Source organism: Herpailurus yagouaroundi, unplaced genomic scaffold (genome assembly GCF_014898765.1).
Source record: "Herpailurus yagouaroundi ecotype Mexico unplaced genomic scaffold, PumYag 183, whole genome shotgun sequence".
Classification (NCBI taxonomy): Eukaryota; Metazoa; Chordata; class Mammalia; order Carnivora; family Felidae; genus Herpailurus; species Herpailurus yagouaroundi.
In genome coordinates, this window is record NW_024412414.1 from 9965176 (window position 1) to 10095938 (window position 130763).

General features: G+C 40.1%; 1 protein-coding gene across 1 annotated transcript; it reads left to right on the forward strand.

Moving 5' to 3' along the window:
* The first annotated feature begins 25493 nt into the window (after positions 1–25493).
* On the forward strand, positions 25494–121467 carry SUMF1 (sulfatase modifying factor 1). The gene is made up of 9 exons (XM_040492114.1): positions 25494–25788; positions 43338–43511; positions 47648–47722; positions 72473–72555; positions 74444–74566; positions 75318–75432; positions 80725–80838; positions 109627–109686; positions 120341–121467. Exons 1-9 carry the CDS (start codon positions 25513–25515, stop codon positions 120449–120451), a joined length of 1131 nt encoding a protein of 376 aa, XP_040348048.1. The 5' UTR covers positions 25494–25512; the 3' UTR covers positions 120452–121467.
* The last annotated feature ends 9296 nt before the right edge of the window (positions 121468–130763 follow it).

Consider the following 130763-nt stretch of genomic DNA (forward strand, 5'->3'; position numbering starts at 1 on the left):
GCACCCCCCCCTCAGAAATAAACATTAAAAAAATTAAAAAAAAAAGATGATCCTTTGTCACTGAAATACTTATAATGAACATAGTACAGCAAGTAAAGGACGAAATAATGTCTCCTAAGTAGTTCTTCTACTCTGCTCCCTCTCAAAAAAAGTCCTTTTATTTACATTGATAACTATGCTACTTGTTAGAAGGAAAAGGAGGAGGAAGCACAAAGTGCATCACTCAGCACCTCAAATACCTTGAGAAACAGATGAAATCAGCAAGCCTTGAAGCAAATGAGCCATTTTGTAAAGATTAGTATTCATGAGGAAGAAAATTAAACATATAGCATTCTTATCATCAGAAATAAGTAAGGATATTTAGGGGCACCTGGGTGGCTCACTCAGTTAAGTGTCTGACTCTTGATTTTCGCTCAGGTCATGATGTCACATTCGTGAGTTCAAGTCCTGCATCGGGCTCTGTGCTGACGATGCAAAGCCTGCTTGGGATGCTCTCTCTCCTTCTCTCTGCTCCTCCCCTGCTCATGCACTCTCTCCCTCTCTCAACAATAAGTAAATAAACAAACAAACAAACTTTAAAAAAAAAAAAGAAATAAGTAAGGATATTTAAAAGAGCAAGAGGGGCACCTGGGTAGCTCAGTCGATTAACCGTCTGACTTTGACTTAGCTCACGATCTCCGTGTTTCGTGAGTTTGAGCCCCTTGTCGGGCTGTGTGCTGACAGCTCAGAGCCTGGAGCCTGCTTTGGATTCTGTGTCTCCCTCTCTCTGCCCCTCCCCCGTTCATGCTTCTCTCTCTCTCTCTCTCACTCTCAAAAATAAACATTAAAAAAATTTTAAGAGAAAGATTATTTCTGAAAGAATCTCACTCATAAGAAAAACAAAGCCTTTATTTCTAAGTTTCTGAATATACTGTTTTGAACCTGAATTTTAAAAAAAAATTGTAATAAAGCTCAGTGAAAATGTTTACACATAATAACAAGTGAATAGATCCAGTTTTTTCAAAAAATTAATCAGGTAAGAATGTACTCAGTATTTTTAACTTGTGCATTATTGAATGATCATTTGACCTTCAGAAAAAGCAAAATGTTTAAGTTTGTCTGGTTTTAGAAAAGTTCACTTGGTTTAGAAAGTAGGGTGAAAAGCTGCTATTAGAGAAGTCTTTGTATGATGTCTGTTGCCCTCGCTTTAAAAAAAAAAAGAATGTACATTCTGACCCCAAATCAGTATTAGAAATTAGGTTCTGAGATTAAATTAGCCTTTATGTCTCTTACACTTAACTTGCTTTCAAAACACTATCACAAGGGAAGAGACATCAATATAGAAAAGAAAAGGGGAAAAAAGACTTTTTATAATGCTAACCTATTTTGGAACAATGTTTTACAGCAATAGAGTGGCACTTGATGATATGCCAATCCATATGCAAAGCAAAGGAAGAAGAAAAACACTTTCATGCATTTCATGGCATAATTTTTAATCGGCAAGTAATTAAATTTTGATTAATTGTAGCCATTAAATTATGAATCCTGTTTTGTGTCACCATCTCATTTGAAATGTAGTAGAAGTGAAACATCTTGGGGAAATGAGGAAACAGTAGAATTCACCTTGAAACTCTATTTTAGGGGAAAAGAAATAATGGATTTATATCATTGCTCATAGAGAATAAACCTATATAGGAAGTATAAAAAACGTTTTGCTCATATTATAGGACACCCTATTAGAGACACGTATTTGGCAAATTTTGGCATCTGTAAAGCACATGATAGCAGAAAGAGTTGGCAGATTTGGGTAGAATTTATAATGCATGCCTGGATTTCCAAAGCTACATTCTTTGATTTTGTGGGTCCCCCCATTCCTCCCACAGTGCCTGACACATGGTGGAGGCTCAAAAGGTATTTATAACATGTGTAGTCAATATATTCCTTAGACATAGGTCCAAGATATGAATAGGATATTGGTCTCCAAGTGTCACTTTAAGTGATAATGGAGATCCCTAAAGTATTATAAACAAACTAGATGGGCCAGGTTAATTAATATTCATCCATGGATTCTAAGAAAAGTATGTTAGTATAAAATTTTTTACTGAATTGAGATATAGATACTACTAACTGGTAAGTGATCTGTATTCTAGGCAAGCCAGACTTCAAAAGCTGACCATGCCTGCCAGTAGAATGAAGTGAAAATACTTGGACTTTCCAATTCCTGGGTATCTGCCTACCCAACAGAAATGAAAACATAGATTCATAGAAAAACCCTGTACAAGGGGTGCCTGGGGGGCTCAGTTGGTTAAGCGACCGACCTCAGCTCAGGTCATGATCTCACGGCTTGTGAGTTCAAGTCCCACATTGGGTTCTGTGCTGACAGCTCAGAGCCTGGAGCCTGCTTCAGATTCTGTGTCTCTTCTTCTCTTTACCCCTCCCCTGCTCACACTCTGTATCTCTCTCTCAATAATAAATAAATGTTGAAATTTATTTTTTTTAAAACCCTGCACTAAACGTTCACAGCAACATTAATGGTAATAGGCAAAAAGGGGAAACAACCCAAATGTCCATCAGCCATAGAAACTATATGTAGATATATCTATACACTAAATATCTATATCAATAACTAATATCTAATGTGGATATATCTATATCTAATATAGAATATTGGGGCGCCTGGGTGGCGCAATCGGTTAAGCGTCCGACTTCAGCCAGGTCACGATCTCGCGGTCTGTGAGTTTGAGCCCCACGTCAGAGTCTGGGCTGATGGCTCAGAGCCTGGAGCTTGTTTCCGATTCTGTGTCTTCCTCTCTCTCTGCCCCTCCCCCGTTCATGCTCTGTCTCTCTCTGTCCCAAAAATAAATAAACGTTGAAAAAAAAATAAAAAAAAAAAAAAGAATATCTATATAATGGAATATTATTCAGCCAGAAAAATGAATGAACTGACACATGATATAACATGGAAGACCCTTGAAAACATCATGCTAAGTCACAAAAGGCTACATATATTATGTAATTCCCTTCATGTGAAATGTCCAGAATAGACAAAGCTACAGAGACAGAAAGTAAATCAGCGTTGGTCTAGGGCTGGTGGGGAATGGGGGTGACTACTAAGAGGTGTGGGATTTCTTGTGGAGGTGGTGAAATGTTCCAAAATCAACTGTGAAGATGATTGCACATCTCTGTGGTTATGCAAAAACAAACAAAAACACATAGAATTGTACACTTTAAATAGATGAATTGTATGTTATATAAGCTGTTTCTCAATAAAGCTGTCATAAGAGAAAATGCAAAAGTGGGTTTGGATCCTACGACCTGTTGTTCACTAATTTAGGTAGATTACTTAGCTCAAAATGGGCCGATATACTGTTTACCTGGCAGGGTTGTTGCTATAATGATTAAGTAAGATAATCCTGCTGAAAAGCCTCAACTAGAACAAGCATGTAAGTGGTAGTTATTCTCAATTATTATAGTGCATTGGTCCAACCACAGCAACTTCTGCTGTATTTCAAACCATTTAGGGTGTGTTCCAGGCCCCATAGCTTCATGTTAAAGGTGAGCATGGCCAGTCAAATTACCGCTGTTTAGATTTAAATGGAGAAACAGAGAGGGGCGCCTGGGTGGCTCTGTTGATTAAGCGTTTGACTTCAGCTCCGGTCATGACCTCATGGTTTGTGAGTTTGAGCCCCATGTTGGGCTCTGTGCTGACAGCTCAGAGCCTGGAGCCTACATCAATTCTCCCTCTCTTCCTGCTTCTCCCCCGCTTATGCTCTGTCTCTCTCTGTCTCTCTCAAAAATAAATATTTAAAAAATAAATAAATAAATGGAGGGGTGCCTGGGTGGCTCAGTGGGTTAAGCGTCCAACTTCGGTTAAGGTCATGATCTCGCAGTTCGTGAGGTCAAGCCCCTCGTCGGACGCTGTGCTGACAGCTCAGAGCCTGGAGCCTGCTTCAGATTCTGTGTCTCCCTCTCTCTCTGCCCCCACTTCACACACTCTCTCTCTCCCTCTCTCTAAAAAATAAAGATTGAAAAAATTTTTTAATACAAAAAATAAAAAAATAAATGGAGAAACAGAGTTTTGGATAAATGACTGTTTCAGTTTTCAAGGTCACAGGGGTTGGGTGAGCCCTATGCCAATCAAATTGATGAGGGAACCAAAATAATGTTGCAGGGGCAGAGGGTAGCACAGAAGACATGCTGAGGAGAAGGCAAGATGCCATGAGTGGGGCTGAAGGTGGCCAATACCTAGAACTGCCTGGATTCCTGATAATTTCCTGTCTTGCTGAAACCATTTGTAACCACACAATATGCTGGCCCCACTGTTGAGTCAGCGTCACCAAGGGCTAAATAGCAGGGATGCTGCTGCAATCACACTGCAGAGATCCAAGACCCCCTTTCAAACCCTGGCTTAACACTTACTAGCTCTGTGACTTTGGGCGAGACACTGGATTGACTTCTTTTCAGATAAGACATTTACCTAAGCCTTCTGAAGCTCAGTTGCCTTATTGGTCCACTTGGTATCAGGATAGAACTTCTCTCACTGCATTGTTGAAGGAATGAAATGAGATAATGCACCTAAATGCTCAGCACATACTGAATACTCAATAAATGAGAGAGATTAATAGTTAATGTACAGTCTCTCTTTTTTTAAATTAATGTAACTTTACTCCTTACCAGCAAAGGCATTTAATTAAATAGGTGGTTATAGTGTCAGTTACAATGTGAAGCCTTTAGCTGAAATGTAAACTGTATAAAAGGCAACTTGATAGTGAAAATTTTAGGAAGAGTGACCTACTCAATCTTTTGTTTGGCTGATGAAGGAAGGGACACCTAAAGATTCAGTATTCCTGGGATGCCTGGGTGGCTCAATTGGTTGAGTGACCAACTCTTGATTTCAGCCTAGGTCCTGACTGCTTGGGATTCTCTCTCTCCCTCTTTCTTTGCCCTTCCCCTGCTCACACACATGCTCTCTCTATCTCAAAATAAATAAATAAACACTTAAAAAAAATTCAATAGTCCATCCAGCTCACACAGCCACACAGAAGTTATGTAGGGATGAGAAGACTTGCTCCCTGACCTCAGGCTAGAGCTTGGTCCAGTGAATTTCAGATCACTGAGATTGAAACTATTAACTTAGTAAAACTTTCCCATTATTCTCTTAACCAGCAATTTATTATTAGATTTTTAAACAGAAGTTACAATTAAAACCTTAATGCTACTTACTTTTTTATTGTATCAAGTTTTTTTCTTAAAAAAATTTTTTTTTATTTTAGAGATAGCATGGTGGGGCAGAGGGGCAAAGGGAAAGAGAGAGAGAGAGAGAATTTTTTTTTGAGAGAGAGAAAGGGTGAGAGGAAGGGAGGAGGAGAAAGAGAGGGAAAGGGAAAGATAGAATCCCAAGCAGGCTCCAAGCAGTCAGCCCAGAACCCAATGCAGGGCTGGATTTCACAAACCGTGAGATCTTGCCATGACTCAAGAGTCAGATGCTTAACTGACTAAGCCACCCAGGCACCCAAGGGAGAGAAAATCTTAAGCAGGCTCCACGCTCAGTGCAGAGCCCAATGCAGGGCTCATTCCCACTACCCTGGGATCATGGCCTGAGCTGAAATCAAGAGTGGACACTCAGGGCGCCTGGGTGGCTCAGTCAGTTAAGTGTCCAACTTCAGCTGAGGACATGATCTTGTGGTCCGTGAGATCGAGCCCTGCGTCAGGCTCTGAGCTGACAGCTCAAAGCCCTGAGCCTTCTTCGGATTCTGTCTCCCTCTCTCTCTGCCCTTCCAACACTCACGCTCTGTCTCTGTCTCTCTCTCCCTCAAAAAATAAACAAACATTTTAAAAAATGTAAGAAAACTGAGTTGGACGCTCAACCACCTGAGCCACCCAGGTGCCCTGTGTCAATTTTTTATTATATAAATTATGATCAATTCAATCCACTATTTATTATAGTTAGATTTTATTACACTGAGCTATTGGTTTGTCCATCTATATAGCCAAGTTCCACCAAGAAAGAGACACTTTTCCATGAGGAAATCAGAAGAATGTTGTGGGTTCCCAGTGACCTAACATGTTATTCTGTTGGCGTGTTCTGGAGAAAGAATTTCTCATAGCAGAGGGCAATGAAGTCATTCCAGGGGTGACATTTTTGTGTGTGTGTGTGTGTTTTTTTTTTTTGTTTTTTTTGTTTTTTTTGTTTTTTTTACATAATGGTAATACCAATTTTCCTAGAACTGGGAAGGGCAGAAAAAAAATAAAACCCTTCCTTTTTTTTTGTCAGGTTTCCCAGAGGCGAGAGCATGACACAGTTCCTTTTTCTTTTCTGCAATTATTATCAAATTAATTTGCTCCTGGCCTGGTTTACTTTTATTCATTTCTATAGCCTTTGCATCATACCCAAAGGAGTTTCCTTTTTCTATTGTTAGACAGATTTTCTCAAATTGTTTTAAAACTTTGTGCTTCTTGTTCATTCTGTTTTGTGGGTGAAGCATTTTTAGACTCTTTCCTCCGGAGTTCTTTTGAGTTACAAAGTTAAACAATGTGATTGGGAGACTTTGAGAAAGTCCTGGTGGTTTGTGAGGTGCCATTATCATCTGCCATTAACTTGTCTGTGGTGCCTTGCCTGGTACACTTATTAACTTGGCATTAACTGTAATACTAATGGTAAACGCATTAGAATAGAAACCATTTATTGTGTACTTACTACGTGCTAAGTGCTTTACATAGACCATTCTATTTAATCCCAAGAGGTGGGTTTTAGTAGCCCTATTTGATACATGGAAGAAAGTTGAGAATTCTAAAGTTGCCCAAGATCGTTCAACTTGTAAGCAGCAAGCGCTGCCTGAGTCCTAAGTTCTTATTTACTGTGTCTATTGTTCTAATACTGTGGTCCTCAGTCCAGCAAAACCAGCATTCCCTGGGAGATTGTTAGAAATGTGAATTCTCAAGTTGCATCCCCGTTCTACTGAATCAGAAATTCAATGAATGAGGGCCATCAATCTTTGTTTGAACAAGCCGTCTGGATGATTCTGATGCATGCTGAATGAGCAGCATCATGTGATACTTTCTAGGCATCAGGTCATCACACCTGTAATGAGGGAGCTGGAAGGTCTGTTTGTGAAATGACTCCAGGAACTTTGGGCTGCCTGGCCAAGAACTGATGTTACTTCCTGGCTTTCAGAGGTTAAGGCTGAGACTTCCCAGGGCTCTCAAGGACCCCAAGATCGCCAGGAGTTGCAGCTGGCATTTCTCTGAATCCCCAATCAGCTGGCATCTAAGTTCACATGGTCTGTACCTAAGCCCTAAATAGTTTTCAGTTATCATCACCTTCATGCCCCTACCTCATGCAGAATCACTCAGACTTTCCTAGCAACAAGGGAGAGAAGTGGGAAGGAGAAGGTGAAGGGTAGCTTACCTTCTGGAACACACACACACTCTGGTCTAGCTATGTTCCAACCACAGCACGTTGTCGGACTCTCCAAAGAATGCCCTGTGCATCTGCTGACCTTCTGCCTGTGATTTGCAGCCTGCACCTCATGAGAACGTTCAAACTGAATATATAGTCGTGCTAGTTTCCTATTGCTGCCATAACGAATGATTAGAAACTTAATGGCTTAAATAATGAAAATTTATTATCCTATAGTTCTGTGGGTCAGAAGTCCAACATGGGTCTCCCTGTGCTAAATCAAGGTGCTATCAAGCCCTTTGGGGGTGGGGGGGATCAAGAGGGAGAATCCATATCCTTGCCTCTTCCATCTTCCAGAGGCAACCCACATTCTTTGGCTTGTGGCCAAGGAATATATTATTTGTCAATTAGAGGAACATGTATAATTCTATTTCCTTGATTCCAAGATCACTTACTGGATATATATCCCTGCTTCAAAAATGTTTTTTTGAGGTGAAAGGAAGCATAACCCCATTATAGGTGTCTATAGCTCATATCCATAGCTTCTATTTTGTTAGGCAAGTTTTCCCGGAAAGAAGTTACTTCTTAATGGTAGCCAAGCTTTAGGTCAAAGACCCTGGGGAAACAGTAATTACAAGGATTGGAAGTTCATTCATATCTAAGCATTAGCTAAAGCTTGAAAGAGTAATGTATATTTGTACCTTTCTAATATACACGGGTGCTAAAACACACACACACACACACACACACACACACACACACACACCGCCAAAAAAAGGAAAAAAACCCTACAAATATATACAGACGCTGGTGTGATTTAATATGCAGTTTCCTTTGCTAATGTTCCTGCCTTCACAGTGGCATCTTGGCATTTCATTTCCTAAATAAATGGACATGAAAAGTAAAACACTATTTGATGAGCTTCTGAAATAAATATGTATATATTTATTATATATGTATTTATATATTTCCTCCTTATTCTTGACAAAGGAGGGGATCATTCTTCTCCCTCATTTTATTTGATTTCAAACATTGAGAAAGATAGGATCTACAAGAGAACCATGACTGTGATTTCTTATTCCTTCCTTTTCCTTTCCAAAGGCACAGAAAACATCTTTTATGCTTTAAACTTGTTTTGGTGTCATTCTATCTTTCTCTTCCCATCTTTCTCTTCAACCACCACTGTTCAGGAACATCAGGAAGATTAAATGGATGGTAAGTTTGGAGAAGGAATATTATAGGCCATATGGAGCTGTCAGTCACAGTGCTTATTGTGGCCCCAGTGTCGCTAAGAGAAAAACATCCCACCCAGAAGAGGTACTAAAGGGGTAGCACTATTGGTTTACAGGCAGACCATGCAGGTTTGGGTCTAGAACACGCAAATAATGCAAATATCACAATAAAGCAAGTCAAATGAAGTTTTTTGGTCTTCCAGTGCATATAAAAGTAATGTGTATATTATACTGAAGCCTTTAGGTATACAATAGCATTTTGTCTTTAAAAACACAGACCTTAAGGGGCACCTGGGTGGCTCAGTCGGTTAAGTGTCCAACTTCAGCTCAGGTCACAATCTCATGGTTCACGGGTTTGAGCCCCACATCCAGCTTTGTGCCAACAACTTGGAGCCTGTAGCCTGCTTCGGATTCTGTGTCTCCCTCTCTCTCTGTCCCTCCCCTACTTGCACTCTGTCTCTCTCAAAAATAAACATTTAATAAAATTTTTTTAAATAAATAAAAATACATACTTTAATTTAAGAATACTTTATTGCAAAAAAAAATTGCTAACCCTTATGTGAGCTTTCAGTGAATTATAATCTTTTTTGCTGCTGGATGGTCTTGCCTCAATGTTGACAGCGCTGATTGATCAGGGTGGTGGTTGACAGAGGTTGGGGAGGCTGCAGCAATTTCTTAAAATAAGACAACAGTGAAGTTTGACTCTTCCTTTCAGTAGCTTGTGATAGTGCTTGATAGCATTTTACCTACAGTAGAACTTCTTTCAAAATTAAGCTCAATCCTCTCAAATTCTGCCACTGCTTTATTAATAAGTTTTTTGTGATATTTGAAATCCTTTGTTTTCATTTTAACAAACTTCACAGCATCTTCACCAGGAGAAGATTCCATCTCAAGAAACTACTTTCTTTCCTAATCTGTAAGAAGCAATTTCTCATCAGTTCAGGTTTTATGAGACTCCAGCAATTCGGTCCCATTGTCAGGCTCCACTTCTGATTCTGACTCTCTTGCTATTTCCACCACATCTGCAGTTACTTTCTGCACTGAAGTCTTGAACTCCCTTAAAGTCATCTATGAGGGCTGGGATCAGCTTCTTCCAAACTATTATTCATGTCAGTAATTTGATCTCTTCCCATGAATCATGAATGTTCTTAATGGCATCTAGAATGGTGACTCCTTTCCAGGTTTTCAACTGATGCTACCTAGATCTACTAGAGGAATCACCATCTATGATAGCTACAGCCTTATGAAATGTTGAAAGTCAAAAGGACCCCTTAATTCTTGGGCTGCAGAATGGATGTAGTGTTAGCAGGCATGAAAACAGCTTTAATCCCATTGTATATCTCCATCAGAGCTCTTGGTTGACCAGGCGCATTGCCAATGAATGGTAACATTTTGTGAGGATTGTTTTTCCTGAGCAGTAGGTCTCAACAATGGGCTTAAAATATTCAGTAAAGCACATTATAAATGGATGTACTGTCATCCAGGCTTTGTTGTTCCACATATAGAGCACAGGCAGAGAAGATTTAGCATAATTCTTAAGGGCCTTAGGTTATTTGGAATGCCAAATGGCATTGGCTTCAACTTGAAGTCATCAGCATTATCCCCTAACAAGAGAGTCAGCCTGTCCTTTGAAGCTTTGAAGCCAGGCATGGACTTCTCTCCAACTATGAAAAAGTCCTAGATGGCATCTTTTTCCAATAGAAGTCTATTTTGCCTGCATTGAAAATCTGCTGTTTAGAGTAGCCAGCTTCATTAAATATCATTCATTAATGAACCAGATCATTTGGATAACTTGCTGCAGCTTCTACATCAGCACTTGCTACTTCATTTTACACTTTTATGTTATGGATAACATAACCAACCTCTGCTGGCTTCAAAGTTTCCTTCTGCAACTTCCTCACCTCTCTCAGCCTTCATAGAATTGGAGAGTTAGGGCCTTGCTCTGGATTAGGCTCTGACTTAAGGGGATGTTGTGGTTGGTTTGATCTTCTATCCAGACTACTAAAGTTGATATCAGCAATAAGATTTTCTTATCGTTTGTGTGTTAAACTGGAGTAGCACTTTTAATGTCCTTCAAGAACTTTTCCTTTGCATTCACAATTTGGCTAACTGTTGGCACAAGAGACCTAGTGTTTGGCCTATTGGCTTTCAACAGGCCCTCCTCACTAAACTGAATCGTTTCTAGCCTTTGATTTAAAGTGACATATATACAATTAATCCTTTTACTTGAACACTTAGAAGCCATTGCAGGGTTATTAATTGGCCTAATTTTGATATTTTTGTGTCCCAGGGAATAGGGAGATGAGATGAAGAGGAGAGTGAGGGGAGGGACTGGTGGAACAATCATACATATTTTATTGATGACGTTCACCATCATATGGGCACGGCTCGTGGCACTCCAAAACAACATCAAAGATAGTGACCACTGATCATCATAAGAAGTACAATAATAATAAAAAAATGGAAATATCATGAGAATTACCAAAATGGACATGGAGACATGAACTGAGCAAATGCTGTTGAAAAATGGCACTGAAAGACTTGTTCCATGTAGAGCTGTGGCTCAGTCGGTTAAGCATCTGACTCCTGGTTTCCACTCACATCATGATCTCGGGGTTCATGGGTTCGAGCCCCACATTGGGCTCTGCATTGACAGTGTGAAGCCTGCTTTGGATTCCCTCTCTCTCTCTCCCTCAAAATAAATAAATAAAACAAAAATATTTTTTAATAATAATTAAAATGAGAAAATAGTAGTTTACAAACTGTCCAGATCAGCAACACTGGCAGCATTGGGAACTCATTAGAAATATAAATTCTCCATCCCCACCCCAAGACCTACTGAATCTGGGGATAGGCCACCCAATTGTTATTTTAAGTAATTCTGATGCACACTATAGTTTTGCCTGAACTTCTAATGGTAGCTGATTGGACCAAGGGTGACTACCTGACTCAAGTACAGCCAAGCCATAGGCTCCTGTAGCCTGTGGTAGGCTGTGGTGTGAGACAGAGGAACTGGACAAGCCAGTCCTCCTCTTCTTGACAGCTGAGTGGGGAAACAGTGATCCCCGAATGTTAGCAGCACAGGCAATACTGAGTGAGGCTGTGCTGTGGTGTTGAGGCCATGAAGGGTCCTGGGTACTGGAAATAGGAACTGTACTGTGATTAAACAGAAGCTGTGGGGGAAAAAAGATAAGAGGATACACTCCTCAAGGTAAGGCAATTGCAGAAGGAATTAATGTGCAGGGAATAACAGACCTCTTGGGGAAGTGGGCAGTGAACCAGGGCAGCACCCAAGTGAAAATCAAGAACACCTGCTACAGAATCTTCAGGTTCTGGTTCCATTCTCAACGGTGTTACAGTCCCTTCTGAAGTGGAATAGTTAACTTTTCTGCTGCTCCTGTTCTGTTTGTGAATCCTTAAAATGTATCTCTTCTTTGCATTTTCTTTAAGGAAGCTGTGTGTGTGTGTGTGTGTGTGTGTGTGTGTGTGTGTGTGTGTGTGAGTGTGTCTGTGCACGTGTGTGTGTGTGCTTTCAAGGAGGGAGAGAAGTAAGACCAACCTATTATAAGACCAACCTATTATAAGAAAAGAAGAAAGCCAACAAACAAAAAATGAAAAATTTTCTGTCTGTGAGTTTTCCTCATTGACTGCAGCACAATTTAGCAAATTTAAAAAGCCTAAGTTAATAGGCTTTCCAGTCAGGTGATTTCACCACACAATGGCTCTGAAGAATGCCTAATGAAGAACTGCCTGGCAACATTTTCCTACCTGTAATTATTTGCACTTCTCATTTTTACTCTCTAAACATACAGAGGATAGTGTCGTATTAAAAATGAAAACCTGGGGTGCCTGACTAGCTCAGTCGGTTAAGCGTCCAACTTCAGCTCAGGTCACAGTCTCATAGTTCGTGGGTTCAAGCCCCGCATCAGACTCTGTGATGACAGCTCAGAGCCTGGAGACTGTATCACATTCTGTGTGTCTCTCTCTCTCTGCTCCTCCCCCACTCACGCTCTGTCTCTGTCTCTGTCTCTCTCAAAAATAAACAACCATTAAAAAAAATGAAAACCTTTGGGGCACCTGGGTGGCTCAGTCGGTTAAGTGTCTGACTTCAGCTCAGGTCATGATCTCACAGTCAGTAAGTTCAGGCCCCACATTGGGGCCTGCTTCGGATTCTGTATCTCCCTCTCTCTCTGCCCCTCCTCTCCTCAGGCTGTTTCTCTCTGTGTCTGAAAAATAAATAAACCTGGCACAAAAACAGACACATAGACCAATGGAATAGAATAGAAACCCCAGAACTAGACCCACAAACGTATGGCCAACTCATCTTTGACAAAGCAGGAAAGAACATCCAATGGAAAAAAGACAGTCTCTTTAACAAATGGTGCTGGGAGAACTGGACAGCAACATGCAGAAGGTTGAAACTAGACCACTTTCTCACACCATTCACAAAAATAAACTCAAAATGGATAAAGGACCTGAATGTGAGACAGGAAACCATCCAAACCTTAGAGGAGAAAGCAGGAAAAGACCTCTCTGACCTCAGCCGTAGCAATCTCTTACTCGACACATCCCCAAAGGCAAGGGAATTAAAAGCAAAAGGGAATTACTGGGACCTTATGAAGACAAAAAGCTTCTGCACAGCAAAGGAAACAACCAACAAAACTAAAAGGCAACCAACGGAATGGGAAAAGATATTTGCAAATGACATATCGGACAAAGGGCTAGTATCCAAAATCTATAAAGAGCTCACCAAACTCCACACCCGAAAAGCAAATAACCCAGTGAAGAAATGGGCAGAAAACATGAATAGACACTTCTCTAAAGAAGACATCCGGATGGCCAACAGGCACATGAAAAGATGTTCAGCGTCGCTCCTTATCAGGGAAATACAAATCAAAACCACACTCAGGTATCACCTCACGCCAGTCAGAGTGGCCAAAATGAACAAATCAGGAGACTCTAGATGCTGGAGAGGATGTGGAGAAACGGGAACCCTCTTGCACTGTTGGTGGGAATGCAAATTGGTGCAGCCGCTCTGGAAAGCAGTGTGGAGGTTCCTCAGAAAATTAAAAATAGACCTACCCTATGACCCAGCAATAGCACTGCTAGGAATTTATCCAAGGGACACAGGAGTACTGATGCATAGGGGCACTTGTACCCCAATGTTCATAGCAGCACTCTCAACAATAGCCAAATTATGGAAAGAGCCTAAATGTCCATCAACTGATGAATGGATAAAGAAATTGTGGTTTATATACACAATGGAATACTACGTGGCAATGAGAAAAAATGAAATATGGCCTTTTGTAGCAACGTGGATGGAACTGGAGAGTGTGATGCTAAGTGAAATAAGCCATACAGAGAAAGACAGATACCATATGGTTTCACTCTTATGTGGATCCTGAGAAACTTAACAGGAACCCATGGGGGAGGGGAAGGAAAAAAAAAAGAGGTTAGAGTGGGAGAGAGCCAAAGCATAAGAGACTGTTGAGAACTGAGAACGAACTAAGGGTTGATGGGGGGTGGGAGGGAGGAGAGGGTGGGTGATGGGTATTGAGGAGGGCACCTTTTGGGATGAGCACTGGGTGTTGTATGGAAACCAATTTGACAATAAATTTCATATATAAATTAAAAAAAGAAAAAAAAAAGAAAAAAAATAAACCTAAAAAACAATAAATAAAAATAAAGAAGTTTGGAATGCTCATTTGAGATATTAGATAGTTTAATAATTATAATAATCATAACTAATAAATTTTTAGCTATTACTGTAAACCAAGAAATGTTCTAAATATCTCACGTATTTTGAATTATTTAATGCCAGTTCCACAAGGGAAAGAGTTTTTATCTGTTTTGTTCTCAAACCTGGAATCATGCTGGATAGCTAGTCAATATGCAATAAATACTTATTGAATGAATTACAATGGGGCATCACAAAATCCTGGATGGAGGTGCTATCCATTCATCTCACAGACACTCCTGCTGTCAGTATGGAAAGTCACATCCTGAATGTCTATGTGAGCATAACAATGTCAGGCAGCAAGCTTCTGAGACAAAGAACCTGATCTTTAGGGTCCATCTTACAAATGTTTTGAAGCATCGTTATTTAAGGAATTTTGATGTTCCACAATAAAAACCTTTCAGAGTCTCAAGGTTTTTATTCCTTTAATGATTCATTCATTTATTTGACAAATATTTTTTTTTAATTTTTTTTTAACGTTTATTTATTTTTTGGGGACAGAGAGAGACAGAGCATGAACGGGGGAGGGGCAGAGAGAGAGGGAGACACAGAATCGGAAACAGGCTCCAGGCTCTGAGCCATCTGCCCAGAGCCTGATGCGGGGCTCGAACTCACGGACCGCGAGATCGTGACCTGGCTGAAGTAGGCCGCTTAACCGACTGCGCCACCCAGGCGCCCCTATTTGACAAATATTTACTTAGCACTTATACATACCATGTGTTGTTAGAGTGATGGAGGATATAGCATTGAACACTAAAGATGCTATACTTGCCCTGATAGGGAGACAGGTCACAAAAAATAATTTCAGGTAGTGACAAGTACATGGAGACAATAAAAGAGGTGATGTGATATGACGTAATAGAGAAGGGCTGCTTTATATTTGGAGATCAAGAAAGGCTTCACTGAAGAGATAATACTTGTGTTGAGACCTGAATGACAAGAAAGAGCCAGCCATGAAAAGGGTAGGGCATCGCAGGTGGAGGCAACAACAAACGCAAAGACCTGCAGGTGGATTGTACTTGCTGGGTTTTCAGAAGCAGTAAGAAGGATACCATGGCTAGAACGTGGTGAGCAAAGGTCACATGATTGAAGATGAAATGAGAGGGGGAGACAGATCAAAGAGGGTCCTATGAGTCATGGTGGCAGCCAGGAGGTGTGTGTTCTGAACTCTCTTCAAGAATGGACCTGCCACAAGGAGTACAGTCAACTGACAGTCTCCAGCAGCAGCCCCTGTGGGATCAGCCAGTATTTAAACTGAGGACACACTTGTCCTTGGCATCTCCAGCCAATGACTGAACACAGTGGGAAGACGAGGAGCTGCCCATTTTGGCTCCATGCAAGACTCCTCTAATGAGCAATCTTTGCTCTAGAATTTCCCTTTGTGCTTGCTTAGACCTTCTCAGTGCAGCACTGTATCGGTTCTCCAGAGAAACAGGGCCAACAGAAGGTAGATCTAAACATAGACATAGAAGAGATGCAGACATAGATAATGAGATTTATTATAAGGAATGGGATTATGTGATTACGGAGGCTGAAAAGTCCTATATCTACCACCTGCAAGCTGGAGACCCAGGAAAGCTGGTGATGTCATTCCAAAGCCTGAGAATCAGGGAGCTGATGGTGCAGGTTCGAGTCTAGGTCTGAAAGTTTGAGAACCATCGAGTCCCAAAAGCGGAAGATCAGTGTTCCCACTCAAGTAGTCAAAAAGCTAATTCAACCTTCCTTCACTTTTTTTGTTCCATCCAGGTGCTCAATGGATTGGACGATGCCCTCCCACATTGGAGAAGGCCATATGCTTTAATAAGTCCACTGATTCAAATCCTAATCTGTTCTGAAACACCCTCATAGACACACCCAGAAATAATGTTGACCCCATGGCCAGTCAGGTTAACACATGAAGTTAACCTTCACAAACACCAGACCCAGAGGCTTTTCCTGCCCAGTGTTTCCTCCTGGTTCCTTCCTTTCATCGGTGTCGTGCCTGTATTGGAGCCTGGAGGCTTTTGATGTCAACCCCTCCTCATTCTCTCTCCCATTTGTAGTTTTCACAGGTGTTAACACCAAAGAACTCTCTTGCACTTCTAATGGAATCCTGGCACCTGTTTTTTGAGAGAAACCACAATAATACAGTTGATACTAAAAATGGTCCAAGAACTCAGGTGACAAGATGAGTTTTTGGAAGGGTCACTCACTGCCTAAGTGGCAGTGAGGACTCCCATTTTGATGGTGTGTGGGACACATATAATTCCTGGCACAAGGTGACAACCCATCTGCTAAAAATTTTACTGGTTGTGACCTGGGAACATGTCCATGTGGAAAGGAATGTCTGTGATGGTGTGCGGACTCAAATTTGAAAGGTCAATAGGTACAATAAATCCACGGATAATGGGCTGTCTGGTTATTACCAAGTTGCATTGATCCCCTACAAAGCATAATAAAAAACTGAAGGCAGTTAATAGTCAAAAACTGAGTGAGAGAGCCAGAGGGCCTCTTTGGTAACTTGCAAAGAGGCCCTTATCCATTACTGTGCAAGACCAGACTCAGTTGAGTGGTAGGCTGATGGGCTAATTGTTAGAACCCAGAAATCCAGAGATGTTTGGACATTCAGCTAATGCAAGTCTCCTATGCTAAAGTTAGGGATCAGGTTGGAAAAACCTGGGGCCTGAAACATGGGACAGGGACATTTAGGTGGATGCGCTTGGGAAATGTAGCTGTATAGACTTTGAACCCCCATAGCCTGTGGAGGTGGCCTATCCCTCCCTATAGAGAAGTAACAGCTCCCCCATGGGGGAAGACACTGTAGAACCCCCTCCCTTACAAGGTAATAGGTCCCCCTGACACAAGGAGCTGCGATGTGGTGTCTCATGGGGTGTCTCTTGATTGGACAAGGGCCCCCAAATGTAGGGCAATGATCAGGTAGACGCCAACGGTGCAGGAGGTGAAAGAATTCACCAGAGGCAGAATAAAGGCAATAGAAGTTCATTGAATACACTGCAAGGGAGCATGGGCGGGACAGCCAAGGAGAGGCTATATGCCATGAGGCAGTGAGTGGGGGCTATTTTTAAAGAGGGAAAGTGAGGAGGTAGGCTATGTATGGAATTCTTCCTTTTTTGGTAACAGTGCCTGGTTGTAAGTAGCCCATTGGTCATTTAGGGCCTATGGATATTTTGGGATGGGTCTCCCGATGGGCCTGTTTGTATTCAGCCAGGTGATTGCTGAGGGCCCTTTCTACATTCCATCACCCAAACCTGTTTGTCTAAAAGTGTCTCTTCATGCTCCACCTCCTCTGTGGCTGCCAGACTATAAACAGGGTTAAATCCCAGTTTGGCCAAACATAAGAAATGCTGGGCCTGATAAAAGGAGAAAAAAGACTTTATGTTAAAGGAGATGCAAGAATAATTATCATGGTGGAGACATTGGAATGCCTTATGCATTATTGACGGGATGTAAAATGGCACAACCATTTCGATTTTAGCCATCCTGACAGGTGTGAGGTGATATCTCATTGTGGTTTTGATTTGCATTTCCTTGATGTTAAGTAATGTTGAACATCTTTTCATGTGCCTGCTGGCCATCTGTGAGTCTTTGAAGAAATGTCTGTTCATGTCTTCTGCTCATTTTGATTAGATTATTTGTATTTTTGGTGTTGAGTTGTGTAAATTCTTTATATATTTTGGATACTGACCATTTGGATATGTCATTTGCAAATATCCTCTCCCATTCAGTAGGTTGTCTTTTAGCTTTGTTGATTGTTTCCTTCAATGTGCAGAAGTGTTTTATTTTGATGTACTCCTGATAGTTTACTTTTGGTTTTGTTTCCCTTGCCTCGGGAGACATATGTAGAAAAACGTTGCTATAGCTGATGTAGAGAAATTACTGCCTGTGCTCTCTTCTAGGGTTTTTATGGTTTCAGGACTCACTTTTCAGTCCTTAACCCATTTTGAGTTTATTTTGTATATGATGTAAGAAAGTGATCCAGGTTTATTCTTTTGCATGTAGATCCAGCCACTTTGGAAAACAGTTTGGCAGATCCCTCGAAAGGTTAAAACGGAATTACAATATGACCAAACAGTTCCACTCCTAGTTTATTCCCAACAGAAATGGAAACATTACTCATAATGGCTAAAACTCAACAGTTCAGGCAAGAAGGAATGATGTTTGCATTTGTTCCAAGAGGCCAGAAGACCCACCGAGGACTATAACCCCTTGGAGGGCTCAGAGGACACACATTCCCCAAGGCCATCAGACATGCACCGGGCAGAGGGGCACCAGCATCAGTCAGCAGTTCAGTGGAGGCTTGCCTCTGCAGGCCAGGGCTGACTGGGAAGGGCAGCCACAAAGCTGGAGCTTGCAAATAACAATGGAGATGACAGGGTCCTGGGGTAATACAAGCTAGCTGGTGGCATTTATCATTAGCCTCCAGGGGGATAGCATTAGTGCAACAGCAGACAAGTAGGAAGGGGAGCCAAGGAGACTTGCCCCACAGGGCGTGTGTGGATGGTAAAATAGGTGAGTAACCAACAGAGCGCTGCTACAGTTAGAAGGAGGCTAAGGGTGGTCGGCCCACTAAAAAGAGTGCAGACATCAGCAAGCTCAACCAATACTGGCCTCAATCTCAGCTGCTGTGCTTGATGTGGCATTGTTGCCAGAACAGACTTGAATTAAGAATAGTTTTTATGTTTTTCAAGGTTTGTAAAATAACAACAGCAATGAAATCGAAGAATATGCAACAGAGAAACTATGCAGCCCATAAAGCCTAAAATATTTGTCATCTGGCCCTTTATAGAAAAATTTTGCCCATCCCTGCTTTACAGTTTTACTCTCCATCTGTGTTAATGTTCTTGCCCTGTGTCATAGTACAGTTTGAAGAGAGCTGGACTAAGTTATCTGGACATCCTCAGAATATTATGAAGCTATATCACACTGATGATATTAGGTTAATCAGCCAGGATGAGCAAGAGGGGGTTAGCACTGGAGGCCTTTGTATAAAACATAACACTCCAGAGAAGGGAGATAAGCCCGTGAAGATTCAAGAATTGTCCATCTCCATAAAGGTGGGTTCACTGGTCAGGCCTGTGCCAGGACAGCTTCTCCAAAGTGAAACAGATTGCTGCATTAGGCATCCTGTGAAAAAGGAAGCACAAGGGCTAGTCTGGTTCTAGAGACAACTATTCCACAGCTAGGACTGTTGAGATAGCCCATACACCAGGTAACATGGAAGGGCAGGTTTAAGTGGGGCTAGGAGAAAGAAAGAGCTCAGCAGCAGGAAAGAGGCCATATGGAGAGAATGGCAAGCCCAAGTGAAAGAATCACTACACTAGGCCTTAGGGATTCATTAGGAGCAAAGTTGTGCCATCCACAGCAGAGAATGACTGTGATGATTAATTTTGTGTCACCTTCACTGGACCATGAGGCACCCAGATACTTGGTCAAACATTATTCCAGTTGTTTCTGTAAGGGTGTCTTTTGATTAGGTTAACATTTAAGTTGGTAGACTGACAAAAGCAAATTGTTCTCCTTCATGTTGGTGGGCCCCATATAATCAGTTGATGGCCAGACTAGCATAAAAAGGCTGATCCTCCCCTGAGTAAGAGAGAGTTCTTCCTCTCCAAATGCCTTTGAACTGGTACATCACCTTCTCTCCTGCCTTCAGGCTTGAACTGAAACATTTGCTCTTCCTGGGTCTTGAGCCTGCCAGCCTTTGGACTAAAACTACACCATTCTCTCTCCTGGTTCTCAGACTTAGACTTGGACTTATCAGTTATTTTGGATCTCCAGCTTTCCCATTCACCCTGCAGATCTGGGGACTTGCCTGCCTCCATAGTCATGTAATTCAATTCCTCATAATAAATCTCTTTATTATTAATTTATTTATTTTTAATTTTTTTTAATGTTTATTTTTGACAGAGAAAGAGAGAGACAGAGTATGAGTGGGGGAGGGGCAGAGAGGGAGACACAGAATCCGAATCAGGCTCCAGGCTCTGAGCTGTCAGCACAGAGCCTAACACAGGGCTAGAACTCATGGAACTGTGAGATCATGACCTGAGCTGAAGTTGGATGCTCAACCGACTGAGCCACCCAGGTGCCCCTCTTTATTATTTATTCACACACACACACACACACACACACACACTCTCTCTCTCTCTCTCTCTCTCTCTCTCTCTCGCGGTTCTGTTTCTCTGGAGAACCCTGAGAAATGAAATTATGCATCTTTTATTTTATTATTTTAAGTTTTATTAAGCAGGTAAGAGGGGCAGAGGGAGAGAGAGGAAGAATTCCAAACAGGCTCCATGCGGAGCATGGAGCCTGATGCAGGGCTCAATCCCATGACCCTGGGATCAAAACCTGATCTGAAATCAAGAACTGGATGCTCAACCAAGTGGGCCACCCAGGAGCCCCAATTATGCATCTTTTAAAAGCAGTTCTTGCTTTTAAAAGCAGTGCTCCTAAGCACTGCTCCTAAGCACTGGTAGAGATAGAAAGACATGCTCCTAAGCACTGACAGAGATAGAATCGTTGGTGACCAAGTAATCATGAATCTGGAACTGCATTATTAACTTGTTCTGTCAGACCCACTAAGTTCTTAAGTCAGGAAAGCTGAACAACAATCCATTAGGAGATGGAAATGGCACATCCAAGATCAAGTCCAAGCAAGACGTGATGACATGAGCAAGCTGCACATAACCACCATTGCACCAGTGCCCCTTCCTCCACTCATATTTAGGGTCATGTAGGGGTCTCTTATGACTTACAGAAGTAGGAGAAAAAAAGCCCAAGCTGGGTTTTTGTACGGGAAGCCCCAGGTTGAGGATGCAACCCGAAAATGGATGGGAGAGCTAGTAGAATGCCTTATCCACAGGCATGTTTTCCCACCAACACAGCAATTGAGCAGGAGACCCGTTTCATAAGGAAGGAGATGCAGGGGTGAACCCATCCAATGGTTTTATCTCATACCACATCAACCAGAAACAAGCTGTCCTTGTGGAAACTGGGAGTGAGTTACTGAGGGCACAGCTGAAATGCCAGCTTGGAGGCCATCCTCTTCGGGATGGGGTCATTTATAAGGATGCCTATATGGCACTATGTCCCCAAGTAGCAGGAGTAAATGGTTTAGGAATCAAGGGGGTGGTAGTAGAAGTGGCCCCACTTATTATCATTTGTTTTTTTTTTTTTAATTTTTTTAACGTTTATTTATTTTTTGAGACAGAGAGAGACAGAGCATGAACAGGGGAGGGGCAAAGAGAGAGGGAGACACAGAATCTGAAACAGGCTCCAGGCTCTGAGCTGTCAGCACAGAGCCCGATGCGGGGCTCGAACTCAGGGACCGTGAGATCATGACCTGAGCCGAAGTCGGATGCTTAACCGACCAAGCCACCCAGGCGCCCCCACTTATTATCATTTGTAATAACCCGCTGGGGACTTTGTTCCTCCCATCTCTGGAACTTTAAGCCCTGCAGAGTTGAAGGTCCTGGTCCATTAGATACAGGAAGGGTCCCACTGAACTGTAAGTCATGGCTGCCATCAGGGCACTTTGGATTCCTTGTGTTCAGAGACCAGCAGGCAATATAAGGAATCTCTAATTTGGCAGGGAAATTGACCTGATTGTCAGAAAAAAATGTGAGGTGTCTTCTTAAAACTGCACAATGGCACTGCTTTTCACTTACAGTAAAAGTTTACCATATCGTACATCATCGAGCCCTCTGCTACCTTTCTGATCTCCCTTTCTTTTTATCTTCCTTTTGCTCACTCTATTGTAGCCAAACTCATCTCCTTGCTGCTTAGAAAACATGCATACTTTCAGGGCTAGGGTTCTTTCATCCAGCTTCATTAGTAGAAGGAGCAAGAAGACCAGCACAAGTACCTCAAAAGGGAGGTGGAGAGTGGGAGAGACACTGAATAAAATGACCTTATTTGTACAGAGTTGGTTGGTGAATTGCATGTTTACCTCTACTGTCTAGTGTAAGCCTCTTCATGTAGGGATTTCTTACCAATATCTTCCACTCACTCTTTGATTGGTGACCAGTAAGAAATTATCCAGTGGCTTGAGACAGGAGGTTGAATCTGGAGAATCTACAAAGTATCCATTTTGGATAATGACTGCTAAAAATAGCAAACTATTTTTTGAGGTACTATGAAATTCCAAGCACTGGGCTAAGCCTTTACATACTTTAACTTAATCTTTTTTTTTTTTTTTTTTTTTTTTACATTTTAACGTTTATTCATTTTTGAGAGACAGAGAGATAGAGCATGAACGGGGGAGGGGCGGGAGATAGGGAGACACAGAATCCGAAGCAGGCTCCAGGCTCTGTGCTAACAGCACAGAGCCCGACACGGGGCTCAAACTTACAACCGCGAGATTGTGACCTTGGCCGAAGTCAGACGCTTAACAGAGTGAGCCAGGCAGGCGCCTCAACTCACTTAATCTTTATAAAACCTCTAAGAAGAAGATATTGTTATCCCTATTTCACATATAAAGAAATAGAGGCTCAGAAAGGTGAATTGGCTTATGTCCTACCTCTCGCAAGTGGATAGCTTTAAACTCAGCTCTTTCTAAGCCTAGATCTGTATTATTTTCTCAGCAATCTGCTTCCCTTTAAGAGAAAGAGGTCACATTCATTCATTTATCCATTAATTCAATAAATTCACTGAGTGCTTATCACATGCCAGGCTTTGGCCTAATTTTGCCGATAACAGGGGTGAAAATTGGCAGGCTTCTTGCCTTCATGGAGGTCATACCCTAATGGTATAGGAGGATCATGAATCTAAGGTGTTCAGTTTTCAGAAGGGCAGCTGACACAGCATGTGCAGAGACTGAAATTTTGCATAGAGACTGATAACAATTATCTTTGACCTAGACTCTGGAATCTAAATTGTCCATGGTAAACTTATAACCATAGTTAAAACAATGAACTTTTAGCCTCACCAACTGTGAAATGGGTATAATCATAGTAGGCTCCTTGTCAAGTGGTTGTGATCTCAAATAATAAAGTGTGTGAAAGCTCTTGGAAAACTGTGAGATAGTCAACAAGGGGGAAAGGACTATCCTATATTCTTTTTTTAAAGTTTATTTATTTACTGGGGGGGGCAGAAAGTGAGAGGGAGAGAGAGAACCCCAAGCAGGCTTCATGCTCAGCACTGAGCCCAAAGCAGGGCTCTATCTCACAGCCATGAGATCATGACCGGAGCTGAAATCCAGAGTTGGTCCCCAACGGACTGAGCCACCCAGGAGCCCCTATATTCTTTAATAAAAAACAAACCAACAAAATCCAAATGTAAACTAGATAGTGATATAAAAAACACCTAGATACCCATAAACAAAAAGCTTCAACAAATATCAACTCAAGGCCAATTCTGTTTCAATTCTAGTCACCACCTTCCTCCCATCACCCATTTTTTGGGAAGCAAATCCTTGACAGCATATCTCCTTATCTATATATAGATTCCACCACATAAATTTCAAAGGAAGGGATTCTTTTAAAAAACATAACCACAAATACTATTACCAATCTTAAAAATCTACACGCAAAATTGATATTAATTCCTTAATTTTATTGAATATGGTAGTTTGATTCAGGGTCATATTTCCCTGATTATCTCAAAAATGTTTAGATCTCAAAAGAATGTGTGAATCAATATTTAAATAAGATGCAGGGGCGCCTGGGTGGCTCAGTCGGTTGGGTGGCCAACTTCGGCTCAGGTCATGCTCTCATGGTTCATGGGTTCGAGCCCCGTGTCAGGCTCTGTGCTGACAGCTCGGAGCCTGGAGCCTGCTTCAGAATCGTGACTCCCCCCACCTCTCTGTCCCCTTCCCAGCTCATGCTCTGTCTCTGTCTCTCAAAAAATAAATAAACGTTAAAAAATTTTTTAAAAATAAGATGCATATATTACAGTTGGTTGAGGTATCATTTTATTCTTTCTACCTCTTTTTCTTTTCATTTTTTTTTTCCTGAGGAAACTGGGTCCTGTAAAACAGTAGCTCTTGAACTTTAGCGTGTATTAGTGTGCATCAGTATGCATCAGAATCATCTAGAAAACATGTTAAAACACGGGTTGCTGGGGGTGCCTGGGTGGCTCATTCATTTAAGCATCTGACTCTCGATTTCACCTTAGGTCATGATCTCACAAGCCCCACATTGGGCTCTGTGCTGACAGTGAAGAGCCTGCTTGGGAGTCTCCCCCCCTCCCCCCCAAATGCTTGCAGGCTCTCTCTCTCTCAAAAATAAATAAATATTAAAAACAACAACAACAACAAACCACAGGTTGCTGCATCCTGTCTCCACAGATTCTGACTGAATACTACATTTCTAACGTGTCCCCGGATGATGCTGACGCTGGCTGGTCTAAGACTTTTCAAGAGCCACTGTTGTACCTATCCCAGTGTACCTAGGATTTCTCTAATTATACCCTCAGTGAAGTGTTTCAATACGCTCATCTTCCCCTTATTTCTTATTAAGGGAAGTTTCTTTAATTGCCTACAGTACAGCATCATGACTAAACTCAGGTTTTAAGTTAGATTGGGCTTAAAACTTGTTTTTTGACACTTAATTTGCTATGTGACCTTGGGCAAGTCATTTAATTGCTCTGTGAACCCAGTATTACAGGATCCTCGGGGCACCTGGGGCTCAGTTGGTTGAGCCTCTGACTTTGGCTCTGGTCATGAACTCACGGCTTGTGAGTTGAGCCCTGCGTCGGGCTCTGTGCTGGCAGCTCAGAGCCTAGAACCTGCTTCAGATTCTGTCTCCATCTCTCTCTCTCTCTCTCTCTGCCCCTCTCCCGCTTGTGGTCTCTCTCTCTCTTTCTCTCTCTCAAAAATAAACGTTAAAAAATTTAAAAAATATTACAGGGTCCCTGTGAGGATTAATGAGATTTCAAAAAGTTAAGTACTTACTTAGCATACTGCCTGGCATTTAGCAAATGCTCAACAAATTTGATTATCATTTTTCAACCAAGAAATAATGATGAGGCTCAGAGTCGCTGTAAGGCCTTGAGTTTTGTAGGGCTTTGCGTTGCAGGGTTAGCGGAGCCTACCAGAGGCGCTCCATAGGAATGGTACCCAGAGAAAGTTGGAGAGACAGCAAGGCTACCTCAAAAATCAACTCAGGGTTGGCTCCTTTAAGGAGGGCGCAGTCACGTGACCCACCTGGTCACATGGCTTGCGGGACAACATGGCTGCGCCCTCACTAGGGCTGGCTGGTGGATCCTGCGCCCGGCTCGGTCTCGTCCTCTTGCTGCCACTGTTCTTGCTGCCGGGCGAGGCGGCTGGGGGCGAAGAGGCCAGGACTGGCGCGGGCGCGGGCGCGGCTTCCCTGGCGGGCTCATGCGGCTGTGGCACTCCCCAGCGGCGCGGGGACCATGGCAGCTCGGCGGCCGCGCACCGATACTCGCGGGAAGCGAACGCCCCCGGGCAGGTCCCGGGAGAGCGGCCGCTCGCGCCCACCAAGGTGCTCTCTAGATTCCCTGAAGGCGGGTGGGGACCTCGGGGTTCTTGGACAGGGTCGGGATGAGCAAGGCAAGGGGTTTGCAGGAAGGCAGGTAAAGATTATAACCACACCCCAAGTCGCTCACGTGCTGATTCGATTCGATGAAAAGCACCTCCCCCCTTTTCCCCCTCAAGACGGTGGGATCTTGGGGCCCGGCTGAATCCTGCTTGTTAGGGAATTTGGTTTGAGGACAGTTGACACTCCCCTTTCTCACTTCTTACTCATTTCCTCCTTACTCCACCCCATCTTCCTCTTGAGTTTCTCAGGCGTTTACGGGCGACAGGTTTTATTAACTATGAAGGAATCTGGACAGTGGTCTTTAAATGTCGTTAACATTGTTGTATGTTTATCGATAGATTCTTCTAGTAGACACTGGTTCTTTTGTTTTGTTTTTTCAGTAGACTTTCTTGAGGGCAAGGACTTGTCCTGTTTATCTTATTATCCTTATTCAGCACATAGGAAGGACCAAACCAATTGTAGTTCCTTTATTAGTGTTATTTATCTGTGCCTCTCTTAGTGCCTGGATGTGTTAAGTGTTAGTATATATGAATAATAACATTAGTAACAACAGTTACTTCATTCTTTCCAGGTACTTTGCATATTGGTATGGGTGTGGAATTATTGGGACTAGAACCCAGATGTTTGACTCCTAAACTCCTTCTTGTATATCTAGTACATCCTTTCCTTATTTTTTCTATCCCCCTTTTCTTTCCTGTGGTTTAATTCTGAACAGTACTCAGGACTTAGGTGAGAGGTAGTGTCTTCCATCAGGCCATGCCTGACTTCTTCCTTTTTCTTCCTCTTCAGTATTTCCGTATGCTGCCACCATAGTAGTTCTTTACTTTCACATTACAGTTACCAAAGATACTGTCTGGGGGTGCCTTTCCCCAGCTAGGGAGTGAGGATGTTGGGGGTGAGGACTCTAACTTTGTGGCTCAGGTATAGAGGGTTAGGAGGTTGGTAGCTGGGCTTCTGGTTGTTTCTCTATCCTGTGTAATTTTTGGCCTTATACATTTTTTGGTTGTTACTCAGAGGATGCCCTAATTTATTAGTGTTTATCTTTTGTGTGGTAGGAGCCCTGGTTATTGTTGTAGTGTGTATTGACCATTGATGATTTTAATTTCTTTCTACCTTTGTGGTAAATGATAATCAGTTCCTCCCTCCTTCAAAAGAGAATGCCTTGTATCTTTTTATCTGCTTTGTTACTAACAGGGTGACATTTACAGATTGATCTATACCAAATTTTTCCCTAGAACCTTTTGGCCAGTACAGAACATTCCTCATTTTAAGTGCTCTAACTTCTTTTTTAATTTCAGAATGAGATGTGGGTGCCAAAGTCTGTTTAATTATGTTCATAAGGTAAACATTTTTTTTCCTTTTTTCAGAGTGGTTTTGGGTCTGGCCTAGGTATTGTTTGAGTCATTTTTGGCAAGTTCCTGTTTGCTTGTTTGTTTGTTTCTTCCATACATGTTTTTATTTTATGCTAGTCTTCCCTTGAATTCACTTTCTCTAATGTTTGGAGGCATCTTATGCTATTAGTGAACTAGCTGTTGCTGAGAACACAGCTCACAAGCATTCAAGGACTCTACTTAATGACTGAACCCAAAGTAGCCTTGTTACCAAGACAAAAGACTTCATACGAGGCAGTTCTTTATCTCTATGTTTTCCTTAGTTTCAAGTGTTTCAGTTCATGTGGAGATGACTTTGGTCTAATTCTGACACTTAGCCATTATTCTGAATTCAAGAAGTCCAATATTATGAGAGAGATACTTGGTTGTAGTGATTGACATTGTTTCCCTTAATTTTCTTTTTTTTTAAACTTACTTGTTTCTTTTAGAGGATTTTTACATTTAAAACAAAACTGAGAAGAAGGTACAGAAATTTCCCATATATCCCCAGCCCCTACACAATGTATAGCCTCCCCAGTTATCAACATCCTCCACCAGAATGGTACATTTGTTACAAATGATGAGCCTGCATTTATGTATCATAGTTATCCAAAGTCCATAGTTTTCCTTAGGGTTCACACTTGGTGTTGTGCGTTGTATGGGTTTGGACAAATGTATGGTGTATATTCATCATTATAATATCATATAGTGTGGTATATAGTATAGTATTTTCATTCCCCTAAAACTGTTTGTGCTCCCTTTATTCATTCCTTCCCCTCCTCCCCACTGGCAACGTCTGATCTTTTTATTGTGCCCATAGTTTTGCCTTTTCTGGAATGCCACAATTGGAATTATATACTATGTAGCCTTTCAGATTGGCTTCTTTCTTTGGTAATATGCATTTATGATTCTTCGATGTCTTTTCATAGTTTAATAGCTAGTTTCTTTGTAGCACTGAATAATATCCATAAACTACAGTTTATCACTCCATTCAATTACCAAAGGGCATCTTGCTTGCATTTAAGTTTTGGCAATTAGGAATAAAGCTGCTATAAACATCTGTGTGCAGGTTTTTGTATGGACATAAATTTTCATAAATACCAAGAAGCACAATTGCTGGAACATATGGCAAGAATATGCTTAGGTTTTTAAGAAACTGCAAAATTGTCTTCCAAAGTGGTTGTATCATTTTGCATTCCCACTAGCAATATATGAGCGTTCCTCTTGCTCCACACTGTCACCAGCATTTGGTGTTGTCATTGTTCCAGATTTTGGGCATTCTGAGGTATGTAGTGGTATCTCACTGTTGTTTTAGTTTGCATTTTTTTTGCTTAACATATGATATCTTTGCCATCTGTGTGTCTTCTGTGTTGAGGTGTCTGTCAAGTCTTTGGCCCATTTTTATTTTCCTTTTAATTTTTTTCCTTTTCTTTTTTGATGTTTATTTATTTTGAGAGAGAAAGAGAGCAAGAGCGAGAGTGAGCAGGGGAGGGGCAGAGAAAGGGGGAGACAGAGAATCCCAAGCAGGCTTCACACTGTTAGTGTGGAGCCTGATGAGGGCTCGAACCCACAAACCATGAGTTCATGACCTGTGCTGAAATCAAGAGTCAGACACGTAACTGACTGAGGCACCCAGGTGCCCCTTGGCCCGTTTTTAAGTCAGATTGTTTTGTTTTCTTATTGTTGAGTTTGAAGAGTTCTTTGTTTTGGATAACAGTCCTTTATCAGATGTGTCATCTGCGAATTTTTCTTAGTCTGTGGCTTGTCTTCTCATTCTCTTGAATTATTTTTTGAAGAGCAGAAATTTTTAATTTTATTGAAGCCTGGCTTGGCACCTTCTTTTGTGGATGATGCCTTTGATGTTGTGTCTAAAAAGTCATCACCTGGACCCCTGGGTGGCTCAGTCAGTTAAGCATCTGACTTCAGCTCAGGTCATGATCTCACAGTTCGTGAGTTCAAGCCCCGTGTCGGGCTGTGTGCTGACAGCTCAGAGCCTGGAGCCTGCTTCAGTTTCTGTGCCTCCCTCTCTCTCTGCCCCTCCCCTGTTCAAGTCTGTCTGTGTGTCTGTCTCTCTCTCAAAAATAAATAAGCATTAAAAAAATTAAAAAAGTCATCACCATACCCATTGTCATCTAGGTTTTCTCCTATGTTATCTTCTAAGAGTTTTACAGTTTTGCATTTTAGATTTAGGTCTGTGATCTATTTTGAGTTAATTTTTGTGAAGGGTATAATGTCTGTGTCTGGATTATTATTTTTATGTGAATATCCAGTTGTTCTAGCACTGTTTATTGAAGAGACTATCTTTGCTCCACTGTTTTGCCTTAGCTCCTTCCTCAAAGACCAGTTGACTTTCCTTACGGATGTTTTCTCCTGGGCTCTCTTTTCTGTTTTATTGATCTATTTGTTCTTTCACCAGTATACACCATCTTGATTACTGTAACTTTACAGTAACTCTTCAAGTTGGGTAGCATCCACCCTCTAGCTTTGTTTTTTTCCTTCAGTGTTGTGTTGGCTATTCTGGGTCTTTTGTCTGTTCATATAAACTTAGAATCACTTTGTTGATATCATAAAATAACTTTCTGAGGTTTGGATTGGGGTTGTATTAAATCTAATTTTTTTCTTTTGTCTTTAGTTTAATTCAGCAGATGTTTATTTGGTACACATATTTTATAACACTACCTTATGTCCTGGGCATAAAGAAAAGAAAAAGACCTATGCCCTCCCCTTAAGGCATTTACCATTTACTCTCGGGTGGGTGTGCGCTTGCTAGCGTCTGCACATGTGCACTCTCTGTTCCCCCATCGTTTTCTCCCCCTACCTTCCTCTCTCTCTCACTCTCTCTCTCCCTTCCCCCTCCACGCACAATTACATGTAAGCATCATTTTTCCATAGTGATAACACTACAGGAGAAATATGTTACAAAGCCCTTGGAGAGGAAGCAACAATTCATTCTTCCTGGACAAATTAGGAAATGTCTTAAAGAAAAGGTCACATTAGAGCTAGGGCTTGAAGGAGACATTTTCAGGAGCTGGGATGGAAGGACAGATTGAAGGACATTCCAAGAAGGGAAGGAGCGTGGGCACAAACAAAGCGTTCTGCAGGTGCATGGTGTGTTCTGGGAAATGTTAGTAATGTAAGGTTTCTGGGGATGACATTTTCACACTTTTTAACGTAACGCTTTTCAACTGTGAGTCTTTTTTTGTATTTCAATTCATTTAATGATCACTTGGCAAGATTAGGGACACAAAATAATAAATAGCACTGGCTTTACCCTCAAGGAATTTACAGTTTCATTGGAAAGTTCTTGCAGTAAAAATTGTATGGGAAACAACTTAGATATTTTAAAATTTTACTCAAGTCCCTTCTGGTTAAAAATATATATAAGTCTCAATGAGAAAATTGTCCTAACGATTTCTACTGGGGTTATTTTGTACAAGGTAGCAAGATGTTTTGATCTCCGTGTATCTTTTAAAACTGTTGCTTGAAAGGCATTTGGAATCATGGGATGATTAAATTGTATGTCATGGCTCTGTATGTATGGGTAACTCCAGTCCTGATTTCCTATCTGAGACTCTTTCTGATTGGGTAATGCTTTCCCATGTGTCGAAGCATGATCGAATGCTATCTCTTCCATGAAACCTTTCCTCCAGAAAGTAGTATTAAAGGCAACTTGTATATTTCCTTTGCTATTTTCTGTGAGTTGTCTGATATTCTACATGGGAAGTATTTTTAGACCTTTTTAAATCTCTGTATCTCTATTGCCAGAGTGCCTTACACATTTTAGACGTTCTCTAATAATTGCTTGAATGATCTGTTACCTTTTTTTGGTGGCTACAATACTGAAAAAAGTGCTGTGGGAATAAAGGGTGTCCCATACTTTGAAGAAAACTTTGTAAAATAATCTTTTGCTGTGTCTCATCCTCCCAAGAATCCAGTAAGAGATACTATTGCCCACTTTACAGATGAGGCCACTGAGGCTTAATAGACTCATAAATCCCAGGGCTTGAAGGAACTTTAATGTTATTCCGTCTATAATTATTGTCTGTCTGTGTACGCGGTAGACTAAGAGAATGGTATAGATAGAGAAGCCTTGTATAGACAGCTAAGGCAGATCCAGAGATCATGCTTCTTTTTTTCACCTCACTTTCTTCTGAGCCTTTAGCTTATTAGATTTGAGGAGAGGAAAGAAGGAAAAGGGAGGCCTACCCAAAAGTGTTCATATAAGCTTATTTCATTTTTGTATGTAAAATAAAAATCTCACAGCAAGGGAAAGAAAAGGCAAAGCTGACCTCAGCTGGAAAAAAAGTGGGAGGAGGGCCATTATGGGCTCTCATAGTTGAAAAGTTCAAGAGCAGATAAGGCCCCAGACACAACTGGTTCCAGGGCCTGAGGCAGTATCTTCAGATCTTCCTTTTTGACTGTCTCCTGGCTCTTCTTTCTTATGTGTTTGCTCCGTTTTCAGGCAATCTCTCTCTTTCTGTCTATCTCTTTTTACTGATGGAAGAGAGAGTACCCGTTTTCTCAAAGTCACAGTTGGCCAACCTGAGCCACAGTAGGTGGGGTAAGAGCTCATGACTCTCTATACTTAGAGAGTTGAATACATGGTTTTCAAAGGGATGTCAGTTGCTCTGACAAGAACAGGAAGCATTGAATGCCAGGTGGGCAAAAGTATAGATGCCCACTGCACCTGGCTGGAGTGTATAGCCCAAATATGGTTCTAGGGGTAAAAGAATCACCTTGACTTCTGTGCTTTTGGCTTGAGTGGCATTGACACAAACTGTGGTGTGGCAAAAGGGTTTTAACATATTTTCAAGGAGGAATGGATTGTTTGAATCTGGAACTTAAAAAGGAAGACTTGATTAGAATGGTTCTTTCATCTGGCTTGCGGTCCTACAGATTGAAACACCTGGTGCTCTGGATTTTACCAGCACCACATTTCACATTTGTAGGACAGGAAACTTTATCTCATTCATGGAAATTGGAAATTCTGATCTACTCAGAGCAATGCGGGCTACTGTTATCTATTACTTCCAGAACGCCTCCAGAACGGAAACTTGGCTTATTCAGGGTTGGCTATCTCTGATGGTTAATGAAAGAAGAAGAAAAAGAAAAACTAGGCCAGGAGTCCACAGTGGAAGTTGTGATTGTATTAGCATTGTTGGTACTCACCTTGAGGGAGAAGAGGATGAGAAAATGAGGTGATTGTAAAACTTCATTAGGAACAAGGCACACAGCTTCCTGTGGGTCTGAACACCTGTTCTCAGGATAGGACCTACCTGTCTGCTGCTGGAGAGCTTTTTCATTTTTACCTTTTAAGTCCTTTATTAAACCTCTTTTTAGACCATTTTAATAATCATTTTAAAACTACCCTTGAAGCTTTTGTCTGAAGTCTTCTATTTTTCTGCTTCTCTGCAGAACTGCTTAACATTCTGCCTTCTCTTCCAAGGCCTGAGGAATCTTGTGTCTCAGACATTTGGAGGATTATGAGAATAATGCATGAACCTAGTTCAGTCCTTGAGCACAGTCTTTCTTTTGGGGGGAGGGGAGGCAAAGCTTTTATGTCACACAATTCAACCTGTGCCTATTACTCCTCTATACTACAACAGCTTTACATTATACCCAGTCACAGAAATACTGCAAGAATACTTCCTAGGAACCCCAAAATAATATTGACCCTTTTCATTTGGTCTGTCTCCAAATGTTCTAATTTCTTCACACTGGAAAACTCCTCCCTGTGTAGGTTGGAGCATTTTCTGGTGGAGAGCTGTGTTGCTTTGTAGTTGATCAGCGTACTACCCGAGGGTGTGGACTGGCTTCTTCCTTAAAAGGGAAGACCGAGCTGGTGATCTGGCTTTGGGCCGTGGTTTCTGCTTCCCATAAAATTACCTTGTGGTTGCTTTTGAGAATTTCCTTTGGCCTGAGATTCCAGAAGACAGTGCATTTGGATCTGAGGTTCAAAGGTAAAGATGAGGCCCAAACTCTACTAAGAAAATATAGAATGTTTGTCAAGCAGTGTCTTTTACACAGGTTTCACTATCATGCAACCATGCTATCCAAGTCTGGGACTGTGTTATAAAAGAAAAAGAATTTTTACAATTAGGAATAATTCAAATAGCTAATTCCTCATCATATTCATGATTTCACTCATTCAGTCAATAAAGATTTTTTTTTTTTTAAGTGTCTGCCCTGAACTATGTGCCATGCTAGGCCCTGGGATATAGAAGTGAAAACTTTATTTGTGATTCCTAAAGAGCCTAGGATCTAGGGGAGGTGAAAACCCATCATTAAGTTACTGTGTGTGCCACTTTTTAGGATACATAGAGGTATTTATTTGAGGAACCCAAATGAGGGACATACGACTCAGACAGAGGAGGGAATTGTAGGCAATAGGCCTAGAGGAAGTGATCTTGAATATTGACTGTTTACAGACAGTGTAGGTAGAATACAGGGTGAGGGAGATGGTGAGAGATTAGGCGTCAAGGCTTAGATACTTTATTTTACTCTGAAAAGGTGAGGGGCACACCTAAACAAATTAAGTAGGAAAGTGGTATATGATTAAATTGACATGAACCTTGAGATCATCACCTGAGCCAAAACCAAGAGTTGCTTAACTGACTGAACCACCCATGCACCCCTACACTATGTGCTTCTTAATGAAGAAGACATCACCACCTCTAGGGAAGTTTTAACTACCCCCAAATCAAACCTGAATCTGATAAAGCCTCCAGATTCGGCTATCAATTTTCAGGAGGTGCAGAGGACAGGGGATAATGGTAAACTACACTATAAGTTTATAGTCAACAAAATCTTGACTCTGGGAATCTCTATTGGACAAATGACCCAGTTTCTTCAGCAAATAAATTGCAAAAGGAAAAAGGGAGAACTTACAGATTTAGATACCTAAATACCATATTTAAAAAAAAAACAATGTAAACTGTAATGTATAGGATGCATAGTTAAATAATTAAACTGCAAATAAAATAAGGTAACAGTGCATATGAAAGGATAGTGCAGTATGGTGACTATAGTTAATGCAGTATTATATATTTGAAAGTTGGTAAGAGATCTTAAAAGTTTTTACCACAAAAAAAAAAAACCATTATTTAACTGTTGTGATGGATGTTAACTAGACTTATTATGTAATCATTTCATACTATATAGGATTATTGAATCATGTTGTACACCTGGAGCTAATATAATGTCCTGTATCAATTGTATCTTAAATAAAAGTGAAAAGTCTGAGCAGTGGTTTTCCTCTCTGATGAGACAGAGGATTTATGTTCACCATGGGCATAATAATGGCTTCTGCAGTAATTGGCAAAGTACTTTCTTTCATGGAGGGTGGGTTGTAAAGATGTTTGCCTTACAATTTATTAAGCAATATATGTAATGCTTTTTAAAATATTTGTTACAACTAAAAAAGATTTTAGGTTTTAGGTGGTGCAGTAAAGGTGTCCACAAGAACAATAACAAAAACTGCCATTTGCCCTGAATTTTCTTTTTTTTTTAAGTTTTTATTTTCTTTTTTTTTCTTTTTTTTTTTTAATTTTTTTTTCAACGTTTATTTATTTTTGGGACAGAGAGAGACAGAGCATGAACGGGGGAGGGGCAGAGAGAGAGGGAGACACAGAATCGGAAACAGGCTCCAGGCTCTGAGCCATCAGCCCAGAGCCTGACGCGGGGCTCGAACTCACGGACCGCGAGATCGTGACCTGGCTGAAGTCGGACGCTTAACCGACTGCGCCACCCAGGCGCCCCTATTTTATTTTTCAATGTATGAAGTTTATTGTCAAACTGGTTTCCATACAACACCCAGTGCTCATCCCAAAAGGTGCCCTCCTCAATACCCATCATCCACCCTCTCCTCCCTCCCACCCCCCCATCAACCCTCAGTTTGTTCTCAGTTTTTAAGAGTCTCTTATGCTTTGGCTCTCTTCCACTCTAACCCTTTTTTTTTTTTTCCTTCCCCTCCCCCATGGGTTTCTGTTAAGTTTCTCAGGATCCACATAAGAATAAAACCATATGGTATCTGTCTTTCTCTGTATGGCTTATTTCACTTAGCATCACACTCTCCAGTTCCATCCACGTTGCTACAATGCCCTGAATTTTCTAAGCAATGATGTGTATGGGGCACTAAAGAAGCCCCAGAATAAATTTGAAATCTTGTATTGGTTACAAGTTGGGTTTCCACCTGATTCCTTATAGAACTGTCAAAAAGTACACAGTATTTTTTTAGAGAAGTAAAAAGCTATGCCTTTCTGGAACTGACCAATCTTTTTAATTAAAAAAAAAAATTAAAAATGTTTATTTATTTATTTTGAGAGAGGGGAACAGGAGAGGGGCAGAGAGAGAGGGAGACAGAATCCCAAGCAGGCTCTGCACCATCAGCGTGGAGCCTGATGCAGGGCTCGAACCCATGAACCATGAGATTATGACCTGAGCTGAAATCAGGAGTTGGGTGTTCAACCAACTGAGCCATCCAGTCCCTCCTGACCAATCTTTTTTAAAAATTTATTTTTATTGAGGTGTAACTGACCAATTTTCTTTTACCTCCTTTCCTGCCACCCACCCCCTGCCTGTGGCAACCACCAATCTGTTCTCTGTATCTGTAAGCTTGTTTTTTGTTTCTTTAGATTCCAGATAGAAGAGAGGTCATATGTTATTTGTCTTTCTCTGTCTGACTTTACTTAGCGTAATGCCCTCAAGGTCCATCCATGTTGCAAATGACAAGATTTTATTCTTTTTTATGACTGAATGATTGAGAAATATATGTATATATACATTATATATACCATGTATATGATATACACAAGGCGGTATATTTTTATATATACACACATATTTATATACTTACATACATTCCACAGTTTCTTTATCCATTCATCCACTGATGGACACTTAAGTTGTTTCCATATCTTGGCTATTATAAATAGTGCTACCTTGAACATTGGGGTGCATACATCTTTTTGAATTTCTGTTTTAGTTATCTTTGGGTAAATACCCAGAAGTGAAATTACTGACTATGTGGTTCTTTATTTTTTTATTTTTTAAATATATTTTAATGTTTGTTTATTTCTGAAAGAGAGAGAGACCGCATGAGTGGGGGAGGGCGGAGAGAGCAGGAGACCGAATCTGAAGCAGGCTGTAGGCTCCAAGCTGTCAGCACAGAGCCCATTGTGGGGCTTGAACTTGTGAAACGCAGTATCATGACCTGAACCGAAGTTGGACGCTCAACTGACTGGACTACAGGGGCGCCTCTATGTGCTCATTGTTTAAATAATACTTTTTAGCTTTTTGAGGAGCCTCTATACTGTATTCCATAGTGGTTGTACCAATTTACATCCCCACCAACAGTACACATGAGTTTCTTTTAACCACATTTTTTGCCAGCACTTATTTCTTACACTGTTGATGAGCCATTGTAACAAATGTGAGGTGTATTGATAACAGCCATTCTAACAGGTATGAGGTGCAATCTCATTGTGGTTTTGATTTACATTTCTGTGATAATGATGGTGAGCATCTTTTCATGTACTTGTTGACCATCTATATATTTTCTTTGGAAAAATGTCTATTTAGGCCATTTATTAATCAGATTTTTTTTTTTTGCTGTTGAATTGTATGAGATCTTTATATATTATGAATATTAGCTTCTTGTTAGATACATGATTTGCAAAAAATTTCTATCATTCATTAGGTTGCCTTTTTATTTTGTTGATGGTCTCATTTGCTGTACAGATGCTTTTTAATTTGATATAGACCCACTTGTTCATTTTTGCTTTTGTTATACTTTTAGTGTCAGATTCAAAAAATCATCACCAACACCTGTAACAAGGAGCTTACTGCTTAGGTTTTCTTCCAGAATTTTATGGTTTCAGGTCTTATGTTCAAGTCTTTCATCCATTTTGAGTTAATTTTGTGTATGGTGTAAGATAGTGGTTTAGTTTCATTCTTCTGAATATGGCTATCCAGTTTTCCTAACACTATTTATTGAAGAGACTCTTCTCTCCATTTGATATTCTTGGCCTCTTTGTTGTAAACTTATTGACCATGTTTACATGGGTTTATTTCTGGGCTCTCTGTTATGTTTCATTGTTTTTATGCCAATACCATACTGTTTTAATTACTGTAGCTTTGTAATGCTGTTTTAAATAAGGGAGTGCAATGCCTCCAGCTTTGTTCTTTCTCAAGGTTGCTTTGGCTATTCAGAGTCTTTTGTAGTTTCATGCAAATTTTAGGTTTGTTTTTTCTATTTCTGTGAAAAATGCTATTGGAATTTGATAGGAATTGCATTGAATCGTAAGAATGCGCTTAATTCTTTATTAATTCTTTATTAATTTATTAATTAATTCAATATTAATTCTTTAAATGCATGAGCATGGAATATATTTTCCATGGTTGTTTTCAATTTCTTAATGTGTTGTTTTCAGTATACAAGTCTTTCAGCCCCTTGGTTAAATTTATTCCTGGATATTTTATTATTTTTGATGCAATTGTAAATGGGATTGTTTTATCTTTCTGATATTTGGTTATTACTGTATGGATATGTAACAGGATTTTTTGCTATTGATTTTGTATCCTGCATCATTACTGGAATTTGATTATTAGTTTACAGTTTTTTGGTGGAGTCTTCGGGGTTTTCTATATAATGTTATCTGTACATGGTGATAGTTTTACTTCTTCCTTTCTCATTTGAATGTCTTTTGTTTCTTTTTCTTCTCTAATTACTCTGGCTCGAACTACCAATATTAAATTGAATGAAAGTGGCAAGAGTGGGCATCCTTGTCTTGTTCCTGATCTTATAGGAAAAGCTTTTGGCTTTTTACCATTGAGTATAATGTTAGCTGTGGTCTTGTCACATACCCTTTATTATGTTTAGGTACTTTCTGTCTGTACCCACTTTGTTGAGAGTTTATATCGTAAGTAGATGTTGAATTTTGGGGGTGCCTGGGTGGCTCAGACAGTTAAGTGTCTGACTCTTGATTTTAGCTCAGGTCATGATCTCATGTTTCATGAGATAGAGCCCTGTGTCAGGCTTTGCGCTGACAGCATGTGGCTTGCTAGGATTCCATCTCTCTGCCCCTGCCCCTGCCTTCTCAAAATAAATAAACCTTGAAAAAAATTAAGTGGATGTTGAAATTTGTCAAATGCTTTTTTGCATCTGTTGATATGATCATATGATTTTTTCTCATACGTTATGTTAATGTGGTGTATCACACTGGCTGATTTGTGGATGTTGAATCAGACTTGCTTCCCAGGAATAAATCCCCCATGATCATGGCGTGTGATCTTTTTAATGTATTGTTGAATTCAGTTTGCTAATACTTTGTTGAGAATTTTTGCATCTATGTTCATCACAGATATGCGCCTATAATTTCTTATTCTTGCAGCATCCTGTCTGGTTTTGGTGTTGGGATAATACTGACCTCATAAAATGAGTTCGGAAGTTCTCTCTCTTCAGTTTTTTGGAAATGTTTGGGGAGGATTGGTAATAATTCTTCTTTGGATGTTTGGTAGAATTCCCCAGTGAAGCTGTCTGGTTCTAGACTTTTGTTTTTTGGGGGAGGTTTTTGATTACTGATTCAATTTCCTTAGTAGTAATCGGTCTGTTCAGATTTTCTGTTTCTCCATGATTCATTCTGGTAGGTTGTATGTTTCTGGAAATTTTTTCCAGTTTTTTAGGTTGTTCAATTTTTTGGCATATAATTGTTCATAGTGGTTTCTTATGATCCTTTGTGTTTCTGTGGTATCATTTGTAATATCTTCTCTTTCATTTTTGATTTTATTTATTTGAGTCTACTCTCTTTTTTTCTTGGTGAGTCTAGCTAAGGATTTATTATTTTTATCTTTTTAAAGAACTGGTTTATTCATTTATTGCTCTGAATTTCTCAGAATTTCTTTTGCTGCATCCCATAAATTTTAGTATATTTCCATTTTTATTTGTCTCATATTTTTTAAATTTATGTTTTGATTTCTTTTTTGACCCCTTGATTGATAAGTAGCCTGTTGTTTAATCTTAATGTAACTGTGAATTTTGTGGTTTTCTTTATGGAATTGATTTCTAGTTTCATATCATTGTGCTTGGAAAGTTGCTTGACATGATTTCAGACCTCTTAAATTTATTAAGACTTGTTTTGTGGCCTATCATGGGATCTATCCTGGAGAGTGTTCCATGTGCACTTGAGAAGAATGTGTATTTTTTGCTTTTGGATGGGATGTTCTGTATATGTCTGTTAAGTCTATTTGACCTAATGTGTTGTTTAAGGTTGTGGTTTCTTCATTGATTTTCTATCTGGGTGTCCTATCCATTGATATAAGTGGGATATATTATTGTGGTGCTGTCTATTTCTCCCTTTAGGTCTATTAATATTTGGTTTATCTATTTACATGCTTATATATTTACATATGTTGGTTGCATACATTTTTCCAAGTGTTATATCCCCATGTTGGAGTGGCCTCTTTATCATTATGTAATGCTCCTTGTGTTTTATTGTAGTCTCTGTTTTAAAGTTGATTTTGTCTGATGTAAGTATAGCTACTCCAGCTTCCTGTTGGTTTCCATTTTCATGGAATATCTTTTTCCTTTCCTTCACTTTCAGTCTGTGTGTGGTTACCTCTAAAGTAAGTGTCTTGTAGACTGCATATAGATGGTTCTTGTTTTTTAATTTATTCAGTCACTCTTTGTCTTTTGATTGGATAGTTTAGTCCATTTACATTTATAGTAATTATTGATAGGTGTGTACTTATTGCCACTTTGTTCATTGTTTTCTGGCTTTTGTTGTTGTTATTCCTCTCTGTTCCTCTTTTCTTCTCTTGCTCTCCTTTGTGGTTTGATTGGTTACTTTAGGGGTATGCTTATATTCCTTTTCCTTTATCTTTTGTGTATTTACTATAGGTTTTCACTATGTGATTACCATGAGGTTTTCATATAACAACCATGAGATTTTTATATAGCCTATTTTTAAGTTGATAACTTGTTTTATTGCATTCTAAAGTGTCACATTTTTACTCCCTGCTGCCATATTTCATGTTTTTGATATCTCATTTTGTATCTTTTCATTTTACATATCCCTTAACTAGTTATTGTGATGAGTTGTTTTCACTTTCTGTGTCTTTTAATCTTCATGCTAGCTTTATAAGTGATTAGTCCGCTATGTTTACTAAATATTGGTAAATATATTTATTATGTATTTCCTTTACTTGTGGATGTTTAACTTTCTGTTTTGTGGATGGTCCACAATTTACTTAACCTGTCTACTTCTGATGGACATTTAGGTTATTTCCAATCTTCTGTTAAAAACAGAGCTGTAATAAATTGTATTGGATACCAAAGATTAGCATTTCAGAAAGTTCAGTAGGTCCTTAAATATTTGCTGAATGAATGACTGAACAGAAGATAAACAGCTTAGCATGGAGCAAGGAGGGATGTGAAAGGATGAGACTGGAGACAGGGTGACTGGTTGTGAGGCTCCTGCAGTTGTCTGGGAATAGAAAAGAGGGGACAAATCAGAGGGAAATACATTTAGGAGATCCAGTAAGACACGGTGACCTCTGTAATGCTGGGATTAGGGGACAGGAATAGTCAGGCATGGTTTTTTTTTAAGTTTACTTATTTATTTTGAGAGAGAGGGAGTGTACATGTGTGTGCATGCATGTGGTCTCACCAACCATGAGATCGTGACCTGAGCTGAAATCAAGAGTCAGACACTTGACCAACTGAGCCATCCATGTGCCCCAAGCATGATTCCTTAGAGGAATAGTAATACATTGGACAAATAATAAGCATTTATTACCCATATATCATAGATGAAAAGAGCTTCATTTTCATTGGGAAATATATGCACAGAATTAAAGACAACCACTAGCAAAGATAATCAATGGAAATAGTAGGAATCAATGATTGTTGATTACTACTTTCCATTTCTTCTGATCTTGTTTTTCCAGATCTTCTGCTGTTACTGCTAACCCACATTCTTTCTTTTTATTCCTAGTTATTTCTCTTTGACTTCCTCTTTTTCCTTCCTCAATTTGAACCTTATTTTATTTTATTTTTATTTTATTTTAAAGTTTACTTATTTTTGAGAGAGACAGAGATAGTGTGAGTGGGGGAAGGGCAGAGATAGAGGGAGAGAGAGAGAATCCCAAGCAGGCTCCATTCATACTGTCAGTGCAGAGCCCATTGTGGGGCTCTAATCCATGAAACTGTGAGATCATGACCTGAGCTGAAATCAGGAGTCAGACACTTAACTGACTGGGCCATCCAGGCACCCTGAGAACCCTTATTTTATAGATTAGATACCTCACAATTCTTAAGCTGCCAGGAGGTCAATGAATTGATTTGTCATTCAGCTGATTAGAAAGTAAGATACTGTGCCTGCAGAGTATATTTCTGACAGATGGTATGGTTGTGTGTGTGTGTGTGTGTGTGTGTTTTTAAACATTGAGATAGGAATGCGTGGGTGGCTCACTTGGTTACCTGTCTGGCTCTTGATTTTAGCTCAGGTTACAATCTCACAGTTCATGAGATTGAGCCCCAAATCAAGGCTCTGTACTGTGTGGATCCTGCTTGGGATTCTCTCCCTCCCCCTCTCTCTGCCCTTCTCCTGCTTGCATGTGTGTGCATGCTGTCTTTCTCTCTCTCAAAATAAATACATAAACTTAAAAAAAATGAGATAGAATGACATACCATGAAATTCACCTTTATGAGTTGAACAGTTCAGTGTTTCATATCTCATTCACAAGGTTTCACAACCAGCATCAGTAATTCCAGAACGTTGCATCACCCCCCAAAAGAAACCCTGTATCCATTAGCAGTCATTCCCCATTTTTATTTTCCTCCTACCTCTGGCAACTGCTGGTCTACACTATGTCTCTTTGGATTTGTCTGTTCCGGGCATTTCATAGGTATGGAATCATACAAGATGTGGCCTTTTGTGAGTAGATTCTTTCACTTAGAATAATGTTTTCAAGGTTTATCCATATTGTAATCTGTATTGGCACTTCATTTCTTTTTATGGCTGAGTAATATTTCATTTTATAGATGTACCACATTTTGTGTATCTGTCATTTGATGGACATTTGAGTTTCTGTTTTTTCGGCTGTTGTGAATAATGCTACTCTGAACATTTGTGTAGGAGGTTTCTTCGTGGACATTTGTTTTCATTTATCTTGGATATCTTTGTAGGAGTGAAATTGCAGGGTCATATGGTAACTCTGTTTTTAGATTTTTAAAGAACCAAGAGACTGCTTTCTAAGGCAGCTGCATCACTTCACATTCCTTCCAGCAATATGTGAAGGTTCCAACTTCCACATCCTTGTCAATACTTGTTATTGTCAATCTGTTTGGTTGTAGTCATGCTAGTGGGCATGAAGTAGAGTCTCTTTTTAGTTTTTACTTATATTTTTCTAATGATTCATGATGTTGAGCATAGGCTTGCATTTGTTAGGTGAATATATTCGGTGCAGTCCTTAGGTGCTCTGTTTAGGGCTAGACATACAGTTGTGAACAAGGCAGTCCACTGCTCTCTTGGAGATTAGATTTTATTTGAGACCATAGATAGGAGCAAAGTAATTGCAATTAGAGTTTAATAAGGACAAGGACATAATAAGGGCAAGACACGGTCCCTTATTAAACTTTTTACATTTTCCATTTCAGTGATTTAAGTCTTTTCTATTTCATTGGAGACCCACATTCACTCAGTGGTTTTTAAGAATATGATATATGGCATTTTTGCATTTGATTTTATTTTTAAAAATAAAATTTGAAAAAATTCAAAGGAAATGAGAGCATATTAAGGGAAAATCATACTGAAATGTATAAAAAAGTAGAATATTTTCCCTGCCTTTGCACTCCAGCTATTAACAGCTTGGTGACTATTTATTGCTCCAGACCTATTTCCACGGCATGTATCATGTAGAGTTTTGATTAAGGAAACTACCTTGCGAAAGAATTTTCACGTGTTTTTGAGACTTGCACAGGAGCATGAGTGATATCACTGTGCAGTGATTTATGTGGTGGGCATGTGATACCTTGGGTGCTTATTGTGTGCTAGGTGTTCTGTGCTTGACACAGGTCCACTTTGGCTCTGATGGCACAACTCCTTGTCTCCCCTTTCGCTGCAGATGGTCCTCATCCCCGCCGGAGTGTTTACAATGGGCACAGATGATCCTCAGATAAAGCAAGATGGGGAAGCACCTGCAAGGAGAGTTGCTATTGATGCCTTTTACATGGATGCCTATGAAGTCAGTAATGCTGAATTTGAGAAGTTTGTGAACTCAACTGGCTATTTGACAGAGGTAATAGGGTTGGGACGGGGAGGAAGAACTTGGTGTTTTCTAAAAAAAAATTTTTAAATGTTTATTTATTTTTGAGAGATAGAGAGACACAGCATGAGTGGGAGAAGGGCAGAGAGAGGGGGAGACACAGAATCTGAAGCAGGTTTCAGGCTCAGAGCTGTCAACACAAATGCCAACACAGGGCTTGAGCCCATGAACCACAAGATCATGACCTGAGCTGAAGTTGGACGCTTAACTGACTGAGCCACCCAGGTGCCCCGAACTTGTTCTTTTCTAATATCGATTATCCACTTTCTATTATGTGCCCAATACCATGTTCAACATCTTATGTATATTTCATCTAATCTAGTTCTCATAACAACCCCATGAGGCCAGTTATGTTTTAGGAAACTGAGGATTAGAAAGTGGTTTGCCTTGAGTTACACAGCTAGTGTTGGGGCTGGGATTCAGGCCTGGCTAGTGAGATGGCAGGGCCTGTGTTCTTAACCAGTAGCCTATATTGTGTCTGGGCTTTAATATGCAGAGTACCACTGCTCGGGGTTTTTGAGATAGCACATAGCATCTAGAGTAAGACCACTTTTTCCCTCTCAAAAAATTGCAGTTTGGTTACATATTTCATTAAGCTATAGATGCAGAAGTGCAGCTTTTCATTTTTGTGGTTTTATTTCAATGCCTGACAACCCATAAGCTCTCCTGTAGCAGTTCCAGATTATTCTCTGGTTCTGAATCCCAAAGCAAGGTTCTGAAAGTGGATATTTATTCTAAAAGGGAATAAGTAGATGGAGGCTTTCTAGTTTATGAAACTTTCTCTAAGTGTCTAGAGTATACTTTTGTAGACTTCCCATTTTCTCTCACCAGAGGACTTTACCCTCGCCTTCAGTTTGTGGGATCCTTGTTTTGTTTTATTTCCCCCTGCCCAGGCCCAAGACATCATTTTTTTTTTTTTAAAGTAGGCTTTATGCCCAGCATGGAGCCCAACGCAGAGCTTGAACTCATACCCCTGAGATCAAGACCTGAGCTGAGATCAAGACTCAGATGTTCTACCAACTGAGTCATCATGGTGCCCCTCAGTTTTCTCTTTTAAGTAAAAAAGTAATTTGAGGGGAGCCTCGCTGGCTCAGTTGGTGGAGCATATGACTCTTGATCTCATGGTTGTGAGTTTGAGCCCCTCATTGTGTGTAGAGATTGCTTAAAAATAAAATCTTAAAAAAAAATAGTAATTTGAGAGTAAATGTTGAAAGCAAAAGTGTTCAAACAGTGGTTATGCAGCATCACATTCCTTTGAATTTCCTAAAATATATAAAGTGTTTTTCTCTTTTATATGTGTTTAGAGTACAAGAAGTCCCTCTTTTTTTCGTTGTTTCATAAGGTTCCTCTCAGATCAGTTTCCTCAATAGTCTACGTAAGTTCGAAGAAGACTTGGAAGGAGAGGAGCTCTCTTCAGATTAGCATTTAACATAAAGAAGATAGAATCAACAGAATTTAGAGCACTCAGGAACATGGATGGGGAAAAATGACATCTAGCTTTTTACTAAAATTTAGCTTTTCCTACAATTCTGAGGCAGATGACAAATCATACTAATGGTAGTAGCACCTCTAACTTTGTCACCAATAGAAATCACAAATGTTTTTTGTCACATTATTGTTGTTGTATATATCTTAAAATATTTGCATTTATCCCCACTTTAGAAATGATAATTATGAGACCTTCCACTAGATCTCACTTAATATTATTAATAAAGAGGACATGTATATTACTATAGCATAAATTAACCTTATTAATATTTATACATAACTAGTTTTCTTTGTAATCATATTGATTTTGTTTTATGCCTTTAAACATTTCATTCTGAGAAGGAGGCCCCTTAGCTTCACCATACTGCCTGAAGGGTCCAGGGCACAAAAAGTGTTAAGAACCCCTACTTTGCATAAATACTTCATCTTTTTATGACACTACATTTTTTTTCTTCCCCTGCATCTTCATTTCATATCACATTCTACTTACTCACCATGTTCTAGCCCAGCTGGTCTTGTTTCTATTCCTTGAAAACTCAGCATTCTTTTCCATCTTGAGATCTCAGCCGTATTTTTTTTCTTTTAAAGTGTATTTATTTATTTTGAGAGAGATAGAGAAAGCGTGAGTTGGGGAGGGGCGGAGAGAGAGAGAGAGAGAGGGAAACAGAATCCCAAGCAGGCTCCACACTGTCAGCATAGACCCTGACATGGAGCTTGAACCCACGAATTTGAGATCATGACCTGAGCTGAAACCAAGAGTCAGACACTTAACCGACTGAGCCTCCTGGGTACCCCAGTGGCCCATATTTTTTTTTTCCTGTTTGGAGTTTCCCTCTCTCCTTGCCTGTCCCCCTCTTACTGTGGCTGGCTTCTTCTCTTTCTTGATTCGTATCAGCTTAATGTTTCCTTCTCAAGAAGGCTTTCTCGGCACACTCTATCAAACAGAGGCTTTTCTTGATACTCTTCATCTTACAGGGTCAAGTAAGTTGTAATTATTTTCTTCCTTTTTTTTTCTTTGATTTGATTTTTTTTGTCTGCATCCTCCCCTACACCAAGTAACTGCTCTTAAGACAGGGACTGTGCCTATTTTATATTGATCTTGTATCTCTGTCATTTAGTTCATAGTCAGGCACAGAACAGAGATGGGTGTTTGATACATGTTCATTGGATGAAAGGTTGGCTTAGATGCTTAGGCATGTCCCCACAAGGGAAGAAGGAAGAAGAGCAGGGGAGAAGAAAAGATGATGAGCTCTGATGAGGAAAAGGAGTTTGAGCTGTCTGTAAGGCCTGAACTACAGGGATCCAGTAGGCAGTTAATATCATCTAGTGGGGATAGGACTGGAGGTAGAGATGTGAGGGTCAATTGCAGTGTGTGCTGGTGGCCATTAAAGGGATGAGACTGGGGGCGCCTGGGTGGCGCAGTCGGTTAAGCGTCCGACTTCAGCCAGGTCACGATCTCGCGGTCCGTGAGTTCAAGCCCCGCGTCAGGCTCTGGGCTGATGGCTCAGAGCCTGGAGCCTGTTTCCGATTCTGTGTCTCCCTCTCTCTCTGCCCCTCCCCCGTTCATGCTCTGTCTCTCTCTGTCCCAAAAATAAATAAACGTTGAAAAAAAAAAATTTTAAAGGGATGAGACTGAAGGATTTTGTGTAGCAGTTTGTCACTGTATCTCAAAGTGTGATCTCTTGGACCACCTGTGTTAGAATCACCAGCTGAGCTGTTCACATATGCAGGTTCCTTGACCTCACCCCAGACCTCCAGAATCAAAATCTCTGGAACTGAGAAGCAGTAATGTGTAGTTTTGATAGGCTGGCCAGGTGATCTCCACTGCGCAAAGCCCAAGAGCCACTGGTGTAGTGAGAGAAGAGTAGAGAGCCCAGACAGAGCACTAGGGAGGAACAGTGGTTTAGAGACTAGAAGAAGAGTCTGTGTATTTCAGGGGATGAGGAGGAAGAGTCAGAAAGAGGAGGAAAACTAGCAGAATAGAACCATGGAGACCAAGGGGTTAAATGTAGGCATTTGCAGAATGAGGTCACATGCAACAAATAAGACCAGGTAGATGAGGACTTGAGACGGTAATGTTAAACAAAAATAATCAAAATACACATTTCCATCTGATGCTTGAATTGGCCACTTGAGATTTATAAACACAGTTGACACTTTCATGGAGCCAGAGTATCATCTATCAGAGTATCTGATAGAATATCAGCAAGCAATGCCATTTAGTTCTTTTAGCTAGATTGCAGCAGCAGAACAAAGGACAAAGGTTGATTATGTAATCTGACATGTAAGGAATACTATTATTTCCAAGTCATTTGTAATACTTGGGGAGATGCATTTCCATCAACAGGAGCAATCACATTCTCAAAAGCTAATCTCTTCCAGTCTGCGTTCTTATCAGCTAAATGAACCTGAAAAGACAGTGGCCTCTGTAAGTGATATTAACCTGTTTTAATAGGAAGCCAGATGCTTTTAAGTCATTTCTGAATCCTCTGGGAAGTCATAAGAAAAACTTAAGTTCATCTGGACAAGAAGAATCACTTTAACAGTGTGCAAAGAAAATGGTACTTGTGAAACATGTTACTCCAACCTTCCTGGATTTTTATTGCCTTCTTTCCTTTCAGGCTGAGAAGTTTGGTGACTCCTTTGTCTTTGAAGGCATGTTGAGTGAGCAAGTGAAGACTGATATCCAGCAGGCAGTAAGTAATGTTTAAACAGACTCTCACATTTTTCTACTGCTTGTTGGAAAGGGCTTGAAAACTCCAAACTACAAGTGCCACCCTCCTCACCACCCCCAGCACCTAACCATTTCTGCTCTAGATTTTATTGTGCTAACAGGCCCATGGGCCAGACCACCTTGAATTGAAAATGCCACAAGTCCAGGATGGTGTTTGAAGAAGTGTTGGGTCTGACTTGGGTTTCTGTCTTGTGCACCTGAGTGACACATTGTGTTGCTGAGGAAAACTCAGCTGGCCGCTAGATGTTCCTGGGTTTCTTTTACTTACAGTCATGTCTAGAATGGAGGTTTAAATGTGAATTTTTTTTTTAAGTTCTCTTCTTAAAGTCTTGACCTCATCAGGTGCCAGTGTGGAGAGAGAGCTTCCTATTTAATTAAACATTCATGAATTCCTATGATCAGAGTAGTATTCATGAAAGGGGGACCTTTGCTCTGGATAGTCACAAGACACTGAGCCACGGAACGGCCTTACCACCCAGGGTGTACCTGCTTTCATAGAGAGGATCCAGGGAATGTGAATTAGGTGTGTTTTTCTCAGAAATCATGGGAATAGTGCACTGGGCTTCCATAACCTGTGTGGTGAGCGGAACTTGGGATTTCTGTATGTTTGAATATTTGTTTACACACGTCTCAGAAGGAGGCAGAAAGTATAAGAACAAGGGAAGGGGTGTGGGTAAGCTAGGAGGTTGAAGTTTCACAAAACAAAGAGGTTAGGGAATGCAGAAGAGGCAGGAGGTGGTGAGAGAGAAGGGAATTGGGGGCCGCCTTGATTGCAAGGGAGGCTGATTAAGATACAGAGATTGAAGACAGGAATTCAACCCTAATCTTCCTTTGTTACACAGATTCCCTTTCAGTTGGCTGAACTTGGTCTTTCTGTATTGGTGTCACTGTTCTCTCTTGTGAGCAGTAGTGCCAAAAAAATTAAACTGTCCTGGCTCCTGTTTTCTTTCTTTTCCAATGACTGTAGCAAAAGTGATGGGGGAGACATGAGATGAAACCAGACTTGCTCTCAATTCATTTATAGGAGAATCAGGCCACTTTTTTGTATGTGTTTTACATAAATGTTTTTAAAACGTGACCAAGCTGCATCTGAATTTCAGTTTTCTTTGCTCATTACAAGTTTTTATTACAAGTCTACTATGTAATCCGATCCTTTTTTTTTTTTTTTTTTTTTAAGGCCTTTGAGGTCACATTGGCCTAGGGTTGATGAGCCAGCAACTCAGGATGCAGTACCTTGTTCTAAGATATGGAGCTCAGATGAGGGAGGGCATCTGTACTTATTTTTGTAATTTGCTCTTTTAGATACAGAGCCTCCTGTCACTTGAGAACCTCCAAACACATTAGGCATAAAGGCACAGGCAGATTATTGCTAGGCTCTGAAGGTGCCCTGTAAGTGCCTAGCAAAGAGTATGTGGCTGTAACTAGGACAATAACAAGCCGCTCTCACGGGATCCTAGTGTTGCTCACTTGCTTAAATGCTCATAATGGAAAAGCAAAGCTTTTAAGCATGTTTAGAAACGGCTGGAATGAATACGATGAATCTATTCGTGATTTGAGAGAGCTAAGTTTTTGTTTTCAACCCTTTCTTAGGCCTGACATAGCCTCATGCACCAGACCTTTTTTTAACCCAGTGTTTCCACAAGCATAGCATATGGGATGGCCCAGGAGGGGGACTTGAAGTGAAACAGGAGTTAAGTTAAGGTGGTAGGCAGCTAAGCATAAGCTAATCCTGAATCATGGAGTGAGACAGATATTCCCTTTTCAGGTCTCTTCCTAAACCTGAATACATCAAGGCGTAAGTCTCATTTGAGTAATAACGTCATTAGCACTAGGTGACACTTGTTAGTCTCCTTTTAAACATGCAAAATTGACCTTGGAACCTTCCCCAGGCTACAGAAGCTAACAGAATTTAGTAATATTGTTTACTTTCATGTAATTATTTTATAATATTATTTATTTTCATATAATTATTTAAAATAACTCATACAACTTTTAAATGAATGTAATTATTTTAAATGTCATAAATGTTCTTTTTGTGACAGCACTGGTGATACAGATTTTCCTTTAATAAAGCCTTTTTATTGTAAAATAAAACACAAATACAGAAACCGCACAAAGCAAATGTTTAGTTTACTGAGTGTTCTAAGGTGAGCATGTTTGTAACTATCACTTAAGTCAGGAACAAGAATTTTGCTGCCTGTCCCAGTAACCCCCTCCATGAACCACAGCTTTGTCCCCCTTCTCTGTCCCTAAAGTTGCCATTATCCTGCTTTTTATTTTTTTATTTTTTAAGTAAGCTTCATGCCCGGTGCAGAGCCGGGTGCAGGACTTGAACTCGTGACTGTGAGATCAAGACCTGAGCTGAGATCAGATCAAGCTATCCTGCTTTTTAAAGTAAATGCTTCCTGGGCCACCTGGGTGGCTCACTCAGTTAACTGTCCACCTTTGACTCAGGTCATGATCTCACAGTTCATGGGTTCGAGCCCCAGTCAGACTCTGCTGACAGCTCAGAGCCTGCTTGGGATTCTCTCTCTGCCCCTCCTCCAGTCACGCTTTCTCTCTCTCTCAAACATAAATAAGTAAACTTAAAAAAAATAAAGTAAATGCTTCCCTGTATTTCTTTATAGTATTATCACCATTTGTACATCCCAAGACTACTATACTATAGTTTAATCCTACCCATTTAAGCATAAATTTGTGGCTTTTTCAGGACATTTTAAATCACAAGTTTCCCTTCCATTGTCCTCTTTCCTCTGCTGGCCCCCCCCCCCCCTTTTATCCCTAACAATTTATCTCTGGAAGAATCCTGTGGATGTTTCCCTGGTCTGAATCTTGTTGTTTTCCCTCTCGTGGTGCACTTCACCTGTTTTCTCTGTCCTCTGCATTTCCTGTGGTCTGGGAGCTGGATCCACAGGCCTGATCAGACTCGTGTTTGAGCCCTATGACAAGACCTCAGATAATATGGTGTTTGTTGTATACATTGTTCTTAGGTTTTTGATGTTGCTGTTTAGTTGCTTTGTCTGCTTTATGCATAGATTTGGAGAGATCCAAAAATTATACTGCTGCTTTCATCTTAGGTAGGTTTTTTTTTTTTTTTTTTAATGTAAAGTTTTGAGGCAAGACATTGAACTGGCTTTTAGGGTTTTCCCGCAAAAATATCTGAAACTGTGTGAATTTAATTGTTTAAAACAGAGTACATGTGCATGATGAAATCTACTTAGTTGTGATTATCATTTGAAGGGATTTGAAAAAAGTGTTTATTTATTTATTTCGAGAGAGACCGAGTGCCTTAGTGAGCAAGGGGAGGGGCAGAGAGAGAGGAAGAGAGAGAATCCCAAGCAGGTTCCCTGCTAAGCATAGAGCCTGATTCGGGTCTCAGTCCCAGGAACCTCTGAGGTCATGACCTGAACTGAAATCAACAGTTGAATGCTTAACCTGAGCTACCCAGGCGCCCCTGTTGTGATTATCTTTTGAATGCTCAGTTTGAAACAATCATCTTAAAAGGTATAGCTTTTAAATCCTTTAAAGGATTAATGCTAGTTTTTGTTGCTGTGCTATTTTTGTTTTATGGTATTTTAATCTAGTTAACCTTCTATTGTTGAAAAAGATAGTGTTTAAAATATTTAATGTTTAAAAAGTACCTTCTTTTTAATAATTGTATTATTAATTTGTTTCATAAATCTTTGACATGAAGAATGGCCATGGGGTAGGGTGAAAACAGTTGCTCTTGGTTTGTGGTTTGGCACTTTCTGAATTTGCTAACATTTTAAGGAAACAAATTTGAATAGGTGTCCTTGATAAAGGAGGAGGGTAGACTATTTTGAGAAGTTCTTTTTAACTGAAAGCCAATTTCAAGTGAGGAATCAGAATTACCAAGTCATTTTTTTTTTTTTTTGAAGTAAAAAACAATTTCAAGACAGCCATCTCCTGCCCAAGTAATGCTGGGGTACTGTGTTATTTGGATGAGGCTGGACCAGCACAAACCGCAAGGAGTAATGCGGCCTGACTGTCTCTTACATAATCACAACTGGGTGATGACTCTGAGGTAGAAAGAGAGCCGTTAGTAAGGATGTGATTCAGTTACCTAAATGTGCATGGGTTGTAATGAGAAATGCCTTGGGGCCCAGCAAGATTCTGAGGTCATACCGCAAAAATAATTTTTAGAAAAAGCCCTGGTAAGTCAACTAGTGTAAGCCAAGCCAGAAAGTGTTCAGAAAGGCAAGTTCCAGTATGTAGGAAAAGTAAATTCAAATCACTCAAAACATTAACCTGACGGATAAATGGCTCAGGCTCGTTTTTGATGTTAGAAGTTTTACTTTTCTGGTAGCTCAACCACGGTTTCTCTGAACAACTTCATTTCGGCTTTAAGAAATTTCTGCTTTCACAGGACCAACGAGGCTTTTGTTTCTCAAACTGATTTTGGGGCTTGTTTATTCAGAGAAGCCATAAGGAAATGATCACAGCCTTGGAGTGAGGGAGACCTGGTTTTAAACCTCAGCTATGCCTTTTACCAGTTGGTTTTGGGAAAAGGCACTTAATTTCTTTGCTACTCTTTTTTTTTTTTTTTTTTGACTTTTCAAGTTTGAGAGTTTATTTTGAAAGTTTTGGGTCATCTTTTTTAAGCATTTTGATCTACAGATTTTTTTTTATGATCCCATTAGTTCCACATCCTATAGTATAGTTGTATTTATAACCTAAATATTTTCTAATGTCCAATATCATTTCTCTTAGTGATTCTGTCTGTTTTTGCTTTATACATTTCAGAGCTATGCTGTTAAGCTTGAAATTGTAAGTGCATAAGTGTAGAAATGTATTCTTTTTGTTGAATTAAATGTTTTGTGGTTTGTAAAAAGGGATTCTCTTTTTCTCTAGTAAATTTTATCTTCAAGTCTATTTTTTCTGGTATCTACATAGGTGCACAAGCTTTCTTTTGTCTAATTTTTATCTAATACATACTTTTCCATCTTTTCATTTTCATTCTATCTGTATCTATGTTTTTAGATAGATTTTTTGGGTTTTTTCCCCCAAAGTTTTATTTATTTAAATAATCTCTATACCCTGTGTGAGGCTTGAACTCATGATCTTGAGATCAAGAGTCGTATGCTCTTACAAATGAGCCAGTGGGGCGCCCCTAAGTATATCTCCTGTAAATAGTATACAGATGTTTTTATTTATTTTTATTTTTTTAAGTTCATTTATTTATTTTGAGAGACAGAGAGTGAGTGGTGAAGGGGCAGAGAGAACGACAGAATGCCAGCCAGGCTCTGTGCTGTTAGCACAGAGCCCAACAAGAGGCTCAAACCCAGAAACCACAAGATCATGACCTGAGCTGAAATCAAGAGTCAGATGCTTAACTGACTGAGCCACCCAAAACCCCAGTATATAACTGTTTTTAAGAAATCCATTCCAATAGTCTTTGTCTTTCAGTCAAGAGTTTATTTATGTTTATATATAGTTTATTATGATTACTATGTATTGGCTTTATTTCTACCATTTTATTCTTTTCTTTCTCTTTATCACATTTTTTCTCTTCTTTTTTCTTCAATTTCTTGCATATTTTTCTTTTTTCTCCTCATTCTAATTTCACTTGTCTCCTTAGAAGTTCTATATGTATGTATCTTCATTTACTAAACTATTGTAACGTTCATTTAAAGTCTAACTTTTAGTCTGTTCATTTTTCTGCTCTATAATACTAGGACCGTGCTCTCATCATCCCCATCCAACTTATGTATTACTGATATCCACTATTTTATTCCAATTTGTTCTCTTCCTCCAGTACTTAGATGTTATCAATACATTTCTATATAATCAATATTCAGTTGTGGCTATAATTACTGCTGTCTGCGCCCTCCTTTCTGCATGCCGGACAGAATGTATCTTCTGACTAAAGGACATCCTTTGGTAGTAAATGTTCTTGTTATTAATAGTTTGAAAATATCTTTAATTTTGTTTTATTGTTGAAAGATATTTTCGTGAAGTAAAAACTTGAGATTGGCAATTATTTGCTGTCTGTTCACCGAAGAGATGATTTCACTGTCTTCTGGCTTCTGTTGTTGCCATTCTTCAGTCTGGTGCTTTTCCTGTGCAGGTGATCTGGCTCTGGCTGCTTTTAAGATTATCTCCTGTCTTTGTGATTATACATTTGGACTGTGATATTTATAGTTGTTGATTTCTATCATTTATCCAGCTTGAGTGTCATTGGGCATCCTGGATCTGAGGACTGTTTCTTAAACAACTGTGGACTCTTTTTTTTTTTTTTTTTTAAGTAGGCTTCATGCCCCACGTGGAGCCCAACACAAGACTCCAACTCACGACCCCGAGATCAAGACCTGAGCTGGACATTTAACCAACACCCAGGCGCCCCAACTTCAGACTATTTTTAACCATTATTGTTTTCAATATTGCTTTTTCTTCATTCTCACTTACCCCTCTTAGGGACTCCAGTTAGGTGTGAGTCAGCCCTTGTCAATCTCTTAAACCCACTTTTGAATCTATAGGTATATATATTCCATTTATATATTTTATTTTAATTTTTGTTGCTTTTTGGCTATGTCTTTGGTAATATTAGTAGTTGCCATAAGGATTACAAGTTGTGTACATAACTTCTCACAGTCTATCATAGAGTTAACGTTTTAATGCTTCAAGTAAATGTAAGTACCTCATAACCATATCAAGGTTCCTTTACCCCTGTGCTATACTTGGCATATATACTACATCTCTATACATTGAAAAGACCCAAGATGGTGTTATAATTTTTGTTTGCAACATCATATATATATATATATATATATATATACACACATATGTATATATTTAATGTTTATTTAATTTTGAGTGAGAGAGAGAGAGAAACAGAGCACGAGTGGGGGAGGGGCAGAGAGAGCGAGAGAGGGAGACACAGAATCTGAAGCTGGCTCCAGGCTCTGAGCTGTCAGCACAGAGCCTGACGCGGGGCTTAAACTCATGAACAGTGAGATCATGATCTGAGCCCAAGTCAGATGCTTAACCGACTGAGCCACCCAGGTGCCCCTATATTTTTAATTTAAAGAAGAAAAGTAATCTATTATATTTACCCAAACCATTTCTGTTGCTCTTTATTTCAGAAGTTGCCTGTTTTCCTCTGGTATTATCTCCTTTCAACCTAAATAACTTCTGTTAGCATTTATGTGAGAACAAGTCTTATATCCATGAATTCTCTTAGTTTGTTCTCATCTGACATGAGACATGTCTTTATGTCCCCTTCATTCCTGAAGGATATTTTCACTGGATACAACAGATCTCTGGGTTGGCACTTCTTTCATCACTTTGAAAATGTTTGACTCTTTTCTAGTCATGTGGTTTCTGATAGCACCAGTTCACTATTCTCTTATATGTCATTATTTTCTGGCTCCTTTCAAGCCTTAAAAAATCTTAGGGTGCCCGGATGGCTCAGTCGGTTCAGCATCAGACTTCAGATCAGGTCATGATCTCGCGGTTCGTGAGTTTGAGCCCCGCATCAGGCTCTGTGCTGGCAGCTCAGAGCCTGGAGCCTGCTTCAGATTGTGTGTCCCCCTCTCTCTCTGCCCCTCCCCTGCTCATGCTCTCCCTTTCTCCCTCTCTCAAAAATAAATAAACATTAAAAAAATTAAAATCTTGTCTCTGTAGTTTGATTATGATTTGGACATTTGGGGTTTTCTTAGGATTTAGGGATTATCCTATTTTTTGAGGTCCTTGGTCTGTAGATTTATGGCTTTAACCACATTAGGGGAGTTTTCAGCCGTTTTGGCAAATATTTTTCAACATTAATGTCTCCTTTCTTTTTAGGACTCCAATGCATGGGTGTTATCCCATGTAGATATTATCCTACAGGTTCCTAAGTCTTTCTTCATTGTTTTAAAATCGTTTTTTTCTCTCTGTTCTTTAGATTGTGTACTTTCTATTGATATATCTTCAAGTTCCCCCTTTTCTGTTACTGTCATTGTGCTCTTGAGCCTATCCAGTGAATTTTTAATTTTAGATATTATATTTTGCAATTCTAAAGTTTTTTTATTTTTTTTTAATTATTTTTTTAACCTTTATTTATTTTTGAGACAGAGAGAGACAGAGCATGAACAGGGGAGGGTCAGAGAGAGGGAGACACAGAATCTGAAACAGGCTCCAGGCTCTGAGCTGTCAGCACAGAGCCGGATGCGGGGCTCAAACTCACGGACCGCAAGATCATGACCTGAGCTGAAGTCGGCCGCTTAACCGACTGAGCCACCCAGGCACCCCTCTAAAGTTTCTTTTTAAAAAATAGTTCCTGTTTCTCTGCTGATAATTCCTACCTATCTATTCATTTCAAGAATATTCACCTTTACCTCATAGCTGATGATTGTAATAGCTGCTTTAAAGTCTTTGGTAATTCCGGGGTGCCTGGGTGGCTTGGTCGGTTCAATGTACAATTCTTGATCTCAGGGTTGTGAGTTCATACCCTGTGTTGGGCTCCATGCCCTTAAAAAAAGTCTTTGATAATTCCATCTTATGGAGTATTGCATCTTATGGAATTCCATCTTATGGAGTAATTCCATTTTATGGGGTATCTTATGGTTGGCACTGGTTCATTTTCTTTTCCCTTCAGTGTTGAGTTTCTGGTCATGATATAATTCTCAGGAAAATGTTGAGGTTTTTGTTTTGTTTTGTTTTTAAAGGCAGTTAATCTGGTAACATGGTTAGGTGTAGACCCCAAGTTTTGTCTTGTTTACTGCCAGTGGTGATTTTGTAGTTTGTTTCTTCATTCCTTTTCTGCCAGTGCATCACTGTGGTTAATTATTTTTTTCTTTACTGTAACTAGCATTTTGCTTCTTTTAATCAATTTCTTGTATGGGTAATAATGCCTAACTAGGAGAGTATTGTAAAGATCAAATTCATGTACAAAGAACCACCTACTACAGTACTTAGCACATAAAAAGTCTTTTAGTAAATGTCATTATGCTGGCTTCTTCCAGTGTGCTATCTCTAATTGAAAATTGAGTTAAATTTTCTTTGCTTTGCTTTACTGTTGCCCATTTGTAAGATTTGATAACATCATATATAGCACTCTGCCAAGTTGTAATGATATTTTGAAAGGATTTGGTATTGTGGAATAAATCCTCTTGGATTATCTCAGAGTCCTTGGCTGGAGAAATATCAGTGATACATCCTTTCCTTTTCTTTTTTCTTTTTTCTTTTTTTTTTTTTTTAGTGAGGGTGGTGAAAATATACAAAAACATAAAATTTAACATTTTAACCATTAAAAAAAATTTTTTTTAATGTTTATTTATTTTTGAGAGACAGAGTGTGAGTGGGATGTGGGGCAGAGAGAGAGGGAGACACAGAATCTGAAGCAGGCTCCAGGCTCTGAGCTGTCAGCACAGAGCCCGATGTGGGGCTGGAACTCACGAATCGAGATCACGACCTGAGCTGAAGTTGGACGCTTAACTGACTGAGTCACTCAGGCGCCCTTTTTTAACCATTTTTGAGCATACAGTTCGCTGGCAGTAAGTCATTCCCAATGTCATGCAGTCATCATCACAGTATTTTTTCTGAATTTGTTGACCATCCCTTACAGAAACTCTGTACCCATGAAGCAATAACTTCACATTCTTCCTTCCCTCCCATCACCTGGTAACCTTGATTGTACTTGGTCTCATTCTATAAGTTTCTTTACTGTCCGTGTCTCATAGAAATGTCCTTTTGTGTCTGGCTTACATGACTTAGCAAAATGTCTTCAAGTTTCATTTATGTTACAGCATGTATTAGATTTCATCTCTTTAAGGCTGAATGATATTCCATTGTTTCTATAGACCACATTTTGTTTATCTGTTCATCTGTTAATGGACATTTGTGCTGTTTCTGGCTATTTAACATCTAATAGCTGTTTTGGCTTTTGTGAATAATGCTGCTGTGAACATTGGTCTACAAGTGTCTGAGTGCCTGCTTTCAATTCTTTTGACTATGTACAGTGACGTGTTTTTTGAGTAGTTGTTTGGATTCATGCCTCCTTAATTACCTGCCATTATCCCTGTGGTGTGTTCTTTGACTTCTTCTAGTGATGGAAATGAGTCTACCTCCCTCTGTTTGAAAGTTTGCTTTTTGGCTTAAAATGTGGCCTCTTTAGCAAACAATAAAAAATGTCCTACTGTCCTCCAGATACTTTGCTATTCCTGAGAATACAGAAATGGAAGATATTCCACCCTGTTGCCCTTTACAGGCTCACAATTTAAGGGATGGGGTCATATAGGCTCTAAACCAAAATTAGATGTTTTTTTCTGATTTATGAATTTTTTATATCAAATGTTTTAGAGAAATAAAAATGAAGACACATACATCATGTTTTTTTAAAATTTTCAAAAAGAATGAGAATATGTGAGATCCATACCATCGTGGAATGTCCTGGAGGTAGCATGAAATAACATTGAGAAATGAATTGGGAAGGGCATGGACAGGTGCTGTGGTAAGGAGTGCTGTGGAGCAGTTAGGGGAGGTGCCTGGAGAGCTGCATTTGTTGTTGACCAGGAAAGGACTGTGTGAGGAAGAGGCATTTAAGGGAAGCCTTGCAGATATGGAATAACTAATTTTGGGATCAACTAGAGCAAAGCATCTGGTGAAGGACCTACTATGTTCCTATGCTCTGGCTACTCACCTTCAGCCTTCTATGGTCTGGTCTTAGCTACATTTACTCTGGGAAGTCCATTTGAAATGGCTTTCTCTTGTCCCATATTCCAGATTTAGATTGTTCCATTTATTCTTGTCACTTCTTGTGCTTTCTTTTTATGTCACTTGTCTCACTTATAATTGTTTCTGTAGGTATTTGTTGAATGCCTTCCCCTTTACCAGGTATATTCTATAATGGTGTGTGAGAATGCACTATACCACTATGTCCCCAGCATAGTTACTATTGCTTAAGCACCTAATAAATATTTGCCGAAAAAATGAAAGAATGCCATTTGGGTATCATCTATTAGAGCATTTAGTTTTTGAAAGCTATGGGGCTCAGACCTCACATGACCTGTCTCATGTTGGAAAGTTGCTTTTTCTTGGCAAGAAAACACTGGCTTAGTCAATCGGGGTTGAGGTAGGTTCACAGTAACTGAGTTATTTGGGAAGGGTGGTCCAGGGGTGGCTGACGGGATAAGATAAGAAGAAAACATAGTCACACAACTGTATTTTGTGTCTGTTTTTGAAAAGAATAGTTGTCTGTCTGATTGAGGAGTCAATGTGTGGTGTAGGCTCAGGAAGCAAAGCCTGATAACCCTGGAAGGTGAGAACCCAATACAATAGGATAACAGGGCATAGTTTTTTTTTTCCAACCTGCTCTGAAACAAGGCACCTGATCAGAATGAGTGTGAATGAGGCAAGGCATATTGGGGTTCTAGAGGCTAAGACTTGAAATATCTCTTTAAGGAGTCCTTAAGTTTCTCCTCCTCCTCTTCCTTCTCCTCCTCTTCCTCTTCTTCTCTTTCTTTTCCATTTTCTTCCTCCTCTTCCTCCTCTTCCTCTTCTCCTACTTCTTCTAGTAGGCTTCATACCCAGCACAGAACCCAACACGGGGCTTGAAGTCACCACTCTGACATCAAAACCTGAGCTGAGATCAAGAGTTGGACATTTAAGTAACTGAGCCACCCAGGTACCCCCTTAAGTTTCTTTCCAAGTCCTCAGTCTTTTGTGATTTGACTTCAATGAAGAAGTAATAATGATTTTCACATCCTCGTACCTCCTAAATATTGGTGTCTGCATTGTAAACCTCTAAAGTGAGACAAAGATTGACTATTGAGTAGGGAGTCATGCCTAGGAGAGATCCAGCTTTAAGAAGAAGTTATGCAAAAATGAGAATTTTGAGTCAATGGAACTTTCAAAACCATTTGGCAAAAAACCCTTTCTTTATAGATGAGGCAGTTATGGCCCAGGAGGGGAAATGGTTTGCCTTAGTTCTGGATAATGTCGAATGTGGTACCTACCTATTAGTCCCTGAGAACCAGTATAGGACCTTTCCCACTGTGTAAAACTCATAAGCCAGGAGCTGAGTCTCTCTCTTTACAAAAGGACATCCCATTGAAAGACTATATCTAAAATTGGTATTTATCCAGAACATGGTCACCCAAAGTGGGGAGGGGTTTGGAAAACATGGAAACCTCAGGAACAGGTAAATTTACTCATTAAACAAATGTTTATCTCGTATGTGCTATGGGCGAGGCAGTGTTCTGAGTGCTGTGGATACAACAAGGAAGCAGGTATGAGTCCTCAGTCTCTTGAAGGTTTAACTCTGTAAGACTCTAAACAAGTGAAGTTGTAATGGACTATGCTAATGGTCTATGAATAAAGTAAAGAGAGTAACAGGATAGAAAGTGGCTGTAATGTACTGTGGTCAGGTTCTTTTGGCTCTTTTATTTGTGGGGTCTGGGATGGCTTCTCTGACACTTGAGTGGAAACCTAAATGAGGAATAGGAGCCAGCATGACCAGTAATGAGGGAGTGATGAACGAGGGGGATTGTGATGTAAGTTGATGGTTAGGTTGGAAAAATAGGTGGCAAGTGGATTACATAGGGCTCTGCAGCCTCAGAGAAGTTTGGGTTTCTTCTTCAGTGCAGTGAGAAGCCATTGGACCTAGTTAACATTCAATAAAAAAATTTTTTGTTTATTTCTGAGACAGAGAGAGACAGAGCATGAGTGGGGGAGGAGCAGAGAGAGAGGGAGACACAGAATCCAAAGCAGGCTCCAGGCTCTGAGCTGTCAGCACAGAGCCTGACGTGGGGTTCGAACTCACAAACCATGAGATCATGACCTGAGCCAAAGTCAGTCACTCAACCAACTGAGCCACCCAGGCGCCCCGGACCTAGTTAACATTTTAAAGAGGCTGCTCTGTACCATTATCAACAACAGCCAAACTATGGAGAGAGCCAAATGTTCGTTGACTGATGAATGGATAAAGAAGATGCGGTATATATACACAGTAGACTATTACTCAAAAAGAATCAAATCTTGCCATTTGCAATGACGTGGATGAAGCCAGAATGTATTACGCTAAACAAAGTCAATCAGAGAAAGACAAATACCATATGATTTCACTCATATGTGGAATTTAAGAAACAAAACAGATGAACATATGGGAAGGGGTGGGGAAGAGAAGAGAGGGAAACCACAAGAGACTCTTAATGTTAGAAAACAAACTGAGGGTTGATGGAGGGAGGTGCATGGGTGATGGGCTAGATGGTTGATGCACATTAAGGAGGGTACTTGGGATGAGCACTGGATGTTGTCTGTAACTGATGAATCACTGAATTCTACTCCTGAAACCAATACTGCACTACATGTTAACTAATAAAAATTTAAATTAAAAAAAAAGTAAAGAGGTTGCTCTGGCTTCTGCATGGGTTTTGTCACAGTTGGTGAGACTTGATTGCTATAGAGCAGGGTGGTAGGAGTAGAGATGCTCAAAGTGGTCTGATATTTGGAAGTACATCTGAACCCATAAGGGGAGAAGGAGAGGAGGGACTCAAGTATGACTACTACGTTTTGGCCTGAGAAGCTGGGGAGATGGTGATTGCCTTTGAGATGGTAGAGAACCTGGAGAAGGTTGGAGAAATTACTGAACCTAGTGAAGACTAAGAGTTGACTGAATTATAATTATTCTACAAATGTCTGAAAGGTGATCTGAAAGGAATTTAATTTATTCCATGTGATCCTTGGGAGCCTAATGAGTGCCAGCAATTGGAAGCCCTCTGGAAGGCATTTCATTTTAACCATTGATTAGGAATCTTCTGTTTACTAGAATGACCTAGACATGAGGGACTGCCTGTGAGGAAGTGGTGTCGGTCACCCGAATTGTTCAAGCTGAGACAGGGAGACCATCTATTGATAGAGTGACCATACAATTTATTGTCCAAATCAGGACACTTTTGAGAGTGAAATGGGATGCTCTTAATTATGCTGGATAACAGGTGTAAATCTGGACTGCTCCATCACATGAGGACCAGTGTTTATCTTACCTTACCTATCCTCCTAGGCACACCGTAGAAAGGATGCCTTTGGGTATAAAAGTTGAAATCACGTGACCTCTTGACATTCCATTCAGATATAAGGTTCTGAAGATCTGTGGTATGTTTTATTGAACCAAAAATATTGATGCCCAACTTTTCTGATTAAGTGAAGTACACTTACAATGCAGGCAGCTTCCTGTGTGGAATGCCCTACCCACTCCTTCCCTGCTTCACTTGCTCTTCCTTCTCACCTCCTATGGGAAGCACTTGCAAAGTAGCATCCCCTGACTGTGGTTGGGTGCCCCTCCTTGGGCTCCCATAGCTCATCCAGTTCCTCTTGGTCACAGTATTTAATGCAGGCTTAAAGTCATCTACTCATTTGTTTGCCTTCACCCCCAGATTGTATGCTTCATTTCTGCACCTCCTGGGCCCAGCACAGGGCTGGCGTAGGGCAGATGTTCATGGAATGTTTATTGAGTGAATGAATGAATGAGTGAATGAAACCATTGTGAATTAGTTTTTTTTTTTTAAATGTTTATTTTTATTTTTGAGAGACAGAGAGAGAGAGAGAGAGAGAGAGAGCATGAATGGGGGAGGGGCAGAGAGAGAGGTGGGCACTGAATTTGAAGCAGGCTCTAGGCTCTCAGTGCAGAGACTGACTTGGTGCTTGAACCCACAAATTGTGAGATAATTTTATAAATAAATAAATAAATAAATAAATAAATAAATAAATTGTGAATTTTATAGATTTCTAGTAATAAACTGACTAGATGTTACTAGTATATTACTAATATCTAGTATATTAGATAAGATTTCTTAGTGTACTAATTTTACTGATTGAGGAAACCATGGCTCAGAGAGGTTCAGTAACTTGCCCAATGTCACATCGCTAGTAAATAGTAGGAGAGGCAGGATTGGAACCTACTAACAACTTGGTGAGCCACTTGGCTCAGATGCATACTATATCCCTTTATTCAAAACTTAATTACATGTTACAGTTTAAAGATTTTGAAAAGTTCTGCAATAATAATAATAATAATAATAATAATAATAAACTTGTTTAACTTGATTGACCCTGTGCCTTCCTAACTACTTAGACTGCTGTGACTGTGGAGCCTCCCCACCTCCACCACCACCTCCCCCTTCACCTACCAACATCTTGTAAACTATTAGGAAACAGCTGTTGGAAAATGCTTGGATAGTAGAGAAGAGTTATGAACTGAAAATCTGCAGTTGTAAGTTCTTTTCCTGGCTTTGCCTGCTGCTTTTCAGGGCTTATTTTTTCATCTGTAAAATGAGGAAGTTTAAATAGATGGCCTCCCAGATCCATCCCACCTTTAAAACCCTGCAGCATTGTAAGCATGCCTGTGTTAAGCATGCAGTCATACTGGGAAAACGTGGCATCCCTGAGTGTAGAGCCAGGTTTCCACTCCCTGCCAAGCTCGTCTTTGCTTCCCCAACTCTAGCAGAGCTTTGCAAGATACACAATGTTGTTAAAAATTATGCATGTGTTTCCTATATTGTGTGTTGTCACCACAAGGAGAATCAGCATTCACTATGCTGCCTCTGGCACAGTGTCCAGCTGCAGGGTGAAATGTACATGTCGGGCTGGTAACCTGTGGAGTATTCAGAATTTGTGGTCCTGCAGCCCTAGGCTGAGATGGGCTAGCTCAGTAGTAGCCTCTAGTTTCTTTTCTTTTCTTTTTTTTCCCTAACATTTATTATTTATTTTTGAGACAGAGAGAGACAGAGTATAAACGGGGGAGGGTCAGAAAGAGAGGGAGACACGGAATCTGAAACAGGCTCCAGGCTCTGAGCTGTCAGCACAGAGCCCGATGCGGGGCTTGCACTCACAGACCGCGAGATCATGACCTGAGCTGAAGTCGGATGCTTAACCGACTGAGCCACCCAGGCGCCCCTAGTAGCCTCTAGTTTCAAGAGACAGGAGTTGAACCACCACGCTGTGTGACCCTCTGCAGATGCCTGTCGCTAAACCACAGTTAGGAAGTGTGATAGATGATAGATCATCTCTGACTGTGGACCTTGACTGCCTTTGCAGCAAGAGTCCTGTCCCCTTTATCATGATACTTTTGGGGGTGATGATTCTCCTCTTTTTCTTCTCTTTTCCAAAAAACAGGCAGGATTATTCATTTTCTGATTTACCTCCAAAATCTCCCGTTCTTAGGATGCTTTTTCTACATTCTGTCTTCTGTTTGCCCTTTTTTTTCTCAGAAGCTTCAGAACTTGGAATGCATGAAGAAAAAAATCAAATGGCATTCAGACTTTGTGCAATTTCCCTGTATTATACATTGAAAAGGATCTAAGTAAGCCACTACCAATTTAAGGAGCCTAAATGGAGCCTCCTTGTAAAGAATTGTAATAAATACCTTGCTGTGGAGTGCCATGATTTTTTTTACATATACTCAGCCCTCTTTGCAGAGGGAAACTACTCACAAAATCTATTAATGTTGAAGATTTTTAAAAATGTTTTAGAAACAACTATAGAGATATACTCTTAGGTACTATTTCTGGAAATTTAGCAGAAGCAAAAAAAATTCAAAATGTAAGTAAAGGTGTTTGAAGATGTTTACTGTATTGTTATCTGTAATAGCTGCCCCCCCCCCCAAGAGCAACAAAGTTTAATATAACTTGAGTGGTTCAGTGTTAGGAGATTATTTGGTAAATTATGATATATCAAGATGACAAAATATTGTGTGTGGCCACTAAAAATGTTTGTTGTGAAGTCCAGATTAAAAATAGGAAAATATTTAGTAAAATGAATGAAAACAGTCAATATATAATTTGGAAAAAATATGTAAAAATGTGTATGCTGATTGATGAAACTGGAAGATGAATATAAAAATAAAATTTGCAGGGGCACCTGGGTGGCTCAGTCAGTTTAGCGTCCTACTTTGGCTTAGGTCATGATCTTACGGTTGGTGAGTTTGAGCCCTGCACTGGGCTATCTGCTGTGAGCACAGAGCCCGCTTCAGATGCTCTGCTCCTTCTTTCTCTGCCTCTTCCCTGCTCTCTCTTTCTCAAAATTAAATAAACATTAAAAATAATAAAGTTTGCAGAAGAATGGTGGATATAAATAATTTTTAATTAAATTAATTAATATTTTTAATATTGATTATTTTTTGGTGTTTCATTGTAAACTTAAGTCTTTTACCTCTGTTAAAAGAAAACAGAAAAGCTGAGTAAAAATATGTTCAGTGTAGAGAATTTACAAATTAAAAATGGTGCCCACAAAAGAACATTAAGTATTATCCATAATCTCACTACCCAGAAATAACCATCGCAGACACTTCAGTATATGTACTACTAATCTTTTCTTGGGGTGTGTTTATGGTGTGTGTCTGTAAACACATTTTTAAGTAGACTTGTCTACACATACTTATAAGTGGCTTTTTTCATTTTCTGTGCAGGGTAAACATTTATCTAAGCAATTACATTTTTACATTTTTCCTGCATATAATTTTTAATGACTACATTCTGTTCCTTACTCTGGATGTACAAATAAGCTAAGCAACTCAGCCGGTCTCCTCGCTGTGTGTGCATATGATGTAGTCTTCTGCTGAGTATTATCAAATTGCTGTTATGTTGATTTACATGGACACCTCTTTGCCTAAAGAAGTAAAAAATATATATATTAAAAAAAAATCTTTTTCTTTCTCTTTTTTTTAAAAAATCCCAAATCAACTTTCTTCATACAACTGAGAAGTAAACTAGAGCACTTATTTTATTTTTTAAAAAATTTAAAAATGTATTTATTTTTTATTTAAATCCAAGTTAGTTAACATATAGTATAGTAGTGGTTTCAGAGGTAGAATTTAGTGATTCATTACTTACATATAACACTCAATGCTCATTCCAACAAGTGCCTTCCTTAATGCTCATCACCCAGGTAGCCCATCCCCCCACACAACTCCCCTCCTGCAACCCTCAGTTTGTTCTCTGTATTTAAGAGTCTCTTATGGGTAGTGTATTATGATAAGCAAAATAAGTCAGTCAGAGAAAGACAAATATCATATGATTTCACTCATATGTGGAATTTGAGAAACAAAACAGATGAACGTGGGGGAAGGGAAGGAAAAATAAGATAAAAAAAAAAAGAAGGAGACAAACTAGATCATATTTAAGGATTCTTTGAGCCCAGTGATTCTTTGAGCGATTTTTTTTCATGTTACATATAGTGAATGACTATATATAGGCTATCTACCCACTTCTATCTTAAGGATGTGTAATGAATATTTAGAGTATACTGATTGATGCCGTGGGAATGTAGTGCATTCTAGCATGAGGAATTTCACTAAGAACTGAAGCAAAAAGTATTGAAAATTTTCATATATGTCTTAAATTTCATAAATATTTGTACTCTGTGTGAAAAAGTATGCCTTTTTCTGTCACACAAATTCTATTAATGAATACCTAATTTAGGATTTAATTTAAAATAAGCCTTCAGAATGGACTACCTACCTATTTCAATGATGAATTCATTTTTGTTCTTTATTAAAGCCTAGTTCTTTTATTTTTAATTGTTTGTTTATTTTTGAGAGAGAGAGCGAGCACGCACACATGGGTAGGGAGGGGAAGAGAGAGAGGGAGACAGAGAATCCCAAGCAGTCTGCACTGTCAGCACAGAGCCCAATGTGGGGCTTGAATTCACAAATTCTGAGATCATGACTTGAGCCAAAATCAAGAGTCAGATGCTTAACTGACTGAGCCACCCAGGGGCCCCTGAAGGAAGAGATTTTTAACTCACTGTGTGCTTTCTATTTTGTTTGATTCCTTCAGTTGCTGGATTCTCCTCCGGTTTTAACTTACACTTCATGAATTTGAACAGGTCTATAATTTCTCATTGTTCACTAGTGTCAATTGAAACTTCTCCCAGGCTGTTTTTATAGGGGTAACTGTCACATTTAAACTGTTTCAAGAGGGGCGCCTGGGTGGCACAGTCGGTTAAGCGTCCGACTTCAGCCAGGTCACGATCTCGCGGTCCGGGAGTTCGAGCCCCGCGTGGGGCTCTGGGCTGATGGCTCAGAGCCTGGAGCCTGTTTCCGATTCTGTGTCTCCCTCTCTCTCTGCCCCTCCCCCGTTCATGCTCTGACTCTCTCTGTCCCAAAAATAAATAAACGTTGAAAAAAAAATTTAAAAAAATAAACTGTTTCAAGAAATGTCCATCTTTTCATTTTTATTTATTTTTTTTTAATTTTTTTTTAACGTTTATTTATTTTTGAGACAGAGAGAGGCAGAGCATGAACGGGGGAGGGTCAGAGAGAGAGGGAGACACAGAATCGGAAGCAGGCTTCAGGCTCTGGGCCATCATCAGCCCAGAGCCCGACGCGGGGCTCGAACCCACGGACCATGAGATCGTGACCTGAGCCGAAGTCGGACGCTTAACCGACTCAGTCACCCAGGCGCCCCAATGTCCATCTTTTTAATTTGCTTGTTTAAATGCATTTAGTTTTTAAGAGAACAGCTGTAAAGTTGTGAACCTGACATCTTTACACTTGAATATGCATAATTACACAGTGCTCTTTTTCCTGTGCCGACTGTATTCTAGGCTGTGTGTGTATAAGAAGCATAATTTACCACCTCTGGCAAGAATAAAGATGCCTTTGATATCTTCTCCATTTCTTTTCTTTAAACTGTTACTACAATTCCCTAGGGAGAGGTGAGAAAAGATGTCTTTGCGCCAGGAAGTCCATTTCTCAAGGGGACATCAATACTCACATGGCTTCTATTTACATTGTAATTGGTCACTGGCTGTCTGGTACAGCTGTTTCAACTTAAAACCCAAGACAGTTGCTATGGAGATGGTTGAGTAGAAATAGGTCAAGTTAAAATCCTTTCCCCCCTGGATATAAGGGAGTGCTGTAACTCTGGAATTGTCTCAGTTGAACAGAAAATGGGTAGGTGGGCAACCACATTTAAAAAAAAAAAAAAGTCCTCTTTGTAGGATGAGGCTTATCACACATGCCAGTCTGCTCGACTCTGTGAGCAACATACCTACAGACCCTTGCTGTTGAAGCAAAGGAGCTTAGAGATACCATAATTTGCAGTATGACCTTGATTAGCTGACTCATATATGGCTCTCAGAAGTTATTTGTTTCATAAGTTCCTCAACATGGTAGGATAGCATTTATTTTCAAGACAAACCAGGAGTTCAAGAACAAGTTTTTAAAAACGTAGTGTTAACAGTAACAATTGGAAAAAGGAAGGCATCTAGTGACATTGGATGGGGTTTGCCTAAAATTGGGCTGGAAAACATCATGGCTTTCCCAGAGCGTGATTCCCAGGATAAGTGATGTCCTACCTCTGATTGCACTGGTCCTCTCGTGTGGGGTGACTTTGATTACCTGTTTTTTCTTCATCATGTGTCAGATGGGGAGATCGTTCCTGACTATGTATCTGATGATTACAGTGAAGACTTAGGTCTTTATCACAGATAGGCATGTGGTATAGGTACTCTTATAGGTCCCAAAGCTTCATCTGGCTTAGGGCTTGGCGACTGTGGATTCCTCCTGCATCCTCTATACCCTACCCCCTTCTTCCCCACCCCCCAACTCTGTGGTGCTACTTGCTTCAGGGAATGGGTTAGTTTATGTGTAGATGGTTCTCACATCATGATTGTGATGAAAGTTGACAACTATACACTCTTCTTGAGAATTGTTTGGAAATAACACATGTTCTAATTTCTCAGCCTATCTTCTGAAAAGGTTGAACTGGGGGTGGCTGGGGCTCATGCTGAAGAAGTATTAGGGGGCAAATTTTCACTGATAGAATATATATTCTTCAAAAGTTCTAAGAGAATATTGCAACATGCAATAGCGTAAATGAATAACAGTAATAATGAGAGCTAACACTTACGTAATTCTTACTCTGTACCAGGCACTGTTCTCAGCTCTTTATGTACATTTCTTTATTTAATCCTCACAACAACCCAAGGAAGAGGATAGAAGTATTATTATCCCATTTTACAAATGAGGAAACTGAGACCTAGAAAGGTTAAACTAAAAAACCCAAGATCATGCAGCTTGTAAAATGTGGTCCTATTGTTCAGACTCAGGTAGCCAGGCTCCAGGATAGGATGCTCTTACTACTATGCCTCTATGAACTATATATTAACATTTAAGAAAGACGATTTTTTTTTTTTTTTCCTGATTACCATAGTGCAGTGGGTTATTTTGCACCTCCCAGGGTGCATTTGGCAATGTCTGGAGACATTTTAGGCTCCCGCAATTAGGGGGAGGGTGCTATTGGCATCTACTGGGAAGAGGTCAGGGATGCTACTAAACATCCTACAGGGCACAAGACAGCCCCTTACAACAAGGAATTACTTGGTCTAATATGTCAGTCATTGCTGAGGTTGAGAACTCTTATTATCGTGATATACACTCATTCTTAAAAAAGCATATTACTCCTCTAGTCTTGACCCCCATAATTGCAAGTATATTCTTCCAGACTTTTTTTCTGAGTATACTACATATACATTTGTATGCATATATTTTACAGAATCAAATACATATCCTATTCTATAGGTTATCTTTATAACACATTATATACATATTTCCACCTCGGAGTATCTTTTTTTTTTTTTTTTTTAATTTTTTTTTCAACGTTTATTTATTTTTGGGACAGAGAGAGTCAGAGCATGAACGGGGGAGGGGCAGAGAGAGAGGGAGACACAGAATCGGAAACAGGCTCCAGGCTCCGAGCCATCAGCCCGGAGCCTGACGCGGGGCTCGAACTCACGGACCGCGAGATCGTGACCTGGCTGAAGTCGGACGCTTAACCGACTGCGCCACCCAGGCGCCCCGGAGTATCTTTTGATAACTGTACAGTATTCCTTTGGATGGATGGCTGCCAAGGCTGGGTTACTTTGTAATTTTTAATTAGAAATAATACTATAATACTGTAGATGTATCTTTGCATACTTACCTCAGGTCTTAGTATCTTGGAGAAAAACTAGGTTGTGGCCTTTGGACGAGGGCAGTGTTACCGTGGTGTCCCCTCCCCATCTCAAGCCAGTCTGTTCTTCGTGTTTCACTCTGCACATCCCTGAGATTGTTGATCATTGCGAACCTCCATGAATTCAAGTCATGTAAGCTAGGGGTCTGTTTGGGATGCGTTGCTAAGATAATGTGAAAGGTTCCAGAGAAGAGAAATCCTGGGAGAAGTGAAAAGCAGATATTTAGAATGAGAGAAAGTGTGTGTGTGTGGTGGGGAGGAAACTGAGTCAGACCTATAGCACTAGTGTGTGTAAGGTGGTACCTAGATCCACCAGTTTGAGTTTTGTAGACATTTTTAAAGGAAAATGAAGTGACTAGGTCCACATTTTGTTCCCCACTTTGTGCAATGAACCATGTAAGATAAACAAAATAATTTAAAAACCATCGATATACTGTCTTGTCTTTCATTTTGAGAGAGAGAGAGACAGAGAGTGAGCGGGGAGGGACAGAGAGACAGGGAGACAGAATCCCAAGCAGGCTCTGCGCTGTTAGTGCAGAGCCCGACGTGGGGCTCGAACCCACAAACCGCGAGATCATGACCTGAGCCAAAACCAAGAATCTGACGCTTAACTGACTGAGCCACCCTAGTGCCCCTCAATATACTGTCTTAACTCATACTCTGAGGATTCCTGGAGTGGAAGAAATCTTTTAGGAATCAGGCTCAGTGCTGGCCGACAGTGGGTGTTCAGCAAATATTTGTAACCAGAGTGAATTGAGGGGAAGAGGAGAGGAAAGGGAACAGTCTAAGAGGCCCTTGGAGCAGCCGTACCAGGGTCTGCTCTACATCAGCCAGGTCCATGGAAGCTCCCCTCTGAAGAAGGGGCTGGAAACCTTGGAGCACATGTGCCATTCGAGCTTGGGTTTGGTTGTCTTCGCTAAAGCTGTGCATATTCAGCAGTGCCACTCTGTGGTGTGCAGTCCACAGAAATGCATATGTATACTTGCTGAAAGTCAGGAGCACCTAAAAATGTTGATAGAAGTAAACACTGTTCATAATAGATAGCCCTGAACTGGAACCCACCCAAATGCCCATCAGTAGAAGAACAGATCAATAAGTCAGTTTTTTAAAAATAGTTGCTACTGATGAAATGTTTCAAAACACAAAAGGTACAAGAAAATTAGGCAATCTCATTTCTTCCACCCAGATTTAACAAAGGTTAACATTTTGTCACATTTGTCTTCTTTACTTCTTTTATTATTTTAAGAAATAGAACTTCTGGTGCCCTCTCTGATCAGTGTTGGGGGTGGGTTGGGGTTGGGTGAGTGATCTGAAGTTACTGAAACTCGAAAGTGGGAAAACCTCGGCTTTCTATGCACCTTTGCCCTTGACATGGAAGGGGTTACCTTTCGCTGGACCCTAGGCATCCAGCAGTCAAGTCAGTGAGAACATCCCCAGATTTAAGTGTCTGCAGGGCCATACTTGAAACAGAAATAAGCCGTGCCTTTCGCCTCTCCTGGTCTCAGAAAAATAAAACACCTTGCAATAGTGTCCTTTAAGGACATAATGCCTGTATCATTGAAAAATATAAGAGAATTTGTTTTTTCCCATCAGGTTGTGATTGGAATCCCATGAATGTTTTGATTGTGCTGATATGAAAAAAAGAACAAGAACAGAGTTTGGTGTTTTCAGTGATTGCTGTAATTGTTAGCAGAAACACTTCCCCCTTCTCTTCCACTCAACCCAGCTCATCAGGGAGCAAATGACTGACAGTAGCATTGTCATGGGGACAACCTTGAGTCTACTTCGGTTTATATTACAAGAGTCATTTGCAAATTTCTGTTCTTCGGTTAGTATTAGGAACAGTGGTGATGAAGATGTTTTATGACTCTCCTCCTGTCATGAGGCCATGGTTGAGATGAGTTCTCTGTACTGAGTGCATGCTAGTGCCAGGCATACTCGTAAGCCCTTCATATATGTTATGTTTCCTCCTTGTCATAACCCATGAGGTAGGTATTGTTACTGTCTCCATCTAAAAGTATGAAAACAGGCCTTGGGAGGTTCAGTAGGTTGCCAGGGGTCACATCATGAGTGATTTGACTCTTGTTTTGACTGGTTCCAAAGCCAAGCTCTTAACCAGTCACTACATGAGGCCCACTTGGTATTTTACTTGGGTAACTGGAACTGTAAAGTAGGAATTAAGGTCCTGGGAACATCTGGCTGAGCACTTCCCTATCTAATTCAACCTCTGAGGTAGGTGAGGCCAGGGTCCTGCGCCCATTTTGCAGATGAAGCCAGATAAACAGTGAACTTGCTTGGGGCTGCACATCTGATGTTGGGCTGGAAATTGAACCAGGGTCTTTTGAAAGCACACTGCAGCTTTTCACCCTATGCTTCAGCTTGATATGTGACCACCTGGGTTGGACCTTCAGCCCAGCACATACTTGTAAGGTTAACTCTGTCTCCCCATGTTTTAAACGGGAGCAGTACTACCTGTCTCTCACTTGTTAGAGATTATAGAGGATTAGCTAGCACTTCCTCTTTTAAACAATTCTTGGAGATACACATCATTTAAATACATGTCTATTCAGTCATTGTGGTGCTTTTTGATATGAAATAATACTTTTTTGTTGAAGGTTTATTTTTGATAGTCTGGTAAAAGTATTTGTTTGGTAACTGATATGGAAGTTGAAGATCATAAGTCAGATTTTTTTCTGCACATACTGAGTCATTGTTTTTCTAGAGTCATCCTAACTAACCTCAGCTTTTCTGGGTGTTGCTTTGAGGTTGCAGCTGCTCCCTGGTGGTTACCTGTTAAAGGCGCTAACTGGAGACACCCAGAAGGACCAGACTCTACTGTTCGACACAGGTGAGGCTGGTGGTTCTTTCCTTGGTGGACATTTTTAATTGCCAAAAAGATTCCTGTGCTGTTGAAAAGGAACTCGGTGGCCATCTTCATCTGTAAAAGAGTGCTAACGACCAACTCTTGTTAGTTGGTAGGAAAATAACATAGGAGGAAATAACATATGTGGAGACCCAAACACTGTTGTAACTCCTAGAAGGCTCCTAACAAGTGACTTCTTTCTTGCTCATTTGGCCTCTCAAAGAGTTTGCTTTGAAAATTTTTTTCCCCCTTTGACAGGCCTATTATAAATCTCTTGACATATTTAATGTTTTCAACCTGTCTGTTTGCTCTCTCCTATGAGTGGGTCACGATGAGGAAGAAGACCATCTGTGCTGTGGATAAGTAGTTGTGTCTGGCCAGGTGGTCACTGTGGAAACTCAAGCCTTGGGTATAGGATTCATGTTATCTCCAGTCCTGGACTGACATACTTTGAGGCCACCATCTGACTCAAAAACCACAGAGCTGCAAGTCGGTCAGCCAGTCTCCAGGGTGGCAAGGAAATAATTATCTCAAGCAAAAATAGAGTAGCACTTTAAGCCCTGGAGATGGAGAAAGGTTGGGTCAGGACTCAGCATCTCAACAGCCTAAGAAAACTGTTCTCCTAACCCACTTTTTCTGATGGGAATTTTGAGCCTCTATTTTTAACAACATCCCTGGTTATTGCCCTCATTGTCAGGGAGCTAAGAGCTCATGAAGTTCAGCTTTAGGGATATAGCCCCTTGACGAAGGGCAGAAACCTTGCAAAGCCTGAGCTGGCAGCCTTCGTGGTAGAAATAGACTGTGAGGCAGAAAGTCATAGAATTCTTGGGCACCACAGGTTGACTGGGCCTCTTAGCTCCCAAGTGGTATTTTCTTTCATGAACTTAATAGAAGAAAAAGCTAAGGCAGAAGGAAAACCCAGAGGGGAATGTATTTTTTCCACTGAGTATATTTTCTTAGCAAAGTATGTCTCTGATTGCTGAAAACAGTAACTGACACGTAACAGGTACTCAGTAAACATTTGTTGAAGGAATAAATGAAAGTCATGGTGTAATTGCTGGAGGGAATTCAGAGGTGTTTAAGGAATGGACTAGGAGTGTGTAGTTCGCTTGAAAAAGGGTGAACAGGGAGTTAGAATTATCTAGTGCTATATGAACGTGCGGATCCCCTTATTTGCAAACTTTCCCCCTAACCTTCCTTATCCTTCTATGCCCTTAGAAAAAATACTCATTTGGTATCTGCTAGCAGGAGGTGCATATAGCTGACTAATCTGTAGTAGAAAGGCACAAAGTTTAAAGCCAAGCAACCTGTGCAGAGGAGGGGAAAAGCAAGATTGTGCAGAGGGAAAAGTTGAGATTATAATATAGGCCCAAGAAGTCCCCACTGATCCCTTTGAGGGCTTTGGGGTAAATAGGGCCTGTAGGATGGAGCTGTGGGTGTTCTGAAATGGCTGGACCTTTATGCCCCTACTGTGGTTAGTCATTGGCTGTTCTTAGGTGACTCTCCACAGCTGTGGGAGACCCTGAAGGGGCACTCCCAGCAGCTGGAACAGCACTCCTTCCTTCGAGGGGGACATGGGGGGTGCATCTCCACACCCGGTGTACCAAGTGAGATTCTCTGGGGGTCTAGGCCTGCCTGCTGGGGAGGACATGTTTTAAGTCTAGTTCCAAGGAGGATTATAACCCATTCGGGAGACTCGGATGTCAGACACCTGTGGTGGAAGGTGACAGATGTGGCACAGCTGGGGGTTTGATTAGACTGAGATTGGACACCCAGATTGGACTGAGGGTGATTATAGGCGCTTTGCTGAAGCTGGTTTCTGTTTCCTGTTCTAGTTCGTGCCCCTCTACACTCTGCTTTTGCTCTTCCCCAGGCCTGATCATCCAGTTCTGCACGTCTCCTGGAACGATGCCGTGGCCTACTGCACGTGGGCGGGAAAGCGGCTGCCCACGGAAGCTGAGTGGGAATACAGCTGTCGAGGAGGCCTGCAAAACAGGTACTTGGAGGGTCTCACCTTGCCTAACTATGTGTTGACCTTTTTCTAAATCTGTGGAACTTACTTCGGTTAGAAAGTTGATTGAAAACAAGAACTTTTTCTTCCCAGGCTTTCTTCATCTGCATGAACTTACTAGGAGACACTGATGCCTGGGTCACCAAAGTGTCAGGTGAAGTGGGCTCCCTGCAGCCCCAAAGGGTGCTTCACGCATTCATCTCCCTATGATCTTACAGAGTCCTCCTCAGAGCCTCTTGGCAGGCTGCCTTGCGTTTAGGATTTTCTTATTTTAGGCATGTCCTGAAGCAGTGGTATTTCTCTGCTTCTAGAACCATGAGACAGAAAGCTCATGTTTGGGTCACATCTTCTAGGAAAGGCTCCTTAAAATAGCAGAGGCTTTTAAAAAAAGTGTGGTGTGATACTGCCTGATTGTGCTACCATATAAGTCCACAATGATGCCTACTTTCCCAGCCTTCTATAAGCCCTTCTTTTAGCTATGTGACTTATTGCAGGCCTCTCTAGTACCCGGGAAACACGGAGATTGTGGTGAACTTGACATGAGCTGGTTGTGCGGAAGTTTCAAAAACAAAACAGTTCTGGTTAAAGCTTTATTTATTTATATATTTGAAATGTAAAACGTAGTTCACTCAGAACAAGTGAGCAGTGCCCTCTCTTTCATTGCATTCCTTCTCTTGACTTTAATCCAGAAGCCTGTGCCTGTTTGACAGGCTGATGCCTGTGTCTCTTCTGACAGACTTTTCCCCTGGGGCAACAAACTGCAGCCGAAAGGCCAACATTATGCCAACATTTGGCAGGGCGAGTTTCCTGTGACCAACACTGGGGAGGACGGCTTCCGAGGGACTGCGCCTGTGAGTAGCGAGGCTTCCGGAGGCGGGCGGCAGCCACAGAGAACGCGGACATGCGCGGAAGGCATTGCGCGCTCTCTGACCAGTCTGTTGCCGTCTTCCTGTGTTCATCCGCCTGTGCGCGTGGCAGTTCCTAATAATTAATCAAATATTCTTTTTCATAACACAGTTTTCTTTCTGATTCCATCATACTTAGAGAAACTTCGGAAAACAAAAAGAGTATAAAAGAGAAAATTGAAAGGACTTGGAATTTTGCCACCCAGAGATAAACCTTGTTAGCATTTTGGTACATTTCTTTCTGCTCCTTTCCATGTTTATTGATGCTAATAATAGCTGGTAGTTAGTGAGTGTTTGCAGTGTGGCAGGCTTGGTGCTAGGCCATTTTTATGAGTTAATGCATTTAATGTTAATTCAACTTTGTAAAGTAGGTACCATGTATTTTATCCTCATTTTCCAGGTGGTCATTCTGAGGGACAGAAAGGTTAACTAACTTGCCCAAGGATACGCAGCTGGAAAGTAGCACAGTTGGAGTTTGAACTGGGTCTGTTTCCAAAGCCCATGTTCTGAACTACCATATATGCCAGCATATGTTTTTCTGGTGTATATATAGCTGTGTGTATGTGTATATATGTGTGTGTATACACACACATACATATATGCATATATATATATGTGTGTATATATATATGTATATATATATATATATATGTATATACTTTTTACATGTTGCTTTTGGGTCATGCTGAATGTAATACTTAAAATCTTGTTTTTCCCTACTTAATATGAGGAACAAATACATTGTCTTTCAACAGATGGATAACCTGTCATTTGAATAAGGCCTAATTTATTTGCCTTTTATTAATCATTCACTAATTTAGGTTATATCTGTTGTTTTGTCATGTTTTGTTTTTGCTAAATAATTTAACAAGAAACATCTTGTACATAAATATTAAATTGTATATCTGATGATTTGTTTAAGATAGATTTCCCAAAATGAAATTAATGAGCCAAAGACTAGTAAACACTCTTGGTAAAGGTTTTAGATATATGGCTAAACTGTTTTCCAGAGTGCGTATTGCATACTTCCCTCCACAAGTATATAAGAGTTCTTTTCTCATTGCTCTTTTGCTGGCAAAATCATACACTAATGAAGCAATGTTGGAAATATTTCATTTTCTCCTAACAGTGAGGAAAGAAATCTTGCGGTGGGGAAGTAACACCTTACTGGGTTTGTTGTTACAGAGAATGATTTTCTTTCAACACTCTTTCAAACAGTTGTCATTTTTTTCATATTTGTATTTTTGTTTCACACAAAAATAATTCTTCCAAAATTTACTTATAAATGTAACACAGATACATTGTTTGGAAGATGGCCAAATGACTCTAAAATTTGACTGAAAATAATAAAGTAGTGAGAAAGACCCAGACATTTTTGGAAAAGATGAAGAGTGGAGAGATACTTGACCTACCCGAAATCTAAAAATAGTTTGAGCTATAGTAGTTAAAGCATTATAGTTTCATTTTGGGGGGGGCAATTGATGTAAATAATAGATTGCATGAGAAGATGTAGCCTTCCAAGAGGTATTGGGGTGCATATGTGTATATATAAAATTCCATATATATGTGTAAGCATGTGATAAAGGAACCAACACAAACCAATGGGAAATGATGTACTACCCGAAGGAAGCAGAAGACTAATCATTTGATCTAGAAGTTGGTTCCTCCAAAGTTTCCTTCATGATAGCTACTACTCTCACAAGCACATAGTTGTATTCGGCAAAATGAGGGATTAGACATGTCAGGGGCTAAAGGAGTTCCACCCTTTCTCAGACTTTCCATGGGTGAGAAACCTAGCCAATGATGGGCCACCTTTGGTCAGCAAAACTGGAATTGTAGGTGCTCGGTGAGGATGCTCACGAGTCCCTAGGAAAGATGTTGGTAGATGGAGGCAGTGGGACAGTGGCCATCGAAGTGTTATACACTGCCACGGAGTGTGCAGCAACTCACCTGCGGTGCGCTAACCTTCAACATGGATGGCTCAGAACATTGGGCTCATACCCGGCCTTCTTTGGTAGCAGATACATTAGAAAGACTGGCACAAGGGCCTTAGCAGCCTGGGTCCCCTTCCTAGATGGTAGGCTGTGAGAAGTAGGGCTACTGCAGTAAGCCTTGAATCCTAAGGTGTGGACTTACGATGGACCAAATTATATAAGCGCCTGTCAGTTTTAGTAAAAGGCCATGAAAAGGCTGGACTGGGCAGTTATGAATATTTCACAGTGCTTACTGCTATGGAATTTCATGTCCTATTTCAGTACTTGAGTCTCCAAGGAAAACAGTCATTTATCCTTAAGGGCACCTGTTCAGAAAACACAAAGTTCCCTGTGAAATAAGGACACTTTACAGATGTTTAGAGTGGGAACATTTAACTGGGAGTTCAGCAGATGTCTATCCTGGAATATATGCACCAGAAATTACCTCAAGAAGCAACCATGCAAGTTCCTAAGACAAAATTAGAACAGTTCCCAGGGGCCCTCAAAGAACCAATTTGAGAGACATGACCTGGGGAGAAAGAAGCAGGAGGGCACAGGGAGGTGGCTTCCACCTGTGTTTGGAATGAGACTTAGCAAGATCTGTATCTTCAAAATAGGACTGTTGACCCAGACAGTTACCTTGAGTCCACTTGAGCTGTTGCGTCCACACAGTCTGTTCATTAGAGAGAAGGAATTTAACTTCAATGGTGGGGTGGACTACAGTGAAACAGCTCTCTCACCTGATATTTTATGTATGCTGTTACTTCTGGTCTGGACGGAGCAAACTATTCTGACCACATGAATCTTACGAATTGGATTTTTATTTTGTTAGCCACTTTCATACAACTATTAGTGTGTTTTGGTTTTAATACATAGCAATCATTCAGCAGGTTTGAAATATTTCTCATGCACATTTGTTTTCTTGTGAGGTTCCTGGAAGGAAGCTTTGGTTAGTGCAATTAATTTAACAATGAGCAGTTACACAGTTTCTTCTCCTTAATGGCATACTCATAGATGGTAATTTTAGGGATGGTGACTTCCAGATTTTATCTCACTTAAACATCAGATTTTTTAAAGGGGGAAGAAAACCCCAAAGTTTGAGTCAATTTTATTTCCCCATCTGAATGGTTTAAGAGCACCAGATAGGTTAAATTGCTTGCTCAGTAGCTGCTAAGTGTGGGCACATAAAAAGGACCTCAGGCACATGAACTTGAGCCCCCTCCGCTTGTGTGTTCTATGAGCCTGAGAAATGATTCTTTCCTCCAGAATGTTTGTTGCATCTTTTAATTGCTCTTGTGCCCCTGGCTCTTTCTCTTCTCTTCTTGAAACAAATTAATTTCTTCTTTTTCTTTCTATTCCTTGCAGCTATTATCCCACCTTACTCTTTCCGATCATCTCTAAATTCTTGAAGAACGGTTTATGCCTGTGGCCTCTCCACCTTTACTGTCTCTCTCAGTTTAGAACTGTGAACTTGATTCCAATGAGACTCTTCTACCTTTGTAGAGGAGGATACAGCCAGAAATCTGCAGCCGGAAATCTCTGCAGCCAGAAATCCTCTCCCTCTTGGGAATTTCTGAGACATTTTTTCCCCACTCATTTCCCTACTCATCCCACTCTGTCTTACAAAATTAGATTTTTTGTTTTGGGTATATATTTTTTCTCCCTCAGTAAGCTCTTTGATGTCTTTACGCCATTGATCCCTTCCTGCCTTCACTTGACATGCATGGAATTACTGAATGATGCAGTAAATAAAGACTGCTGTTTCCATAATGAATGCTGAATATGGAAGCAGAGTGGCAAAATTTTTTAGCTTTCCAAATTATCGAGATGAAGTTCTTTTAGGAAGTAGCTTCATAACTTTGAAGTGCTCTGAACTGCCCAAGTATCAGGTGCTTCCATATTCACGTGTCAAATGGAGGTGAATTTTTAGTTTATTCATTTCTTTAGCCCTACGTCATTAGTATGGGGAAAAAAACCCCATGGATTTACAAAAACATATATATTTTTGTATTTTATATTATTATTTTTATTTTTTACAAAAATATTTTTTAAAACCCAAAGATAGGGGCGCCTGGGGCGTTTAGTTGATTGAGCATCTGACTCTTGATTTCTGCTCAGGTCACGGTCCCAGGGTTGTGGGATGGAGCCCTGTGTCAGGCTTTGCACTGAGTGTGGAGCCTGCTTAGGATTCATTCTCTCTCTCTCTCTCTCTCTCTCTCTCTCTCTCTCTCTGTCTCTCTCCTCCTCTCTCTCTCTCTCCCTCTCCTTCTCTCTCTCTCTCTTCTTCTTCCTCTCCCTTTCCTTTTCTCTTTCTCCCTCTACTCTCCCTGATTGTACTTTCTCTCTCTCTCTCTCTGTCTCAAAAAAATAAATAAATAAAAAATAAATAAAAACCCAAAGATAACTTGGTATATTTTCATTTAAAAAATGAAAATTTTCTTTATGTTTGAGAATTTCCATTAAAAAATATTGGGAAAATATTTTAAGTCGCTAAAATAGTGTAATTGTCTACACTAACTTTTTCAGTTAAAGTTTTTTCTTACCCCTCTCCCTTCCCTCCTTCTTAAAAAAGTTTTATACTTTGGCTCTTTGTCTGTGACAATATTCTGTGGCAGACTGTCTGACCTGCCTTTGAAATGTGATATGATTGCTTGCTGATGAATCTCAGTTGGCCTCATACTTCCAGGTTCCAGAGACTGACTGCAAACCTTTTCTTACAAATATGCTTGATAATGAATTCACATTTTCTTTAGAAAAACAAGTCGTCTCAGTGTTTTGATGATAATGACTGAGGCTTAAAGATAAGATAGTGAGTTGGAGGGGGCTGGTGGGTAGAGAGGACAGAAGTGACTTGGTGTTTTTCAACGTAAAAGACATTATGTGGCCACATATCTTAGCTCTGATGGTAAAACTTATAGTGGGTCTGATATGATGTTTCTGTTATGCTTTTGAGAGTTGAAATCATCATCTCCCCCTCCCCCATCAGGTACAGATTTGGTCATTATTTGTCTGTTAGGAAGAGTTTTGTTGGCTTCCTTACCATGTAGTATAAACTCTCCTTAGGTTTCTAAACTCCCCTTGAGAAATCAAAGCAAAACATGTCTCTTTCTTTGTTTTTACATTGGCCAAATTGCAGTTTGATGGTCAGAATGAAAATTAATATTCATACCTTGAAGTTCTACTTCTTTTAGTGCATTTTTTCAGCAAAGAGATTTCCAAAGAAGGTGAGTACTTTGACAGCATATTCCCTTTTTTTAATTTTTAGGTCGACGCCTTTCCTCCCAATGGTTATGGCTTATACAATATAGTGGGGAACGCATGGGAATGGACTTCAGACTGGTGGACCGTTCACCATTCTGTTGAAAAAACACTTAACCCAGTGAGTATCATTCTCAGACTGTATCATGAGAAGATTATATCCATCCCCTAGGCGGTCTGTGGCAAGAATTTCATGTGTTTCTGAAGAGTATTTGTCTGCTTTTGAAATTAATCTTGGAATTTCCCCAAAGGGATATTAAGTACGTGTCTCTCATTTCAAGTTTAAAGCGCTGTGTAGAAATATCTACAAGCATTTTATGTACTTCTGGATGGTGATGGTAATAATTATTTGAGTGAATCTGCCTATAACTTTAGAAAGTATTATTCAGCCTCATAAATTTGATCAGAGTAAGATATCTAAATAACTATGCAAAATTCATTAATGTTTTTAGTAATAACCAGTGAGCTATGCTAGATGGTATTTATCATGCAGCTAAGTGCCTGAGTTTTGATTGGCTGAAATTTTGATTCAGGAGTGTTCTTTAGAGAAAAATGAGAAAGTATTTTCTGGTCAATGTTGAGTCAGGAAGTTGAGTCATTTAGTCATTATTTCCTGCACTCTGCAGTATGTCAGTTCGGTACATCATATGCCTTGGGAATTAAGACAACCACATTTATCTAAGTTTTACCTACTCTGGTATGGGAAGAATGTTAAATGCAACTAACATTCAACTGTGCCCCTTAAAACCAGGCTCTGCCAGAAGAACATACAAAAATTGAGGGACTACATGGGCATGTAGGTGAGAAGTACTTCCTTAAAAAACAACAACCGTGTCTGAATATTTTTTGTTGTGTGGGGGGAAAGAACCATTTAAAAATCCTATCTCTAGCAAGCTAGACATTCATAAGTCAGAACCAAGAATATATATTTATACCAAAACTAGCTAGACTGGGAACTTAATATGCTCAATTTTAAACCTTAACCTTTTGAAAAGGGAACTAAGAGTAACTATAAAGAAAATTAATTCTTCAGTCTCTTGTCAGTGGAGGGTTAAGCAGCTCGAGTAATTGAAGAAATTGTCAGGCTCTGTGCCTCAGGCCATTTTTCGGAATATAAGGATAAATTTGTTTGATGTGCTTGATTTTTCTTCACAGAATAACACGTGGGCTGCTCATGAATAATCTGGAGACACAAACCTACTTTCTTGGGTGCAGATGAAAAAGCTGAGTTCTTCGGAAACTGTCATTCCCCCACTCATTTCCCTTGTACTTTCTGGCAGGGCTGGTGCAAGTAGCGGTCAAAGACAACTCTTCTCTCCAAAATGAGAATAAGGTTGTGAAATTCTCGGTAGGTTTGTGGTTGGGAGATGCCATTCTCTACTGGCAAGATGTGACTTGGCATTTGCTGTCAGAGTCAGAAATAGAATTTTTCCCCCTCGGATAAAAGCATCTGCATGTTTGCAAGGGGGTGCACAAGGCTTCAGGATTCTGGCAAGTTGTGAATGTATCTATCTGACCATCTGTTGTCGAGCTGAGCGCTTATTAGCTTCCAGTCTTATAACTGCTTGTGTGTCTTCTAAGGATTTACAGAAAAATTCACATTTCTCTTGTTTTCCCCAGTCCCAGGAGCTATCTTAGATGTCGTCCTTGCTTTATAAATTGTTCTGATTTTAGATTTCTCTTGGTCACAGTGGCCTCATTTGCTTCCTGATTTGAATGGGCTAAAATTTATCTGTTTTGAGAACTAAACCCCAACTTCCTAGAGAACTCAGATTCCATCATTCAAATCTTTACAACTTCCTTCATTTCCAGTGCCACTGGCATGTCCCATCTGGGGTACTGCAACAGCCTCCCAGCTGGGCCCCTGCCTTTCATCTCTCTGCACTATGCAGCTACAATGACGTCTACAGAGAACAGATTTAACGCAGTCACTCCTCTGTTTAAAACCCTTCAGTGGCTTCTTGTCTAAAGAAGAAAGTACAGTTTCTTGAACACAAGTTCTCAAGGCTAAGATCATTTAATCCTTGCTGATCTTTCTAGCCATACCTTTTACTTCTTCTTCAAACATTTAGTTATAAAATTTAATAAAAATTCAGGATGGTACAGAAAATAGTATAATACATACCTGCCATTTAGACGTAACATATATTAACAGTTTACTGTATTTACTGTATTTCTTTTAACCAGAGGAAAAGGACAAAAACTGGTCTCCAGGTTAACACTGGATATTGTTAATATTTTTAATTTAAACAGTTTTAGTCAATGTATAGTGCAATCTCACTGTGGTTTTTAGTCATCATATGTTAAAGTCTGCATCTCATAACTCTAGTCTCTAGCTACCCTTTGACCTGCTTCTGTTGTCATTGTTGGGTTTGGTCACATCTTGTTTTCTCACATGCCTGGCTATTTTTGGCTGAGTACCAGATAATGCATATGAAAAATTATAGATATTATTGGAGATCTGGATAGCGTGATCTTTCTCTAGAGAGGATGTACCATTGCCTGTGGAAACTTCCATTTCAGATGAGCTAATTCCAGTCAGGAGTTGGGATGTTTTGAAGGTGCGCTTCAGTCCCTGTGAGGGCTTGTCTGGATGTAGTTTTTAGGATGCCAACCAAAAGTCAGGGGTTTTACTATGGCTCTTCTTCCTTGAAGGGTTTTGTAATTCCATTTTTTGTTTCCCTAGGCCACGAGTCTATTGAGAGTTCTATTCAGCTTCTCAGCCTTATAGCTGTTGCCTTTGTGAATCAGCAGACCTCTAGGTGAAACTAAGAATGGGAAAGGTCATCTCTGAGCTTCCCTCTTCTCTGGAATTTGAGCCCTGCAGTTCCTCACAACTATAGTAGTTTTCATCTGGTTTGGTTAAAACTCCTATTTCTCACTGAGGTCTCAATTTATTTGCCTTCTTTCCCTAATGGCCTGTGTATCTCCAGTGCCTAGCAAAGAATGTGGTGCATAACAGCTGGTCCTGTAACAAAGCCAGTTCCAGAGACCTAGAATTGAGTGTGACCACTATTCATATTTCAGGTGTTTCAAAAGCAAAGGCTGCTTGGAAACAGACATTTTCAGGGAGAGTTTTGAACCAAAATGTCCACGTGATTAGTAAACATTTCAACTCAGGAACTGACCTCTTCTATGCCATGCATATGTGTTAGTTCCAAGACTAACTCATAATGGCAAATCATTTTAAAGCTTCTTTGGGGAGCTTGAGAAAAGTCAGTGTTCTGTATGCAAAGGCTATTCAGGGAATATCTTTTTCTCATTCAGTGACTTCCAGGGAGCAAAAGTTAATCATTAGTGCTTATTTTATTGGGCAGTCATTTATGGCAGAAGCAGGTGGTGGAAATATCTTGTGTGCTTTGTACACACAATTCTGAGAGAGGCTGATGTATTTGACCATATGAAGTGAGGGTTGGTTTGGTCTTAGCTGGTAGGAGGTTATGTGGAGGGTGTGTGCATGTGTGTGTGTGTGTGTGTGTGTGTGTGTGTGTGTGTGTGTGTCTTCTGGAGCTGCTTAAGATGGCATCACCTCTTTCCACACAGATACAGTCCAGAGTATTACCATTGCTGCTACTATTTCTTTTAACCAAACAAACAAAAAAAAAAAGGTCATTTTTTTCCCTTTTCAGTTACCTCACCCCAAGGCCCATATTAATCTATGGCAGTATGTAGTGCTTTCAGTAAAGAATGTGTTGAGCTTACATAGCACCCTAATTTCCAGCACCTGCATACTCACTTACACTACCCACGTACCATGCTGACTTGCTTGCTGATTGTGTGAGAGGATGGTGTGATCTATGATATATTTTCCACTCTAACTTTGAGGTATATGGTTTCATTCGGGCAGCTTTTTTTTCCTGAGGGAAAGAACTCCAGTCTTGGAATGAGTCAAAGTAACTTGGATTATAGCTCTGCCACTTAATATTAAAGGAATTTCTTTAAACTTAGTATATCTCTCTTTTTTTAAAGTTTATTTATTTATTTTTAGAGAGAGACAGCACAAGTAGGGGAGGGACAGAGAGAGAGAGAGGGAGAGAAAGAATCCCAAGCAGGCTCTCCACTGCCAGTGCAGAGCCCAATGAGGGGGGCTCACACTCATGAACCATGAGATCATGACCTGAGCCAAAACCAAGAGTCAGACAGTTAACTGACGAATGCACGCAGGTACCCCTAAACTTAGGATATCTTAACTTTCGTTATCTACATGTTGGGAATAATTTTACTTTTATCATGAATTTGTTGTGAAGTTAAATTTGATGATGCTGCATGTGAAAGTATTTTATACCTCAGAAGTGTTGTTGTGTATTGTTTTTGTTTAAATTGTGTTTTGACTGCCTACTTGGGGTATTCTATGCTTCTCTCAGGCAGAGTTGATGAGGAATGTTGGGGAAGACTCAGAACTCCTTCTCTCCTTACCGTTGGCTGGCATAACACATTGTCATCCTTAAATGAGAAACTTGCTAGTGCTTCATGGTTCATTCAAGTCCAGTGGGAATAAAGTTTTTCAAAAACCATTCCTGCTTTGAATGAATCCGGCTGCTTGCCAAATTCTATTAGCCAGAGATTGAGTTTGTTTTGTTTTTCTTGGTGTGTAATTTGATTGTTCAATTAGATTGTATAGCTCCAGACATTTTTGGAACTGTATCCTGTTTTGCCAGGCTGCTTTGTCACGGTATAGGGTTGACCATGGAGGTGGTAAGCCCTCCTTGTCTGCATTGAATGACACGGTTTTGAATGACACTCGGAGCCCCTGGCTGTCACACATGGCACATGCCTTCCCTCTGACCTGAAATCTGCATGTACAGTGTGCTGGCAGGTGCCACACTTGTCAGTCCTGCTCACAATCTTGTTTTCCATGCGGTGATTGCCCTTGGGACTTGGGATGATGGCACTTGGGACATCACTTTGGTCCATCCTCTACACTCCACACTTGATTATTTCTTTTCCCAGTAACCCCTCCTCTGGTCTCCTGCCACTGCACGAATCAATGAATTTTGTACAGCAAGAATATTAGATTCCTACTTAGCCTGTCTTCCTAGTCCTCCTCTGCCATTGGCATGCGACTGTCCTTGTTTCAGTCTGGCAAAACCCGGTAAATATCATGTCATCGTTCTTAGTTGAGCCTGCCACACCTAGCGATTACCCAATAGCAGCCTTATCAGTGCAGCAAGCCATCATTGGTACCTAGGTTGTGCTAGGACGAGGAGCTGACTGAGGACTTTTACCTGCTCTAAGGACCTCATTCCCATATTTTTAATGAGGATGTTTTAGGGGCATGAATAAATCGATTTGAAGGAGAAGTAACCTAGTATCAAAAATGAAAAAAAAAAACATTCAGGTGTTAATGAAGCTGACTTAAACTTGATAGTAAATTAATATGGTTTACATTGTACTTAGTATGTGCTAAAAGGAAAACAGTGTCTTGGGACTGTGTCAGGGAAAATAATTCTTTTTCTCCCAAGTGGTAGATGGAAATCATTAAGGAGAAAAAGCTAATGTTTCTCCACTGCTGCTTTTCTTTGTGGCTCTGGAGCAAGGTTGATCGTCCAACAACAACAACAACAAAAGTGCTGAGAAATAGAAATAACCGTGAATGTATATGGCTGAGATATTTAGATCCTGTAAACACATTTTCAAACCCATTATCCAGACACTCGCTTTTTGCTTGCAAAGAATGAATGCGAATTCCAGTTGCTGTTTGGAAGATCGTAAAAACACTGTTTCTACTTTACAATAAGAAGTTACCTTTACAGCCTCATGTTACTGTTGACTCTCCCTGAGCAAACAGAGCAGGACACTCACGTGTATCTTGGCCTCCCCTCTCAATTTGGAGGACCAGTGGATTTAAAAGTGGGAAATGAAGACCTTCAGCCTCTGCCTCTGTAGGAATCCCTTCTTTGGTACACCGGACAGCTCTGATCTCGCAGCCGCTCTAACACCTGCGGCAACTTGTGTTACCAGATATTCTCATTGTTGTGAGGTTGCTGTGACCAACCAGAGTATCCTGTCCTGAAGTTTCACCTCATTCTGTACTTGGTGAGAACACAGAACACATCTTCTCTCTGTCTTGTACACAAAAGCTTTCCAAATACCTGGAGATAGTCCCAGCCTGTGCCCCTTTGTCTTTGTCTTTCTAGATAAGCATCCCCAACCTTCAGGTGCACCTTGGATAACTTGGTTTCCAGTCCAAGGCAAGCTGCATTACATTCCTCTGAATAACAAGAGTGGGAGGGAAAAATCCTTTTTTCTCAACGGGCACCCAGAACCGTACGCAGTATTCAATATGTCCCCTGATCCATGCTATTAATTCTAGGACTGTCCTTTTCCATCATTTTCTCTCATCAGATCTCAGATTATGTCAGCAGTGAGGAGGTGAGCCAGTGGAATCCAATAGAACTGGGTTTGAATGTTTTTGCTATACTTCTGGCTTACCAGTTGTATGATCCTGGGAAAGTCACTTTACTACTCCGGAACTCAGTTTGCTTCTTTTCCTAAGTGGGGATAGAAGATTCTGACTTCATAGAATTGTGAGGGACAGAGAGAAAGTTTGTATCACCTAGCATGATATTTAGCAAATGGCAAGGATATGATACATTTTAATCATTATTAGTACTGTAGCATTATTCTTGAGAGTCCTATTATTATTTTTATGAATAGTGCAGCAGCAACAGGAAGGGCAGCTTCTCACTGTTGGCCCCTAGTAAGCTTGTAACCAAATAAAACTTCCCTCCCCCCCCCCCCACATAAAACAATGGTTGTCGGATATTTCCCCCCCACATACACTCGCCATACAGCTATTTTTTTTTATTTTTTTTTAACATTTATTCATTTTTGAGACAGAGAGAGACAGAGCATGAACGGGGGAAGGTCAGAGAGAGAGGGAGACACAGAGTCTGAAACAGGCTCCAGGCTCTGAGCGGTCAGCACAGAGCCCATCGCGGGGCTTGAACTCACAGACCGCGAGATCATGACCTGAGCCGAAGTCAGACGCCCAACCGACTGAGCCACCCAGGCGCCCCCATACAGCTATTTTTTTATGCAACTATTTTTTAAAGTAGTTTGAAAGAAAACTTTTGAGAAATTTCTCTATGTTTATAGCTGCATTTTGAAACAATTCAGAGCCTATGTCTTCTGTCCATGAAATTCAATTTTTTTTATGATTTTCAACTTTGAGAAACAGCATATAGAAATCGTTGTGGCTATCAGCACTGTCATTTATGGTAGTAGCCTTCCCTTCCAGCTCTTTATAATTGACAGATTTGGCTGTGTTTTTGTCATTGATACACTCTGAATGGGGGCTCAGCCTGCATTTACTGAGCACTTACTATGTTCCAGGGCTCTCTTGGGGATGCAAAGATGCATGAGACAGACCTGGTTGTTGAGAAGCCTGTAGGTTGGGTAGTGATCAGATTAATCCAGAGGCACCGTGGTAAGAATTGTTGCTGGTATGGTAGAGGTGGGAGCCTCGATGAACTCTGTTTTCTGCTGGTTGGAGCTTTAAGAGCTTCTCTGAGGAGGTGCCCTTTGAAAGGATGGCAGTAGTTGGCAAGATCCCTCTGCTAGGTCCTTGACATCCAGACAGGGAAGACAGGGCACAGCCCTTTGAGGAATTCATAGTAAGCAGAGAAGGAGTTTTGTCTTTTTCCACTGCTTTCATTTTCTTGAAGTAAGTGCTCAGCCATTGGTACCCTGAGCCACAGCTGCCCTGTCCTTGCCCTTTAGTCCTGAAACATCAAGCCCTCTCCATGCTCAAAGTAAAAGTAAAAATAGTGAGGGGTGTGTGTGTGTGTGTGTGTGTGTGTGTGTGTGTGTGTGCATGAGTGCACGCATGTGTGCATGCCTGTGTCATTGTGTGCTTGCTTTTTTTTAGTTTTGCTGTAACATATTTACCTCATCCTTATAGGAGCATTAGAGCTGTTTAAAGAATTTGTTAGCTAACCAACTAGGGCTTTGGAGAATGACTTGTAAGTTGTCGTTCTTAGTTTGGTATGTGCTCAGTAAAAGGGCTTTTATAAGCTATCTTTTTCACAGTGTATGGCACTCCTGGGAAGGGAAAGCCATGTGTGCTCTAAGATTGGGAGGACAGAAGGTCAGCATAATGGATTGGGGTTATAACAGAAATGTTAAATGAAAGAGTGAAGAGTTTGCTAATGTGATTATTTGCCATCCTCAGTCAGGTTTGTCCTGCTGCGCTGAATAACAGAACCATTGTTACGTGATGAAAGCAGAGGTCAGTAGCCTGGGTTTCCATCTGAAATTTAGCTTTAAAGAGTCATGGGGCCTTAGGTGTTCTTGCCCTTGTTTGGCTTACTGCTTCATCTGTACATTTTGCTAGGGGTTGTAGCAAGCAATTCTTGGGGTGCACAGTAAATTTTGGCAATCGCCCTGGTGTCTGGTGCTGGCTTGGAGAGTAGGCCATGATGGGTGAAATGGCTGGCAGTAACATGGTTAAGAGGACTGGTTTTAAAATGATTCAGACATAGGCCCACATCCTAGTTCTGCCACTTACTGGCATGGTGGCCTCATGGGAAGAGGATGACATCTTTTGATCCTGTCATCTGTCATTTGTAGATTCCTCATCTACAAAATGGGACTAACAACAACACATGAGGATACTGGGTTGTTCGGAGGATTAGAAAGAGGTTAGAGAGAGCAGTCCACACTGTGCCTGCCCCATAGTCAGCACTCATTAGTCTAGAGCCAGTTATTTTTTTCCAAGTACCTGTCTATTGGAACATTTCCTTTTTGAAAATCTTGTCCCCTTCAGCACTTCCTCTTGTTTTTTGTTGGGCCAGATTAAGTTCTTTTTCTTTCATTTATTTAATAAAAACATGTAATGAGCATGTGCTGTGTGCTAGGGGCAGTTAATTGCTGTGATAAACATCACAGTCGTTGGGGCACCTGGGTGGCTCAGTCAGGTAAGCGTCAGACTTTAGCTCAAGTCATGATCTCATGGTTCACGTGTTCGAGCCCCACATTGGGTTGTGCTGACAGCAAGGAGCCCACTTTAGATCCTCTTTCTCCCTGTCTCTCTGCCCTTTCCCTCTTGCACGCATGCTCTCTCTCAAAAGTAAACATTAAAAAAAAAAAAAAATCCTAGTCCTTGCCTGCAGAGAGTTTGGATTTCAAAATCCCTAGTTATGGTCCCCTACTTCAACAGTAATAGGAAGTTTTTGCCCCACTGACCTTTAGGAAGTCAGAACCAAAGCCCAGGTTTCTGGCTTCCTCTCAAAGGCTGTTTATTCTTTCCATGTGCTCTGTTTACCTGTAAAGGGCTGAGAAGAAAGGAGCATGGTCGGGCCTGCAAAGGCTCCCTTATTTATTTGGGTCCAAAGCCCAAAGACCAGGTCTGAGCAGCTTTTCTGGCCAGAGGAGGGATACTCATGAAATTCTAGGTGGAGTAGGCCTGCAGTGCGGGTCACTTGCTGAGGTTTGAATCTCCTGTCTTGGTGTGCTTTGTGGTATGAATTGACAGCCAGAAGCTTATATGCTACCTCCAGGACCAGACCCTCTCAGCTGGGCTTGGCATTCTGTCTTCCACTCTGTGGGCTTCCCTTTCCATCTCTTGCATATGTGGGCTCCCCTGGGCAGTTTTCTTCTTGGTTTTACAATGAATCTCCCAATATCTCCCTGGTATCTTAGCCCCTAACTTAGGCTTAACGATTGCAGTTAAGACCTCTATCTCATCACACGTGGAAGTCAGCAAAAGTTAACTTCACTTATGTGTATTTTCCAACACACAGAATAATTCTGTTCTTTATAGTTTTTCCCACACAACAGTCCATATTCATAAACCATTTTCCCATGGCACCTCTCTGTCAGAATCATTACCGATTGTTTGGGAAGAAAAAGTGCAGTCTCTCAGCTTGAAGACAGTCCCCCAAGCCCTTCCCCACATTAGCTTTCTAGATTATTAGTGTGAAGTGTGTTTTTGGTTCCAGACAAAGAGATAAGCCTCAGACCCTGCATTCTGGTGTGATCACCCTGACTATACCCCGGGCTGCCTAGTGCTTTTGGGAGGAGTCCAGTCAAAGTGCTTATTCTTTACATTTATAGAGGTTTTCTTTCCCCCTGAAGAGTCCAAAGTGCTTTCCCTCTCTCTCTCTCCCTTCATTTCTCATCTCCTCAAAATATTCCTGCTCGTGTAAAAAGAGGAATGTGGTCTTAGATTCATTTCTTATGAGAATTCATGGAATGGAGAGAGGTGTTGACTTTGCCCCAGATTTTGAATTTGATTTTCAGAGTCAGGATTAAGTCCCAGGTCTTCTGATGTTGAGACTTGTACAGTGTTTACCAGACTCCAGATGTTATTTGAAAAACAAAACACGAAAGGCTACTTACTTCCACGTAGTATTTTATCACAAACTGCATACATTAAGTCAGGAATTTCAGGAAGTGTTATAAATATGAAAGATAATTTAAGAGATGTGAATTGCTGTGTCATGTAGTGGCTTCTTCCAAAAGCAAGGGAGAGGCAGTGAATTATGCCTCTCGTTCTTTATATCTTGAGATTTTAAATCAGTTTTCTGTTCTTACGTTCCTAATCTGTTATCTCCACTAAATTATTTTTTAAAAATATTGATCTAGCAAATTGGCTTTAGTACCTAACATTTGACTTGTTAATTAATTTCAGAGTAATATAGTGTCATTCCCATTTCTATAGCTTTACCTTCCATGACTCCCTATGCTATAGTGTGACTCATTTGTTCTTTCCCTAAGGATCTGGAAATAAAATCATGTTATTGAGAAGAGAAAAACAGAACAGTTAAATCATCTTTTTTTGCCAGGATATTCTGTTTTTTTTTTTTTCATGTCGATATGTAGACACATTTATAATATAGGCGTATACATATCTACACCTATGATTTCTATGTAAGTCTATACTTTTATTCATTCAGGAATTGAATTGGCAGCCCACTCAATGCCAGACTCATGTGCTGGGTTATGGGAGTCCAACAGACACAAATTCCTTGCCCTCAAGGATCTTGTAGATGTTAAAGAATCAAGCAAATGCACCTAATTGTGTGTGTGTGTGTGTGTGTGTGTATATATATATATATATATATATACACACACTTTTATGCATATGTATAAACCTATATATGCATACGTATGTATACATATATATGCATATGTATTTAATTGTACATATGGAAGAAGTATATATAACATGATAGTTAAGAGCATGCATTTTTAAGAGTGCCTGGGTGGCTCAGTCAGTTGAGCGTCTGACTTTGGCTCAGCTCATGGTCTCACAGTTTGTGAGTTTGAGCCCTGTGTTGGGCTCTGTGCTGACAGCTGGGAGCCTGGAGCCTGCTTCAGATTGTGTTTCCCTCTATCTCTGTCCTTCCATGGCTCATGCTCTGTCTCTCTCTCTCAGAAATAAATAAACATTAAAAAAAGTTAAAAAATAACTTTTAAAAAAGAAAAAGAGCATGCATTTTTAGAGTTGGACCCGGTTTCCTAGCTCTGCCCACTACTAGCTGAATAGCCTGGGGCAAGTCACTTAAACTCTCACACAGCTTCCTCATTGGTGAGGAAATAGGAGCGCCCCTTGTGGTTTCAGTAAGATAATGCAGAGAAAAATTTTAACGTGGCTGTTCTGTAGTAACTACTTGATAAACCTAATTATGACCACTATGTTCCATGTGCAATGACCGTTTAAGTACAGTAAGTTAGCAAGCTATGAACTGATACCTCTCTCTGAAATCAAGTCCACGGAAGACATTTATTCTAGACTTTTTTTAGGGATGTGATAAGGAGATAAGCCATCTGGTAGCGTGCAGTTATAAATAACACTTCTTTCTGTGGACAGTCTTTAGTTTATAGTTACTAAAGGAAGTACACACTGCTTCCTCTAAGCAGAACTTAGAGAATTGGGCCCTTAGCACTTGTCCACTTTCAAAATGTTGAAAATAAAAACATGGAAGCCTTCAAGCACTCATTGAAAATAATGTTTATCTCTAAATACCATCTGGTATAAGCTAATTGCTTATACTCTCTTCCTAACTTGCTAATGAGTTTTCACTGAAGGACAAAGGAAGTTGTGAGAGTAAGAGAATGTGATCAATGAAATCCTTAGGAAGGGTAAAACTGTATGTGTCTCACTTCACGCAGTGCTTAGAGCCATGTCTGAATTTGCAAGGAGGATTGAACAGGTTTATAACATTATTCTGAGAGATGGAAGTGATTTGAGTCTGGAGCAAACCTTTCAGCAAATGTAGTCTATACCCTGTGATGTTGGCGGCTTGGTCAGTTGACCCAGAAGTTACCTTTCTTTAGAATGATACCACCATATACCATGCATTATTTAGGATGAACCGAAATCAGAAAATACATATATAGGACTATGTGTTTATTGAAAAAAATCTACCTATGGGTGGACCTGTAGAGTTCACACCCAGTTTGTTGAAGGATCAACTTGTACTTAAAAATGGCTGAAATGGTAAGTTTTAGGTCATGTGTATTTCACCACGATTAAAAAAAAAAAAAGTTAACATCCTTGGATAAGGCACCTGAAAGAAAATCGTGTTGCTAATTGCCTGTCTCCTGTCTTGGCAAGAATTAGTGGAAAGGATCCCTGGAGGGAGTGAAGTGATTTGGGATGGAGAAACTCTAAGGTGGAAGGATCTGGGGGTGTGTCCACTAGCTTGTGTTGAATGGTCGTGAAGAAAGGGCCTCGTAAGGTTTCTGGTGCAGCATCTGCATTTCATGAGTGAGGAAACTCAGGCCACTAGTAAAGTGACAGAGCCTGGAGTAGACACGGGTTCTCCCACCTTATTGGCCTGTGTGGTGGCTCCCTGATGATACCTTTTGCCCTGGCTCATCCTGTGGGGTCTCAGAAGTTTTCTCACTGATACTTCCTGCTTGTAATCTGTCTTAAGCCCAGGACTTTTTATTTTCTGGAGTTAGTGTTAGTCATTACAGATCAAGGTCTCAGATTTCAGACACCAGTTGCAAATGAGGTCACCATGCTTGCCACACTTCTGGCCAGCAAACTGCAAACATGGGGGCTCTCATGTTCTCCTCCTCAGGCTTGGTAATTTACTAGAACAGCTCACAGAACTTAAGAAGTTACTTTACTTATCATTATTGGTTAATTTTAAAGGACGCAGGTCAGGAATAGCCAAATAAAAGAGATGCATAAGGAAAGATCAGGAACAGGAGTGACACAAGCTTCCATGTCCTTCCCAGCACATCCATTTGTTGATCCAGCTGTCTGAACCCTGTTGGTTAGAGGTTTTTATAGATGTTTAATTACGTAAACGTGATTGATCAAATCACTGATCATTGGTGATTGAATTCAATGTCCATCCCCCCTGCGACCCCGCTCCCTGGATGTCAGGGTGGGCCCGAAAGTTCCAACCCCTCTACTGGCTTGGTTTTTCTGGCAACCAGGCCCCATCCTGAAGGTAGCTACACCCAGCCCCTATCTCTAATGAAACATCTCTTTATCTTACAAAAGAATTTTTTTTTTCTTTTTTAGCACTTAGGAAATTGTAAGGGTTTTAGGAGCTGTTTGCCAGGAAGTAGGGACAAAGACCAAATGTTTATTTTTTCTTCTACCATGGCTAGGAAGAAAGGGATAGATGGGGTAAGAGGAGAGAGAGTAATGCTGGCTGGAGGGAGGGTATGATCTTTCAGCCTGGCTGGTGAAGTGCCATCTGACAGAGACACTAAATGGAGCATTGAAGCAAACGTGCATTCATCTGAGGGAAGATGCAGGAAGAGCTGTAAGTGTAAAAGGACAGTGGTATCACTGAGGGATTTGAGAAAGGGGATGATGTGAAACACGCCAGTATTGTGTTGCCTTAAAAAGCACATCCGCAAGCGGTCTTGTATATTCACAAAAACACTTTCTACCTACCTGACGTTGTGGTTCTCTGAAGTTTTATGATGCCTGTAGTTTTTTTTAGTAATGAAAGGAAAATGTTGAACTCCCTACTTACCAAACTCATTTCTGGGACATCATTTTTCCTTGGAAGTTTTTGAAAACCATTCCAGTAATACTCAAGGGAAGGTGAGACTTTGCTTCTATGGTATAAGGTTAAGACCCCAAAGCCCAGTGTGGTTTGAGCCAGTGAAAACACTGAATGTATCTGTGGTATCAATCTAAGTATGCATGTCTGAGTGGTAGGTGTTGCTGCTTTAGATGTGGATTTATTTCTGAGTGAAATGAGGAGATACTGTATGCAGAGAAAAGTAATTAAGAAAAGCATGTCTAACAAGGGACATGTTTCAGTTGCATATCCAAGAGCAAATGTATGTATGTGTGTATTTCTAAAGTTTTCATTTATTCTGTGAGAGAGAGAGAGAGAAAGAATGCAAGCAGGGGAAGGACAGAGAGAAAGAGGAAGAGAGAGAATCTGGCAGTGCAGAGCCTGATGCAGGGCTCGATCTCACCAACCATGAGATCATGACCTGAGCTGAAATCAGGAGTCCGACGGCTAACTGACTGAGCCACCCAGAACCCTGTCTTTATTTTTTAAAGATATGAACTCTTGGGTCATAGTTCTCCTTGGGTTTTAGCCATTTTCTTGTAGCAAATGTATTCTGAAATACAGAGAGGTTTGTGTGCTTCAAAGTGAACAGTGGAATGATTTACTTTTTTTAAAAAAAGGTAGTATATCAGCTCAGAGGGGGCACATGGCAGAATGGCTGAATATGAGCCTGGAGCCAGATGACCTGGGCTTAAACCTTGGCTTACTAGATGTGTGACCTTGGATAGGCTATTTAACCTTTCTGTTCCTTAAGTCTCCATTTGCAAAATGAGGCTAATGATTGTATGTCCAAATGTTTCTGCATTGTGGCTGTGCCTGGCACAATTGTTAATGGCTTTCCCCTTTGATTCCTCAAAGTGTCTTTATTTATATAGTTGCCCTACCAATAATTGAACCTGTGTCAGAAGATCCATTTTGAAGATTAAAAGCATTAAAAACAATACCTACTTATAATATGTGCTCAGTAAGTACTAGTTGCTATTATTAGCTGTGACAACTAGAATCCATGTTTTAAATATCCAGTTTCATGCATTACCCCAGAAGCAAGAATTGTTACTGTAGACCTTGAGCCCCGAAAGTGACATTTTTTTTGTTGGAAAATGGAGAATCACCACAGTGTGAGCAAATTTAATACAGTTTTGAAAAATTCTCTTCCTTTTTAACCTAGCATGGGTGAAACAAGTAGCTTGAAAGAAATGGCTGTTTTCTTTCATTTCACTAACAGGGTAATCACCACCCAGGGCATGCTGGTTTTACGGAGAACATGCCATGGGGGTTGTTAATTTGGGTTTTGTGTTTAATGTGCTGTTCTTTCCAGTCTGATCCCTAGTTTTCTTTCTTTGATCTTTCTTTGGGCATCACCTTCCTTTTCCTCTCCTCATGTAATGTCTAAAGTTAATTGCTGTCCTTCTTCATACATCCTTGTGCTAGGGGATAAAGAAATTATGCATAACTGAAAAAGCTTTATTTGCAGTAATGGTTTCATGTACCTACTCTTAAAATCCTTTGACGTGTTTGAGATTGGGTAAAAAAAAAAAGTGGGTTAATTGGGATATGACTTTTCTTCATATATGCATCTTGATCAGAGTTGCTGCTAAGCTTGCAAGGTAGTCACGCTAGACAGGCACAGAGGTGGGATGGACCTTGACTCCTGGTCCTGCCACATGCTAGCTGTGTGACCTTGGGCACTCCATTTATTCCATCTCTCAGAGTTTCAGTATTTAGCATGCTTAAAACAGGGGTAAAAATATGTGCTGCTTTCCAAGGTTAAACATGAGGCTCAAATGAGATGATGAGTTAGCGTGCTCTAAGCATATAGGAGTTCCTTTCTTTAAAAATTGGTTGATGTGGTTGGGACTCCTTTTGGAAGATCCATGAGCAGAGGCTTGGAGGAAAAGAAGATAAAAATGCTGCTTCTGTTTGTGTGTTTCTGAGTTTCCTGTGGCTGTAGTACTTGGCTATCTAACCAGGTGCTGCTTCAGCATGCATGAAGTACTTCAAATGGGCGGCAAGATGGTTTTTCTTTTATCCTAAACTTCAGGCTGTTGGAAGCATATCTGTGGGAGCCTGTGTGATCTGACAGCTTGAAGGCTCGACTAGAAGTCAAGTGTGCAAGGGCGCCCAGCTTTGAGCCAACCAGGGAAAGGATGACTTAGCTCTCAAAGGAACATGCACATTTCTCAGGTGATAGAGTAGAGAATAAAATCTGTCCCTTTAAACTCCACATTCCCCTGCTCTTCAACTTCTAAGGAAGTCTTTGACTACTAGCAGTCTGGGGCTCTGGAGCCAGCATAGTATTTTTCTTCTTTTAGTTTATCCTGGTTTATGATTTTCTCCCCTTTAACTTAAAAATTGTTTTTATTATAGAAAATTTCAAATATGCAAAAGTCAAGAAAATAGTGTATTATACCCCCATGTCCTTAGGACCTAGTTTTAAAAATTATCAACTCATGTCTAATCTTGTTTCATCTGTATTTCTACCCGTTTTGTCCTTGCTCCCCACTTCCCCTGGTTTATTTGAAGCAAATCCCACACTTTATATTTTATTAAAAATATCATCCTGTTTGTTTTTATTTTTAAAAAGTTTTATTGTAGTATAATTGGCATAAGTTTCAGGAAACTAAAGTGTGCTATTTGATAAGTTTATACATCAGTGTGGATGTGTATACACACAGATCAAAAAGTATATACACACACATATCCATGAAACCACCACAGTCTAGACAGTGAACATATCCATCACCGAAAAGTTTCCTTGTGTCCCTTGGTAATCCTTTCCTCTTGCCCCTCTCTGCCACCCATTACTGATCTGCTTTCTGTCACAATATATTAGTTTCTATTTTTTAGAGTTCTAGATGAATGAGATCATGAAGTACGTACTTTTTTTTTTTTTTTTTTGGTCCAGTTTTTTTTTCGCCGTAGCAGTCTTTAGTCTATTCTACCAAAATCATCATGCTCTGACTAGGTACCATTTAGGAAGCTGCACGACCCTTTAGCAGATATTATAGTAGTCCCGGTGAGAAATGGTGATTTGGACCAGGGTGGTTACCATGGAGATGATAGCTGCCACAATTAGAGATCTGCCTTGGAGGTAGAGCTAATCAGACCAGCTGGATTTGGGGATTAGGGTGGGGGGGATCCAGAATTACCCCTGAGGATTCTAGCTTGAGCACATGAAGAGAGTGTGATGAAACGGAGGAGACTCAGTGAGGAGCAGCTATGTATGACCTTTCCTGATTCAGTCCTTCCCTGAATGTCCATTGCTTCTTCAAAGCTGTCATTATTATCATTGGTTGATTTGAAGCAGAACTTGAACTGCAGATGAAAAAACTGTATTTGAAGCACTTTAAAGTATTTACAGGATTACTGGGTGTTATCAGGAATGATATTAAATAAAGTCTAGCTGCCATTGTCAAGTTGAAAATAATGAATTTCAGTGTTCTCCTCAGGTGTTTTGTAGTATCATCTGGACCAGGCAAGGAGAGACTAAGAAGTACAGAGGCAAATCACATTTTTAAGAGCTTTTAAAAGCTGCTTGAGGTGAAGTTCACTCCACTTTTTTCATGGCTCCCAGAATGTTTTTGTGCTGGTTTTATCATTGAAAATGTTCTGCTAAGTCTGATGCTGTGGTGATAACATCTGCACGAAGTGACTAGCTTTGTGAATTTCACCATAAAGTAGGATAGCCTGTCTTCCTTCTACAGGGTTATTAACATGTCAGGTGTTTTATTAGAACTTGGACTCCCTTTGGGGGTTTGGATTCAGAAAAACTGAGTCAAGTGATTTCTTTGGTTTTGGAATTTTAGAAAGTACATGCCACCTGGATTATTAAGTTTATGGGCACCTTTGGGAAACCTGATTAGTTATGAACTAATACTATATGATAGTAACAACTGCACATTTATTGTTTATTACTTGCTGAGTGCTTTATATGCATTATCTTATTTAATCTCCACATCAGTCCAATGAAGTAGGTACTATCATCATCTCCATTTTGCTGGGGAAGAACGTGGGATGCAGACGGGATACCTGATGAGACCTAGACTAGTCTCACAGTCAGGGTTAGAGCTATGACTTGGACCCAGGCAGGTAGTCTGGCTGCAGAGCTCATGCTTTACATTAAGAGATAATATTTTCATTAAGAGATGGTATTCCCCGGTGGCTCAGTTGGTTAAGCCTGCTTGGGATTTTCTCTCTGCTGCTCCCCTGCTTGTGTTCGTATACGCTCTCTTTCTCTGTCTCAAAATAAATAAAAATGTGTTCTTTTTAAAAAAAGAGATGATACTTGAGGTGGATCTTGCAAGATAAATAGAAGTTTAATGGACAGTGGGGACTGGCATATAAGGTAGAAAGAATCTAGTATCAATGCGGGGATGTGAGAAACTTATTGTCCTGGGGGCTAATGATGAGAAATAATGTTGATAATGCAGGTATGACCAAAAAGACTTAGGGCCTAAAAAATACCTATTTTGGTTATCTAGAGCAGCTTTTTCATTGATAATTTAAGAGGTCTTTAAAAAGTCTCCTTGAAATCTTGAATAAGTGCAGGATATCCCATTTCTATTTTCTCAGTTCCAAAGATCTCAGATGGGGAGCTTCTGAACAAGCTGATCTCAAAAGCATTTTCTGATTTCAGACAACCTAGATTTTGCCATCCAGGAGTAAATCCACTGCTCCCACCTTTTCTGCTCAGCTCTGAGTCCCTTTAGTGTTAAAAGAAATCTGCTTGTTACTTTTAAACTGAATAGTATTTCCAAACCTGCTCCCACTGACAATAGTTGAAAGGCTAATAGTCAGCTAGCATCTGAATACCATTGGAGTGGTACCTCACTTATTTGGTTCATAAAAAGGATGATGGTTGTAAAAAGGAAAGTGTATGATGTGGTGGGTTAGCCATTTTTTGGAGGCTAACTCTTATTTCCTGCTTTAAAAATGTATTGTGCTATTTTGTAGTTAAGAATCGATTATAATGAGGAGGTAGTAAATGCAAAATAAAAGGTGCTTTTAGGTTTTAATGAACAGTGCTGTTGCTGAGTATCAGTGAAACAGATTTGTTTTTGTTTTTGTTTTTGTTTTTTAAATGAATAGGTAGTTTGTGGATGTGAATTTCAAAAGGTACACACTTTCATCCTGTATCTCAAATCCCTTCTTTCTTCTTCAAGCAACTTCAATTGTCCTTTAATGGCCCTTTTTATAAAGGGAGTCTATACTTGTATTAGCATATATGAATGTGTTATTTTTTTTAGGATTTTGTTATGGAAATGCTAATTAGTAAGAGTAGAGAGAATGTTATCTTGCCAGTCATGATACCAACTAGTGTGTGTGTGTGTGTGTGTGTGTGTGTGTGTGTGTGTGTGTGTGTTTGTGTGTTTGTGTATGTATGTGTGTGCACATGAGCAGATAATCTAAATAAATGTTTACTTTTCACCTAAAAAATAATTAACATGCAAATTAACAAAGTTTAACCCATACTAAGGAAAAAGATTAGTTAGATAGAAACTGACTAGGCCCACATTTGGATTTAACAAAGACTTCAAAGCAGCTACTATATTTAAAGAACTAAAGGAAAATGTATTCAAAGATACAGTAGGAAATGTGATGTGAGTCAACAGAGAATCACAATAGACAAATGCAAATGATTTAAAAAAAGTGAAATTTATGGAATTGAAAAATACAATAACTGAAATAAAATTTCCCTAGATTAACTCAGTAGATTAGAAATAGAAGAAGGAATCAGTGAACTTGAAGGTAAATAAAGAGGAATTTCCCAAGCCAAAGAATAGAGAGGGGAGAAAAATTGGACACAAATCAGTAGAGCACTGTGTGACAATATCAGGTGCTTCAACATAATTATGTAACACATGTATAATAGGAGTCCCAGATGGAGAGGAGGGAGAAAAAGGGACAAAATATTTTTTTTTTTTAGTTTTTTTTTTTTTCAACGTTTATTTATTTTTGGGACAGAGAGACACAAAGCATGAACGGGTGAGGGGCAGAGAGAGAGGGAGACACAGAATCGGAAACAGGCTCCAGGCTCTGAGCCATCAGCCCAGAGCCTGACGCGGGGCTCAAACTCACGGGCAGCGAGATCGTGACCTGGCTGAAGTAGGCCGCTTAACCGACTGCGCCACCCAGGTGCCCCAGGACAAAATATTTCAGAAGAAATTGTTTAAATACCAAATTTGATGAAAATTATCTGAAAAATCCAAAAAGTTGAAATAACCTCAATTTGGATGAACACAAAGAAGAATACACCTAGACAAATCATAGTTACACTATTGAAAAACAAAGATAATATTTTGAAAGTAGAAAGAGGAAGCCCCTTAACACATATAGGGCAAGAGTAATGTGACTAATGGCTGATTTCTCATCAGAAACAATGGAAGCCCGAAGATGGTGTAGTGATAGATCCCAAGTGCTGAAAAAAACCATCACCTAAGAATTCTGTGTCCAACAAAACTATCCTTTAAAAACGAAGATGAAAGAGGTTTTTCTTCTGGTTCTGGCAAAGTGGAGGAGACATACATTTCCCTGTTCCTCCCACTAAATGTAATTAAAACTCTGGATACTACAAATAAAATAAATGTAAGAAAGGTGAAAAGAAGGGTGCCTGGGTGGGTCAGTCGGTTGGGTGTCCAACTCTTGATCTCAGCTGGGGTCACAATCTCGCAGTCTATGTGTTTGAGTCCTGCATCAGGCTCTAAGCTGACAGTGTGGAGCCTGCTTGGAATTCTCTCTCCCTCCCTCACTGCCCTTACCCCACTCGTGTTCTCTCTCTCTCTGAATGAATGAATGAATGAATAAATAAATAAATAAGATAGGTGAAAAAAAGAAAGAGTACCTGTGGACCTTAGAAATGAAATGGTAGTGAGTTACATGCATTTTCTCTTTGATCCATATGTCTCAGAATTGGAGCTGAGGAAACCAGCAACCTACAAATGCCAGCAGATATAGATAAAGTCCCAAGGAAAGCCTGCTCTATCTAGTTAAAAGAGAAAATAGGAAGGGGGTAGTCTAACCATACAGAAAACTTTTAGGCAGTAACCACTCTATTCCATCCAAATGCTGCATAAAAAATCGTGTTCTCATCCAAGCCTGCAAAGTCCATGTGGAGAGCCTAGACTTGCACCCTCATGAGTCTGTGTTGAGGTGCCATAATACCCCCACCAGGGTGGCATCAGAGAAGGTAAAGTAAGGACAAGGCCTTTCATCATTGCCAAGCAGTAATACTGCCACCCTCACTGTGGTGTAAGTGGAGACTTTGTGGGGAACCAGAGCTCTCCCCTCCATGTACCAGTAAATAACGAGAGTCTCTCCTGAGGTGTCAGTGGAAGCCATGTGGGGAACCTGGATTTCTACTTTCACCTGGCAATAATGAGATCACTCCCTCCCTCCCTTCCCCTGCCAGCGTGGGTCATAGAAAGCCAGGTGAAACAGCACGGTTAAATAAGATTCAGAGTCTTGCAACATAATAAAAATGTATTCAGGTTTCAACTGAATAATCATTTAATCATACCCAGAACCAAACGGAAGAAACAATAGATGCTAACACTAAGATGGCAGAGGTTTTAGAATTTTTCCACCAAAGATTTTAAAGCAGCCATGATAAAGATTCTTCAGTGAGCAATTAAGAACATGCTTGAAACAAATGAAAGAAAAATGGAAAGCTTCGGGAAAGAAATAGAAGATATAAATGAGAACCAAATGAAAAATTTAGAGCTGAAAAATAGAATAACCAAAATAAAAGCTTTGTGAATGGGCTCAAAAGTAGAATAGGAGGGACAGAATAGCAACAGCACGAACAACAACAACAAACTCAGTGGACTGGAGACTAGAATAAAAGAAAGTACCCATTCTGAACAACAGAAGAAAAAAGAGAAAATAAGTGAACGAATGAGCCTCAGGGACCTATGTGACTTTAACAAAAGATCTAACATTTGTGTCATGGCAGTCCTGGAGGAGAGAAGGAAGAGGGTGGGGCTGAGGGAGCACTCAAAGTAGGTACTGGATGCATACCTCCCAGACTGAGGAAAGACTTAAACCTGTAGGTTCAAGAAGTTAAGTGAACCCTAAACAGGACTGTCCCAAAGAAATCCATACCAAGACATCATAATTAAACTGCTGAAAATAAAAGACAAAGAAAAATATTGAAAGAAGGCAGAGGAAAGAATACCTTACCTATAAGGAAAAAGTCAAATCGAATGACAGTGGACTTCTCATCAGAGATCCTAATAAAGGCCCGAGGAAATGGCATGATAGTTTTAAAGCGTTTTCTCTCATGTTTTAAAAATTTTGTTTGATGGTTAAAGCAGAAATTATAGCATAGTCTGATGTGTTTCTAAATGTATTTAGAAGAAGTCTTTCATACATTATTTTTTTAATGTTTATTGTTGAGAGAGAGAGAGAGAGTGGGGAAGGGCAGAGAGAGAGGGGGAAACAGAATCCGAAGCAGGCTTCAAACTCGGAGCTGTCAGCATAGAGCCTGACTTGTGGCTCAAACTCACTAACCTCGAGATCTTGACCTGAGCCAAAGTCAGATGCTTAACCAACTGAGCCACCCAGGTGCCACCATACAATTACATTATAAACAGGGGAGGCTAAAGGGATATAAAGGGAGATACGTTTTCTATGTTTCACTGGAATTGGTAAAATAACACCAGTAGACTCTGATGTTTTATATCATCACAGTTTTATATATATGTTTACATGTCACATATATATCTGTAATGTAGATATAAATGATAAGATATAAACTGTGATTTATATATAAAACTGTGATCTATGTATAAAACTGTGATAATATACATGTATACACACACACACATATATGTATATGTATATATATATATAAATGTACACTCAAAACTCTATAGGTAAGTAAAAATGGATTTCTTAACAAAAATGTTTAGGTAATATATAGGAAGACAGGAAAAAGCAAACAGAAACAAAATCATAGAGAACTGACAGAAAACAACAAAATGGTAGATTTAAGTTCTAACATATCAATAATTTCATTAAAAGTACAGGCTCTAAATATATCAGTTAAGAGACAGATTGGCAGTGGGGACTAAAAAATATAACCTAATTATATACTGTCTACAAGAAACTCATTTAAAATATAATGATGTAAGTGGACTGAAAACAAAATGTTGGGGGACACCTGGGTGGCTCAGTTAGTTAAGTGTCCAACTTCGGCTCAGGTCATAATCTCATGGTTCGTGAGTTTGAGCCCTGCGTTGGACTCTGTGCTGACAGCTCAGAGCCTGGAGCTTGCTTCGGATTCTGTGTGTCCCTCTCTCTATGCCCCTCCTCTGATAGCACTCTGTCTGTCTCTCAAAAACAAATAAACCTTAAAAAAAAAAAATGTTGGGACAAGAGATACAAACATTAATTAAAAGAAAGCAGGGATGGCTATATTAATACATAAAGTAGACTTCAAAAAATTTTTCATGTTTACTTTTGAGAGAGACAGACATAGTGTGAGCAGGGGAGGGGCAGAGAAAGAAGGAGGCAATTTGAAGCAGGCTTCAGGCTCTGAGCTGTCAGCATAGGACATGGGGCTTGAACCCATGAACCATGAGATCATGACCTGAGCTGAAGTTGGAAGCTTAAATGATTGAGCCACCCACACACTCCTATAAAGTAGACTTTAAAGCAAAGCAAGTTTCCAGAGTCAAGGAAGGATATTTTATAGTGATAAAATGGTTAATCTAACAAGAGGAAATAGAAATACTTAAGAATTTTTTTTAATGTTTATTTTTGAGAGAGAGAGAGACAGACAGAGTGTGAGCAGGGGAGGGGCAGAGAGAGAGGGAGAGGGAGACACAGAATCTGAAGCAGGCTCTAGGCTCTGAGCTGTCAGCACAGAGCCTGATGTGGGGCTCTAACTCATGGTCCTTGACCTGAGCCAAAGTCAGATGCTTAACTGACTGAGCCACCCAGGTGCCCCAGGAAATAGTAATACTAAATGTGTATATACCATTGAATACAGCTGAGACATATGAAGCAAAAACTAATTTAACAGAACATTCAAAGAAGAAATAGACCAATCCACAATTGTAGCTGGAAACTTTCATGCCCCTTTCTCAACAATTGATAGTATAATTACATAGAAAATCAGCAAGGACCTAAAATAACAGTGATACAATCAGTGGATAGGATCTAACCAAGATTTCTAGAACAATTACCCTACAACAGCAGAATATCCATTCAAGTAGTCATGGAAAATATACCAATGGAGACCACATCCCACACCATCATATAAACCTCAGTACATTTAAAAAGTTTTAATTGTATATAGTCTCCAGCAACAGTGGAGTCACACTGGAAATTCATAACAGAAATAAAATAGGAAAATCTCCAAACACTTAGAAACTAAACAACACACTTCTAAATAATCCATGGGTCATAGGGCAAGCCTCGAGGTAAATCAAACAGTGCACTGAACTGAATGAGAATGAAGACGTAGATGAATGTGTTACCAGCGAGGAGTGGCCCACATGGCATCCTCCCGTGCCCCAGGACCAGATGCTCGCTCCAGGTAACCAACTCCCCACTGGGACACCATGTATAAGAAAATCAGAATAAATGCTTGATTCCGTGTTATGTTCTAAGCAAAAGTGATAGTGCAATAGACTCTTACAGAAATGCCTCATGCCTCATTCTTTTTAATAGCTGTTTAGTAGTCCACACTGTGGACTTTATCAAACAGCATGTTTTTTTTTTTTTAATTTTTTTTTCCAACGTTTATTTTTCGGACAGAGAGAGACAGAACATGAACGGGGGAGGGGCAGAGAGAGAGGGAGACACAGAATCGGAAACAGGCTCCAGGCTCTGAGCCATCAGCCCAGAGCCTGACGCGGGGTTCGAACTCCCGGACCGCGAGATCGTGACCTGGCTGAAGTCGGACGCTTAACCGACTGCGCCACCCAGGCGCCCCCAAACAGCATGTTTAATAGTAGTGCTTTTTGACTCTTTGCTGACTGATGAAAATTTGTCCAACTCTGTCCTTTCTGTTTTTTCCCTTGTCATTGTGTTGGGTATAAAAAGGAGGGACAGGGAAGTGTCTCCTGACTACACAAAATGTTGTTGTTAGTTCTCTTATGAAATACATCTTGGCAGGCCTTGAGCATGTTGGCCACCTTCCTTCCTGCAGGCTTGTTTCTCATTCAATAAGCCAGTCATACTGATGAGGGTTCTGTGGTATCTTGTGTGGATTTTTCATTATTGATGGCCTTCATGCCTTCCTACGTGTTTTGAATGAAGATATATTCCCCTGCACTAACACTCAGAGATTGCTTCTTTATCTCTTTTCCTGAGAACTTTAGCTGCACCTTGGCCTTTTGGGATTATTGGGGCAGACATTTAGAACTTGCAGTTTTGGGGGCACCTGGGTGGTTCAGTTGGTTAAGCAACTGACTCTGGATTTTGGCTTAGGTCATGATTTCACAGTTGGTGAGATCAAGTCCTAAAAGTTTGTTAGTGTAACATTAAGCATTTAAGGCCATGGAAATACTGCGACCCTGCTGTGGAATGAAGAATAGACAGTGGCTTAGTCTGTGACTGTTTCTAAGTACCTGGAAATGCTTAGAAAACATGAACTTCTGACCACATAGTTAAAATTTGCAAGTCAACCCAAAGCTATCTACACATTCAATGCAATCCCAATCAAAATTGCACCAGCATTCTTCTCAAAGCTAGAACAAACAATCCTAAAATTCATATGGAACCACAAAAGGCCCCGAATAGCCAAAGTAATTTTGAAGAAGAAGACCAAAGCAGGAAGCATCACAATCCCAGACTTTAGCCTCTACTACAAAGCTGTCATCATCAAGACAGCGTGGTATTGGCACAAAAACATAGACACATAGACCAATGGAATAGAATAGAAGCCCCAGAACTAGACCCACAAATATATGGCCAACTGATCTTTGACAAAGCAGGAAAGAACATCCAATGGAAAAAAGACAGTCTAACAAATGGTGCTGGGGGAACTGGACACCAACATGCAGAAGGTTGAAACTAGACAACTTTCTCACACCATTCACAAAAATAAACTCAAAATGGATAAAGGACCTGAATGTGAGACAGGAAACCATCAAAACCCTAGAGGAGAAAGCAGGAAAAGACCTCTCTGACCTCAGCCGTAGCAATTTCTTACTTGACACATCCCCAAAGGCAAGGGAATTAAAAGCAAAAATGAACTACTGGGAACTTATGAAGATAAAAAGCTTCTGCCCAGCAAAGGAAATAATCAACAAAACTAAAAGGCAACCAACAGAATGGGAAAAGATATTTGCAAATGACATATCGGACAAAGGGCTAGTATCCAAAATCTATAAAGGGCTCACCAAACTCCACACCCGAAAAGCAAATAATCCAGTGAAGAAATGGGCAGAAAACATGAATAGACACTTCTCTAAAGAAGACATCCACATGGCCAACAGGCACATGAAAAGATGCTCAACGTCGCTCCTCATCAGGGAAATGCAAATCAAAACCACACTCAGATATCACCTCACGCCAGAGTGGCCAAAATGAACAAATCAGGAGACTCTAGATGCTGGAGAGGATGTGGAGAAACAGGAACCCTCTTGCACTGTTGGTGGGAATGCAAACTGGTACAGCCACTCTGGAAAACAGTGTGGAGTTTCCTCAAAAAAATTAAAAATAGATTTACCCTATGATCCATCAATAGTACTGCTAGGAATTGACCCAAGGGATACAGGAGTACTGATGCATAGGGGCACTTGTACCCCAATGTTTATAGCAGCACTCTCAACAATAGTCAAATTATGGAAAGAGCCTAAATGTCCATCAACTGATGAATGGATAAAGAAATTGTGGTTTATGTACACAATGGAGTACTACGTGCCAATGAGAAAGAATGAAATATGGCCCTTTGTAGGAACGTGGATGGAACTGGAGAGTGTTATGCTAAGTGAAATAAGCCATACAGAGAAAGACAGATACCATATGGTTTCACTCTTATGTGGATCCTGAGAAACTTAACAGGAACCCATGGGGGAGGGGAAGGAAAAAAAAAAAAGAGGTTAGAGTGGGAGAGAGCCAAAGCATAAGAGACTGTTGAGAACTGAGAGCAAACTGAGGGTTGATGGGGGGTGGGAGGGAGGGGAGGGTGGGTGATGGATATTGAGGAGGGCGCCTTTTGGGATGAGCACTGGGTGTTGTATGGAAACCAATTTGACAATAAATTTCATATATTGAAAAAATAAAAAAAAATCTTTAACTTCAAAAAAAAAAATTGCAAGTCAGTGTGTTAACCATGCTTGGAGAAAACATGATTCTTTTAACTTCTGCCACTTTTGTCTGAGCCCTTGACACTAGACAAGTAGTTGTCAAGAAAAAGGAAAACTAAGATAGGCAGCATTATTCAACCGTCTCTTGTGTTCAGTAGACAAAAAGTAGGCAGCTGTGTGATTAGTTGATTTTTTTTTGCATAATAGGGGAAAAGCAAAAAGAATCCTGTAGCCCCCAAACTTCCCGTATGTGGTTCTGGTTTGTGGGAGGTTATTGGTACTTCTCAGATGTTCTTTGCATGGCTAATCTGATGTTGAGGCCCTTTTATCCTGGCAACTGAAGTTTTAGGATGTTCATTTCCAGTGCACTTCTATCCAAAGCTCTCCTTAGAAAAAATAGTCTTACCTCTTGGCTGGCTGTTTCTGGCTTCAATTTTCATTACAGTGGTAGTCACTGTGTGTTCTTGCCTCCTCTTAGGGATTGTCCAATTTCCTCCATTTCTGGTCCCATTACAGGGAGTGTAATGGACTCAAACCAGCTGCCTGGGTGTGAATCCTTGTTCTGCCACTTGCTTAACTTACATCAGAAGTTGTTATGGAGGGGCGCCTGGGTGACTCAGTCAGTTAAGTGTCTGGCTTTGGCTCAGGTCATGATCTCACGGTTCATGAGTTCAAGCCCTGTGTCTGGGCTCTGTGCTGACACTTCAGAGCCTGGAGCCTGCTTCGGATTCCGTGTCTCCCTCTCTTTCTGCCCCTCCCTCACTCACATTTTGTCTCTCTCAAAAATAAACAAACATTAAAAATTAAAAAAAAAAAGTTGTTGTTATAGAGAGGGGTACCTGGCTGGCTCATTTGGTGGAGCATGTGACTCTTGATCTTGGGGTTGTGAGTTTGAGCCCCATGTTGAGTACAGAGATTACTTAAAACTAAAATCTTAAAAAAAAGTTGTTACGGAGATTACATGGGTTAATATTTGCATCCATGCTTGGTTCATAGTAAGCACTATATAAATCTTTTTGGAAAAGATAAACTGTGTTCTATATCTTGATTGTGGTGGTGGTTACATGCCTATACATTTGTCAAAATTCATCAGGCATGTGCATTTAAAAAGGCTTAACAAGGTTAAAGTTTACTGTACGTAAATTATACCTCAATAAACCTGACCTAATTTTTTTTTAAAAGATAAAAGGCAAATTTCCTCAGTCAGCAAAGGGTTTACTAGGTGTTACACAGTAGGATTATAAAAACATAATTCAAAGAGACTAGCCAGTCTAGTTGAACAAGTCAGTTGTTATGCAGGATAAATTTGCATATCAGCTTGAGAAGGTGATATAAAAGATACTGCCAAGCAGCTTGTTAGTCATCTAGGTGAGAAATGCTATTACCGGGGTTTAGAGGTGAGATTGCTTACTATAGTCATAAAGATTTTATCAAAGTGGGAACCTGAGCGGGACCTTAAAGGATGGGTAGGATTTGGAGAGGTGGGCATTTGGGAAGGTGCATGGGTTCAGGGGTTTTCTGCCCACAGGTGGAAAAGCACGTAGAAAGTTAAGGCAGCTGTGGAAGAGCTGGTTGGACTAAAATGAACTCTCGGCCAGTCTCTGAGGAGCATCTGTGTTCTCTGGGCTAATGAGTTCTCTTAATCCACAGAAAGGCCCCCCTTCTGGGAAAGACCGGGTGAAGAAAGGTGGATCCTACATGTGCCATAAGGTGAGTCAGGTCATTACATTCTGTTTTGGTGTACTCACAGCTCATTAATGGAACCACTGTCATTAGCCCTAAAATGTCCCATCACTTCTGTGAATATATACCTATCTTCATCAAAACCAAAAAAAAAAAAAAAAAAAAAAAAAAAATAGTCATCTCAAATTGGGACACAGGCATGGGGAAAAACAGCAGAGGTTGTGAATCTTTTGTTAACCAAATTCCATCTGTTGAAACTTGATCCCTTTGAGAGACCTTTATTGTCCCCTGAACCAGGGTGGGCTATATACTATTTCCAGCATGCTTATTTGGAAGTACACCCTTAATTTATTTGAGATTATATCTGGATACTCTGTGGAGATTAAGGTAGGGTTAGAAATGGAGGGTGGATTGTGCTGTACTGGAATGGAAACATCACAAATGTTCTAGGTATAATGGGTGTGCTCTATGAAATAAGCATCAATCTCAGAGAGTGTTTCTGCTCTTTGGGCTATGATTTCAGTGTCAGAACTGGTTGTTCTTGGGTAGTCAGCGTGAGTTGGTGTTTCATGAATAACCTTTTTAAGGAGTTTGGAAATTGAATACCACCTCTCCCTTTTTTCTTTAAATCATATATTTTTAGTATCTCCAACACTTGAGCTTCTTTCTATCCCTATGCAAAGATGGCATTTTGCAGATGGTTATTACAAGAAGTTTCCTATGGTAATTCAGTCAGTCCAGGCAGTTAGAGACTTAAAACAACCTATCAGGGCTCCATGTTAAGTTACTAATTTAACGATGGATGTACTATCAAACTTTACCTTAAAACTGTGGTTCTCAAACTTTATTGCATGTTATAATCATCTGGGATCCATAAAAAAGACTGTTGCCTGTTTCCCCACTCACTTCATTTTGATTTCTCTGGAGTGTGGCCTGGGCTTCAGTATTGTAAAGGTCTCAAGGGGTTTAAAACATTCTGCAAAGTTTGGAAACCACTAGTCTATAGAGAATCTCTGGGGGTGCTCAGTCAGTTGAGCATCTGATTTTGATTCAGGTCATGATCTCGCAGTTTGTGGTTTCAAGCCTCACCTCGGGTTCTGTGCTGACAGCTCAGAGCCTGGAGCCTGCTTCAGATTCTATGTCTCCCTTTCTGTCTCCTCCTCCCCACTCACACTCTGTCTTTGTCTCAAAAATAAATAAACATAAAAAAATGTTTTTAAGAGAATCTCTGTAGATTGTATGTGTGTCTTCTGTATTTCTTAAAAATTTTAATTCAGTTATTTAAGTGAGGTTTATAATTGAGTTTATTTTATGCTTTACACCTACATTTATAACAAGATGCATAGAAATTTGTCTTTACAATTCTAATTTTAACTTGAAATAAAAACATTGCCCTAGGTCACTCAGTACTTTTAAATGTTCACATACATTAGTCTTTAGTCCCAGATTTTTTCTCTTATTCAAGCTGTTACTTCAAGTATATTGAATCTTCTTACTGGGGAAATGGAATTACATGAAAAACAGGTGAATTTCTCTTTGAAGAATAGTATCTCAAAACCTTAATTACCTCCAGTTGTGTTTCTGACATATGGCACTTTTAAAAATTGAGAATCCATTTACTGTGTAAGAATTGAGGACCAGAAGATTTTCCCTCAAGAAAGTAAGAGAAAATGAAGCTTGTAAAAAACATTTAAGTGTGAACACTAAATGTATTTCATTGCCATGCATATGAATGTGTTTACTTTAACATTTAATATTATTTGCTTATTTTAAATCTGTATTTTCATAAGCTTCTCAGTTTATTATTTTAAAATATTTTTTATCCTAATACATGTTTTTAATAAATAAATATACATGGTATAATTGGTTTATCTTGTGTTCTGCAACCTTTGTCAACTCATTTGTACTAGTAATGTTTTTGTAGATTCTGTTGGTTTTTCTGCATAGCTGGTTATATCATCTGTGAATATAGACAATTTTACTTCTTTTAAAATATTTATTACTTTTTTCTTGCCGTATTGCATTAGCTAGAACCTTCAGTATAGCATTGAATATGACTGGTAAGAACAGACATTTTTGCCTCATTTTTTATCTTAAGGGGATAAAAAATCAACTTTTCAAAATTAGTTATATTAGCTATAGTGTTTTCAGAGATGTTCTGTATAAGTTCAAGGAAGTTTCCTTCTATTCCTAGCTTCTTGAGAATTTTTATCAGAAATAGATATAAATTTTGCTGGATGCCTTTTCTGCAGCTGTTGAGATGTTTGTATGGTTTTTCTTTTTCACCTGTTAATATGGTGAATACATTCATAGATTTTCAGTTTTCAAATGTTAAACCATCTTTGCCTTCCTAGAGTGTGCTAATTTAGGTATGATGTATTATCATGAGGTATGATGTATTATATTATGTATAAATTATGGATTCAGTTTGTTAAAATGTTGAGCATTTTTGCATATATGTTCATGATTGGTATTGGTCTCTTGTTTTCTTGTTGGGTGTTGGTATCAGTGTACTGTTGGATTTATACATTGAATTGGTAAATATTCCCTTATCTTCAATTTTCTGGAATAGTTCATGTAGAATTAGCAGTATTTCTTCCTTAAATGTTTGATAGAATTCCCCCACCCCAGGGAAACCATTTAGGAGTAGAGTTGTAACCATAAAATTAATTTAGTTAATAGCTACAAGGTTATGCAGATTATATTTCCTCTTGATTAATCTCTGGGAATTTGTGTCTTTAAGGAATTTGTTTATTTCATCTGAGTTGTTGAATTTACTGGCAAAATCTCTGCCCTGCTGTTTGTCCATTTATATTTAATGTGATTATTGATATGGCTGAATTTAAATTTGCCCTTTTGATATTTTTAGTCTTTTTTGTCTCATCTGTTTCTTTTCTCTGTTTTTGACCTCTTTTGGTTAAGCATTTGTTATCGCTCTATTCTCTCCTTTGGTTTATTAGCTAAAACTCTTTGTCTTAAAATTTTAGGGTTTCATTTAGAGCTTATATTACATATCTTTAGCTTTTCTTAATCTACTTGCAAGATAAATTTTAATTTAGTTATGCTCAGAGTGATAGAGTATTCTAGAAGAGGAATAGCAGAGTAACAAAACATGGTTAGATCCATGGGATTTTTCAGAAAACAAAACAAAACAAAACAGTAGCTCTAGGATCTTGGTCAAGTTAATTGTAGATGATGGAGGTAATTAACATCAGTCTGTCAGGAGAAACAACACAGTGTTGGCTGTGAATTGCTTTCAGAGCACTTATCCTTTCCACTAGATTAAGAGTGGCAGCTATTATTAAATTATTGAGCTATAGACTCTGAAATTAGATCTGAGTTGGAGTTCTATAACTTCTTGCTAGTCTGTTGTCTTAGGAAAATTACTTATCCTTTCTCAGCCTCAGTTTTCACGTTTGTAAAATGCACACCATAATTGCACCTACTGTATGGTTCTTATGAGTAAAGAATGGACCAAGTATATAAGCATGACTAATACCATCATCATTAACCATCATGTTTGTTATCATTAGATTGTTTTTTCCCCCTCTCCTTTTGAATAAGGAGCCAACCAATGAACTAACTTGAGAGGCAGAATCCTTGAAATGATTCTTTCGGCATAGGTGAAGATCAGTAAAAGAAAGGAAATTGCTGTAAAGAAAAAGAAATGTTGAAGTTCATTTCGAAAAAAATCACCCTGCTTAGAAGAGGACTTACTTTTGATCACGGACCAGAGCTAGTTGGCATGATTAAAGTAAGCTCTGATGATTATTCATAACTTTTTGAAAGTCCATCTGAAGTACAGCTTTAGTAATGAGAAGAGAGCACAGAATGAAAAACTATGAGTCAACACAGCATTGGGTTAAGAGCCTAGACTCTGAAATCGGATTGAAAAGGCATGGATCCACCACTTACAAAACCGGGTGACCCTAGGCACACTATTAGCATCTCTGTGCCTCAATGTTTCCTGTGTATACAATGCAGATGTGAATAATACCTTCCTCAGAGGATTAGTGGGAGGGCTAAGTGAATTAATACATGTGAACTTTTTAGAACAGTTCATATAGTAAGTACTCAAGAAATATTAGCTGTTGTTCTTGGACGTTGTTAGACTAATCCCTGTGGGGTATTTATCCCAACTCATAATATGGAGGAAATCCTCACTCTCCTGCCATTTTACACCAAGATTAGTAAGAAAGGAGTTGATTTAGTTGTCAATGGCAAGAGCAGTGTATGTGAAATTGAGAGACCAGGATTCTGCTGAGGTGATTTTATATAATGATTTCTTTTTCTTCACAATGAGCTATAATTTCCTTAAAACTTCCCTTTATTCCTGAAACTTATCTTCTCATAAAAACCATATTGCTCTCCCACTTGACTTCAGAGCCCCAAGGCTGGTAAGTCATTATCTTAAATGGATTGTTTCTGAGTCCAGGATCACATTCTTAGTGTAGATATTGAGATCAGTTTTACACAATAATTATCCATTTTAATGAAAAGGGGCTAATACAGGTCCTTGCCACTACCTGTGTTCTTAATTAGTAAAATGACCCATATTTCAGCCACTCAAAGACCTAACATCATTAATAACCATTTTTGGTGCTAAAAGTAGAGTTGGAAAAAAAGGAAAAGCAATGAGGACATTAAAATCAGGCCATTTTCTGCTTTAAATATGTGTTCCATTAGTTGCCCATTATTCGAATTTAAAATGAACTACTTACTAATAAATGTTTGCTGAGTGAATGAGTTCATTTGAAATGGAATGATGATGTGAACGGTCTCTCTTATGGTGGTCCTGACCTCCCAAACTTTAATTTACAGTGAGCCTTGCTTTTTAGGGCTCAATTCTTCACAGCCATTTAGGTTAATGGAAGATTTTAGGGTCTGCTGTGATCTCATAAAGACTAGCTCTTTTTGTTGTCACTGATTTTAAGCTTGTTTGTTTTACAGAAGCAAACATTCATTACATGAAAATTAGAAAATAATAAACATAAAAATGAAAATAAAAACCACTCATCCTGCTTCCTGAAGTAAACTGTTGATAGTATTTTACCCACACTTTTTGGTACACTTCTATTTCTTCCCCCCCCCCCCCAATGGAATTATTCATTATGTGCCAGGGTCTTCAGATACGGCTGTTGTAAAAATCTCTTACGTATCATGGATCTTTTTTCTACTATCTTATGTCACAGCCTCACGTTCCTTCTGAACACAGTGCTCCAGGCAGGCATGGTTTGTCAGAGTTGTTACAGCCTGCGTTTTGTGGCATATGGACAACATCTTATTTTAAAATAGTTTTTTTATATAATTTGAGGGATAAGTTGCATATAGAAATATGCCATCCAACAAAGACCTTAGTCCCATGCCTTCCTACACATATTCCTCATTTTTCCCATTTTTATAGCAAATACCTTTGGCATTTATGTAGCAAATGCACAGTTGACCCTTGAACAATGTAGCACTTAGGGGCACCAACCCCCCAGGCAGTTAAAAAGCCACATAAAACTTTTAACTCTCCCCAAACTTAACTACTAGTAACTTCCTGTTGACCAGAAGCCTTATCAAGCACATAGTTGATTAACACATATTTTGTGTGTTATATGTATTACATACTGTATTCTTTAAAAACTTTTTTTAATGCTTATTTATTTTTGAGGGAGAGACAGAGCACGAGTGGGGGAGGGGCAGAGAGAGAGGGAGACACAGAATCTCAAGCAGGCTCCAGGCTCTGAGCTGTCAGCACAGAGCCCAACGCGGGCTCAAACACATTGACCAGAAGATCATGACCTGAGCGGAAGTCGGACACTTAACCGACTGAGCCACCCAGGCTCCCCTTACATACTGTATTCTTAAAGTAAGTTAGAGAAAAGAAAACAATAAGAAAATTATAAGGAGAAGAGGAAATACATTTACAGTAGTCCTGTATTCATTGAAAAACTGTACCTAAATGGAACTGTGTAGTTCAGACCCATGTTGTTCAAGGGTCAGCTGTAAATCCATATTCGGATACTGGCAGTATTATCTTTCCAACATAAGGTTTTAAGACCTGTAGAGAAGCTGGCTATTGCTTTTGTTTTAGTGAGAAAGCAGATGAACCCCAAAATGTCAGGTAAGACGAAGTTAGTTTCTATAATTAAGAGTGTTATGTTCATTATAAAGTAACAGTTACAGTAACTTCCATGTGTCTGATGCTTTGCTTTTTTATGTCAAGAGAAGATAAAGGATTTTTAAAAATGTCTTTTAATGTTTATTTTATTTATATATTTATATACAGAGAGAGAACGAGTGGGGAAGGGGCAGAGACAGAGGGAGAGAGAATCCCGAGCAGGCTCTGCACTTAGCAGTGCACAACCTGTGAGACGAGACACTCAACCGACTGAGCCACCCAGGCGCCCCAAGATGAAGCATTTTGACATTTTCCCATTAATAGCCCCATTTCATCGATGGGGGGACAGATTGAGAAAGGCTTTACCTGAGGTTAAATCGCTAATGCGTCTTGGATTTTGCTCTTTCTTTTCATAAATTAGTGCAATGTTTGTCATGATTTCCATTTGTATAAAGCCCAAATTCTTTCTGGTGAGAAGACCACCTGTAATGTAACTCCATCCTATTTACCCATGTTTCCTGCTTTTTATCACTTATTGTCTTTATACAGTGATTGCTTTTGCCTGGAATTACTGTTCTCCAAACCTTTGGGCAACTCAGCTCATCTGGCACCACCTCAGATAGGCCTTCCCAGGACACCTTGTCTAAAGTAGCCACTTAGTCAGTGCCACTCCTCTCTCCCTATTTTACTTTCTTCCAAGCTGACCACTACCAGAAACCATCTTGAATTTATCCATTCATTTATTGTCTAACTAATCCCTGTTGAATGTAAGCTTCTTGAAGACAGTTGCATTGTCTATCTTGTTCCCCATCTTATCCCTCGTGCCCAGAATAGCATCTAGCATGTTGTGAAATCTCAAATATTTAATGAGTAAATAAACCCTGCTCTGACATGACCAGGCTATGGCCTTGCTATCCCCTTAAGTTGCCTGAATTTTTCCATTTTCATGCCTCTGATGTCATTGTCTTCTCTACTTAATATACCTTCTTTCTTCCTTTCTGAATTCTATAAATCATTGCTGCTCAAACTGCAGCCTATTGGTCCCATAGCATCAGCAGCACCTAAAAGCTTGTTAGAAATGCAAATTCTTGGACTCTGCACCACATGTACTGAATTAGAACCTTTAGGTGTCTGGCCTGGGAATAGGTACTTAAGCTCTTCAGGCTATTCTTTTTTTTTTTTTTTTTAATTTAAATCCAAGTTAGTTAACATAATAGTGTAATAATGATTTCAGGAATAGAATTTAGTGAGTCATCACTTACATATAACACCCCATGCTCATTCCAACAAGGCCCTCCTTAATTCTCATTGCCCATTTAGCCCATCCCCTCATCCAGCACCCCTCCAGCAACCCTCAATTTGTTGTCTCTATTTAAGAGTCTCTTATGGTTTGTCTTCCTCTGTTATTTTTGCTTCCCTTCCCCTATTTTATTGTTTCTTAAATTCCACATATGAGCAAAATTATATAATTGTCTTACTCTGACTTATTTCACTTAGCCTAATACATTCTAGTTCCATCCACATTGTTGCAAATGGCAAGATTTCATTCTTTTTGATTGTCTTCAGGCTATTCTTAAATGTATACTCAAGTCAGAAGACCGCTGCTGTAATTATGTCAATCCAGCCATGACCCGGTTTTGCCTTCTAGAAGTCTTTACTAAAGACTTTGGCATTCTACAAGGGACAATTCCTTCACCTGAATTAGTAAAACAAAACAAAACAAAACAAAACCCAAAAAAACAAAAAACCTCAGACTCTTATAACCCTAGCCTGTTTTATAACCGTTTGATGTACAGCCATTGTTTCCACAACCAGCCTGTGATCTGCAGCAGGACAGGACCATGCGTACGGTCAGGCTTCCTCTAGGCTGTGCACAACAGGCAATCGGGAAGTGCTTGCTTGTTTTCTGCCATGTGTGGTGCAGTTATGGAACAAGAATGTCCATGTCTAGATGCCTGCCTCTCCCTGAATTTGATTCTTGCTCCAGTATCAAATTCACTACACATAGTTGGTAGCACAGAGTCCTGGATTGTCCCCCGGAGTTTGATTCTAGAAATACCAAAGCACTGCTTGACAGCAGCCTGGTGAGTAGGGCCTCTGTGGGATGAGACTTCTGCTGCATCCCCCTGTGTGATAAATTAGACATTTTAGAGCTGCATGCCAGGCACAGGCAGTATAGCAGATGCCATCAGCTTTTCACTCTTCCAGGTATATTTTTTTATTCATCTTCCCTCTCTCTGCCTGAGTATTGGTAATATGTTATATTCCTCACTGACCACAGGGAAAATGAGAAAATTGGTTGCTACTGTTTCACTATCTATGGAAGACAAACCACTGTGTCTTTCTTTTTATGATAGATGTACTCTGGAGAATTTCTGTGGCAGCTTTGGAGATAATTTTTTTTATTTTTAATTAAGAAATGTTTTTAATGTTTTTTTGATTTGAGAGAGAGGAGGGGCAGAAGGAGAGAGTGAGAATCCCAAGTAGGTTCCATGCTCAACACAGAGCCTGATGAGGGGCTCAATCTCAACAACTGTGAGATCATGATCTGAGCTGAAATCAAGATCTCAGCTTAACTAACTGAGCCAACCAGGCACCTCAAGAGATCATTTTTATGCAGGTTAGAAACACTCACCTTTTGTTTGCGAAAGGAGAGTAAGAATTCAGAAAAAAATAAAAACCTCTTTCATGCAGACCTATTTCCCCCACCCCCCCACCGCCCCCCGCAATGATCTCTCCTTCCTGAGTCCCAAAGTTTCTTTGTGTAGTAGTTTCTGTAACTACCTGGCAGAGGCTTTAGTTTCACTGGGCCGACTCAGCCTTAATGCTCATGCTACACAAGATAACTAGTTTATTTTCATTCTCTGTTATTTTGGATCAAAGTACAGTCCTAGGATATGAAAGTTCTGTGCATGGTTGTTTTTGGAATGTGGAAACTTTTGATGTATTTAAGTCAGCTGTGGTTATTCACTGAAACCTACTAGGTGCCCATCCATGAGTGTTAGTCCTTCTTATTTGTGCAAGTATGCATGTACATGCAGGATGAATGCATTAGAGGTGGGAGAGGAGCATGAGATGTGCTGTCTTTCCATCTAGGAGTATAGAATCTTGCCTCAGAGGCACATGCACCATGGTCAGACCTGGGTTCGAATTCTGCTTCCTTCAACAACTATGTCATCTTGGATGACTCATTTAATTCCTCTGTGCTGTTATGATTAAATGAAATAACACTTGAAGTGTCTAACATGCCTGACGTGTACTAGGTGCTCAGTGTCTGTGTGTGTGTGTTTGTGCACATGTATATATGTGTTCTCTGTCCCTGTAAAAGAAAACAGATACAAAACATCCACACACACAGCAGTGTGTAGCCAATCCAAAAGCAGTGTATTTCAAAAAATGTTTTTCACAGCCTTTCATACTTTTTATGTTCCTAGGCTTGTTTTTTAATTTTTGCCAATCTGAACCAAAAAGAATGAAATCTTGCCATTTGTAGCTACGTGGATGGAACTAGAGGGCATTATGCTAAGTGAAATTAACCAGTCAGAGGAAGACAAATATCACATGATTTTGCTCATATGAGGAATTTAAGATGCAAAACAGATGAACATAAGGGAAGGGAAGCAAAAATAATAAACAGGGCGGGGGACAAAAGTAAGAGACTTTTAAATACAGAGAACAAACTGAGGGTTGCTGGAGGGGTTGTGGGTGGGGGGATGGGCTAAATGGGTAAGGGGCATTAAAGAAGACACTTGTTGGGAGGAGCACTGGATGTTATACGTAGGGGATGAATCACTGGATTCTACTCCTGAAATTATTATTGCACTATATGCTAACTAACTTGGATGTAAATTAAAAATAACTAAATAAAATTATTTTTTGTCAGTCTGTTGAATATTTAATATGTTAATGGTACTCATAATTAATATTTCCTTGATTGCCATTTAGCTTTACTTTTTGCTTTAATGTCATATACTGTAAATGTAAAAATAACTTTTCAAATTATAAAAGTAACATACACTTATTGTGGGAAATTTGAAACTCCACTGCGCAAATATATTGTGGTCCGTTTTGAATCATCAGTCTTGTTTCCTTGACGTATATAATTGTGTAGCTTGAGATCATACCACACACACAGTTTTGCATTCTGACTCTTTCATTTAACTGTGTGTGTATCGCGAGAATCTCCTGTGTCATTAAGTATTACATAAAAAACATGACTTTTAATGACTGCTGAGTAATCCAGCTTGTGGATGTGCATAACCTCTGTAGTCATCGGTTGTTCCTTTTTTTTTTTTTTAACTGTTCTAAGCAATGCTGGTACTAGCATCCTTGCACCGTGTCTCTGTCTGTTTATAAGGTAACTACTGGTCAAACTGGACGTGCTGCCCTCTTCAAAACATACGTGCTAAGTAGGCCCGAGGGGGTGTTTGGGGTGGGGCGGGGCGCGGGGAAGCCCTGTCTCCAGGTAGGCATGACTTCCCCGTAGCTGGTGCTCGGGTGCAACATGCATCTGTCAGTTTAGAGCCTTTAAGCGAGAAACTAAGCACTCTCCCCTTTCCCTTCGTCTCTATGCAGTCCTACTGCTATCGGTACCGCTGTGCCGCTCGAAGCCAGAACACACCCGACAGCTCTGCTTCCAACCTGGGCTTCCGCTGTGCGGCCAACCGTCAGCCCACCACGGGCTAAGAGCCAAGAAGAGCCTTCCTACGCCCAGAAGTCGCATCTGCCCCGCCCTTAGCTTTCCTCAGAACGCTGAACAACCAACCTCGAGTGAAGAATCCCCACTCCGAGCTGGGTTACATACCTGCCCAGGGGCCAAAGGAGCTGCCTCGTGGGACCAGACTGCTGACCTGTGTCAGTGTGCGTGCTTTATGGTGTGCCGCACTTCTGGAGATCATCGCTGTGCTTGAGTTTGGAGAGTCTCTCAAAGAGGAAGGGGGTGAAGGAGACCCTGGGCGAAACTTCAGAAGGCATGGGTTCTTCCCAGGCTCTGCCACCAGGGCTAGACCTCAGGGTCCCACACTTGACCTTCTGGAGCCTCCATGACCTCCTCTATCCAGTGGGGGGGATGCACAGCATGATCTCTGAGGCCTTCTCCGACAAATTCTACGCGTATATTAGATTCTATTGTGATTTCATAGTAAGAGTTTATGACAGATTATTTTTTAGCTATTTTTTTCCATGTGTGAACCTTGGGTAATACTAATCATGTAAAATAAGAGTTCTCTTATGTATTATTTTGAGAAAAGGATGGGGTGGTGGAAAAGGTGGTGGTGATGAGTCTTTATATTCATACTGCACTTTGTGTTTTCAAGGAAATCAGTGTCTTTTACATGGTTAGGATGAATCCCACGTGGGCCCCTGGTGGTGCACTCAAGTTCAGCAGTCTGAACATGCAGGAATGTCTGTGGGGTGACTCTACTGTGCTTTATCTTTTAACATTAAGTGCCTTTGGTTCAGGGGGGCGGTTATAAGCCCTATATCCCCCCCTCTCCCCAAAGCCTTCGGTGAATGTGAAATGTATGCTACACGAAGAAACGTTTAATTCTAGATGGAGGAGAAGAGGAAAGAAAACCTTGAATTAACTCTATTCAGGGTATCCAGTATTTTATAATAGGGAAGTAGGACATCTTGTTGGCCGTGGAATATCAGATGCTCTGAATCCTGCACTATGTCGAATAAACTGGTATCTGCTAAAGGAGGCTTCCTTCTCCTCTTGTTTCTCTCCATTGTGTTTTCTTTTAAAGAAATGTCTTTGTGACATGTATGTATTTTGTTTGCTGTAAAGCTTTCATGTCCATTGGATACTTGACAACTTTGATGTGTGAGCAGTTTGCAGGAATTTTTGTTCCAGAAAGCAAAACCATTTGGCCAGGAACCTTACTATAACCTTGCTTCTTTGTGCCTCAGTAGATGGGGCAGAGGCAGGGGCGTTTGCCTCGGTTGGTGGTCCCGAAAAACCCGACAGTTTCGCTTGTCAGGAGAGCACCTTGTTCTAAAGCGATGGTTCTCAACCAGATGTCCCTTCATCAGGATCCCATCCTGATTCCCCAGCCCTTGAAGACCCCCAAAAGACGGGTCATTTGAAAGAAATGGCTCATCTTTATGTCAGTGTTCAAAAATTAAGTCAGATAATACTCATAAGTATTCCACCAACACTTGATTGCTGCTTTCATACATATACACCTAACATTAAAACTTGTCTTAAAAAACAATCATGTTGCTGGGGTGTTCAGCTATATTTGTTAATCTGTCAGTCTGTGGATACAAAATGTTTCTCTGCAAACTTTTACCAACTGATGATGAATTCCAGGCAAAACAAACAAAAAATGCACTTGCTTAATTGAAAAAGCTAATGTAAAAAATAAGGTGTTTTATTCTTAAAGTCATCACTACTCAAGTACAGTTTTTGTTTTACTTGTTACCTCCCACCTGCTTGAATTTTTTTTAACACAGTTATGTTTTTAGTGTGTATATTTAGATTCTTGTTAATGAATGTTATATAGCATAAATATTTTTGGGTGTGTTTTGGCTTAGTCTTCACAATTGATTTTTAGCAGCAGCATAATATTGGAAAGCATTTAAAATTAAATCCCAGAAAGCCTTAAGAACCACACTTCTAGGTTATTAACCAACAAGTACACCAAACTATAGACAGCCGTGACTGATGCACCTCATACAACTGCGTACTGACATGTGAACAGACCAACAAGACAGCGATCGGATAACTTCAGCTTTAATGCCATAGATTAGTTTCTGAAAAACCTGTTTTTGCATGCAAAAAACAGGGGACATAAGGGAAAAATATGGCTAGGGCAGACCACTCAAAGCTTAAGGAACTTTGTAACTAGAACATAAACAAAAATAATAACTATCCTATGAAACACAGTAGCTCCATTAACTATCCAGGGGCATTTGTAGCCAGTATCCCAGCCTGAGTCAGCCCTTTGCATCCATATGCCCTGGGATTCCTTCTTTGTTCTCCAGGATATAAGTTCTGAAAGACATTTGTTTTTTTTTTTAATGTTTATTTTATTATTTATTTTGAGACAGTGAGTACGAGCGTGAGTGCATGTGAGCTAGAGTGGGGCAGAGAGAGAGAGGGAGAGAGAGAGAATCCCAAGCAGGCTCTGCTCTGTCAGTGCACAGCTCAACGCAGGACTCCATCCCACAAACCATGAGATCATCACCTGAGCTGAAATCAAGAGTTGGATGCTTGGGGCAACTGGGTGTCTCATTTGGTTAAACATCTGATTCTTGATTTTGGTTCAGTCATAATTTCATGGTTCGTGAGATGAAGCCCTGCATTGGGCTCTATGCTGACAGCTCGGAGCCTCTTTGGGATTCTCTCTCTCCCTCTCTCTCTGTCCCTCCCCAACTCACAGGTGCTCATGCTCTCTTTCTCTCTTAAAATAAATAAACATTAAAAAAATAAAAAGAGAGAGAGAGAGAGAGAGTGGGATGCTTAACTGACTGAGCCACCCAGGAGCCCCAAGACATTTGCTTTTAACAGAGACCAGTTCAAAACTCAAAATACTGGGGTGTACACTTCTTGATCACTCATTTTTTAAGGGGTATGGGCATTGTCTTCGTAACATCTTTCTCTGCACCCTCAGCTTTTCAGAAAGCTTAATTAAGTGGTGGAAGGCACAGCAGTTCTTGAAGCCGCTAAATGAACTACTGCTTGCACTTCATGAGATTTTTAATTTTTTTTCTGCAAGTTCCATATATTGCTGAGGTTTTCTGTTAAACTACAAGAAAGTTTACCCCTGATTATCACAAGGCATACTTCAGATTGCATATGCCCCAACATGACTTCTGCATTCTCCTGTCCTCCATTGTCTCTTTACTGGTCACTTATTCTGCATTAAAGAAATACTTATTGTAGCAGTACAGACTATTTGGTTGATGTGCTAGTACCAGTAATGAAAATCTGGGTTTTGTTTGTTTAAGGAGCTCTTATGTTGGGTCTGTGCTTATAACTCTTATTTTTTGCCCCATTGAAGGATGGAGGGAATTTGAGGTTTGGTCTTCAGTCTGCTTTGGTCTTCATTCCTGGACAGTCTTAATTTATTTTCAGGGCCGTACCTGCTGAGCCAAGTGGGAAGTAAGTCATATCTTCTTTTTTAAAGCCTTGTAAACATGATTAGAAGTGGGGAGGGAATGGAAAATGAAGGTGATGGTGGTCAAGAGTGAAATTTCCCTTTTGGAAAATATCATATTACATGGATGCCTCAGACTTTGTGTCATTCAACTGAAAATGGAATATTGATGTGCATCAGTTTAGACATTTTATTCCTCTCTTCTTCTTTTTTTTAATGTTTATTTTTGAGATAGAGTGTGAGGAGGGAGGGGCAGAGAGAGAGAGAGAGAGAAAGAGAAAGGGAGAGAGAGAATCCCAAGCAGGCTCCATGCTTCTCAGCACAGAGCCCAATCTAGGGCTCGAACTCACGAACTGTGAGATCATGACCTGAGCCAAAATCAAGAGCAGGACGATTAACTGACTGAGCCACCCAGGCACCCGTCTTCCTCTCCTATCTCCCTCCTCCTCCTCCTCCTCCTCCTCCTCCTCCTCCTCCCCTTCTTCCTTTTGTACAAAGCTTCTCTGTTGTCACTATGACACTGAAGAAATGGAAGGTGCTGTTTATTTTAGTAAGTATTGATTTGAGGTGTGGTAAAGTAGTAGCTCCCAACTAGTGTATAGGTAAATTCTATTTTCCCACAGATTTTCTTTACCAAGAATTTTGCTTTTGACATAAAATAAGGCAGTGGGCCTTTGATCCACAAGAATCTCAGAACTCTAGTCCTCACCTTTTCAGAATAGATCATGTTTTCAAGCTACAATACAATTACTGCATGTGGTAAAATGCATAGTTGACAGTGAAAAGAATATCTTGAAAAACACAGTGACTTATGGTGTTTTTTCTTCTGAGACTTCAGGAAGTTCATAAAAGAGACTGGTGTGATATTTATTTATTTTTAATTTTTTAAGCTTATTTATTTATTATTGAGAGCACAAGCTGGGGAGAGGCAGAGAGAGAGAGAGAGACCCAGAATCTGAAGTAGGCTCCAGGTTCTGAGCTGTCAGCACACAGGGCTCAAACCCACAGATGGCAAGGCCATGACCTAAGGGCCCAAGGGATTTATTTTTTTTTAACATGATATTTTGCATGCATTTCTTCCTCTCCTTTCCAACAAATATTAACGTTACCATTAACAATATTCCTCATAAGGGAATTAATCTACAGGCTGGATATAAGGAGGAAAACCGGAGGTACGGAGTGGGGTCAGGCAAGATGCAGGCTGTGTATGAGTGATGCCCTTTCTAAAGGGGCTGCTGTATCAGAAATACGAGACCAGGGGTGCCTGGGTGGCTCAGTCGGTTAAGCATCCAACTCTTGATCTTGGCTCAGGTCATGATCTGGCAGTTCTCATGAGATTGAGCCCTGTGTTGGGCTCTGCACTGACAGCCCATAGCCTGCTTGGGACTCTCTCTCTCTCTCAAAATAAGCAAGAAAAAGAAAGAAAAAAGAAATGAGTCCAGAGTTGCTCAATTTTTCCAGTTTCTGAGGGTAACTGGGTACATGCCTTTTCATGTGAAGTCTTTTTTTGAGTATGTTGGCAACCAATTCAGATGAAAAAACAAACACTGTGAAGACCTAATACATTGTTTCTGTAGCCAGATTTGGCTTGGGGGGTGGGGGGCACTTTTCAACCTGGATTATGAAAATTTGATTCATTTCATGGAACACAGAATCTCATGTATTTTTATCTGAAAAATACTGATCAGATACCAATTGGAAAAGTGTGAAAAAGGGCCGTGGCTTGAGCCCAAGGACGTGTTACATAGAAAGGCCTTATGAGACTCGCCCTTCATCCCCAGCTTATCCCACCTGAAACCACTTAACAGACACAGGCAGGCTCAGCAGCGCCCCTGACAGTCCTTTCCTACTAGCTTTAGCACTTATTCCTACCCGAAAATAGCAGAAACGTCACTTTCCTGACTTTGGTTTTCATTTCATTTATTGAAACTTAATTCTCTATAATACAAACTACCCTAGAGCAGGCCTTGTATTTATAGATTTGCTGGAATCCGTTGTGCTCTTAGTGAAAGCTGGCCTTTGTTGTTTCAAATGCTTAAAACACCATGGAAATTATTGAGCCTAGAGCCTCAGATGGAGCTTTGGCAGCTGGCCAGAACTTCTTCCTTCCTCTGACTCTTCTGTTTAGACCATTAGAGCAGGAGTTTAATTTTTTGATTAAGCAAAATCATTACAGATAATATTCAGGTAGGCTATAAAGTGAGAAATGCTCTTTTCTGAAACTTGCCCTATTTAGGATTGGAAAGTTCAGGGGATTAGCACTAAGGGGTGGAATGTTTCAGCTTCAGATTCTAATCTGCCCCCAGATGGTAATTCACCTCAAAGTCATCATTATGAGAAGCCTGGTTGGGCCTTTGGAATTAGTCACAGTTGTCAGGCAAGAAAGTGATTCCTTTTCAGAATAATTGAAGGTCAGATAGGATTGCTCTCCCACCTCCTGGTCTGGGCCATGTTTGACAAACTCCTGTTTTCTTTGCTGAGGGAATGGGAGACTGATCAGAGCAACTCTTCCAACCTGTCAATTTGGCACCTCAACAGAGTAACGTTAAGAGCTCTGAATCAACAAATGGGTGGAAAGTGAAACCAGCTAACTATCAGGAAAAGAGATAAGCTGTGCCTTGTCAGGTGGCGCTGATAAAGGTTCACCTGCATTTAGTTTGGTGCTGATGAGGAAAGGCTCTTTGTGGCTGATTTTTCAAAGGCCACAATTTTCTCCGCTCCAGACACTCCAAATAAGGTTTTACTTATTTACTTTTAAGTGACATGGAAGGCTGTCCCTTTAATCTCTTCAGTGACTGTCTTTAAAAGGCAGTTTAGCATCATGTGAAGAGAACGTTGGAATAAGATTGTCTGGAATTAGCCAACCAGATACTTAACTGTGTGGTACCTATAGGCAAGTAGTGTCCTCTCAGGTAAAATGTGGATAATAAGGGTACCTACCTGTTAGGGTTGTGGAGTGAAATGGAGTAAAGCAAAAATAAAGTACTGGGTTAAGTGTTTACTAGGCTCTTGTTCCTATTATCAATATGATTATTAAAGGTGGAGGACCAAGAAGGTACTACTGGATGGTTCTGGTCAGCCAGGGGAGACAGCTATAGAACGGAGAGTTTAATCGACAAGAAGTAAGAAAGAGTTAAGAGGCTGAATATAAAAGCATGAAATTGACCTCTGTCTCAAACATTAAAAAAATAAGCCCACATGATTGATCCCGAAATCTCTGTTAATGCTTGAATTTGAAAATATCCTGATACTACATGGTCCCATAAAGTTCTCATGAAAGGAGATCTGGTTATCGCTACATATATTATATAATTATTAAGCTTTTCCTCTTGAATCTACCCTCACAAAGAACCTCTGCTGTGTTTAATACCAATGAAAGTATTCTTGGATATCATAATTATTCTTTAAAAAAATTTTTTTAATGTTTATTTATTTTTGAGACAGAGAGAGACAGAGCGTGAACAGGGGAGGGGCAGAGAGAGAGGGAGACACAGAATCTGAAACAGGCTCCAGGCTCTGAGCTGTCAGCACAGAGCCCGACGCGGGGCTCGAACTCACGGACCGTGAGATCATGACCTGAGCCGAAGTCGGACGCTTAACCGACCAAGCCACCCAGGCACCCCAAGAGAGATAATTATTCTTAACAAAAATTAAGAGGACAACAGAAAAAAGAGGGTAGTTGGCCTGCAATATGTTGATCAGCCTGTTAACATTTTCAGTGGTGTCTTTGATGCTAGAGAAAACAATTTGCTTTTCGGATAATAGTTGTTTAGGAAATTCTGCTTTAATCATTGAAATTCTTCTTTCTCATTTAATCCTTCTTTGAAATTTTTGGTCCAGGATCTAGATTCTGACTTCATAAATTACTAGATTTCAAAATCAGGGGTGCATGGGTGGCTCAGTCGGTTGAGCATCTGGCTCTTGATTTCAGCTCAGGTCATGATCTCTGGGTTGGTGGGGTTGAGCCCCGTGTAGGGCTCTATGCTGGTAGCTTGGAGCCTGCTTGAGATTTTCTCTCCCTGCCTCTCTCTCTCTGCCCCTCCCCCACTCACACTCTCTGTCTCTCTCTCAAAAGTAAATAAATAAGCACATAAAAAATTAAAAATAAAAATCAATATGATGTCCAAAGGAGAATAGTTGATGGTTTGGCAGACAGCACTCCTAGGGATTAGTGTAGTGGGCAGTTCTCCAAATGGGGTCTGTGGACCCCTGGAGATCTCTGTCTAACTCCTTCGCATGGGGTTGAGTTGAAACTATTCTCATAATACTATTAAGATGTTATTTGCCTTTTTTATTCTCATTATTTCATTGACTGTGTGGTGGGATTTTCCAGAGACTACATAAAATATAAGCTTGCATATTTTTATGTTTTAAAAATGTCCTAGTCTTGGGGCACCTGGGTGGCTCAGTCGGTTGAGCATCTGACTTAGGCTCAGGTCATGATCTCACGGTTTGTGGGTTCAAGCCCCCCATTGGGCTTTGCACTTACAGTCTGGAGTCTGCTTCATAGTCTCTGTCTCTGTCTCTTTCTCTGCCCCTCCTCTGCTCATGTGCTTTCTTTCTTTCAAAAATAAACATTAAAAAATTAAAAAAAATTTTTAATACGCTAAATGTCTCTAGATTTAACCCAATTACAAAAGCTCCTCTTTGGAGTCTTCAGTAATTTGTGGGCATGTAAAAGGGTCCTGAGAGCAAAACATTGGGGAACTCTGGATCTAGGAGAAAAGCAAGGTCTGCTGGTGTCTGAATTCATTTTGGGAATAATGACGAGTTCTTCTCCATTTCTTTCGAAAACAGTCAAGAGGAACTGAGGTTAAGTGACCATAAGAGAAAGTAAAATTAACTGTTAAGGACCACTCCTGTTCATTTGGGGAGATCTAGTAAACGCGGAGGTGACAGGGACCAGGTCCTCCGAAAGACTGTTCTGTGTGTGAACAATGCTGTACTTGGAATCACTTTGATACAGAACTCCCCAAAAGAGACTCACAAGTGTAGGTACATGCAGCTCCCTGCCCCCCCCCCCCCCCACTGCTGCAGCCTCTGCCCAAGGTGACCTTATGGTGGGACCCTGTATGTCACCCACGTCTGCCTCCTCAGATGGTGGTTGTGTTATAAAGCTAGTGTGAAAGATCATAGTTTTGCTTCCATGAGGCAACTCTTTCTCCTGGTGGATTTTGTCTTCACTTTGCCATAAATTGTGATTGTTCTGCTTCTTTCTTTGCCGGTGTGCCTTCCAGCCAACAATTTTCAGCACCTCTTAGTTGGGCACTGTGCTGGGTGCTTTCTGATCTAATTTAATCTGCAGGCAATCTTGGGAGGAACCAGTTATTTTTGGTTAGCATTTCCGATGTGCACTTAGGAAACTAGGACTCACAGTATTTCCAAGGTACTCAGGCGACACAGCCGAATCAGGCAGAAGCAGCAACTCATACCATTTTTGAGACTTCTGTTCTCTCCACTGTACCATTAAACCCATGGTTCAATCATGAGTTTGGCGTGGGGAGAGGTGGAGTGAAGAGGGGAGAATAATGGGGCAGGAAGTGGCCCCGAGGTGGAAAAAGGCAAAGAGCAAGAAATTGAAATGGATTAGTGGTTAAGGACACGGACTCTGGAGCCAGACTGTCTAGCTTTGAATTCTTGTCCTACCACTTGCTAGTATTGTGACTTTAGGCAAGTTACTAAACGTATTTGTTTTTCTGATTTTGAAAATGAAGTGAAAGTACTTTTAGAAAAGGTGGAATTGGAGTCAGGAAGGTTTAAAATAGAATAGTGTTATCTGCATCTAAACCTTTGACCTGCTTTACGTCCATCCCAACTTTGAAGATTGATGCAGTAATTATTCTCCATATGGTAATGAGATGCCAAAGGTTAAGGCTACATGTTTTCAAAAGGCATGTTTTCATCACATCCCCTCCCCTCCCCCAACCCCCAAATGCATCACTTCTTTTTATAAAATCGATTATGCATTTTGGTGGGGGTTGGGAGAAGGCTTGGGTATATGGGAAACACTGATCCTCTGGAAATAATGATCACAAGGTGCATTATCAGCTCATTTGTACCAAGCTCAAATCCATGAAAAGAATACAGCTGATAAAGACCGCTGAGAAAAGTGTCCTGCACCAGGCTTGTTAAATAGCACTGTGAAAAAGCCAGAGAGGACTTCTTGATAAGATGAAATCCCCCTGGTCCTTGAGAATCTAGGCTAAAGTTTCTCACTCTTTCTGAACTGTGCTGCTGGGCTAAAAACTGGACGAATTTTCAGTGCAGTTTCCAACTCAACGTTTGCCTCCATTCCAGAACATTTGTAAATACTCAGTTCTGTGGGTAAAGGAAAAAAACCTCGCTAATATGTGAACCACATTCACATGTGTACTTTTTTATTTATTAACAAAACCTTTTGCTTCGGGACATATTAGGCAAGCCAAAGGCTGAATCACATGGATTATTGCTTGTGGGCTGTTAGCTTTGAACAACCTCTTTTGGAGCTGGCCCTTGGACCTCCATCTGTGGGAACGGTTTTTTTTTTTTTTTTTTTTTTTTTTTTTTATGTGAAGTGGCAACTTAGGATGGTTTTATATGTAATGTTCCCCCTCTAGTGGCCAGATCGTTTGTGGTTTTACTATTTTTGTACAAATCATCTCTTGAGTGGGAGAACCTTTTAGTTAGGGGTACTCTAGATTTGGGAAGGCTAGGGAGAGGGGATAAAAAAAGGGGGACGCAAACTTCTTTTCCACAGGAAAAAATTGTTCTAAAGTGTTTGTCCATTACAGTCTCTAGCTTTTTATCTTAATTCTTGTTTAACATTTTATTTAGTTTAAGTAATCTCTACACACAACGTGGGGCTCACACGCACCTGAGTGGCTCAGTTGGTTGAGAGTCCAACTTTGGCTCAGGTT

Coding starts and splice junctions, on each gene's coding strand:
- SUMF1 (XM_040492114.1), top strand. CDS start 25,513: ATGGCTGCGCCCTCACTAGGGCTGGCTGGTGGATCCTGCGCCCGGCTC. Junction 43,512..47,647: donor CAACTGGCTATTTGACAGAG/GTAATAGGGTTG, acceptor CTTTCCTTTCAG/GCTGAGAAGTTTGGTGACTC. Junction 47,723..72,472: donor AGACTGATATCCAGCAGGCA/GTAAGTAATGTT, acceptor TGTTGCTTTGAG/GTTGCAGCTGCTCCCTGGTG.